The sequence below is a fragment of the Ochotona curzoniae genome, unplaced genomic scaffold, assembly GCF_017591425.1.
Source record: "Ochotona curzoniae isolate NIBS_2020 unplaced genomic scaffold, NIBS_Ocur_1.0 contig_4501, whole genome shotgun sequence".
In the NCBI taxonomy this organism is placed as follows: domain Eukaryota; kingdom Metazoa; phylum Chordata; class Mammalia; order Lagomorpha; family Ochotonidae; genus Ochotona; species Ochotona curzoniae.
Genome location: NW_024466307.1, coordinates 19597712 through 19719893, shown reverse-complemented (window position 1 = coordinate 19719893; position 122182 = coordinate 19597712). Strand labels below are relative to the sequence as shown.

Sequence of the window (122182 nt, the reverse complement as noted above, 5' to 3'; positions counted from 1 at the left end):
ACACTGGGGAGCACAGGCCCCTGAAGCAGCCGTGACACGGGGAGCACAGCACCCTGAAGCAGCTGGGACACAGGGAGCACAGCCCCCTGAAGCAGCTGTGACACGGGGAGCACAGCCCCCTGAAGCAGCCGGGACACTGGGGAGCACAGCCCGCTGAAGCAGCTGTGACACTGGGAGCACAGCCCCCTGAAGCAGCCGGGACACTGGGGAGCACAGCCCCCTGAAGCAGCCTGTTGGGAGTGGTGTGGAATTTGTTTTCAAGAGCCCCGTTTGAGGCTTGGGTGTTTTGGGGAGCTGGGTGGAGATGGTGCAGTGAGTAGTGCTAGTTATGTAAACAGCCAGCCAGAACTAATTCGATTGGTTTCTCTTTTTCCCCTGGCATCATGAGTGGTTTGGAAATGGGATTAACGCTCCTGAACTGTGAATGCTTAGGATACAGTACTTTGTAAGTTCCCATGAAAATTTCGAGATGGCTCCACCACGGGGTCTTGAGCCTGAACTCCTAACAGCTAGGACTCCTGTAAGTGGCAGCAGATCCTCTGCTGGTGGCACTGTCATGTGTGTATCTATGTGGCCATCTCAGGGATGTCACGCGCAACATGGACACAGTGGAAAAAGGGGGAGATTGCGAGAACCTTGGTGGAGCTCTTCTCTTCTGGAAAATAAATTTCCAGGCCTAATTTTTGGCAGATCTCTCTACACATCTCCTCAAGATGGTGAAACTTCATGGATTGCTTTTCTTGAGTGTGTGTGTGTGTGTGTGTGTGGGTGTGGGTGTAGGGAGTGTCAGCTCCCTACCGCAGACTGAAACTTAACAGTGATTTAGTTTGGCAGAGAAATATCCTAAGAAGGCCACTGGGAATACAAAGTTGTTTTGTGCAAATTCTGATGCAAGTTTTATTCATTTGATGTGTGTCAATGAGATCTTTTTGTACTTCTTAAAGTTTTGAAAATTATTTCTGGTAGTAGCCATCACTGACTTACTGTAATCCCAGCCCAGTGCTCTAAGCTCGATTTGGTTCTCTTTATTTAGTGTCTTTTTGCCTTTGTATGTGTGGCCTTATTGTTTGGGTGAAATTCCCTTTGTGGAATGTATGGAAAGATTTTTTTTTTCCTTAAATGAGATCATTTTAGCATTTATTGATAGGCCTCTTATCTCATAAATTGAAAGAAAGCATCAGGAGGATTTTTAGGTTAATATAAACATTCAAGCAAGCAGGAGACATGAAGTACACCTTGAAATTTTATGTTTTCTTTAGATTGGAAAAACCTTGTAAGTTCCAAGTCCGGAATGCCGTCTGACACAAGGATGGGTCTATATTTTGCTGAAAGATATAAAATAAAAGGCAGCATCTGGAATGCTTCTTGGAGGTTAGGTGTCCCTAAGGCAAGTCCCCTGTTTTCTCGTGGTTTTAAGCTTTGGAAAGCCTGAATTTACTGGCCTGCAAGTAGAAGGGCCATGGTGACTAGCAGGTGCAGACAAGGAGGGAGTGATCCTTGCAATCGGGGAGAAGGAGTGTTAGGTTTCTCCTAGGTGATTACAAAAGCAATGAATAAAAGCACGTTTTTAAATGAGGTCTGCAGGTTTGAATTGGTTATCATCATGCGTATTATGAGTCTGGAGGAAATATGAAAATGGAAAAAAGGATTCCCTGCTAGAGTTTAAATGAAATGACGAAGCAGTTGGAATTTATTTTTTAACACGGAGGAGAAGGAACCAGGTGACTGATTTTCTGTCGTTGATTGGACTTGGAGATGCCCAACGTGGGCCAGTACAGGTGAATTCGTGTTTACACTGGTGTCGTCGTGTCCCAGAGATGCTGCTGTTTCGCATTAGCACTAACTGTGCCCGTCACATTCCACATTGCCTTCTCCTTTCATCTTACACATAAACTGAATTTGTGAAATGCAACTGAGAGAGGGGAAATTCTTCTGTCTCCATCCTAAACTCCTCAACCCCAAATAAACCAGCTTAATTAATATGTAAATTCCATAGGTTCTGGCCCTAAAGATCTTTTGTCTTTTATTTTAAGTTATTAGATTATAAAATTTTAAACAAGTGTCATATCTTGAGAAAACGACAACTGCTTTATCCAACATGAGACAAATAATACATTCTGGAAATGGCATGTATAACGTTTGTGCTATGGAAAGTTCTTCCTCATTTCTTGTGTTACAACACTTCAAGGAACAGGCACTTGGCAAAGAATCCCCTTGCCAGCGGGCTCACAGGGAGCAGGTGTGATTGCAGGGTACCTGTGCTTATGGGGTTTAGGTTTGCTTTCATTTCATGAACTGAGTACCTAGTGGTTGATGCTTTGGATGGATCATCAGGGCAGTTAAGATTCTGGTGGGCTTCCGTGCCCAGACAGTAGAAGAAGCTCTCACAATTTACTGGACTGATTTGCTTGAAGTTTTAGACAGGATACTCTGGAAGGCGTTTTTAAGAAACATGACTTGTGCTTCAAGCGTGAGTGAGAGCTTTTTCTGCCTATGAATGTTTCCCAGAAGCCGCTGTAGCTGACAATCATTAGCAAAGGTGTGCCGTGTCGCAGACATGACGCTGAGCTCTAAAACGGACTGAAAGTAAATGCTCACCCAGGTGATTCTGTGTATGTTTTAAAAATTAAAGTTCTCTATGAACTTAAACTCCCTCCCCAGGTCTCTGGGTTGAGAGTCATTTTTCTTTATAATTGTATTCTGCTGATTAAGAAAAAAAATTGCATTTATTCCTCAATAAAATGCGATGGACTGGAAAATAATATTCAAAGTTCTTTTCCTGCAGTTGCAGTGCTTGCAACTCTAGCTGTATTTTGTCCCAGTTGTATGTTTATGGAGCAAATCCATGTAAAAACACAATGGGGATTTATACAATAGTGATTTTGATTTGATTTGGAGCGTAATGGATATGTCCTCTTTTTGCTGTCATGTGTGTGCCAGTCAGCGTCTGCCCCCTCAGGTGGGTTTAGCTGTTACAGACAAGGCTGGGCAGCTGTTTTCTTCAATAGCCTGGCATGGTACTGCCAACAACTTGGAAAATGATTGAAGAATACTAATTAAGATGCATCCTTGTCACGTTCCACCTTTGCAGATTCAATGCACCCTCATATTGTTTGCCAAGTCTTTTGGTTTATTTCGGCATCGACTGACCAAGCAAAAGAAAACACGACACTTCTCACTGTTATTCCTACTCCAAGAAATGTTTCCAAGAGCCTTCCCGACAAGACTTGATCTAGAGTCCCTTCCTTCCCCCCAGCCTCTGCTTGCTGTTTTTGAGCCCATCTGTGTGCCTGGAGAAGCAGGGGAGAAGTCTGAGCAGTGCCATGATTTATGGGCAGGCAGTAATGGGTTTCTCCTGAATGCTAATTACTGCAGAATTGTTTAGGGAGACTGTGCAAGAACGGCTGGTTTGTGGTAAATTAGTCACTAGCTCTATTGAGGTGGCCAGCAAGTTTATACCAGAGTTATAAAGGCACCTAAATCCTCAGGCTCGATGGCCAAACTCGGTGACAGTTTAGGAAAAATGCGCCAGTTTTGCTGAACGGCAGTAGATGCCTTTGCATAGATCCCATGAAACGAGTGCAAGTCTGCGTGAAAGTTGAAACTTCCAACCACTTTAGGACAGAAAGGATGGGGAGACTGGCTATTCAGTGAATTATCAGAGCTGTTAAGCTCCTGGAGCTACAAAGCTGTTCAAACTGAAGAATAGCCTGCCCTGGAAAGAGCCCTGCCCTGGGTGCGCCAGCCTGCATTCGCCCGTGGATCAAGCTCCCTGGCTGTCCACACACATAAACCTCAACCTTGATCTCCCTGCGCACAGGGTGGTTTTGGTGCAGAGCCATCCTCCAGTCCCTCCGCAAAGCAAGCGCCTGCCCTGGGAGGTTTTTCTTGGATGCCAGGCAGCTCCCTGTCAATTCCCAGTTACTTTCCTTCTTCATTTCCATTTCCAGCAACAAGACGAGGGGAGTTAATGATTCATTTGCTCCTGGTGACCTTTTGAATAACTGGACTGCGATGGATCTGAGAGGTGCTTGGCTCCCCCTCATCCTCCCCCCTCCCTTTCCTTCCCTGGTTTGGCTTTAATATTTACAGCCTCCTGGTCGGTCTACATGCCTGAACGCCCGGAGCCAGCAACGCAGGGCTTGCCTCTCCCTCCCCGGTGTTGGGGAGCTATTTCATGCAGTCTCATTCCTTCCTTTTACATCACGCGGGAGGCTTGCCTCCTGGCTCCGCCGAGTGCTTCCTGAGTGTGTACTGTGTAATCTGTCCATTCCATTAAAACAGAGGATGGATTCTGACTCCGACTCACCTTTTAACTACTCCTGGCCTTCCTTTCCTAAAATGAAGATTCGCCGGAGGGCATCCAAACAAGGTAGATTGCGATGGTCTGGTCTTCTCCCCTGGAGCCAAACAGGGCATCTTCATATTCTTGCCTTTCTCACGCTTGTTTCTTTGCCAGTCTGTTTTGGGATACAGCGCATGCTGACACATGTCTTCAGAAAACTCTTGCTGTAGAAATGTTTTGAAGGTAGACTTCCGGGGAAAACTTCTTTCCTCTTCTGTTGCTTTTACTTTATATTCTCCTTGGTGTTCGGGACTCTGTTAAAAAAAAATGTGTTTAGTTCAAGGTCAGTGTTTTGGATTCACTTAATCAGAGCTACTTTGGAGTTACCTTGACGATGAGGAGTCTTGTTGATTTCAACATTTCTAGTCCTTCTGGGATGTACAGCGAATGGCGTCTATGTTTGATACTGGCTTTCTGCTTCTTTTGTTTTCATTTGCAAGGGTATGTTAATGAAAAGGAATCATGTGTACATAGATATTCTATTTTGCTGACTTATAGATGTTAGAAGGAAGGGGTTTTTAAATGTTCATTAAGATAGAAGGCCTTTGTACCTTCAAGGAATAAAGTCCTATATTATAAAGCTCATGGGAAATAATGGTCAAGCATAGCAATTGTTAAGAGTCAGAGGAAGACTATCCATTGCTTTGTAGCATGGTTAGAACCGTGGTGGGCTTGCTGTGATGCCTCTTAGCTGAAGTCCCCTCTTATTGTGGTCAGGCCCCCTCTATTGTGGTCAAGCCTTGGACACCAGTGAGAAGCTGGTATGTGAGGGCACAATGGTGGTGCCCTGTGTCGCTGCTATTTTATCCTTGGTTGAGCTTAGCAGGTGGCCATTTTTGCCATCTGAGGATTAGAAAAGCAAGAAAGGAGTCCTTCTGGCCTCTTTCCTCCTGCAGGGACATCTGAGCACTTGTCTGATTCATGGAGGAAAGGCTCAAGTCCATGGGCTAACTTGCTGGTAGTACAGGTGGATTTCTGCATTGTACCTGCCGTGTGGCCTTTTGGGGACAGTCCACGCACTTTCGGTGTGACCTGCACTTCCCCTAGACTAGAATACATCCTAGCTTCAAGGGTCTTTTTCCTTCCTTTTCATATTAAATAGAAGTGCTTGTTTCTTGCTTGCTTTTTAGCTGTGTTACAGGCCAGTTGCAGGGGAATAAGATGAGTTGGCCAGCCAGCCAGCCAGAAGCCTCAGCATGCACTTGTTTGGTGTGCTGCTCAGCTGAAATTGCTACTGGGGACTTTATTAGCTTGTGTTCAGTATACTATTTTTTCTTGTTACTACATTTAAAACATAATTTTCTTATAACAACAAAATGGCTTTTTTTTTCTATTTCATTAAGTTTCTGGATGTTATAAGAAAGGAATGTATACAATCACGGTTTTAACCCCAAAGCCTGTGTATGTCTCAGGGATAGAGTCACATAGGTAAGGGTCATGCTGTACGAAAGTTATCAATAAATGGGCTAAGAGAACAATCCACGTATAAGGGAGCACACTTTGTGCTTTAAGAGCAGGTGTCTGTTTACAGATGGAAAGTGGAGTGAGTGTTAACAGTAGTATTTCTATGTTTATGTTAGTGTTGTCCTGTGCTGTGCCTCTTAGCCTTTCTGTAAAACTGAAAGCCGTTCAAAGAGTGAGAGAGCAGCTATGCCAAGTGTGTAGCCCTTTGGTAAGAGTTGGAGTCTTGAGTGGTCTTGGTACCTTGAGAGTCCTCAGGCCAGGGGATGCTCTGTGTGACTTGGAAACCTCCATGCAGTTGTAGGCAGGAGGCATCTGCTGTCTGTTTCTGTCTTCTAGTCTCTGCTTGATGGCCTGGATGCCCGTGTTCCTGGGGCCTCTGCGACTTGGAGGGCCAGGGGATTCATGATCAGGAGGCCATTGACAGGCTTGGAGTCCAGTGCCGTTGTAGGGAACATATTAACCACACTCTCGCTTTAAATTCAAAGCTGGAGCACAGCCAGCTTGAGCTCTAGCAGAAAGTCATAACATAGCTATGTATAAATTAAACCCAATTCAAGTGAAAGCAAGTACCCAGGATATGAAAATGATTAACTATTTGCTGCTGATAAACAAAAGATGAGTGAGGACCAGGTTGGTAACAGAGAGTTGGGGTGGTTAGACTGTGTCGAACGCTTATTTTTTGGTTAATGATGATGGTGTTGTTGTGAGGAATAAAGCTGGACGTGTCATTATGTCATGTGGATGGAGTCTCCAAACCGTGGACTCCGGGAGATAACCTGGTTCTGCTACCCCAAGTGTAGAGGAGGGCAGTGGGGGCGCAAGAGATGAAGTAGTGGGAATTTTTCCATGTGCTCAGCAGGTGTTTCTGTAGTGTCAGACACTGCTGTGGAGTAGGGTGAAGTTGTGACCCTGAATGAGGCTGGCCCTGCTTACAAGGACCCAAGCATTGGGACTCGACCCTTTGTCTTCAGGATCCAGGCGTTCCAGTGGTAGAAACAACAACATAATTTTTCACACTGATGAGCACTTTGGGAAGGTCTGTGCTTTCCCTAGTTGGAGTGGGTGAGGTGTGCATTCCAGTCATTCTCTGAAACCAAGGTGCCTGGGACTGCTGCTTCCCATCACCAGGCATTCTCAGGTGTAGTTTCCAGTGTCCCGGGGAGTCGCGAAGGAGGCTTTCAGCACCTGGAATTTCTGGCTTCTTAGCAAACCTCTCTTGCATCTGTCAGGACGATCCTCGCCTTGACCCTCTGGTGTTCCTTCCCTGTCCTCAGCCTCCGTGTTCAGGTTTGCTTTGCAGTGTCCTCCTGTGGTTGTTTTCATTTCTTTCCAACACGCGTTAGTGGGGAAGCAAACCCTGAGTGCGAGCATTTGGCGAGGAGCATGTCAGAACCCAGCCATGCCATATTTTACCCACGAAGCATAGCCACTGCCGTTTTTCTCTTCTGAGCCTTCAGAAGACAAGAGAATGTTAAGTTACAAGGGGTGCCTTCGGACTCGACCAGTGTCTGGAGGAGGCTGTGATGGGAAGTGGTGAAAGCAAGCTGCCCCTAGAGTACTTCTGGGGGTTCTTAAAGATTGCTTCTGTGTCTTTTCGTGAGCGCCCTGTGGGCAGGCTGTCCTGGGAGCCCAGTGGTTAATGATTGGAGTGGTCCTCAGTCCACCACTGTTCCACTTCAGGGGCTCTAGGAATGCTCAGAGCTTTTCTCCCGTTGGTTTCCGTAGGAGATTCAAAAGGAGATTCAACTAAGACATTTGCTGTTTACTTATCAGAGATGTAAGAATGCAGAGATGTGAGGCATAAATTGGGCTTTCCCTACAGTTCTTCTTCACTGTTTAAAATGCATACCTTAGGGGATACGGAAGGATCTTTTTCTTTGTAACTTCCGTGTACTTCACGCAATGGCAATGGTTCCCTTCTATGCTTGAAACGTGTGCTTCCCCAGCAACACCAGCTCAAGTGCTTGGCTCCTCCCCACCCCGCCTTTTTGTTTTCCTGATGCAGGGCCAGTCTGTCCTTACCAAAGGAGATACTGTATAACAGAAACCTTGACAGCCTCGGAGAATGTGGACAGGTGATTGTTTTCAACTAAGATTGATGTGACACCCTATTAATCTTAATCACTACTGCTTAGCAGGCTATGGCGAGTGCTTTACGTTAATGCTGTCTGAGTCTCAAAATAACTCTGCAGGACAGATATTATCTCTGTTTTATAGGTGAAGACACTGAGGCTTACACTGTCTTGAACTTGTTTTCAAGGCCACAACAGTGAACTCAGGCACCAGTAACTGTGGTAGAACAGGGAAGCGGGATGAATGGGAGAATGGCATACGAGTCAAGTGTTTTTCGCATGTGTAATCTTGTAACAATAACAACAACAACTTGTTGTTTGTGTGTTAGATGCCAATTGCCATGTTCATTTGTTAGCTGGGGACTTGGAGGCCTCACAGAAGACACGTGAGTTTCTCCAGATCAGAGGAGGCAGAGCCTGTGCCAGAGCCATCTCTGGAATCAGGACACTGCACTTGCAAGGCTTCACTCTTCCCATTAGGCCATAGTGCCTCCTAGGAGAGTAAGAGATGGTGAACTTGGATAGCAGCCTTGGGACATGAGGGTGCTGTGGGCATTGTCTCCATTTCCTCTGTGAGTTAGTGACTAAGAAGAGAGGCGACAGGGGAGACTCTGGATGAGCAAGATGGCAACACTGTCGAGTTCTGATACCTCTTTGGCATACTGATGCACTCACACGCATTACACACATGGGGCTGGGCTGAACGGTCAGGTGCCCGGAGCGCTGGTTACCAGTTGACTTGGGAGAAGAAGAGGCCAGAATTGAGAATTGGGTTAAGAGTACTTCTGCTTTGTCCTGGGAGGTTCACGGGTTTGTGCCAGAGGCAGGTGCATTGAGTGTGTCTGTGTGAGGCTGCTGTAATGGCTCACTCAATATTCAGAGAGCAGATACTGAGCTGCAAAAACAGTCCTTGACATAGGGAGAGTTTAGGCTCATGACATTTCCAAGGTTGAAATGCTAAATTTTAAAGGCCTGTTACTTTTCTCTCTCATGGATTTCTCTGCTCCTTTAGCTTTTCCCTTCCTTTGATGAAGTTGCTTTGAATAGAAGTATATTTAGGGCGTGTGCGTATGCTTAGCTCAGAGTTGCCTGCGAGGATGCTTGGGTTCCAGTAGAAAATGATGCCACCGAAATCTTGTTCCTAATGCTGACATGACCCACCAAGATGCTTCTTCAGCTCTCCGCGAAGATGCCCTACAGCACAGACAGTCCAAGGCTGTGCCTACAGGTCTGCTCTTATGAATAGACAGCATGCCATGTGCCAGGAAACAGAGCTGCACACTCTCCCTTAGTTCAACAAATGGCCACATTTTTGGAAAGTGATTTTTTTTTTCTCCGTTTTTGGCTAGTTTGAATTCCTGGGAAAGGTGTCTTTCACATGAATCTCTGTAATGGGAAGGGGTATACCAACTTATTGTCCTCGTCTCCAGGGAATTGCTACTCACAGCTTCTGGCTTGGAGGAGGGATAACTGTTTGTTCAAGTACATTGATTAAGTAAAGCGGAATGTGACTGATTTCCACAGGAGAGACAGGGACAGATTATTGTGGAAGTTCAAGGTGAAGAGGGCGGTGTGAGATGGTGGCCCATGGAGAAGAGGTTGTTCTAGTGGTGTGTGGTGAGCTGATGGTGGGCTTTAACATGTAGATGGCCCTGCTAAGCACGTGGCTAGACACACACAGACCTAGAGTGCACCAGTGTGATGGGGGAGAGCCTTGCTTCATGGAGTGCAGGAAGATGGATTGGTGCCGAGTGTTGCATTGGCCTGCCTGGTTCCTTTTGTCTGCTTATCAGCCTCCTTCCTTTGCCTGAACAGCACTCAGAGTCCCCAGAAGGTGGTTCCTCCAAATGAGGAACTCCTCATGTGCCTGTGCCTTCCTGGGTACCGTGAGATCAACATCTCACCAAGATGGGTCCATCACAGCGCTTGCCTGGCCACAGTGACTGGTTCATGTGACCAATGAAAATCCTTCTTTGGGATTTTTCAAATTGGAGCTTGGAGGAAAGTCTTGCTGCTTGGATGGAAATATTGGAAGAGTTGGCTGGAGGCCATTAACTGGAAGAAATGAATCATAGTGTCCCATGAGGTTCTGGGTCCTTCTTCTTGTCTCGTAGGCTCCTGTAGCTGAGAAGATTCATACTTCTTAAGACTTGGATGTAAAATTCTTCCAGTTCTGTGAACTTACATGGCTTTAGTAAATTTCCTTCCTTCCTGTTCATTTTTGGCTTTGGAAAATCCAGGTGAATATTGCCACTACTTCCAAGTAGAAATCTGAAGCTCACCCTTCCAGGGGCAGCTGGTGGGTCCTATCCCAGGAGACCTTACCCCAATTCCCTCAGACAGTGGCTCTGCCATTGGTGCCACTTCGCCTTGGGTATGTTTTTGTAATAGTCCTCTCATTGCTGATTGCAGCTGTTATTTAACTTCTGTCCCCCAAGTCACATCCTTGAAGATGGGGACTGGCTGACCTCTCCAGGGTCTGGCTCACAGAAACCAGGAGTAAATATTAATTAGCCCAAACAACATCCAAACACTGTTTTCTCCTGCGGTGACTTGGATCTTTTGCTTACCGGTAGGCAATGGAGCAGGGGTTATTTTAGCCTGATACAGAAAACTTGGTCTCATACAGTAAGTGAACAGTCATCTTTGCAAGGTCTCAGATTTCTGAACCTCACCTCTTTCCTGCCCCCACTCCACTTTTTTTTTGCCAAGCTGCTACTGAATGCGATTTCCTGGTGAAAGAAGAGGGTATGGGGCATGGGGAAGGCCTGATCCTTGAATGCAGGCAGCCTCTGGGACCTCCTGGCTCCTGCAGTGGGCTGACTCACCTCTCTTCCCTGAGGCCTAGCTGCTTTGTGACTAGCTGTTCAAACATCTGTAAAGCAGCTGCGGCTGGGATTCTACCCCTGCTTATTGGTCAGGACCTGACCCTTCTCTGGCCCCACCCTGCCAAGGCCTCCCTCTTGGCACTGGGGTGGGGTGGTGCAGAAACCTTGGGACCTCTGCCTCAGGCTGCTAGCTCAGATGCTGGTTTCAGAAACATCTGCCCTGGAAGCTTGTCCTTTGCATCAGGGAAGTTCTTATGTGGGCCATGCATGTTCAGATCAGCCTCTCACAGCTCCACCTACCTAGAGCCTTTGGAATCTTGAGGGTCCCATTCCCTACTCGGGGCAACCAAGAACAATCCAGGCCAAGACTTGGCTCTGCCACCTGGCCTTGCTCTCCCACCAAGTGTTTGCTGTGGTTGGCTGCCTAAGAGATTGGGGCATCCTGGGGGGGGTGGTCTCCTTCAGGTACAAGACTGAAGCGGGGAAGGCCTGTTCACCTTCAAAGTGGCTTCCCACCCATCTCCTACCTCCAGAAAGCCTCTTGTCCTACTGCTTTGATCCCCTGTGTCTCTGAACATACAAAGTCCTGGTTGTAAATTTTAGTTAACTCTGTACCCAGCTTCCTTTCATGATTACTCAAAGAGAGGCAGCCCAAATGTCTTGGGATAATGGAACTAGATGCAGCTTCTCTGCCAGAAGAAATCCAGGAGAACTCAAAAGGACTGACAGGCACTCCTTTGCTTTCGTCATTCATTTATTCATTCAAAATGTTCTTGAGAACACAGACAAAACAAGTCAAAGAGTTTGCATTTCCATCTTGTTTTTCTGACACAGTCTAAAGAAGATCCCAATTACCTTTCGGGATATGTAGAGGGACAAAGATACTTGTGCCTGAAGAAATGGAGACGGGAAGGTTGGACTTCCTTGCAACTTTTAAAATGATGTCTGTTTGTGAGATTATGCAGGATTTGGGTTATTTGTCGAATCCCCTGTGAAGGAGGCCCCTTGGGTTGCCGGCTTTTTTTTTTTCTTTCTGTAGACCACTTTGCTCTGGCCCTCAGAGAATTGCATCATGAAGGGAAGGGAAGGAATTGTTGATTAAATCTAACCACACCAAGCTCCACGCGTCACACACGACTGAATAGCTACTTGAACGCTTAAGGGAAGCAAAGGCCGAAAGAAATTATTTACGCACTTGAGAGTCCTTGTTCAAGCGTAAACATTTGTGCTCTAAAGGCTACTTTGTGGTGCTACAATTAGGAATGAGAACTCAGAAAGATTTTAGGGGGAAATTGTTCTCTAAGGACTCTCTGCTCCACTCCCTCCTGTGCCTCTTGTGCAGTGGGAGGGAAAGACTTATTTTTCCCTCCTAAATATTTTTGTTAGGTTTTTCTCAAAATAGCAGAATAGGACCTCTCTAGGGTATGATTTTAAAGCAGCAACTGTGCTTGTCCCATAGAAGGGGCTTCAACGTGCTCTTCCAAGGGAGAAGGCAGAGAAATAGCCCAACGCCTCTGAACCCATGGGCTTCTGCCCTCAGCTGGGTCCCTGGCTGGGAGCAGCACTGAGCTGGGAGGCTGTGCCTCTTCCCCTGGCTTGTTGTGCAGTCATGGGAAGTGAGGGAAGTCCCAGGGGTGACTTGGGTGATTGGGTCCCTCTCTCATTGGTCCCTCGCTCTCTGGAGCCTCTCTCATTGAGTGGAGAGAGATTGCTGGCGCTCTTGTAGACTCATCCCAGCACCGACCCCAGTCTGCAGAGTAACTAGCTTGCTGGTGACCCATCAGACATTGCTGAGCTCAGCGTGGTTTTAGAGAGTGCTTGCATCTTCTCTGGAATTCCAGGTCCAGTGCAGAAGAGGTTGGTTGAGAGAGCGTCAAGGCAGATTCTAATACTAACCAGGCAGTCCCCAAGAGAGCTGTGTAGGAGGGGTGGGGAAGGAGTCATGAGATAGTTCACTTGCACAGTGTGGCCGGGGCAGTTTCTCCTTTCTGCTGGATCTCAGTAAGATGGTTCATGACGACTGTTTTCTGCCCATTCCAGAACTTAGCAACCATCCCTCTGAATTTGGAACAGTGGGAAAAGGACCGGGCAGTGGTCTCTGCCAGCAGCATTCTTGTTTCCTGGCCCAGTCACTTCATAACCTGTGCAGGTGAACTGAGCCAGTGAAGATTAAATAATATCCTCTAGAGTTAAGGTTGGCAGAATTGACAAATGCTTAAAAAATACCATGTACCTTTAGGGAAACATTGTCAGTTAATATGTTTACAATATACATTAAAAAGACTTCAAAAAGTTTATGCAAAGTGGAACTAAATAGAAAGCTAATTTTGGCAGATTTTTTTTTTGTCAACCCCATGCATAGTTTGTTCATCATTTGCATTCCCTCTGAACTTTTTCAATATCCTTCCTATCATTTGAAGCTGGAAACCTACTGATATTTGAAATGACACAGTTGTTCTTTCACAAAGGAGACACATTTTTAAAAGAAGACTTACTTTTCTCTTATGTTAACTATGAAAGATAGTTATTGTGAAAATTCTCATAATTACAGACGACAGTATTAAAAATCAAAACTACCTTCACCCTATTCCTTACAATTGACATTTCAATTTATCTTTCTAGTCTTTTCTCTCAAGTGCCTTGACTGTTGCTGTGTGGTCAAACAAAGTGAATTCATGTGTTCATTGTTTTCTGGGAAGCCACACGGTGTCCTGTGATGCCAGTGGGTCACCAGGGGTAAACAGAGGGCCAGGAATTCATCAAATGTCCCCAGATAGAAGCCACACGGTAACACAGTAATTACTCATGGAAATGTGAATCTTCAATGGGAAAAATCACCATGTTCTCCCATTCATAATAGGATACTCAGTAGTCCCTGAGAGCAGATAAAGTTGTTGGAGCTACTAACAGAATGCCTGTGCAGAGCTACCATTCACTGGTTGTGTGGCCTTGTGAAGTGACTGAAATAGCAGCAATGGAAAATGAATAATATGGCTTCAAAGAATTGTTGACAAGAAGCAAGAGAAAATGAAGGAGTGATGGTGCCATTTGCAGCACAGCCTGAAACGGGAGCAAGAGCAGCCAGGCTAAGTGCAGTGCACCTGCAGAGTCGGAGATGTTGTAGCTGGCCTGGGAGAGTGTTCGGGCTGCAGCGGGTGCCTGAATTCTGTGCTTAGCAAGGGGAACTCGGGGCTTCAGGGAGTGTTTTTCCAAACTAACCGCTGTAGGCCTGGCACGATTCTGGGCGCTGGGAATGCAGTGCCAAGGCATTCGGCGTTGCTGTTCTGGAGCAAACACGCTGGCTGATAGCAAATGCATCCTAGGATGTCTGAGGGTTGCTGGTGTGCAGGCCAGGAAAAGCAGGGCCTGAGAATGGCTGTTCTATAGGCAATGGCCAGGGAGCACCTCCTTGGCAGGATAACCAGTGAACAATAATTCCAGAATTGTCTGCTCTTGAAGGTTGTTTAGAGACCTGGGAAGAATGGGTATAAGGCAAGCTGGCAATAAACTTTTTGCCTTAGACTCCTGATCCTTGGCTCCCAGTGTCTTTTTAATATATCAGTATGGTTGTAGCCCAAGTCCTGAGATCCAAAGAGATCCTCCAAACACTTCAGAAAGCGAGGGAGGAAAGCCTCTGTGCACTCGGGAGGAGCAGGGCCGGCAGGGGAAAACAGCAAGTGCAAATGGCCAGGGGCAGAGTGGCAGGAAGACCTGGGCGGCTGGTGTGAAATTGTGGGCAGGCCAGGCGCAGGCTATGTGAGGCACTGGTGTTTCCTCAGAGGAAGAAGGGAAACCATTGGAGGGTTTTGCATGGGTGGGGCAGGTGAAGCTGAGAGCGAAGGCAGGTCCATCAGTCAGGAGCCTGCAGAGAGGATGGTGGCTGGCTGAGCAGGGCAATGGAAGGGATCGGATTCCACTTGCAACAAAACAAATGCAGTTGGAGACCAGGATGCTAAGTGATGTAAGCCAGACAGACACAGAAAGACAGGAATTACGCGTTCTCTCTGACTTGTGGGAGTTAGTTTGCATAAAGGCATAACAGTTGTGTGGCTGTCACATAATCAGGTCTAGAGTTAAGAACACTGCTTCACTGGATGACGCTGTGTACATGACAACATGCCTCTCCCCAAGTTCTCATTATTGTCATGAGCCCCTTGCCTAGTGATACTATCTCTGTTTTCAAGGAAATACAGCCTAGATATAGGTTTATAGAGATCATGTCTATCTATGAAGTGAATGTTGAAAGTTGTTAAATTTATGTCCAACGCTGTAGCATACTGGGTTAAACTGCCTGTGATGCATTCTGTATTGTTTGAGTCCCGGCTACTCCACTTTTCCACCCGGCTTCCTGCTAATACACTTGGGAAAGCAGCAGAAGATGGCCCAAGTGTTTGGGGGCCTTGCCACCCACATGAGAGTCCTGGACAGAATTCCTGACTCCTGCCTTTGGCGTGGCCCAGTCCCTGCTCTCTCATGGCTGTTTTGGGGAGTGAGTCAGCAGATAAGTATCTCTGTCTCTTTCTCTGTCACTCTGCCTTTCAAAGAAACAAATAAAAACAAGTGTTAAAAAGTCATCAAATGTATACAGACAAAAGAAGACACTTAGGGTAAAATCTATGCTTCTCTGTGAAAACCAGATGTGGCCATTTGAAAAGGTAGACACATGGAACAACAAAAAAGGGCTAGCTTCTGAAACGGTGGAGTTGTGAAACAGTAAGAACAGGCAAGAGAGACTGGGGGGAGGGGGAGGCAGAACTGCCATTACTGGGGGAGGAGCGCTAAGGAAAGCAGGAAAAGCAGACATTCTGTTTTGGAGCTGAGTGCAGGGCTCGGGTGCTGGGTGAGTTGCTGGAGCTGTCGCTGAGAAAGATGTGACTCAGGTGAGAGGTGAGACCGGAGAACAACATCTGCGAGTCATCCCATGGTGCTGTGTGTGTGTGCTGTGTGTGTGTGTAGGTGGGGGAGTGAGGATAGACCCTCCCGAGTGCAGCTGCTCAGGTGGAGAAGGCAGGAGTAGTGGGTGATGGGGACCCAGAAAGGAGAGTCGGTTAGGTGGGTGAGAGCCTCAGCTTCTGTGGACCACAGGAGGTGATTGAGGGCTGGTGGAAGAAGGTCAAGGGTGGCCGGAGGGGGCACTGCTTTAGTGCTGTGCTGGGAACTGGACTCTCCCAGAAGCCTCATCTGGTTTGGATGGCCGATCCTTCCTAGTACGTCTTTTTTTGTTGGACTCAGGAAGTTCTAGGCTTACAAAAAATACACATAAATGAATGAGTGAATGACTGGGTTAAGAGATTTCTGGACTGAGGTGGCTTTGACAGGTGAGCATTTGGCACCCAGATGGGGAAGCAGGCCAGCGGCCTGTTCGTTGTGTTTGTCTGGGCGTAGTCTGAAGTAGGCCACATTCTCCTTTGGCCGCCAGCTGGGTTTCGTGGGAAGGCAGCTTGCAGAAGTCCCGCGTGTCCTGGGCAAACGTTGGAGCCGAGGGAGGCATCACAGCTCTCTCCCCCTCTCCTGCTACTAGCACCAATTCCCTTCTTTCTTCAGGTAAAATAGATTCATGTTCAGTTTCTCTGTACCACCTAACTAGGGTGTCTACTGTGACCAGGAAGTGAGGCTGAAAGTTGGAGCCCTGATTAAGCTACCTGGATCAGGTTACAAAGCAGCCAGATTGGGCCAGGGAGGAGCGGGGATCCCCTTCGAGTGACTGTTTGTCCCGCGGGCACCCCGTGTGAGATGGAGACCTTGGCCCGTCCACTGGATCGTGTCTGGACGTCTTGATTTCTGAACCCTCCCTGTGCTCTTGGGAAACCCCACCTCTGAATGTCCTACTTTATTCCCTGTTGCTGCTTCCGTGTCAGGCCCCGGGAGAAGCGCCTAGGGTGGTTTAGTGAGCTCTGTTTTTTCATCCCCTTTTATGTTTTTCAATTATTACAGCCTGGATGGTCCTCAAAATTTTTGAACGTGAGCTAAGGCTGAAATAAGACACACGGTTTGGAAGGGTCTTCGCACAGCAACTGAAATGTTTTGTGCTTTCTACTCATCTGGGGTTTGTTTTCAAAATATGTCGTTTCTTAAAAATCAAAATTACCTGAAAGTAAGAAAACTACACTACACAATATCAAGCATGTATTAATAAACATTTAACTAGTGCTGAATAGGTATAGATTCTGTCCCAATGACTTAAAATATTAACTCATTCCATCCTTAGGGCAGTCTGATGAGGCAGATGTTCTAGTATCCTTACTTTTGTAGATTAGGACATGGCGGCACAGAGAAGGTAAGTAATTTCTCCAAGGTCACACAGCTGATGGTTAAGTGGAAGCCAGAACCCAGCCAGTCTGGTTCCAAGGTCCAGACTTTTAACAATATACTGACTGCTTTTTGCTAATTTAAGTTTCCCAGCTTTGGACATTTTTATACTGGCCTTGAAATATAGATTTAGCAAATATTAAAGATTAGTGCTTTCCCCAAAATGGGTTAAAATCTTTTTCTTACTGTCTTTCTTCCTCTCTCTTGCTCTCTCTCTCTCTCTCTCTTTTTTTTCTGAGACAAACTGTTTATAGACAGAACTGTATTCTCATAGCAAATTATTTCTTTATACTGATTGACAAGAAACTTGAAAGGCCAATATTTTTTCATTTAACTTACCACTGAGGAAATTACATGTAGAAGTAACAAAACCGTGTTTCTGGAAAATCTTTTCAAAAGAATCAGCCCTTTTTTTTTTTTAAAGCAATGTTAATGTAGCTTTTTTTGTGGGGAGGAGGTGAAATGAAATAGAGCAACTGGCCACTTGAGTGTAGACAACATGCTTGCTTTTCAAGGTCAGTGTCGCTCTGGTGGTCATTTGTGGCACCACGTGTGGAGGTGAATGCAGGCATGGGGGCCATGCTGGTGACAGTTTCTGGAAGGTGTTCCCTTGTGGCATCTGTTGTCTCAAGCAAGGTGTCATTTGGCAAGCGGAGACTATGGGTGCTCCGGAGAGAGCCTCCAGCACTGGCTGCTGGCGCTGCGTGAGCCAGCCCGTCTGCGGCAGGCTGTGGGTGAACCAGAGCAGAGACAGAAATTTCTAGCTCTTCCCTGCTGTGTGGTGTTCTTGTACAGTAATATCAATGGCCACCCTGCAGAGCGAGGCTTCTTAGGGGAGTCATTATGGAAAATACAGGTTGGTGACAACATCTGGGTCATCATGGCCAATGTCACACAGAAGATGTTGAATCCAGTAGTAAGGCGGGCATTTCCCTTTGAACTTGGATCTCTCTGGAGATTGAAAGAGACAGTCTCAGCATGGCGCCCCACCTCTCCACCCACCTCAAGTGCTTTCCAGTGCCTGAGAGAACCTGCCTCTGATTCTCAACATGGATAGGCTCCTGCATTTAGTCTCAAGTTCATTTCCTGGTGTTCGTGCCCTCACTCTCTTCTCCTTCTGATTGGCCCTCAAGGGACAGTGAAGAGAAAGTATTTCTTAAAAAAACTCATTTTGTTTAAAAAGAAGAAAGATGAGGCCATCTGAATAAAAACACTAAAGAATGTAATAATCTAAGTGCGACGTTTAGGGCAAGATTGTGCCTTGGGCTGGAAATCTGACAAAAGCTGGGGCAGTGTGTGTCTAGTGGCAGATGTGGGTAGCTGAGAGCCACAGGTGTCAGGTGTCTGAAGCTCGGGAGTTTTGCCGTCTTCATGCAGTGCTGGGACTTGATGATACAGCTGCGGTGGGGGCCCCTAGGACGCGCCCCTCCTCAGTCGTAGCAGACGTCTGCAGTACAAACACAGCTCTTGGTGCCCCCACGGGATCCATCCCAGTCCCGGGACAAGTCATGGCGCCCAACGTGTTTCTGAACTTCGTATTTAGAATTCTCTGGGTTTCAGGACTGTAGGGTCGAGATTGTCCACCTTCTTTGGTAACGTCATTTTATTAAGCCCTGATTAGATCTTTTATGCTGGAAACTGATTCGACCCGGATTTGGACCAGGGCCTAGACGCAATCATCTTTTGGTTTCTTGCACTGCGTGGGTGAGACCTTGTCATGGAATGGAGGACCAGGCGGATCTGTGTGTGAGAGAAAGTTGAGTCCAAGTGCCTTTTGCCTGTGTGAGGATAAACACCATGCTAGTTCCTCGTCCTGCTAATCGTGAAGTGAGTGAGCGGTCAGGATTCTGAACATGAAGTTCCCTGTGGTGGTGAAGGGTGTGACTGTCAGGTGACCACTTGCTAGTATCACGTGGCTTGGAGTCCTATTTCGTTGCATTGTATGTTTTGAAAATCAAATCCATCCACTCTTTGTAGTTGTATTTTTTTTAAGCATAGCTTGTTTGTTCTTCGCTCAGTCATCAATAAAAATCTTCATTTGGCAATAGTTAATAAGCAGCATGAACTCCAAAAAATAATGGCAAAAATGCTGAGTGTTTGATCAGTCTGAATTTTATGTCATGGGAGGGCAGTTCAGTTGGGTTACTTTTAAGGGCCATGTTGAGTTATTTCTGATTCTTTTTTAAAACATTCTGTAAAATGACAAAAACAAAGTGTTTTCTTCAGAGAAAAGTGTTTTGTCATTTTATTAATGTATAACTGTTGGAACTCTTCTTTTGTGTAATTAAAATCCAGATGCATAGTGATTAACAAAGGCTAGACTTGGCAAATATTTGTGATTTTCCATATTGTATTATTAACCGATAAAATAATGTGTTACAGAGGGGCCAGCACAGGGACTCAGTTGGCTGGTCCTCAGCCTGCAAAGGTAGCATCCCATACGGGTTCTGATTCAATTCTTGGCTGCCTCGCTTCTGGTCCAGCTCCCTCCCTATAACCGGGAAAACTGAAGAGAATGGCTTGGGTCCTTGGGTCCTTATACCCAGGTAGGAGGCTGTGGGGAGGCTCCTGGCTCCTGGCATGGGATCAGCTCAGCTCTGGCCATTGCAGTTATTTGGGGAGTGAGACAGTGGATTGAAAATCTCTCTCTCTCTCTGTAAATATACCCCTTCAGTTAAAAAATGAAGTATGGAATAAGAATAAAAAGTTAGAGGTAAATTTAGATGGCAGAATTTAGAAGCAAAGTCTGTTTGCCTTGTATAAGTCATGTGTCTGGTAGCTGTTGTAATACCATCTAGGACTTTCAATGAAAGGATAGAATGTTTTGCTCATGGGACATGTTCCTGATGGTTATTAGTCTTTTTCGTGTTCTGATTCACTCCTGTGGATTATCACAAAAGCAAGAGACACATGTATCATTTATTTTGGAACAGAAGCCACACTGTCCCTTTTGAACCACTCAAGAAAACTTGGTGTAATGAAAGTGACGATTGCATGTGCTGTGGTTGCAGCGTTGAGTGGACTCCACTGAGGTCATTGATGGATATGGAGAACGTACTTTTTGGTGTAACACTGTGATTGGTGTCCACGGTGAACAGGGTTAATCATCACTATTCACAAGAATGATAGTGATCAATGAATACAGGTAACTGCTCCACGTGCCTGGGCTTGTTTAATCCTCGTAACCACACAATGAGGAAAGCATAATAAGAAATTCATTTTTGTGGGTGAGGAAACTCTAAGAAGTTATCATCTGGTGGATTAGAAAAAAACCCACGGTCATGGGGAACAAGGCTCTCTGGTTGCATTTGCTTTGTTCAGCTCTCTGTTGGCTGTTAGGAGGGTCAAGTCTCGACTGTGTGGGTCTCTGCTGTGTGCAGGCTCACTTACTTAGGATGAAGCTGGAATGTGCTAGGGAGCACAAGCACTTGTACTTCAATAAAAGAGAATGCGTGAGACTGATTGTTGCACAGGCAGTGGAGACCTGGACTGCCTCAACTCTGCCCTGGCTTGGCAGTTTCACTAACAAGTCACTGAGTCTGAGCTTGTCTCTGGAACCTGAGAATTACAGCACTACAACATGAATAAAGATGCTTCTACAACATTAATGAAGAGAAGTGAAGATTAGTTGAATCTGTTGCACATGGAAGGCAAAGATCTTTTAAAAAAAAAAAAAAGATCCCTGGTGATAAGGAAAGTAGGGCTTGAAGTAGGAAAATATTTGTCCAGAACCATTTATTGGTCTATGTTGAGCCGTTATATGAATGGCTCATTCTCGAAAACTGAAAAGATTTCCATGTAGAAGAGAAGATTCTAATCATATAGCTCTTAAAACATGCAGGAGGCAAGATATCATCCTCAAATATGTATTCTTGATTTTTTTCCTTATGCGTTGACTAAGAGTGATAAGCCCCACTGTAACCCAGCATCCTCCTGCTTCACGTGTCCTCTTTTCATTTCCCCTCCAGATCGCTCCTTTGATGACCTCAAAAAATCCAAGCTGCGCCCCGAATTCCTTGCCACAGGCCATCTCTCTAACATGCTGAATGGAGGTGATGAAGTGTACGCGAACTGTATGGTGATAGACCAGGTAAGGCATGGCTGACCTGGCAAGGTGGAAGTTCAGCCTGGTGGTGCTGCTTCTGCCACTTTCCCTGAGCGTGGCCCTGGGGTGCTGCTGTGGAGTCTCACCTGGAAATGTCACTGACAATCAAGCTAATTAAACGTATCCATTATCTCACATTGTGTGTATGTTGACACCAACTTGCTTGGCAAATTTTAAGTATACAATGAAGTATTATTAACTATTCTATACCTTAGATCTCCGTAACATCTTTTCTTTTTTTTTTAATGATTTTTAATTTCTTTACTTGCTTACCTGAAAAAGTTACATAGAAAGCAGGTGAAAGGTGGTAGTGATGGGAAGAGACCGTATACCTGCTGGCTCACTTTTCAAATGGGCATGGCTGGGCCAAGCTGAAGCCAGGAGCCAAGAGCCAGGAACTCCATCTGGGTGTCCCACATGGGTGGCAGGGACTCAAGCACGTGGGCCATCATCCATTATTTTCCAGACATATCAGCAAAGATTAGAAATGAGAATGGAGCAGCTGGGTCCAACCAGCACTCTTACAGGATGCTGGCAGTTCAGGGAGCAGCTTAACCCACTGTGCCACAATACTGGCCTGCAGATCTTCTTTACCGTATAACTTAAATCTGCACCTGTTAACCAATGTCTTCTCATTTCACTGTTCTGGTCAGTTTGACTTTCTACTTCTTAGAATTTGAGTTCCGCTTATTAGTATGGTCCTGGAGAATTCATCTTTCCATGCTGAGGTTAGATGACTTAGCCTGAGGTCCTCCAGGTTTATGCATGTCGTTGCAGAACACAGAATTTCCTTTTAAAGATTGACTGTGATTTCTGTGTTTGCACATGGAATCTCACGTTTGCACACGCAGGATTTCCTTAAGTCGTTCATTCAAAGACGGATACTAAGACTCCACAGTGTTTCCTTTGGCTTTATACTGCTAAACGGTAGTTTTGTTGTAATTTTTCTTGAGGAAACTCCACAGTATCTTCGGTGAAGGTTGTACTAATTTACACTCTCATTGGCAGTGTTACAGGGTTCCCTTTGTTCCTAGCCTCACCAACACTTATCCTTGGACCTTGTGATAAAAGCTGTCCAAACAGGTGTGAGGTGATTATCTCACTGTGGCTTTCATTTGCATTCACTGAAGATGATTTGGAAGAAAACGTTGGTTTAGGTGCTTTGCCCGTTTTGAATCAGGTTGTTATAGCATTTTTGTGATGGGCTGTATGGCTTCCTTCTGTATCTTGGATATTTTACTCCTTATCAGACACGTGGCTTGTGGATATTTTCTTGCATTGTATAGCTCACCTTTTAATGTTGTTGGTATTTCCTGTACAGTGCAGGGACTCTTTAGTTTGACGTTTTCCTGCTTTGTTTACCATGATTTTGGTGTTACGCTAGGCAGTCATTGCCAAAATTAGTGTCTGTGTTTCTGGGAGCTCTACAGTTTCAGGTTTTACATTTAAGTCCTTAATATATTTTTTGCTTGTGTGTGTGTGTGTGTGTGTGTGGTGTAAGAAACTATTCTTTCAGCATTGTATATTTTTTAGTGTCTTTGGTAAGGTTTAATGGACTATGTATGTGTTGGCTCACTTCTGGATTTTCTCCTCTGTTTGATTCACCCGTGTGTCTGAACCCAGGCCAATACCACCGTGTTTTCTCATAGTTCCGTAAGGCAAATCAACACCTTGAAGTCTGATGCCTCCAGCTTTATTCTTCGTTTCAGCTATTTTGAGTATCTTGTGGCTCCATACCAATTTGAGCATTGTTTTTCTCTATTTCTATGAAAAAAAAAAAAAGAAAGCTTTGCTTTGATTCTACAGACCACTTGGAGTATAATAGATATTTTGACAGTGAATGAGTTGTACAATTTGTGAACATGGGGAATCCTTCCACGTTTTTGTCTTCTTTGATTTTATTTCTTTAGTGTTTTGTAATTTTCAGCGTGCAAATCTGTACCATGTTCTTCTTTTAAAGAATTGTTTTTCTGCTGCCGTGTTTTCTTAGTCCAGGTAAAATAGTTCTCGAAATCTTGTTTACTTTTATTCTTAACCTCAGTGAATATTAGACAATTTTCACTTGTGTCAAATATGCAATCTTTCTAGTGACAGTATTGTGAGAAAGTTACATTTTTATGTGTTCTAAGATGTATCAATATGTAAACTTTCCCAAACCAAAAATAAAGTTAGGATATAAGTTCTCTTTGAGAATATTTTGAATGAGAAATGGATTGCTTTAGTAATGTGGCACAAATAAGTCTGACCCCGCCCCCCCCCCCATAAAGCCGGAAAGTGAGACACAGAATTAGAAATAACTCAAGTAGCTCCATCCTGCAAAATGAAGACGGTTGCTAAATAGATGTGATGAAGCTTGAGAAGCAGAACTGAAATCTATTCCGGAGTCACTGAGCTCATTATGTAGGTGTAGGACAGAAACACACAGCCTTGCAGTGTTCCAGTATCAGCTTGGAGAGTGAGCATCATGTGAAGGCCTGTTAAGGTGATTTCTAACAATGCCTGCAAAGTGTCTTCTCTGCCTCACCCCAGCACAGAAGTCTAATAATATGGCTCTTTTCAATTAATTAATTAGTTTTAACATTTATTTATTTATACTATTTTTTTTAAATTTCCCATTAAATTTTAAGGGTATCATGCTATCTGATAAGGAACTTCTCAAGACAAATCGAACATTTCTCTGTCATATAAACTCTTTTGAAAGAGTATTTGGAATTAATCATTTAGACCTACCTAGTTTTATATTTATAGAAAGCTTGTATATCTTTTTGTCTAATTCCCCCAAATACTAGTATTTTTCCATGTTTCGTTGTGTTGTTCTCTTAGTGTGTGTATGTATGCTTAATGTGTGTGCAGATAGTTAAAATATATGTAAATGTTTCAACTGTTTCCCCTTTTTCACTTCCCGATTTTTCGTGGTGCTTTCCTAAACACATGGACTTTTGTGAAAGTGCTGCATGGTTAACAAAGTCAGGAAATGATCACTGATACGATGCTAGTCTTTAGATCTTGCTCCAGTTTAGCCAGTTCTGTCAGTAATGGTTTTTGGGTGCTGTCTTTTGTTGTTGTATCTTTTAATCTGGGACAGATCTTTGTCCTTTTATGAGTTTGGTTTCTTTTTAAGAGTAAGCATCACCTTTTTGTTTTTGAGTGAATGTCTCAAATTTTTGTTTGTAATGTTCTGATACTTGGATTCATGTTCTAAATGTTTGGCTGGAGTTCTGTGGAAGAGCTGATGTAACCTTTGATGCACCGTATCAGCGGGTGCATGGTATAAATCTTTTCCATAATCGGTGGCTTATTTTACTTCTGCTATGATTCTTTTTTAGTGAAGTCAGTATTATTTTTTAAGTGTACTGTCAGAATATTTTGAGATTGTAGCCATTTCGTTACTCCTTAGATTTGTACCCACGGGTTTAAGCATCCATGTAGGTGATTACAATGATGCTCGTTAGTTCAGGACTCCCAATTTTTCCCTTTTGTTGCTTTTGCCTTTGATGGCTTTGTCTCCATGTGGCGTCACTCTCTTCCTTGTAACTGTCTTGTTCAGCAATAGAGCATTTTGATGATCTCCACCTCAAATCCTGAGGTCATGACCCCCTTCATGCTGAGATCCAGTGTTTGGATGAAGCAGGATCGTTGTTCACATCTGTAGGCTGGGCTACCCTCTTCTGCGATGACGTCCCTGTGGTTCTTAGGGCCCTCCACCAGCTCCCTGTTCTCCATGATCTTCCCACTCTGCAATCTCAAGGCAGGAGCACAAGGGGTTTGATGCTTGCTGGATGTGGCACTCCCTGACTGCTGTGACACGATTTACTTTGAAGTTGGGGGATTTTTGTGTCTTCTGCTTATTTTATAATCACTAGCCTATAAAATCCTCAGCTGATCAATGTGATGGCAGACACAAGAACAGAAACATATTGTGGCAGAATTCTTTATTTACACAAAACAAGACAAAAAGAAAAAAAAAAACACAAATGAGAAAGAAGGTGGAGTGTTTTCATTTGGGAATTGTACCCAGCCTTTGCTGAGCGAGTCTTCTTCCACTTTCCAGGTTGGCGATCTGGACATCAGCTATGTCAATATAGAGGGGATTCATGCCAACGCCAGTGCTGAAGCCGTGGGCTCCAGTCCGGGCTCCCAGAGCTGCATGTACCTTCCTCCTGCGGAAAACAGCCCTGGTATGTTGTTCCCAGGCAACGAAATGATGGCCAATCCTGAAGCCAGACAGCCCTTACGTCCACACCTAGCTCCTAGCTCACACACTTCCAATTTGATCTTCATTTAGGTCTTCATGGATCCAAGAGAGAACAAACTCATCTTAAGAAAAGAAGGTAAGATGTCATATTCTAGAGAAAAACAGGAGAAAATCTAAGAACCTTATTGCTACATTTGAAAAATTCTAGTTTTGAATTCTTTATCAGCCCTACCACTTTCATCTGTACACGAAAATGTTGTCGCTCTTGGGGCTGGCATTGTGGCATCATCGGTTAAGCCACCACCCGTCGTGTTAACAGCCTGTATGGGTGCTGGTTCCTGTCGCAGCTGCTCCACTTCTGAGCTACCAGCTCCCTGCTAATGTGGCTTGGAATGTGGCAGAAGATGACCCAAGTGTTTGGGTCCTTGCCACGTATGTGGGAGACCCAGGAGAAGCTCTGGGCTCGTTTCCATGGCCTTCCCAGCCCTAGCTACCGTGGCCAGTTGAGGAGTGAACCAGCAGATGAAAGATCTCTTTCTCTCCCTCTCTGTAATTCTGCCTTTCAAATAAATCAATACATCTTGTTTTTTTTTTTTAAAGCACGTAAGAAAACGGATTAAAGTGTAGTAAAAGAAAGCACGATGAGATACCCTTTCATACCTACAAGGTTGACAAAAACTTGAGAATCTGAGACTGTTTTGGTGGCATGGGAATTCCTATGTTGAACTGATGGGAGCAACCTTGTCTACACTTTTGAAAATAATTCGAGATGATTGCATGAAGCAGAATGTGCATTTTGCTCTTGTGCGCTGGAAGGTGCTGAAATGTTACTTCAAAGATGCATGGAAAATTTAGTTAAAGCTAATTGAAGTTAAGCTAATTGCCTATTGGTGCAAAGCAGTTTTAAGTCCATTTTTCATAATATACACTTCCACAGGCCTTGTGAATTTCTCTTTTACTCCTGAATATCCTTGATAACTTCTGACCATTCATAGAGAAATGAAACTAAAAGGCAAGGCACAGTTTTAATGAGCTTTTACAGGACACCTCATTTTTATTGCAACAGCAAACAACCCAAATATTCTATGAAACATAATGTAATATGCTAAAAATAAATGAATTACAACTGTATCCACATGTATTCTCTGCCGCATAAAGTTGAATTTAAAAAGCCAAGAAATACTTGGGTTTGCTTTCATTTTCATAAAATTTTTAAAAATCAGCAAATTTGTTATTAGGATTCATAAATGGGTGCATAAGCTATAAAGAAAAATAAGAAGAGGAAGTAGAGGCAATCCGCAAATTCAGAATATTTGTTACATTTACTAAGGCTTGGGAATGCAGTAGCCTGCCAGAGTGTGTCATGGTGTGGTGAAAGTTCAAGTTTCACTTGAGTGGGCTCATGTGTCTTTGGTTCATTTCTGTGTTACAGAACTTACAGATGCTTATGTATGTTTTCTTGTGTGTATGGATAATGTCATTAACACAATGGTTTTATTGTATACAGTGCGGTTATATGTTTATACTTTTGTATGCTTACACTTGTTTTAGTGTCTGTCTGTGCTGCATAGTGTAAATGTTCTATAGGGGATAAGCTAGTTTCCAACTGGTTTCATTTTGTCCAATTTCTTTGGGAAGTAGTTCACTTCCTTCCCTTGCTTTTTTTTTTTTTTTTTTGCTTCATAGTTACATGCTGATTTTCTCACATTAAATATTATTCAAAGTGAAGATAGAGTAATATACCTATGTGAATGCATACATAAATTTTTTAAAAACAGATTTTTTTGTTTTGGAAAGGATTTACAGAAAGAAGGAGAGACAGAGAGAAGAATCTTCCATCTGCTGCTTCACTCCCCAGTGGCCGCAATGGCCGGAGTCGAAGCCAGGAGCTTCTTCTAGGTCTTCCATGTGGGTATAGGGATGCAAGGCTTTGGACCATCTGCTGCTGCTTTCCCAGGCCACAAGTAGAAAGCTGGATGGGAAGTAGAGCAGCTGGGACATGAATTTGCGCCCATATGGCATCCTGGCACTTGGAGGTAGAGGATTAACAAGTTGAGCTATTGCGCCAGACCCAGAATGTGTATATAAATGCTTATTAATGAACATCCTGTAAGTGAATGACTATGAAGCTGAGATTGAATTGATCAGGATGGAAAGACAGAGGAGCCAGCAATCAGTAGGTACTAATCATTGTGCTGGTATTTTGCACTGATAACACAACTCAAGTTTGTAAAAAACCCAAAAACCTTAAATAGCAGGTATTGTTCTTGGAGATGATGTCTGACACATAAATGATAAAGAAGCAATTTTGTTTTGTATTCTGTAAATTTGTAGGTGCTACACAGTTATTAAACTCATGGCTCTGCATGTACTTGGATCTGTTGGGACAGAGGCTTCCGAACGCAGAACTCATTGAAGTGTGTGATAGGGACATTGAGGTGGCCTCTCTAAGATCTGTCAGGTCTGTGGCCCTAGACTTTTTTTTTCCCTCCCAGGAGGCCCTCTAGGAATGTGGGGCAGACAAGGCACTAACAGTCTCTGTGCTGCTTATGCAAACATTCATGGAGTGTCCACATTCCACTCTTGGGCCGTGGTCGTGTTCTGGGAAGTTTTAACATTTCACTGTAGAGCTTATCCTCTTGGGAATATAGGAGAGTCTTCAGGATGTCACTGTGGAGAGAGAGGAAGGACCCAGGGAAAGATGATTAGCTACGTCTCAGAACTTCCCTCTATCTCTCACCTACCCCTGAGCTGGTCCCACAGGCTGACTATCCCATGGATAGGATCTAGCGGAAAGGACCAGTGCCCATGGGAAGGCCCTGTTTGACTCTGTAGCTGGAGTTTCCTCCTTCAGTGGATGTGTGGTGGAAGTGTGTGACACACTTGACAATGACCTCAGAGCGACATGCACCTGTTTCATGAATAGGAGAATAAGAATAGCCTGGGAGTCTGGGAACTTCTAATGATGGAGAAATGTCAGGGCACACAATAACAATAAGGGTTAGTATAGGACAAGACCAGCTTGGACTTTAGTGCTAAGACTTGGAGGTTTGAAATATTTTAATGTTACTAAAGTATGCACCATATATAGCCATTATAGTAATTAAATTCAGTAGTTTTTTGAGAAGCCACAAGGAGAAAATAAGCAATAGAGTGTCTAATTAAAAAATCTTACGTGACAAATTTTAGGTGACAGAAAACAAGAATTTATTTTATTCTAAAACTTGTTTTCTGGTCACAGAATAAAGCATTCATTGACCTGTTCCTCTTGGGGGAAAGTAGAAAATTACTGTTGTAAAATGAAAATGTAGCTAAAAATTGTATCTCTCAGAGCTTTTTTGTTTTTTTAAATCGCAATTGGGAGCAAGAATTGCCTTTCACACCATGAAAAAAAAAAAACCACTTGGCATATGTTCTGAAGTTTTCGGAAGAGAATTCTGGTCACAGGAAATGACTGTTATAAGTGGAAACATGGCTGGAGGTTACCTGGATGCACATGTCCTTATCTTGTCAGTGTCTTAGGTTAATGGCATCATGGAGAAAAGCAGCAGTTGAATTTTAGTGAGTAGAAAAACAAATGCCATGTAGTATACAATGTGAGATAACACAGGTGCATCTAGGATGCCTTCCTAATGATGGAGACACACAGTCTACCATGAGACAGGCTTGCACCAGACCAGAGTGGCACTCAGGCCACCCATCATTCCAAGAAATTATTATTTTTTTTTAGTGCAGAGATCATAAGCTGGGAGACAAATCCAAAGATGTCCAGAGATGCCAGAGCTGGGGCGTCTGAAGTCTCCTTCCTTTCCTGCCTTTTTGATTGTATTAGGAACCACGCAGAATCCTGAAATATCGGATGCTGAACTAGCGTTTTTACATTCAAAGCCCTGGCATTTACCAGAAATGCTGAGCTTCAAGGGGTGATTCTTTTGGGGGAAGGGAAGGGTGTTGAGCGGGGAGGGGAAGCTGAGATATAATTTAATGGACTCCAAGATATTTGAGTACTGCAGCCCGTCTCCACAAATTGTTGTCTTTTCCTCAATGCCCGAATGAAGGCCCTTGCTGAGTTCTTGAAGGAGAAAACCCAACTTTGCAAACACACACACACACACACACACACATTTTAGAGGAGGGAGAAAATCTTTCATCTGTTAACCCATTCTTCAGATGCTGACAAAGGCTGAAGCCGGGAACCTGGAGCTCCGTCTGGGTCTTCTAATGTGGGTGACAGGTACCCAAGTCTGTCACCTGCTGCCCTTCCAGGATGCGCATGAGCCAGAAGTATCAGAAGCCGAAAAGCCAGGACTTGAACCGGGCCCTCCAACCTGGGATGCGGAGGCCCCAAGGGACAGCAGAGCCCACTTACAGGATGCCTACTCTGCCCAGGACTTTTTATTATTATTATTATTTTTAATAACAAAAATGGTGAATTCAAAATTTCCTTCTCTGTTTCTCCGTATTTCTAAATTTGAACAGTTTCATTGTGTTCCTAGCATTTTTACTTCAGAATTGACAACAACCAAAAAAAAAAGTTCAAAAAATGCATCCTGTGTTAGCAGGAACACTGTTGGCCTTGAAGTTTCATTGATTTGAATGGAAACGTTATGGAATGACCCGGGAATGTGGCAGCTTCAATTCTCTGCCTGTAGTGTTAGGGTTATGAGTAGAATCAAAACTGCAATGGATTTTGCATGAGAATCTTTCCTAGAAATCTCTAAAAATGGTAATGTAGTGTGACATGAGCAGAACCTGGTATGGCTCATTGCTGACACAGTTCTGGGGCGAGACTTCCACACATTTCTTCTCACCTGGGCCCCCTGCCCTCCTTGGCTTCGCAGCTGCAGGCCCAGGAGAGCAGCCACACTGCGTCTTCTCACAGTCAAATCTCCCCCCTTCCCCCTGGGCTCCCTCCCATCAGCCCAGTGGCTCTGTTTGGTCTGCATGTTAAATATTTGAAGAGTTACTATTTGCAACTTGTAATGATTAGATTTACAAATATAAATAGTGAGGTTAGTACTAACTCAAACCAGGTTTTGTTTCTTAGAGTGCCTTCAGGGGACTGGCTTGTGCCAGGAGAAGCATTCATTTGGGGAAATGTGAAATGTTGTTTAAAAAAGAGGAGACTTGGAGGGAGGGAAAAAAAAATAATACAAATCGATTAACTGTCACTTGGAAATTCAGTGAACACCCCTTGCACTCGACAGCAGGGAGGGAGTCTGGTAACAGAACCCCATGGTGCTGTCTGCTTGCCTGCTGACTTACTTTCTGCCCTTGCTCTGTAGTTCCAGCCTGGATGCCTTGGATGCAGACAGTGCCCGGGACGGGCATTCTGAGCACGCTCACGTTTGCTGCACGTCCCAGTCTCACGGTTCTTCAAGAACAGGGACTCCTGCTGGGGAGGAATTGGACTCCTTTGAGAACAACACACTGCCAGATTTTCACATCTCCAGGACCGAGTCACTTTCTCTATCAAGTCATCTACAGCCAAAGGTATTCTTGCTGGTGTCGTTTCTCTCGAGTGTGGAGAATCTGTTGTCTAAATCCATCCATCTCCGCGTAAGAGACAAATTGTGTTTCATGCAAGCATTTGAGTCATTCCTGGGGTGAGGGAGGACCATGTGTTGTCTGATTGAGCCCGTGTTCTAAATCACTCCCAATCAGTCTTAATTTTTATAGGCCAATGGCTGGCTTGCATTTTCATTAACTCACTGTGAGAAATCCCTTCTTTTGTATATTTGGAAAATTGTGCCATATGTCTGGTGTTTTCTATCATCATGCATTAAGGAAAAGGAGAAAACCTCATAGAATTAAGTGAGTTTACATGATCAAAGTTGCGTTGCTCACATAAGTATGTCTTGGCCCGGGAGGTAAATGAAGTTAATAAGGCAGAAGAGATGCTTCCTGCGCATTCCGGGTTGCCTGAATTCTTCTGGAACATCGTAAATGTTGCCAGTGTTTCCAGAGGAGCCAAATGTTCTTTTGCTGGCAGTTTCACATCGAAGTTTACTTCTGTTGTTTTTTTGTTTTTTGAAGTAAATGCATTCATGCAGCTTTGCACTTCTGGATCTAAATGTATGCTTCTTCCTACTTGGTTCCTTTTATGTCTACTTTTAATTGAAATTGTTTAGTACTATCAAACAATGTGCCACTATACCAGAATTTCTTTTGCTGTGGTTGTTATGATAATGCCTTATTTTTAGCATTATTTCCTATATATTAAATGTGTTTTATGCATGTACCACATGATTTTCTTATAACTCATGCAGACTATAAGTACTGCTTGTTTTTTTTTTGTTTTATTATTACTTTTAAAAGTTTTCTATATTTGTTTTAAAGGTAGAGTTATAAAGAGAGACTGAGAGATGGCTAGACAGATGGATTTTATTCCCTGGCTCACTCCCTAAAAGGCTGCAATAGCTAGAGAGAGGCCAGACTGAAGGGAGGAGTCAAAAGCTTCATTTGGGTTTCCTCATGTGGGTTCAGGGACCCAGGGACATGGACCATCTTCCACTGCACATGAGTAGGAAGCTAGATCATACGTAGAGCTGCTAGGAGTTGAACCAGCAGTCACATGGGATGCCAGCATTGCAGGTGGTGGGATAACCCACTGTACCACAGTGCTGGTCCCTTGTGCTCTTCAAAAATCATTACTTTATTGTTTGCACTGATGACAATCTGGTAAGGTCAATGTGTTGTCCAGGTTATCCCAGTGCAGTCACAGAGGTGGAAATCAAGTCTAGACTTTTGACCACAGATACTTGGTCATTTTTTTTCTTGGCTGTGAGACCTGTAGAGTGATGCTGATATTTTGAAATTGAATGTCGTGATATTTTTCAGTAAAAAGAAATGGTGGTTGTTGCCAGTGTGGATACTTTTTAGAGTTGCATTTGAGGTAGTCTTTGAGAAACAGTTGCACGTCATTCAGGAAGTATATCTGTCTTATAAAATAGATCTTGCCTTGCTTCAGAAATTACCCAGAATGACTTTCAGCCAAACGGTTCTGGACTGATTTCCGAGTTCCATTTCATGAAAAGTTGTTACTATCCATGACTTCAGTGGAGAGGGTGGCACTTGGCAAGGGTGCCCTGGAGGCAGCTCACCTGCTGAGGTTTGAGGATGCTCAGGCCTTGCGAGCAGGCAGCCACAGCTAGGCCCGGAAATGAGGTCAGGCTTCTGTTTTCAGCTCCCCTCTGTGTTCCTGGAGCCAGTGAACTCATGGCACCCCTGTGGCTTCATTGAGGACGGCTAGGGACTATGTGGAGATTCAGATAGTTCCCTGTGGCTTGATGTTTGGTAGACAAAGCTCCAACTTTGAATGATACCTTCAAATTCCCCAGGTAGAACCAGTCCTCCAGCCGGTTGGGCTAGGGTGCTGCTATACATGGCCTTAACGAGATTCTGTTGTATATTAATTTAAAGTTTCTAGAACATAAAATCTCATGTTTTAATTCTCCTGTCATGCTGCTTGTTCTTGAGTGCTGTCACTGTAATAACAGAAAGAATGTCGAATTTGGAAAACAGAAAAATGGCAGGTCATTTAGAAAAAGTAATATTAAAGATCTATAAATCATCAGTGATGTTTCAGCATCTCTCCAGGAACTCCAAATTTACTTAGGCACTGAAAGACGGTCACGTAGTAGGGGTGAGTGTTTTGATGTGGTCTGTGTCCTTTGCAATTGTGCGTGAATTGGAGTTCTGTGATGCCAGCTCCCTGCCAGCGCAAACTCTGGGAAGTACTCAGGTCCCTGTGGCCATGGAGGAAGCCTGGAGTCAGCTGCTGACTTCAGCTTCCCAAACATCTGAGCTGTGAACATGCGAGAGCTTTCTCTCTGGCTCTGTTAAAACATCACTTGGCGAAAACATATTTGTTGTCTGTAGTTCTTATTGTTGCTCATTAGATCTTCAGATATGATAGCTGACTTCACTATCACAATCATTTTAATATCTGTGTATACCCTATATTGTCATTTTGTGTACGGTAAATATATTTAAGTAAATTTATTTTAAAAGATGGTGGTTAACATGAATGATGAACGCATGTGCAAGTCTCCTGTAGAATTGTAAAAGAAAAAAATTTTTTGTGGTGTTCTCTTTCAGGAATCCTTGCTTTCTGGAATCCGCTCACGTTCTTATTCCTGTTCATCAACTAAAATTTCTTTAGGAAAAACTCGATTGGTGCGTGATTTTCCAGTGTGCAATTCAAACGAGGGTAAGCATTGTTCACTGTTTTGTTCTGGAACATTCTAGATAGTGTAAGTACATTAGATAGGCAAGAAGAACAGCAAGAAATGCCGAGCCCGTTCTCGTCATTGTTTTTTCTAAGCTCAGAGCTCATTGGAAATCCGTGCTTGAACTGAATGTTTTCCTTGATGATGGTGCAGACTAGAATTGAGTCCAGGCAGATATTGTAAGAGTTTCAGAGCATTTTATCTAAGCAAATTAGTACAAATTACTTTTGCCAGCCCTACAAAGTGCTAAAACAATTCAGACTCTTCAGAACCAAAGCATTGCAAAATGGATCTTTTTCTTTGGCAAGGGACTTTAAAGAGTTGAAGTAACAATATATTTGCAACAGGAGTAAGTTAGCCTGATCTCATTTTTTTTGTGGCAATGTAAACAATCAATATTACAACTTAAAAAAAATTAATTAAATGTAATACACTTATGCCAGATGCAGATCGTGAGTATATAGCCTGATGAATTTTCAAAATCCAGATCTATAGATTTTTTTTTTCAATTTTAGATCTATAAATACAAGTATGGACAATTTATATTTCTTTGTAGTCACTGCCCGTTGTTGACCCTATTTTCAGCTTTATTCTGAAGTACAATTTCAGATTTCTGTAAATAATGTATAATAATGATATGAAGAGGCATATTTGGAATTATACATGCCAATGTAATGGACAAGATATTAGAGTGAGATTTTTGTCAATGAATGAGCTTATGCCTTTCTTGTTTGTTAGCTATTTGAGACACAAGAAATAAAGCATCATATGCGCCTTGGCATCCTATTGCCCAACAGACAATATTGAAAATAAGGTCTCTTTTCTTTCTCTTTTCCTTATTTTTACTTTATCAATTTAAAAAATGATTTTATATCTGTATGCCATGTGGAACAATAGTAAATAGATCATTTTTTGTGGTTGGAGTTACTCTCCTAAGATATGATTTACATGTCCTGGGTGTTGAAATAATTATGTATTGAGTGAATTTTTATAGGCATGATACATAAAAATATAAATTGTGTTATACAGTTTTTTTTTTCTGGGACATGTTATTAAGAGTAGAAATCAAGGTGGATGATAAATGTTCTTATTTTGGAGTGAAGAAAGGGAGAAAAGTTGTAAGAGAAAGGAAAGGGTTAAAGGAGGTGGGTTGAATTAGCTCTCATGCCTTCTGGGTCTGTTTTTCTCATTTCATGGCTCTTTCTGGGGTCTCCACATTTCCTCCAGCCTCCGTTTGATAAGAGCTTGGCATCTTTTTCGCTGATGGGCCTAGTTTTAAGCAGTTTGCAAATAGAGAGACTTGTATATACCTATGATCCTACCTTTATATTTGAGTGTACCTGATTTGTACAGAGTTCTAAAGCTTGAAATTATGGATGACTGAAAAGAAATTTATTGTCCATAGAGGACAAGAACCCTTATTTATTAATTGTTTATTTCTTTAAACATTTATTTGTTTTTGTTAGAAATATTTACACAGAGGGAAGAGAAAGAGAGAAAGAGCATCTGTTGGTTCACTCCCCAAGTGGCCTCAACAGCTGGAACTGAGCCAATCCAGAGCCAGGAGCCAGGAGCACCTTCTGTGTCTCCCATGTGGGTGCAAGATCCCAAGGCTTTGGGCCATCCTCTACTGCTTTTTCAGACCAAAAACAGCAAGCTGGAATGGAAATAGAGCAGCTGGGATATGAACTGGTGCCCATATGGGATCCTAGTACATGCAAGGCACGCACTTTAGCCACTAGGTTGTAGTGCTGGGCCCCTTATTAATGATTTAATGAGCAAGGAATGATATCTTTGCCTTGCATAAAACTTAATCTTTACGTTTTCCGTTACTTGGAAGAATGAAAAAATCAGTTTCTCTGTTTTTTTTGGGGGGGTGGTGGTAAATAGAACCTTATATATATATTTTTAAATAGAACTTTATTTTTAGACAAGTATATTTACAGATAAGATTGTCTGGATGAAATTTTATAGTATCTAGGCATTAAGAATTGTAACCAGGAAATATACAAAAGTTCCAAGGGATAGAGCTCTATGGCTGCAAATGGTTGGATTGGATTCATTAACTCTTAATGCGGAAGGAATAGTTGTAAGTGCTTCTATGTAATAAAAGCATAGGTGTGATGGTTTGTCTAGTTTTAAGATGTTTCTAATGCTTCGTTACTTAATTTACTTAATCAAAAGTAAATGGATGCTGGTGTTGTTGTAGATTGTCCCTTGGTGAGTTTTGAACAGTCCTAGAACTTTTTCAGAAGAATCCTAGTCTCCTTTGATTCCAGTAGTGAGCTGCCCTATGTGGCACAGAACATACTGCAAATATGCAAAGGCAGGGTGGTCTTTTAATCTTTTTATTTTTATTTGTGATGTTCAATGTCCTCAGTTTCAAAGGGTTTCTTACGATGATGTCTTATGCCTCTTTTTTGGAGCCAAGAGTGAAGTGGTTATAATTTTAATATTTAATATTTGTGCACATAAAACAAAATCAAGCTTTTAAATTCTCTCTGGTACACTGTGGGTTTAGATAGAAAGAAACATCGTCAGTATTGAAGTGATTACTTTTATTATCTGTCTCATCAAGATGGGCAAAGTGTTCTATATTCAAGAAGTAGGAGTGAATTAAGCGTAGTTTTTAAAGTTCTATGAACAACTAGATGGAATTCTACTAGATTTTGTCCAGTTGCTTCAATCTGTTCTGTTACTTTACAGCTTGATTATCTTAGGAACATGGTTAATCTCTTGGAACGTCACCCTGTTTACAATAAGCGACATGGTTTCTATGCCCGTGATTTAATTTTGAGCAACATTTAATCATAACTATAAAATAAAGCCTTCAGATTCTTCCAAGTCGATTTTCTGTTATGGACAAGCATGCATTAAGTACAACATTAATATTTACACATTTCAGGGGATATATATATTCTCCTCCTTAGGAGGAAACTTCAAAAAGTTTATGAAAAAAAAAAAAGCCAAGTTCCTTCATGTGCAGAAGTTTTTGAACTCCATGTGTGGTTCTTTATAATACCAACATCCTGTGAAGTTTTGGAAGGCCCCTTTGTATCTCTGGCCCGTTTCCCTTTGCAAACTCGCGGTACCTCCTCACTGTAGTGGATCGTGACGGTAAAGGATTTGTCCTGCTCTGTAGATGGTGTGCTCCACAGTGGCCGCGCCCTCCTTCAGTCTCTCTCCTTGTCTAAGTCAGTATCTGTGCTTCAGCCCTGCAGTAAGTACTCCACTCTGCAGACGAGATGGCGTGAGGCTGCTTGCATGAACCTGCCCTCCCACCCTCCACCCGTCCCGTGTGGAAAGGTGGTTCCCACTTTCCCACGGGCCCGCAAAGCAGGGCGCTGAGCTGGCTGCTGCCAGGATTTGATAGAGGCGCTGGCGGCTGGACTAAGATGCACTCTTCCTTCTGCTAGCCTTCGAGACTTTTCCTTTGAGCTTTGCCAAAAAGCAGCTAAGCTATTTATTGATTCTGTATGCTTGGAAATTCATGTTAAGAAACAGGAATGAAGCTCTGGTGAGAAGTAATCAAAAAGATGCAACTTGTTCTCTGTACTTCTGAAAGTTTGCTGCTCTTTGCTCATGCTGACTTCCTTCACAAGTCTTGAACTGCTGCTGAGTTTTGGCTTCCTTCCCAGCCTCTCCAAACTAGAAAAAGTGATGAAAGGATCCAGAGCAATGCCCTAGTTTTATAAGATGGCTTTTCTCCTGCTGTTTTTTTAGCTGGGAATGTATAGAATGATAAAACATGGCTGGACACGTGCATTTCAGAATAACACATAACTGTTCATTTGTCTGTCTCCATTTTCACTTATTTTTCCTGTGTCTCGCAGAGCAAAGAGCTTACAGCCTGTCGGAGCCTCCAAAAGACCAAAGGTACCTGAACTCTTTCATTTTCCCCAGGGACCGCTTGATCCACGGTCAAAGTGTCTGCATGTCATTTTTTTATGTCTGTGCGGTATCTCATGATAGGTTTCGGCATGACCAGCCCGTGTGGTTTGTGTCGGTGGAAGTAGCCAGCCCCTCCTCTCAGTCCCCAGATGTTCAGGCCTCGGCACTAAGCCACATGCCTCCAACTTGCACAGGACCCAGAGAGAGCAGGGGGAGGACAGACAACTTTGGAAAGGCCACAGATGTGCTCTGGGCCTGTTCCTCAGGGACATGATCACCTGTTCGGTGATTGATTCCTGAGAGGGGTCAGTGACAAAAAACGCCTACACATTGCCTTTCTCTCTCTCCGAAGATTATGTTGAATTTTTATTTGCAAGGCCGAGTTACAAAGAGAAAGAAGCACAGGGAGGAAGAGGTCTTCCATCCACTAGTTTATTCCCCACATGGCTGCAACGGCCGCAGCTAAGCTAATCTGAAGCTAGGAGCCAGCAGTTTCATTGAAGTCTCCCATGTGGGTGTGGGGGCCAAGCACTTGGGCCATCCTCTTCTGTTTTGGTAGGCCATGAGCAGGAGTGGGACAGCCGGGATAGAACTGGCACCCACATGGGATGCTAGTGCTACAGGGTAGAGGATTAGCGTGCAACACCTCTGTGCTGACCCCAGAACCTTCCATTTTTATCAGTCAGGATGAACCTGCTGTCTTCTTTTTTATGGATTTTTGCTCGGCACTTCTGAATTTGAAGCAGAGGATAAATGATGCAGAAAGTGCTTTAAGCATTACAGATTTTCTGGTTGATAATGTAGTTCCAGTTAAGCATCTGTATTTTTTTTCCCTGTTTCTCTAGAAGGTAGAACTATTGCAACAGTCAAGCTTGGGTAGCAGACAAGTATGACAATGTGGTTTCTGAGTTCTACCAGACTTGATTAACTTACTACCCATGACTCATAGTGAAACAGTGAGGGTACTTTGTGGAGCAAGTTCTAGAAATAATGTCAGTCTTGGGATCTAAGCCGTTATCTGTCAGAGAGTAGGGTCCCTTTACTTTTGATAATATTCATGCTAAGGCTGTGAACATTTTAATATAATATGGCAAGGGAAACTATTTTAAGTCTTAGAATGAAAGTGTCATGGGAAAAAGCATCTTTTTGTTCATTTCTGGTTTTTTACAATGAGGCGAAGCTTTCCGGGGGGTACAGACAGGAAGACCAAGGATCCCTTGGGAGACTAGAATGATAATGATGGTGATGGCGTTGGGCAGTGACGATGATGATGGCAGCAGAAGCAGTAGTAACTGACAATTATGGAGTGTTTTATGTACTTTGCACTGCTTTAAATAGCTTGCATTGATCACATTGTTTAAGCAGTGTACTTCCAAATTCTGGAATTTGATCATCATCATGGTTCTCATTTTGATTGTCAGTCTTCTCTCTGTCATCTTTTTAATGTTTTGGTTGATGAAGATTCTTCTTTGAAAAAAAAAATCAGGAATATTTATAAGAGGAGCAACAGTGTCACACTTGACCGAGCAGACACCTCTGAGATGTTTTAATTTGGATGGGATGTGTGTGAAGTCCCTGTCTCACTCCTAGTTCCCTATCACTTTTTTTTCCTGTTCCCTAATCTTCCTTGGAAAGCTCCAACTCTCTCATTTTCTTTAGTGTGTGTGGTGGAACAGGTCGTTAGGTCATTCACCCTGTCCCTGGCACGTCATTGGCTGCGCATTGAGATCCCCTGCCATACTTAAGGTTTTGCTCTGGTCCTGTTCTTCTTTGGAATTCTGTTATTTATATTAGATAATTTCTGGAAAAATAATGGGTAACTAGATGTAAAGATGTTTTATCCTAGACCTTAAAGGCTCATTTCCAAGACCCGTTTCACTTATTTTGTTTCTTGCTGCCTTGTTTTTTTTTCTTTTAAAGAAATCCTATTATTTGAGTGTTACAGGAAGTCCCCAAGTGTTCATTTTTAATATGAAGAGTGGTACTTCCTTTTAAGACCTTAGATATTTAATTCATTAAAAAAATAGAGAATTATAGATATGGTGAATTGAAGGCTAACTTATTGAAGATCCCAGGGTAGATAGACATTTAGTGTAGCCATTAAGATGCCAGTTAGGCTGCTAAGTCCCATAGCCAAATTCCTGGCTTGACTCCAGTCCAGTTCCTACCAATATGCTGCCCGGGAGGTAATTGATGGTGGTTCAAGTAATTAGGTCCCTGCCAGCCACATGGGAACCAAGATTGAGTTCAAGATTTCTGTTTTTGTCTTGGCCTGACCCAGATATGAAAGAAATTCTCTGCCTTCCAAATTAAATGAAAAAAAAAATGAGGATCCATACATGCTTTTAATATATTTTAAATACATGTTTATTGAAAAGGTAATACCAGGGGAGTCTGAAGCGTGAAGCTTGTAAAAGTTTACTGTGAGAGATTCCACTGGTCATTAAACTGATAATAGAATCAAACACTGTTGTTCTGAGATATAAAAAAGAATTTAACATTCTCAGATTCTTAACAAATGAAAGGTATTTAAATTCTATTGTGAAATTAGTTGGGATTTCTTCCCTCTCCCGGTTCTCGTTTATAGTGCTGGCGTTGAAAAGGTGAATATCACATAGTTAGCACTGAAAAAGAATCAGCCAAAACTCTGCATTTGTCCAGTGTAGACGCAATCTTACCCATCCTCCTAACTGCTGAGAAACCGTGTTTGTGGCAGTGTGTTTCTCCCAGATTGGGGTAGTTCTAAGACTTTAATATTGAATGTTTTAGCATTTGTTTATTTCCTTTGTCATCTCTTGGGTCCTGCCAACCTTTGAGCTTAAAATGTTAAGTGAGGTGGTTTTATGTAATTTGTACAAGTGTTGGAATAAAAGCCTGAATGTGTTATTTTTTTTGAAAGTGTTATTCTTGATATAGTTTTCTAAAACGTAGAGAAACTGAAAGTACAGTTAGATAATGGGAAATTTTATTTTATTTTTTAAAAGATTTTCTTTTATTTGAAAGGAAGAGTTAGAGAGAGAGAGAGAGAGAGAGAGAGAGAGAGAGAGAGAGAGAGAATGAATCATCCATCTGTTGGTTCAGTCACCAGATGGATGCAATGGGCAGCACCAGGCCAGGCTGAAGCCAGGAGTCAGGAGCTTTCTCTGGGTCTCCCATGTGGGTGCATGCAAGGATCCGTGTATCTGGGCCATCCTCTGCTGCTTTTCCCAGACCATCACCATGGAGCTGGATTGGAAATGAAATAGCTGGGATTCAAATTGGGGCCCATATGGAATGTTGGCATTGCAGTTGCCACATCACAACATGGGCCCCGGGTTTCTTTTGCTTGAGAGAGTTTAGTTGTGCTCCTGTTGGGAGGTAGGGGAGGTGGACTTCTTATTCCCAAGGTCCACACTGACCCAACTGTTGTTTAATTTTGAGGTTTAGGTCTCCTCACTACGGTGCTCTTCTTGTAGACGCCGGAAGGCTGTTATTGATGGTAGAGGCTACATAAAGAGAGGATTCTTTCTAGACTCTCAAATGGCTTTATTTTCATGCTTCCAAAAGTTAGCCTGTCAGATATTATGAAATATGTTTTTGCAAATTAAGAGATTGGCTAAGCTACTAACGGTCCTAGAATATTGATTATGCTAAGCAGTCAGAATTACGACAGAATATTGATTAGGAATATCGATTATGTAAAGTCCTAGAATATTGATTATTTTAAGCGGATTATGACAGAAGCGACTAAAGGTGACTGTAGGAATAGAGGCGAAGTACGATCTTGATCTTCATAAGGCACATTCGATTCTATTTACTTCTTGTTTCCCTTTTCACATGTTTCCATTCCATGGCAACCCAGTTTCACATGCAGGGTTTTAACAAGACTCGTACAATCCAGACTACATCTTTCCATCTACATGGCTCAGAGAAAGCTCTGGAACCACGTACTGATTTTTCTCTAAAAGCAGTCACAGATTTGAATTCTAAAACAACTAATGCAGAGCTCAGATAATTTAGTTTTGTTACCATATGTGCCTGGTACATAGATGCTTGCTGAAGTATAAGAAGGATTCTCGGAAACAGTATAGTCCCGGCTGCTCCTCTTCTGATCCAGCTCCCTGCTATTGTTCTTGGAAAGCAGCAGAGTGTGGCCCAAATGCTTGAGCTCCTAAGCTACTACAGCCAGTTGGGAGTGAGCCATGGATCTCTTTTTCTAAAAATATAAATATAAATACATATATAAATATAAATCTATCGAATGCATGAATCAATCTCTTTTGTTAAAGGAAGGAGTGTGTAGTCTAAGTATGTTCATAATCAATGGTAAAAATGAAAGTCCTGGAAAGTTGTCATTGAAGGCAACATTTTCACAGAGTACAATCATACATTTAATGTCTACCTATAATTGCTTTTAAGTATTTCATGGAAACACATATGTTGCATGCATCCATATAATATATACACACATACATAAGCACATGCCTACCCGTGTATATGTCCTTTGCTCCTTCTTTGGGTCCCATGAACCATAATAACAGGTTCTTTTTTTGTAGAATTCAGGAAGAAGAATGGGATAAATACATCATACCTGCCAAATCGGAGTCTGAAAAATACAAAGTGAGCCGGACTTTCAGCTTCCTCATGAACAGGATGACTAGTCCTCGGAATAAATCCAAGGTGGTTACGCTTCCGTCCCTATTCTTGGAAGACAGGGATGCCTTTGCTTCTCAGCCTTTGGTGGAGTCTCCACCTCCCCTCTCAATTCAGTTGCCTCTGAATTTCTCCTTTGCTTAGGGATTAGTCAGACAAGTGCATCCTAGGCGTTATGTATGCCATTTTGGTGTCGTTGTGTTCCTCTGTGCAGTTCTTGTATTCCTAAAGACAGTGAAGAACTTCCGTGACATCTGCGAGAAGCCTGGCTTATGGCATTTTTCTTTCCTTGTCTTCCCCACCTTCCTGCTGCGGCTGCTGCTTATGAAGATGAAAAGCAAGGATGGTAAAGACAAAGAGAAACTCAGTCGACATCAGTGTGTCCCTGCGACATTCTCTGGCGTCCCGCAGTGTTCAGCTTGTGACAAATCAGTCCTGGGGAAAGAGTCATTCCAGTGTTCCAGTAAGTTCTCAGGTCTGGTGTGTGATGTCTGTGTGTTTGTCTTGCTGGGTAGGAAACTCCTTGGGTGTAGTATTGTTGCTAAGCACATTAACATAAACCTAATTTTTTACTTTAGCCACACAGCCACCATGCCTGGGTAGAGTCAGTATTTTCAGTCCATGAACTTGCTGAATCCCAGGCCTGTGTACCTTGCTGCCGACTGATGGCTCCACAGGGATATCCAGAGATGTCCACAGGGTGCAGGCCTAATGCTGAGCTCCCGAGCCCTCCCTCTATAAATGCCCGCTAAATCCTGCAGTTACTGGCAATGCCGTCGTTCTCTGCCAACAATTTGGGAGTGTGTTTCTTTATCTCCTGTTCTCTCACTCCCTGAATCCAGTTCTCAACAATCCTCTTGGCTGTATTTTCAAAATATATGCCAAATCCAGCTGGTTGTCATCGCAACCGCTAATGCCATTCTAGTCTGCAGCCACTGTTTCAGTGGCATCCACCTGGTCCCCTAGGGATCTTATCCCTCAGTGTCTGTTACAGCATCAGCCAGTGTGAGCCTCATGGAGGTGTAGATCTCTGTGTCCCTGGAGTAAAGGCCAGAGCCCTTCCAGCAAACCCTAGAGCTACCCCAGACTATATGAAGGCAGCAGAAACTCAGGGAAGGGCTGGCAGGTTTAAGGAACAGCAAATACGCAGAGGCGGCCTAGGATACAAGAGAATGGGTTACATCCGAGGGAGCCCAGCAGTCCCTGGAAGGGGACTACAACACCCTACCCCTGAGGACATACACAGGACAATGCCGTAACCAACAGGCTTTAGAAAAATCCAGCTACAGAGGGTTATAAACATCCAGGGGTTAACAAAGCTACCCTACCTCCCACCCCCGCCAAACACACCCTGTAGTACTCAGGAAAATTCTCTTCCGTATGCAAACCAAATAACAGTAGCAGATTCACACCTACTCCAGACTACTGCACCGAGACCAGAAACTGCGAATAAACAAATCAGAGAATAAATCCCCCAAATCAACAGGAAAAAAATAACACAATGAGAAAAAGCATCAGCAAAAGCAATGATCCAGATGAGAGAGCCAGCTCCCCACCAAAAAAAGACCAAAAGCCAATATCTATTTCGGAGATGCATGGTGAAGACATGGCTTGTCCTGCACCCTGTCCTGGTTCTCACATCTGCCAGTGGATGCTATGAACTGGCCCAGCTTGGCCTTCTCCCAGACCTGACCAATGCACGTGCTGGCAGGTACTGTAATAACCTGGCCTTGTCTGGGCTGCTCACCTGCAGGGACGACATCCTGACAGAGGAGCTCCTCAAGCTGCTCTATCAGATCACCTCCCAGTGGCAGATCTTATGAACACTGGTGGGTGTTTAGCCCAGTCTGACTTGGCCTGCTTCCTGAAATTGGCAGCCCACACCCATTTCGGCTCTTACTATTGGTTGCCACAGCCCAGCTATGCCTGGTTCACCCCCCCAGACCCAGTTCTCGTGTGCTTCAACAAATGTTGAAACCTAGCCCAACCCCTCCTACACCTACTCTGGCTGTTGCAAGCTGCAGTGGGTGTTGGAGCGTAGCCCAGTCTGGCACACCCCAGACTCGGTCCGCACCCATGCTGAGGCATACTGCAGTCTTGTCCAGCCAAGATTGTCACTCCCATTCTGTCTCTTGTGCTCACCAATGGGAGCCACAACCCAGCGGGCATACCCTTAGCTCCCTTGACCATGCCTGCTCCCAGCCACAAATCTTGTGCATGCCAGTGGTTGCTCTGATGCAACCTGGCATAGCCCTTCCCCTGTCTTGGCCTTTGCCATAGATGCTGCAGCCTGGCCTGTCCCAGCCTGCCCCCAATCCCAACTCTCACTGATGGTTGCTGCAGCCTAGTCCTGTCCAGTCTACCTCCAGCCCTGGCTTTCATGCAAACAGTAGTTGGGATAGCCTAGCCTGCACCCCACAGCATAGCCTGCACCCCATCCTGCCTCCTGCACATGCCAGTGTGCTACAGTTTGGCTCTGCCCTGAACAATCTGTTTCCCCTTCCCCCAAACAAGCCCACACACTTGCCAACAAGTGGAGCAGCCTTGCGCAGCATGATGAACACCCAGGCATTACTCAACATGAACTGCAGCCACTAAGGGAGTTCCCCCAGCTTCCCCACCAGGCCCACTCCCAGAGCCAGATCTCACATGTTTCAATGGGTGCTAGGCCCTTACCCAGCATAGTCTGACCCCTCTGTCTTGGCCTCTGTGTGTGCTGGTGGATGTTGTGGCCTGGTCCACCCCACACCAAATTCTTGCAGGTGCCTATGGCTGCTAAAACCTGGAAGAGCCTGGCCTGTTCCCAACCCCAGAATCTATGAGTGTTGGGGGATTCCATGGCCATGTTTAGCTCAGCCTGTCACTCCCCTCAGATCTTGAACAAACCAGCTGGTATGATAGTCCTGCAGGGGTCAGCTCACAAATCCCTCCCCAGAATCTGCCCCTAGACCTGGTTCTCTCATGTGCTGGTTAGTGTCATTACCTAGTCTAACATTACCCGTTCCCTGTTCTGACACTGATGGGCGCTGTGATCTAGCCCTGCCAGGTAGGCCTCCCTAGCTTTAGTGTGTGTTGGTGGGTGGTGGTTGGTGGTGGTTGATGCTAACTAGCCCAGCTCAGGTCTCCCACATGGGAGGGTGCATCAGTCTGACCCAGAAAGGTCTTCTAGCTTCCCTCCTCCATGCTGCTTGGCCTCAGCTCCCTGGCTAACCTTCAAGTATATTGGCTTGTCAGCAGAAGTTGCCCAGAATTCATTCTTCACCTGCAACATAGTCCCTTAGCAGCACTCTGCTCCCTCACATCCTATACCCCTTCCCTGATCAACCCACAGCCCCTGTACTGTGAGCACATGGGTTCCCCAGCCCAGTCTTTGTTGGAAGGGGTGCATGCTGGCCTGAAGTCCTACTTGCCCACCTGACACTGCAGATCCAGGCCTCTGGCATGTGTAGGCATGAGACTGTACCCCTTACCCAGCTGGGACCCAAGCATGTTAACAAGTCCCCAGGCCCTGTCTACCAGCACAGCATGCCAGCCTGAGACCCTTGGCTACTTGTCCCCTTGCCTTGGACCTAAACACACATAGGAGTTCCCAGGCTTGCTCAGCTCTGCCAGCCCCCAGTAAGAGTCCCCAGACTCCCAAGGTTGCCTGGGTGGCAGAAGCTTCTTTTGAGTTTCTCACGTGGGTACATGATTCCTAGGACTTGGGCCATTCTGTGCTGCTCTCACAGGCTATAAGCAAGGAGCTGGGTTGGAAGTAGAGTTGCTGGGACACAAACTGGTGCCCATATGGAATATTGGTGCCACAGGATGGAGAATTAGCCTGTTGAATCACCGCAATGGCCCCATCGGTACCTTAAGTTGTACTCTCAGTCACATCCAAGATCTTTCTCTTTTCTGCTGTTCTTTATTAATCACCTGCATGTTGACCTCTGACCACTCTTCACAGAAATTGTGCTGCCGACAGAAACTTGGGATCACTTTCTAGCTAGTGGATGTGGCAATCTTTCCTTTGATTTCATGTCCACATCCATTGTTTTAGGTCAATGTTCTCCTCTTATCCAAAGCACACTGCTCGCCTGTCCTTGCTACCTGCGTTGTCACCTTTTCTGTAAGTACCTTCCAAACTCAGCTCTGGAACTTTCAATCTCCTTTGCTGCTTCTAAAGTAGAGTGCCACATTCACACCTGTTCCTCCTAGATAAATGTCTTTATCCCCCATTTTCTCCTTACACATTTCCAGTGCCTACAGTCTGAGCATCATCTGTCTAGCTGATGGGCACTTTTGAGAATTAGGACAAAACGTCAGGTGTAAATAAGGTGTTTGGGAGTGTGTTGGCCCCCCAGATCCCATGTGTCTATGTACGCATGCTATGGGCTGCTCTCCTGCTTGTGCTGCTGGCCCTGGAAGCTAAGACCTTGGCTTCACAGATCCCACTTGCGTTTTGTCCCAGCTATTCACTTGTTGTGTTTCCTTTTCACCATTACCAGGCTGGTAGACTCTTGGGTGGCTGAGAGAATGGTGCCCCTTTTCCTCTGTCTAGATATTATCACCTGTAATTTATAATGACTATTTCCACCATACTCACCTGTTTTAGTGGCACTCAAACTTGAGAACTTGCCTTTTTTGTTGTTTGTTTACTGGACTAAACCCCTGCTCCTTTCATCCACTGCCCTATCTGTGAGCTACTAGCTCGTCCCAAAGCCCTGACCACAGCCTGGGTCCTCAGACTTGTTTACTCTTAATCCTCCCCCTTGTCACTTTCCTTGCCTCTGCCGTTTTTGTGGTGATTTTCTTGCTTCTCATTTCCCCTACTTTTCTGCATGGGCAATAGTACCTCATGGAAAAAAGGTACTTAGAAAGTTGATTTTGATGCAAAATGTGTTGAAACTTATGCATAGTTTTTTTCCATAATATGCATTTTTATGGTGAATGTTTATTTTTTTGTTTTCAAAATTTTATTTATCTAAAAAGCAAAGCAACAAAGAAGGGAAGAAGGGAGAAGGACAGAGAGGCAAAGAGAGAAAAAGATCTTCCATCGACTGGTTCACTCCCCACATGGCCACAGCAGCTGGGGCTGGTACAGGCAGAACCCGGAGACCTGGAGCTCATGAGCTTCCCACGTGGATGACATGAGCCGGGCAACTGGACTATCTTCTGCTGCTTTCTAGGGCAAACAGGAAGCTCCCTATTTACATGGAATTCTGTGTCAGATGAGTCTCTGCTTTGCTTTCCTCTTGTTTCTTTAACTCTGTGGTTTTTTGATCTGGGCTGTGTGTCTTCAATTTTGCCAAAGATAATCTGTACTGTAACTGCAAGATCTTGTTTTATAACAGGGCTTTTTATATTTCCATTTCATTTTAGTGCTTCCAACTGTCTTTTATAGTTGCTTGCTGCTCTCCTTGATGTCTCGCTGAGCTATTCAGACCATGTGCTGCTTACTTTCATCTCCTCCAGGGAACTGGCATTGCATGCTCTCAGTGTCTGCTAATGAGAGTGATAAGGCTGTTAAGGCTAATAATTTAATACTTTATTTCTCTTATGCTTATCACCCCCAGCCTCTGTATTCTTTTTATGTCGTATGTTTAGTCTTTCAAGGGTGATTTTTGTATTCCAAGAAAAAGTTGACATTTTTATTGTGTCCCTACTTAGCAGGTTTTTTTTTTTTTTAAGATGTGATTTTTTTTTTGATTTAGTTTGTTTTACTGCCCACATTCGCTTCGTTTGATTATCACTTATAGCTGTTTGCTCGTTTTGATTCTATTCTCAAATAGGCTACGATAGGGTTGCTCTGTTCCCTGCAGCATTCCAGCAGTATTTCTTCATGAAGCTAAGTAGATGTTGTACCAACATCTTTTCCCGTCTGTGCTCTGTTGACATCAGCTCACCACGTGTGAGGTGTTGTTTTTCCCCCAGCGTAGCTGTGAAAAGCAGAAGCCGGCCTGGCTTGTTTCTTTGTTGGTCATCCCTTTTTCTTGACACCGTCCACATGGTTGAGCACTTTTAGTTTTTAAGATCGTACATGTATTGTCGGGATGTGTCTCTGGAAAAAATATCACTGAATTATTTTTTCTTCGAAAACCCTTAGACTTTGATTTTCCCATTGGGTTGCTTTTTCAAAAGCTTTATACAGCTTTGACAAGTTATAATTTCTCATCTCATTTTTTGGATTCTGTGTTGAATAGGTATAGTCTCAGATCCGTGTCTTCTCTGGATGGCAGCTTTTATATATATATATCTTCTTTTTTTACTCCACTCTCAGAGGGAATCTTTCCAGTTTAATTTCATAGCACTGCTTTGATACTTTTGTCACAGGAATTCTTCTTGCCCCTTTATCTCCCTGCAGTGCCCATTTGTGTGACAAAGTAGTTCTTTGGCTGGCCACACATTCTCTTCTCCCTTCACGGCCCTTTGGTTCTGTCTTTTTGAAGACTCAGCTTTTGTTTCATATTGAGAACGCGTTTTCAATATCTACATTTTTCTTCTCTATTTTTGCATCTGATGTTCAGTGGCTTGCCTTTGAGTTTTCAGCATAAGTTTGTCCTGTGGCATCTTATATTTTGCCTTCCTTCTTTTTTCCTTTCCTTTATTCTTCTGCATTGGGGAGAGAGCCACTGGCTTCCCAAGTTTGCCAGCTGGGCCGGTCTGGCCATCATGCAGACTGCAGTGGCTCTTGACACTTGCATGTGGAGGATGGTTGTAGGGTGCAACCTCCTGCCCAGCTCTCCGTGGGTTCCTGACTCAGACTACCAGGTTTAGAGGATCCAAACGGGTTCTTTAATCCCTTAGTGTGTATGGGGGTTCCCCCCAAGCAACCCATGGATCCATCACAGGCTCCTCCGAGTTCTATAGGGATGGCTGGGGTGAAGGGGCGTAGATGTTGGGGTGTGAGGACAGGAGGGGCATTGGGCCTGGCAGAAAGCTACCCTTCCACTCTGGGTGTTACCCGAGGGCAGCTTGGGTGTGTGCGCATGCGCTGGCAAACAAAGGGGCAGGGACAGAGTTCCCTTCCTTCTTCCAGGAGATGAGCCATGGGACTTGAGGACATAAAACACAGGGATGATATATCTAAGCTCTCTTAGACTCTGGGTTCACAGGGCTCCCGGTCACAGACTGACAGCCCGACCACACACGAACCTCGGGGTTCGTGGGCTCCGAGGGTTGCTCCCGGCCACGCATGAGAGGCCCCGTGCGTGAGAGGCCCTGTCCGGTGTGAGGAACCTGAGAGAAATGGAATTCTCAGTCACCGGAGTGCACGTGGTGCCCGGTTCCAGTCGTCCTGCAGACAGGGCCAGCCAGCTCAAGGACACGACAGTGTTCCCACGGTGCTTGTGCTGGAACGGAAGCGCGTGATCTTTATTTCCTTACGTTTGCCAAACGCTTGTGCTGTGTGCCTGTCAGTTGTATCGCGACCGAGAAGGGCAGCACTGGCCTTACTCATTTCTGGTTAACGTGGAGAACGTGGACTTCTGCCTGTGTTTCTCTTTCTTTCAGACTGTAACACGAATGTCCGCAAGGGCTGCCGAGACGCTGCGCCTGCGTGTCCCAAGGTAATCTCCCCACGCTTCGTTTTTAGACGCGCACTTAAAAGTTCTTACTCGTAGCTAATTTCCACAGCCAGGTCCTTTTTGTCACAATAAGCTTGCCACAAGCCAGAATGTTAGACGTAGCGAGGTGCTTAGGAGGGAGGTCTTTTATTCTGGGTGGCAGCATGGGGGGATGCCAGGGCAGGGGCAGGGGCAAGATGGAGAGGGGCAGGGAGAGCCAGGAAAAAGAAAGGGGCACACGTAGAGGCTCATTTTATATAATCCAGGTGAGCCTGCAAGGTGCGGGGCTGTGGCGAATTGGTTTGAGGGGGGGACTGTGGGCGGGCTCCAAGGACTTGTGACTGAGATGATTTGAACCACAGGTAGGTGGGTGAGGACTGGGGGGAGGGGCTGTGAGAGATCAGCGGGTGAGGTTCTCAGATAAGGCACCATGAGGTTACATCTCCTGGGTGGATAACCCGAAAGACACACGGATTTTGCGAGCTGTGGGAAAGGGGAAGCAGATACAAATTGGTTCACTTTTCACACCCGTCCTGTGCCTAGTCCATGGGTCTGCTTCCTGTTCAGCTCTTCTTTTTTGTTTTTAAATTATTATTATTGCCGCCTAGATTGACTTCCAAAGTGCTCCTTGCAGGGGTTCCATTACACTTGCTTTGAGAGTGTCACTGTTGACTTACCCATGAACTTGCAGAGGGAAAGCTCTTGGGGGGCTGGTTCACCAGTGTAGACCCTGAACATATGTAAATGAAGAATAGAGTTCTCTTAAATCTGCCTTTCCAATTAAAATAAATCGACCTTAACAAAAAGAGGGGGAGAGTTGGGCAGTAATTCTCAAGCATTCTCATTGCTTGGAGGGACTGGAGAGCCTTTTGGACCCTTCTGGATTTTCTGCATCTGTAGGTCTGGGCTGGGCCTGAGACAGGTTCTAAGGAAGGCTGCCTCTGGCCTAGGGAACCATCACCCCCCACCTCCAAGCCTCCTGCCGAGCCACTGGACAAGAGCTCACACTCTATGTTTGCCATGATCATGTTTTGAAAGGGGGCGTTCCAGTACTCAAGGCAGTTGCCCTGTGTGGACAAGACAAATAGCCAGGAGTGAAGAGAACCAAGGGAGACAGGAAGACAGCAGTGTGGATAGGAACTGGGTTGCAGCCCTAGTCAGAGCATGTCATTTGGTGATTTCTGGTTCCCCTGAGGCTCCTGTTGAGGCTGGGAAGCTCCCGGAGGCCCAGGGCCAACAGGCTCACCTTCCTGATAATTCATACAGATCATTGTCATCGGATTTTACTCTCCCCCGCAGAGCATGCCTTTGGCATTAAATTCCTCTTTGTCTGAAGTAAGTCAAATACTTGTAACAAAAATGACGTAGATGAGAATCCTGTTCCCTGGGACTCTGTGTGTGTGTGTGTGTGTGTGTGTGTGTGTGTGTGTGTGGATGGGCCTCCAGCTGCTCAATGCTTTGATCTTATTTTCTGTGTTTCTGATATTCTTTACCAGAAATTCCAAGAGAAATACAACAAGAACAAACCACAGGCCATCCTGGGAAGTAAGTGATGTGGAAAATGACTTGAACTTGTTGAGCTTTGGTACATGCCACACGTTTTCCCACTGTAAAGTGCTCCTCTTGTTTTCTGATTTTTTTTTTTGCTTTGTTTTCTCCTTGGCATAATTTATACAAAGATGTCAAGAAAAGTTTCAACATCTGTGCCAGCCCCGAGAGCCTTTGCAATGTGTGTGCCAGATGTTGGGGAGGGCTAGAAGAAGATGTTATCATGTTGTCTCCGTTCCAAGATGCTATCTAGCGTATCAGAGGTGCTATTGATTTTAATAACATTTTTTTGGGGGGAAGAGATACACTTTAACTGAATACATATATTATATTGTGTATTTCTGCAAGTAGCAGATATTTATATAAATACATACCGCTTTCTTACGAATGACAAAATGTGGTAGAAAAATATATGTTGAGGCTGGGAGTGTGAAACTTCCTCTCAGTTCCTGTTGTTGCTCTCATAGTGGCCCGGTGCTCTGATGAGCTGCGCCTGAGGTTGGTCTCCTTACATCTGTGGGATGACGGTGAACATTCATAGCATCATTGCTTGCCTGTTTTTTTGAAACTGGGTGGTTCTGTTTTTTTTTTCCTAAATTACAAATTGTTGAAATTTAATCTAATTTGAAAATTATTGGTCACTGAACACTTACTGTTTTTTGCAAGAATCTGTCACACTATTATCTCCTAAGTTTAAAAAAGCCTTTGCTTTATTGCGAGAAGTTTTGAAATCTCTTCCACATAAAATTACCTGGGTTGACAAAAAGCAGAGATTTTAAATGCATGGTAACTCTTAATTTCATTGCTATTGTGATAGAGGGTGGCTGATATTTTAAAAATCAATCAAGTGACAATTAACTATGCAAATTTTTAGTAGCATGCCTCTGGGTGTGTTGCAAGATTGAGTTTCTGTGGGTTCTTGCATTAGGTACTCTGTTGCCTTGACATGAAAATAACTTGATCAGTTTTGGGATCAATTTCACAATATTGTGTGAGAATTAAAAAGAATTCTTAGAATTGATAAGCCATCATTTATTTTTTTCTCTATATGTGGTATTCATGAAAACAAGGTGAATTAGTATACGTGCAAGGTTCTTTGCAATATCCCAATATCTGCTTATTTATTTTGCTCTTTTGCTCAAGAATTTGTATGTTTACAACTCTATTGGGGGCTGAAATATTTTTTGCATGTCATCTGTAGTAAACATGAATGTGAAATCATTCACTTTTGGAAGATTCTAGAACAGGCCAGAAAAGTAGGAAAGCACCATTGAGTTTTCACTGTATGAGAGAACAGCTGGACTTGCTGGTTCCCTGTCTTGAGAGTTCTATGCCAGGAAGAGTAGACTGCCTGGCATCATTCCATTCCCTTGATGGTGTGTGCTACCTGTGTGTGCATGCTTATTTATGGACACAGAATGCATTCTAATACCAGAGCTAATAACACCTTCTGTCTATTTAAAGCTGGTTTCAGGAGTGCAGGCAGAGGTTTATGGGAAAGCTGGCCCAGTGTTTCCCCATTCCATGTACTTGTTTGTGTCATTTAGCATCTACAAGTGGAGATGAAGGAAGCCAGTGTCCAGCATGGGTATCAGGAGGGTATGAAATGGCAGGGACATTTCAATCAAGTGTCAGGTTGTGGCAGGGAAGGCAGGGTACAAGGCTGGTGTGCAGCAAATTAGAAGTGGCTGTTCTAGGGTTTTTTTTTTTTTTTTTTTGGCCTTTAAGCAATTGCCCGTACTTGTCATGACTATCCTCTCTGCAAACAACCTGAGCCGTCTACTCTAACTTCCAGACTCGTCATTTAGAGACACTCCACAGCCAGCTCTCTCCTTGCACACTTCTTCCTCCATGCCTGTTGGATTGCCCACGGGAAGGAAGGAGACTGCAGGGCAGGTCCATCCGTTGTCCAGAAGTGTCCCAGGCCCCACCTTGGAAAGGTAAGGCTCTGTGTCTATCTGCATCTTGATGGCTGCAGGAGCTTGCCTGGTCTAACCCTGCTCTCTTCCGCCTCCCTCCCAGCTTCAGGAGGTCAGTGACATCCTTGGAGTCGGAAAGTGACGGTAGCAACTGCAGAAGCAGGTCCCACTCCGATGAGCTGCTGCAGTCGGTGGGCTCATCTCCCTCGGCGGAGTGCTTCATAATGGAAGGTGAGGAGGTGGCGTGCCTGTGCTCACTGAGGCTTCTGCTCAGACAAGGGCGTTTTCTGCAGGGTGTAAAGTACAGAATGTTCTTTTCTTCTTTTGCAAAAGAAATCTGTTTCCTGATCTGTCTCTGGAATAGATTCTGCAATTTTCTAAATGGAGTGAAAACCTGATAGTGAGTGAGGAACTAGGATGCTATGTGTAAGTGGGCATATTCCCCAGAGAAGAGCGCCTAAGCATCATGGACAGAATGAAACCCATCGTGTGCTTGTTATTCGTTCAGAACCTGGTGAATTAGAAATGGTTCCTGGTTCCTGTGTTACTTAAGATTTTCATTGCCCTGCTTGCGGAGGTCTCTCATTCTTGTCTGGTGACTCCTACTTCTAGGAGAATTAGAATATTTTTTTTCAAAAGTGGATTTTGTAGGACAGGACTCAGTTGGGTATTATTGGCTTTTGTATCCAGTCTTCCAAGGTGCGTCAGTAAGAAGGAAAGCTGAACAAGAGGGGTGGGCTGTCTCGAGGAGTGGACTCTGCCTGGAATCTGACTCTCTGATTACAAACTGAAGCCTTTTCAAACCCACTGTCATCTCATCTGTACTGTTCCACGCTGGAATCTACTCTCTCCATGAGCGCCGTCTGGGCAAGCAGAGTTCAGTTTTCCTGATGGATACGTGTGTGGATTGGATCTAATTTGATCAGAAAAGTGTGTACTCACTCATGACCCAAGTGCTTACACTCTGCTTTGTGTCTTTGCCAAGAAAAAAAACAAATCAAGCAGGCAAGTTCAAAACCCAGATTTGAGTGAACAGTGCCAAATAACCTGGGGTAAAAGAAATCAGTGGGTTCAAGAATCTCTCAGCATATTATGGACTGTGAAGCTTGCTGCAAATAGAACTAAAGCAGTGCAAACCCAAAATAAACAAAAGACTCTTCCATTGTCTTTTCTTTCTGGTGTATGCAATCATTTTTTTTTTTTTAAAACATTGGATTCTTCTTTTCTTTTGTGGAAGCTCTCCTGTTTGAGACCATCTATCAGTCAGCTTTTCAGACGTAGGTGATGCTATTTTGGCTTTGTTATTCTTGTGTTGATAGAAGATCCCGTGTTTGTTGTGATGAGTCCATAAACATGGATAGTAGGGAAGATATCATTGTCCTGAGTGTTACTGTACTTCTGGCTTTTCTTGTCTGAACACATGTTAGATGTCGTGGATTCTTCTCTGTGGAGTGACCTCAGCAGTGATGCCCAGGACTTTGAAGCAGAATCCTGGAGTCTCGTGGTGGATCCCCTGTTCTGTAGCCAGCAGGAGAAGGATGTCATCAAAAGACAGGATGTCATCTTTGGTAAGTATTTCAAAGGGTTTTGTTTTTGTTTTTGCTGGAGGGGGGCTGAGGCACTAAGGTGTAGAGGAAAGAACATGACATTTGAAAACAGACTGCTGTCTCTGTCTACTTTTTCTAGTTGCTGAATCTCAGATTCTTCATATGTATGACAAGAATAAGAATACGTGGGTTTAAAAGATTGTGAAGCTTAACTGAGGCAATGAATATGGCTTGAACTAAGTGAATTTACTTAGGATTAGCCCATATTCTTTTTTTTTTTTAAAGAAAAAGATTTATTTATTTTTACTGGAAAGGCAGATATATACAGAAGAGGAGAGACAGAGAGGAAGATCTTCTGTCCACTGATTCACTGCCCAAATGGTCGCAATAGCTGGAGCTGAGACAATACAAAGCCAGGAACCAGAAGCTTCTTTTGCATCTACCACGTGGATGCAGGGTCCCAAGGCTTTGGGCTGTCCTAGACTGCCTTCCTAGGCCACAAGCAGGAAGCTGGATGGGAAGCAGGGCTGCTGGGGATAGAACTAGTGCCCATATGGGATCCTGGTGCATTCAAAGCGAGTACTTTAGATGCTAGGCTATGCTATCGTGCTGGTCCCTAGCTCAAATTATTTCACCTATTTTTTGTAGGAAGCTCAGTATATTTTCATGTAGCTTAGTCCGGGGAGGCAGGGTTCTGGCACATGGTCCTGTGGTTTGACTGCGCATACCGGGAGGGTCCATTTGTCGTGGTGCCAGTGGTGGTGTGTCGGTTGAAGTCGTGCTCAGCCATGTGCTGCAGTCCTGGGTACTGAACACACCTGTGGTGAGATTTCACCGTCTCAGACTACCTGCCGTGGAGGTTATCTGAATTGGAGGAAGTTGAATGACAGACTAATTAGGAAAAAAATGAAGTTAGAAAACACAATTCAAGTACCAACTAGATGCTGAAGAGTGGTTCCAAGAAGATGGTTTGTTCTATAGGTGAGACTGGCTCTTATTATAGTTGTTTGTTTACACTATGGGCCGAGCGGTCCACTGGTGATAAGGACACCTCACCTGTGTCAGGTGGTGGTTATACAGGTCACGTGATGTGGTGGAAATGTGTGCACTGAAATCTGTCCAGAACAGTCCAGGGGGCACTAACTTTCTCTCTCTCTCTCTCTCTCTCTCTCTCTCTCTCTCTCTCTCTTTTTAAACATGCTTTATTTATCTGAAGGTCAAAGCTATAGAGAGGGAGAGACAGAAAAGGAGATCTTGCATCTGCTGTCTCACTCTTCTGATGACTATAGCATTCAGGGCTGGGCCAGAACAAAATGAGAGCTTCGCCTGGGTCGCCCTTGTGAGTGGCAGGGTCCCCAACACTCGGGCTGTCTTACTTTGTTTCTGTTGCAAGCAATGACAGGGATCTGAATTGGAAGTGGAGCAGCTGGACCAGAACCAGCACTTACATGGGTTACTGGTATCACAGGCAGTTGATTTATGTGCTGCACCTGGAGAGGAAGATGCTGCCCTTTATAATTTTTCAAGTGATTTATATATATGTGTGTGTGTGTGTGTGTATATGTTATACTGCCAATGTTCATCATTGTGTATTATTAAAAATGTAATTTGGAATGAGGCTCATGCATCATGAGGCCATGACTCTCAGAAAGGCTCGTCTCCCTTGGTATAAACTTTCACCCTTTCTTCTTTATTTACCTCTTGAACATGAGGAAATCATTTCTATCTTTGGGGTCGTGATGGACGAATGGATTAAAGGATTGGATTAAATGATAGAGGTAAATTCTAACACAGACCTAGAGCTAAGAACATGGTAGGAAATAACAATAATTACGGTCAGTGGGTTCCCAATTAAAGGGATTTTTGTTTATGACAAACAACGTGTAAAGCTCTGTTTAGACTCCCTTGCTCTCTATGGCTAGTATTTTAGGCTCCTTTCCCAAATACGCAGTAAGTTTGAAAGTTTCATTAATATGAAGCTTATGCTTCTGTTGTCACCACAGATAATGCTATTGCTTTCTGTCAAGATGTATTTTTAGTTGAGTTATAGTTCATATACCATAAGAGTCATCCCTTTACAGTATACCATGTAGTGATTTGGGGAGTAAGTGGGAACTTCAAAAATGTTATCCATATGAAATTAAACAATGTTTATTTTGGTGCAAAAATTTTAAAAAATATCATAGAACTCAATGCTATGGAAAAAAACTACATGAATTTAAAATTTCTGTTCCAGGATAAACTTATCTTTTAATTCCATTGGCCACAACTTTTGAAATATCCTTGTGTTCTCAGAGTTGTACAACCATCACAAATCATCTCATTCCAGAACATTTGTGTCACTACAAAGGAAGTACTGTGCTTCTTAGTAGTCATTCCATATTTCCCCCTAACCATTCTCCTCTGGCAACCACAAACCTACTGTCTCTTAAATTTGCCTATTGCAGGCATTTCACATAAATTATTCACTATATGGTCTTTCGTGAATGGCTACTGTCATTTAGCATAGTGTTTTCCAGGTTCATTTTTGTATCAGCCTGAAGCAGTCCTCCATTCCTTTTTTATGGCATTCTTATTTTTTTAATCCCATTTTTTTCCTAGTCACTGGTTCATATACCTATTGAGTTGTTTGGTAACTTTTTGTTTAATCTACTCCAGAATTTTTTCTGAAGTAGCTATGCTATTTTATGCTATTTTAGGCTGACCACTTATTATATAAGGCTCCGTATCCTCACGAACACTTGATTATTGTTCATCTTTTTTTTAAAAAAATTATCCTGGTGTTTGTGAATGGGTGTGGTGCTTCATTTATATAATGGCTAATAAATGTTGTGTATTTATTCATGTTCCTAAAATTAAAGCAACAATGAGATACAACCTTACTCCAGTTATATTGGAAGCTATCAGAAAGAAAAAAGATAAGGGCTGGTATTGTGGTATTGTGGGTAAAGCTTCTACTTGTAGCACTGGCATCCCATAAGGATGTAGGCTCATGTCCCAGCTGCTCCACCTGTCATCCAGCTCCCTGCTAGTTGCCTGAGTAAAACAAAAGCAGTGGAAGATGGCCCGGAATCTTGGGCCTCTGCATCCATCTGGGTCTTGACCTAAATGAAGGTTCTGGCTCCTTGCAGCCATCTGAGGAGTAAACCAATCAGTGGAAGATCTCTGTGTTTCTCCCTCTCTCTGTAACTCTGTGAAATAAACAACTGTATCTAAAACTTAGAAAAGGTGGCCAGTGAGAAGTGAGCTTTAGTGCACTGCTGGTGGGAATGTAAGTTAGTACAACCCTAGTAGATAAAAGTGTGGTGGTTGCTGAAGAACCTAGAAGTTGAGCTTAGCACATGATCCGGCAGTCCCATCAGGGGAAAATGGGATGAATGTGTTGTGGAGACATTGACACTTCCATGTCTAATTGGAGCACCATTCACAATAGTCAGGAAGTGCAAACAGCCTGTCACCGATGAATGGATAAAGAAGATGCTGTTTGTAACACAACAGAATACTTCTTAGCCGTAATAGGCTGACATGTTGTCACCCCAAAACAATGTGAATGGAGCCGGAGGTCATTTCATGTTAAATGAAATAGGCCAGACTCAGAAAGGCAAATTTGTATGTGATTGTGCTCATGTAAGGACTGCATTAAACTGTGGAGGTAATTTTTTTTAGCACCTGTGGAATATAAAAGAAATTAAAAATTGGGTTGGTTTTTACTGTCAAGTTGTTCAGAGCTTTTAAGATTTTGTTGGTAGGTAACTGGTGGATGGATGAATGGATGCATCTGTTACATACAAGTCTTTTATCAGATACATGGTTTGGAAATATTTTCTACTAACCTGTAAACTGCCTTTTCATTGTATTGATATTATGTCTTGATTGTGAATTTTTTTTTTCCTCTGGAGAATGTGGAAATTTGGAGGTAGATTCGGAAATAAAAGTGAACTACTATTGTCCGCAGTGAGAAATTGTATTATATTTACTTAAATTCATCAAATGAATTGTGTTCCTTCTTGGTGCACAAACTAAAGAAAGCAAGCCAGCAAACCAGGTTACATCAAATATGAATAAAATCTAGTTGTTAGCTGAAGATAGCTGAGGGTGTTTCCTAGTTGTATTATGAGAATTTTGGATACATTAGATGGTTATATATTGGACTTACCTATATCTTAAAAAATTTTTATACTGTCATTTTTAGTCAGTGATGAATTTTATATTGGAATGCATATTTTATTTCAAAACATTTATTTTCTGGCATGCGGATTATAGTGTTAAATGACTAGTTGGAGTTATTAGAGATACTTGTCTTGCAAATCTTGTTTAAAACATGTTTCTACTCCCACATTTCAGAGCTAATGCAGACAGAGATGCATCACATCCAGACCCTGTTCATCATGTCTGAGATCTTCAGGAAAGGCATGAAAGAGGAGCTGCAGCTTGACCACAGCACTGTGGACAGGATCTTCCCCTGTTTAGATGAGTTGCTTGAAATCCATCGGCATTTCTTCTACAGTATGAAGGAGCGAAGGCAAGCGTCCTGCACTGGCAGTGATAAGAATTTTGTCATCAACCGAATTGGAGATATTCTGGTGCAACAGGTAAGATTTAAAGGCCCGGCCTCAAGAACCCGAAAGGTTTGCCAGACCATCTTCAGCATTGGAAGTCTAGGGAGAACTGAAATGTATTTAAATATGATGGTTACTATATGGGTTTGGTTGGTTTCTGTTTATTGACGTGGGTTTGTACGATACATGCATGAGAACTTTTAGCAACCGATGACTGACTTCTATGAGTGTCATAACACTTGGCTTGACCTTTCCCTACTCTAGCTCCACCAGGGATCTCAAGCATGAATTAATCCCTGAAGGAAATGTCTGCCTAGTCTTTATGATTTGATGAGCTATCTCCAAGATAAATACTGGCTTGTGTTAGGAAGAGAATGGTGAATTGACTAAAGCGCTAGAGTTGATGCCTGTGGGATAAAAGAAGTGAATGTGTCTAAGAAAAGGCACATTTTAGAAGTGCTTGGAATGTTTAGCCATCAGCAGGAACAAACTGGGCTACCCTCTTTGATATAGAGAGTGAGAGAGATCATGTCGGACACAGGTACAGGATGTGAGGAAGAGTTTTTATTACCCAAGCTTGGTGTCAGCAGCTGCACTCCAGGAGCTGCTGCACTGCACAGCCAAAGTCAGAGGTTTTTTAAGCTCTTATCCTCCATCAGATTGAGAGCCATGCAGTACAGTTTCTGTATGAAGTACAAAACATTCAATTAAATAAGTGGCAGGAGGCAGGAAGGGAGTTGATAGAGCCCAAAGTTTCCATGCAGTTAATTAACCTAAGTAACATGTTAGGAGGCAGGAGTGGCAGGGTGTGCCGAGCCTCTGGAGCCATTTCTGTTCTGTCAATGAACTTGAATGGCAGGTCGGAGACAGGAGGGGTGGGGCACATGCAGAGCCTCTAGATCCAGCTTCTACATATTCAATTGAATAGAATGGCATGGTGGGATAGGAAGGGAGGGGGCACAGAACCTGCATTTCTGTGCTATCTACACTTTTAATTAACTTGGCAAGCAGGTGCTAGCTATCAACCTGCTGCACCCCATCATACTCCTGGTGCAACACCAGCACCTGCTTCTGGCAGTGAACATTAGCTCCAGGATCTCTCTGAGGAAGCATTCACAGAAAAAAAACACCAATGGAGAAGTTAGATAATATGTATTTAGTGACATGATGTATTTGGCAGTTACTTTTTGGGTCTTTTGAACTCAAGAGGTAGATGTTTTTTTCCCCTTATACAGATTGGGGAAAAAAAAAAAAGCTGATTCCTTGAGAAGGTAATGACTTTCACAAGTGCCCATATCATGTAGGTGACAAAGTGGGATTTGAATACAAATCTGCTCTTTCATTAACACGAGGAATATGATGTCTTATGACATCGTAGAGAAGTGTGTAGTTTTGTAAATCCCTGGAAGTTAGGGAAACCTATTCTGTTACCACACATTTAAACATCTAGAATAGATATGACAACTACGAGTATTCTGAATCTGTTAGGAAACCTTTCCCCTGCAGTCCTTGGGGAAAGGTCTGGAACTCTATCTGTAGTTATCGTGGTATAGCATTCTCCAGGCAGAAACAAAATACCAAGTTTTAAGCAGATTCACCCTGTTAGTACTTGAATCCAGCTGTTGGGCTTTTGGCTGAAAATCAGGGATTTAAGTTCTCTGACATAAATATACTTAAACACAAATATTCTTAATGTACAAAAGCAAAGCTTAAGTAAGATTTATTGCCCAATAATTGTTCCTTCGTGTCCGACAATGTGAAAATTCACATCTTAAATCACAGAGTTAGCCGTCTTGCAAATTGGAGTCTTACTCCCGTTCTGAACTCATAGTTCACCTCAAATGTATTGTACCAAGTTAAATGACTGTGAGGTGCTTTGCAAGACAGCTGAATAGATATGTCTATGTAAACTTCAAAGTGAATACATTTCAATATAAATTACAAAATTTTCAACTCTTCATCTGAAGTTGTGTGCGTCTCTTTTCTTGATCCAGGCAACCATGACTTTACTGTTTCCAATCTTAAGTTACTTTCACAGTTAACAACAATTACCTATCTCGGTTGCTTCTCTGGGTAAAACCAGGACCTGAACTGAGCACACGGTTTGAGAAGTGGTCTCTTGGATGAAGCATAGTCTATTCCTTGGTATTCAGAGAAGAGAAGTTAGGTTTTCTTTCGTATTCAGGTCATTGGCCATGTTTCACGGGTGTTGCGAGGGATCCCTCCTATATCTTGTCGTTTCCTGAGAATTTGGTTGGTAGAATGCTTTGACAGTGGCTGTGGGCACGGTTCTGTGTGGGACAAAGGGAAAAACATGTTGGTTAAGGATGCATGAAAGGGAAGTTTGGGTGAATCCCACACTGTAAAGACCCAATAAAGATTTCAGGAAGTTGGGCTGGAGTATGTTTGAATTTAGTCATTGGATATTCTTGATGTTGGTAACAAATTGTGAAAGTGAGGAATGTGGTTTAGTCTAGAACAGTAGCTTACCCAGTGTGGCGATTCCTCAGAAAGCTAAAATAAGATCTATTAATATGACCTAGCTATCTCACTCCTGGGGCTGTATCAAGAAGAAATGAAATCAGTGCTTGAGTTTTACATGTGCTCCTAGGTTTATAACTGCTTGGTTCACTGCAGTGGTGGTTTCTGGAGTGTAGTGGGAACTGCTGCCGCCCAGCTTGGCTAGTAAAGACTCCTCCTTACATCCTAAAAATCAATTTTGCAATAGCAAAAATATGGAAAGATATTGAATCAACCTGTGTCCATCAACTGATGGTTGGATAAAGAAAATGTGGTGTATATGTGCTTTGTGATACCAGTATTTGCATTCAAGAAAAAAGTGCATGTATAAGGTCCACATTTGACATGAATGTGACAAGATGCTGAAAAATTATAAAATAATTTAAAAATATTTTAAAAGATAAAAATACATAGATTCAAAATTAAAATATGGTCCTTTCTGTTGTAACAGAGCTTTCTTGGAATATTGAATTGTTAATAAGAAATCATGGAAGGCTTTTGATTATCATTAAGCCTAGGTTGTATTTTATCATAATTTCTAGTGTTTCATGTTGTCTTTATTAAGATTATTGTTCAGAAAAAAAAAAAACCCGGAGTTATCTGTTTGTAAGATTTGAAGTTTTGACCTTTAGTTATATAACTTTCCACATTTGTCTTTAAAATTTTGGAGGTGCTGTAATTAAGCAGTAACTGTTATTTCACAGTGAAGAAATTTTTCTAAAAATGAAAAAACAGCAACAAACATAAAAGCAATCCCATAGTTGACACCTGTCCAGAAAAGTACAAGGGGCTTCAAACATTCATGGGAAAAACATATTATAGAAAATAAAAAAAACTTATGCATGGATTTCAGATGCTTGTTGACATAAAAATAAGCTTATCTTTAAATCCTATTTTAATATGCACTTTTTAAAATACTGTCATACATACAGATATGCACACTGTGGTATACTGCTAATAAATGAGGCTATTAAATGAAAAAAAAAAACCCACAGTACAATAGTTTTATAACCTGAGGCACATATGGATCACATGCTTTAAAAATTAAGACTCTCTTTCCCCACCAGCCAGTGGTTTTGTTTTCATAGTACCTGGAGTTTGGGATATTAAAATATTTCATGTTTTTATTTACTTTGTTGCCATTGGTAACATCTGGCAAAACTGCTAATAAAATGTCATAATCAGGATACTGATATTAATATAGTCACAAAGAATATTCTGCTTGGTTCAGGCTTATGGAAACATTTGCTTCTCAAATATTATCATATACTCTTCCTTTAATCTACAAAAGTGTACTAAAACTAGAAAATGGAATGATATAGAAAAATAAAAATTGATAGCAAACTCAAAATGCTTTCCGTTTGGCCATATATCAATTCAGTACAATACAATTTGTTTGTTTGTTTTTTAAGATTTATTGTAATTTGTATTGGAAGGGCAGATATACAGAGAGGAGGAAAGGCAGAGAAGAAGATCTTTCGTTCACTCCCCAAGCGGCTGCAATAGCCAGAGCTGAGCCACTCGGAAGCCAGGAGCCTCTTCTGGGTCTGCCACGTGGGTGCAGGGTCCCAAAGTCTTGGGCTGTCCTCGACTCAATGCAATACAATTTGACCATGTTAGAGTGCCCATTACCACTCAACAACTTCCTTTATTTTATTAAGAAACCTTACTGAAATACAAGTATATGTACCAATAAATGCACGTAAGTGAACAGACAAATGAGTTGCCCTCTGGCCAGAGTCATAGTCAACATCCAAAGTAAGAACAAAATATTACTTGGTACCCTTCGAGTAACTTAATTTAAAAAGTGTCAAGAAAGAGAAGTCATTGTGTTCAGAAAATCTGTGGTGTTTATTCTTTATTGTCAAAGATCACTTTGAAATATGTGAAAATTTCATGTTCTTTTCTCTGAACAGAACTTTACTGAATTTGTGACTTATTGAAATGTTGTTATTCTTCTCAGTTTTCAGAAGACAATGCAAGTAAAATGAAGACAATATATGGGGAATTCTGTAGCCATCACAAAGAAGCAGTTAGCCTCTTCAAAGAGCTCCAGCAGAACAAAAAGTTTCAGAATTTCATTAAGGCAAGTATTTTCAAAGGTTGCCAAGTGGCCAACGTTGTTGCAAAGTGGCTCGGGAAGCGGTTCTTGGCTTCAGCCTTACAGGGGTTAAACCAGTAAATGTACAGGGGCCGGTGTGCTGTGTGCGGAAAGGAAAAGGAAACAGGAGGTTTCTGGCAAAGTATCTTTTTTCGGTGTTGGTGAAATAATTTTCCCAGATCAGTTCCTTTTGTGCTTTATAATTGTGAGGTCATGTCCTCCAAGCTTCTGGGAATATTTTGCAGTATTCTGGGAAGCTGCTCAGGCTCCGACAAGTTATAGAAGAGAAAAAACAAAAGTAAACACAGGTTCTTACCCAATCCCTGCCAAATTAGTTTAAAGCAAATCTACAGCATCCTAAAATTTCACCCATAATATATGATATGTCTCTATGAAATGACAGAGACCTTATCACACTTTTAAAAATTAGCAGTGATTCCTTGATATCTTCACATTTCACTCATTATCTCATCATACTTGAGTGCTTAAAGCAGAATCGGCTCAAGATTCACATGCTGTATGTGGTGGCTTTTATCTCTTAGCTCACCTTTAGTTTTAATGTTCTCCTAATTTGTTTATTGAAGACATTGATCCTCCAGCAGGTCCTGGCTGCTGAATTTTTACCTTCTGCCCTAAGGATGCTACCTTCATCTGTGTTGACGACTTAAGAGAGACTGCAAGAGTCTTAGAAAATACCTGAGTATTACAAAATACAATGAATAATCAACACAGGGGAGGAACACACACACAACTACAAACTCCTGTTCAAGACACAACTTTTACTTCTGATATTTTTTCTAAATTTTTTTTTTTTATTAAACATGAATCCTGGCACTTAGGAGTTAGAACTTGCTGACTTTCGGAATTAACTACAAATGCATTAGAGTAACCTGAAACTTCCTGAAAACTTTGATGGTCTGCAGTATTGAAATAAATGATACGGTGTACACTTTAATGATGAACACATCAGGTTTTAATGAATAATGATGGATATTATGTTACATCTGAATAGACGTATTGTTGAGGATTATTATCGTTATTATTGCATGATTAAATTCACACCTAAAAAGTGAAAGCAGGTGGAACTTGGGTATGTGAAAATGCGATGTGTGGTTTTCAGCTCCGAAACAGTAATCTCCTGGCGCGACGCCGAGGGATTCCAGAATGCATTCTGCTGGTTACTCAGCGCATCACCAAGTACCCAGTCTTGGTGGAAAGGATATTGCAGTACACAAAGGGTGAGTGATGCCTTCTGGGACAAACGTTTGCCTCTCTATTAGTTGGTAGTTTTAACTGTAGCTGAGGTGTCATCAACAGCTGTGAATGCCGTGGCCTCTGAGTCGTGAAGGTTTTCATTGCGGGAAAACTCTTGGAACCCTAAAGAGGACTTCCCTTTTATGGTGTAGCTTGGCTAATACTCTGAATTCCTACAAGTGGCACCAAGCCCAGTAGGTTTCTTCATACTTGAGCTCTGCCTTTACCTGTGTCCTTACCTCATACCCAGCCATCCTTAGCATATCCCCCCACTTTTTAGATTGATTTCTATTGGATCTTCCCAGTGGCTGCAATGGCCAGAGCTTAGTCGACCTGAAGCCAGGAGCCAAGAGCCTTTTCCGTGTCTTCCTTGTAGGTGCAGGGTCCCAAGGTTTTGGGCCATCCCCATGGAGCAGCCAGGATGCACACTGATGCCCATGTGGGATGCTGGGTGTGCAAGGATCTGAGCCATTGTACTGGTGCCAATACCCACCCTTGTCTTTCTCTTACCTTCCCATCAGTTTGGTGAAACATCATGTTCCTGATCCTTGCACCAAGTGCCAGTTCTCTTGAGCAATGACTTAATGAAGAATGATTGTCTGAAGGGGTCTTGTCAGTTCGTTAAGCTCCAGGGAGTGACATCTGAGCATCTTTTCAGAGGCCGTTAAAGCTGATGCCAGACTGGAAACTCCTCATCACACATGGAAGGCTCATGTTTGTCTGACCCATAGTTGGGTTTCAGTGTCTAGTGCATTGGTTAATACAAGAGACTGTAAAAAATAAATCCTGCATGGTGCAGTAGGTGAATAAATAAAAAATGCCTCCAGCTAGCTTATTGAGCTTTGTTAAAAGCGATGAGTAGAGTGGTCAAGTACTTCATGACAAAGGCTTGGGTTTGGAATTGCGTCAAGTTGCGTGGGCATCGCACCTGCCTCTGCCACCTGCTCATTCAGTGGGTTAGTCAACTACGCCTTTGTCTTCTCTCCTGCAAGGAAGTCCTAATGTTATGAAAACCTTGTGAGGATGAGATTATCTCAGAGACTGCCCAGCACAGGGCCTTTCCCTGACACGCTGCCCCTAGGTGGGAGCTCTTTTTGGTACCTTTATAGTCACCCTTCAATAATGAGCTCCTAAGTACCCATTTTTTCCTGTTTTCTTGGAATGGGTATAGGTGAGTAGACACACCCACACTTTATTCCTTCCCTGTCTTTTGTCACATTCAGAACTAAGTTCAGATATGTATAGTGATAGGAATATGTCTATTCCTTATATCTCATTTTTATGGAAAGGATTTATTAATCCTTTTAAAAGGCTGAATGACACGTCCAGAGAATGAGAGAGGTCTTCCATCTGCGAATCCACTTTGCAAATGGTAGCCAAGGCAGGCCGGGAGCCACAGCAGCCTGGAACTCTATCCATCTGTACTGTTTGGGTGGCAGGGGCATTTGGGCCATTCTCTGCTCCCTTTCCAGGCATGCTAACAGGGAGCTGGATCAGAAACAGGAGGGACTCCAACTGGCACTCTTACAGGGTGCTGGCAAAGCAAGCGGTGGCTTAACCTGGTTTGCCACCAGATCTGTCCCCTCTTCTGCCCTTACAAGGGAATATAAACATATTGAGAAAAATGTAAATGTTGTTGTCAGCAAGAGAACTGAAATACAGTTAAGCCTTTTCAATGTGAATTATGTTTACATTCTCTTTCCTAAGCTTACTGCAGTTCATCAAGCATTAAAATCTGTCAAATTGTGTTAGTCAGCGGGCACTACTCCAGTAGTAGCCTGTGCCACATTCATGGGGAACAGTCACACGGGCTGCTGACTGTGAATCTGAAATGCTGATGACCACAGCTCCTCGGTGTGCAGGTGACATGGAGGCTGAGGGCGTGCCTCCAGTGGTCAGGCACTTGCTGGGCTGCTTGGGACACTGGCTGCTATGACTGTGACTGCGTTGTTCATCCCATTCCTTTAGATTCTGAGTCTGGGATGGAAAGTAAACATTTGCATCCTGACCCTTGGGTGAGGTCAATGCTGCTGTGCCTACAGAGGTACAGGGTATCAGGGTGGTCATTTGTCCCCAAAGGTCAAAGGACTTGGAGCCTTTTCTGAGTTTACCCATCATGTTGTAGCTGAACTCTTGATTTTTCTCTTCTTAGCTTTTCTGTTTATGAGTTATGCTCTTCAGGAAAAAAAAGAACCTTCTCTGGAGGGACTTAGCAAAGTCAGGTGCAGTAACATAGTGGGGTTTTCTCTTGGGTAGCAAAGATGGGTGCCAGGACCTGTTTTCAGGCTTCCCAGGTGTACCACGGCAGCTCCTGGCAGTGGTAGAGCCGTTGGAGGATTCATTGTCAGGCTCTATTGCCATTTCCAAGTGTTAGTTTCTGTAGCCCTGGGCTCTTGAGAAACTTTGACTTTTCTGCCAGTTTTTCTTCCTTTCCTCTCCTTCCAGAACCTTCTGAGCTCCTAAAACCTTTTCTTTATGTTCCAGCTGCTTCAGTAAATCTCAACCAGGAAGTCTTTATCATCCAATGCAGAAAATCACTAAGCTTACTTTCGCCTGAAGTTTCTGTTCCAGAAACCCTTCTAGATGTGTCTAGAGGTATTCTAGAAATAAGAGCAGGTGCCAGGGTTTTAAAGAGCAACAGCCAGGGTCAATGGTTTTTTGCTCTGTTGGTATGAGCTGTCTGAATTACCAATTAGGTACGAGACCTCAGTCCCCTGAAAAAATTCGAATGTCTTACAATCAGAAGAAAATACTTGAGATCAGATAGAATGTTTAATTATGACATTGTCATGTTCATATTTAGGTATATGCAATTCTAAGACATAATCTTGCACATGAGCTCAAGACCCATTCAGGTCACTGCAGGGCCCCTTTCTGGAGGACGTTGGCTTGGCCTGCAGGCTGGATGAAGTCCTCAGAAGCGTGGTGTGAGGACCACGTGATTCCCTGGGTCCGAGATGGGCAAGGGAAGCCTGAATTGGTATAGAACACATTTGCTGCCATGGCAGTGGGTGAGACCTGTCCCCGGAACTGCCACATCTGATTGTCAGCCAGGGACGTATGTCATAAAGCAAGCAGGTTATAATCAAATCCTTTACCGGTTCTCTTCCCAAACAGACAGAACAGAAGAACATGAAGACTTATGCAAAGCTCTGGCCTTGATTAAAGACATGATTGCAGCCGTGGACCTCAAAGTCAACGAGTATGAGAAAAACCAAAAGTGGCTGGAGATCCTCAGTAAGATTGAAAACAAAACATGCACGAAGCTCAAGAGCGGCCACGTGTTCCGGAAGCAGGCGCTGCTAAGCAAGGAGAGGACTCTGTTACACGATGGCGTCGTCTACTGGAAAACCGCCACCGGCCGTTTCAAAGGTACGAGGCCTTCCCGCACTGGCTTCCTTCTCCTGCCCCCTGCCCCCCGCCCCCCAGGACGCCTTCTGCAGAGCCCAGGCCTCAGGCACATGCGCGTGAGCCCCGAGTCCCTTGAAAGATCCAGCTGTGCGCTTCAACTGCAGTATGAACCCGAATCATACAAGTCTTTAGCCCGAATCTAAAACCTTCAGATGTGTTTTATGTTTTATGCCCGTTGCAGTGTCTGAGCTCACAGCCGCTGCCGATGTGTGGAGTTAGGCTGGCAGATGGGGTGTGCTGGGAGCAAGGCGGTGGTCTCATTTTTGTTCCCTAAGACATCCACGCGTTGGTGCTGGTGGGAACCACTCAGCGCTGCTCTTGGTGGCTAGCGTTAGCCCCAGTCTGGTAATCTGGCTGGGATCCAAAGCTCTGTCCTCTGACTTTTTTTTTTTAGGATTTACTTATTTTTATTGGAAAGTCAAATATACAGAGAAGGAGGAGAGACAGAGAGGAAGATCTTGTGTCCACTGATTCACTCTCCAAGTGGCCGCAACAGCTGGAGTTGAGCCGATCCCAGACCAGGAGCCAGGATCTTCTTCTGGGTTTCCCATGTGGGTGCAGCGTCCTAAAGCTTTGGGTCATGCTTGACAGCTTTCTCAGGCCACAAGGAGAACTTTGGATGGGTAGCGGGTCCACTGGGATTAGAACTAGCATCCTTTTGGGATCCTGGCGTGTTCAAGGCTAGGACCTTAGCTACTAGGCTACTGTGCTAGGATCACTCTGACTCTTTTAAAAAAAATCTTTATTGAGGGCCAACGTCGTGGCTTAACAAGCTAATTCCCCCTGTGGCACCAGCATCGCGTATGGGTGCCAGTTTATGTTCTGGCTGCTCTACTTCCAATACAGCTCTCTATTTATGATCTGGGAAAACAGTGGAGGATGGCTTAAGTCCTTGTAACCCTGTACTCAAATGTACGCAAACCTGAAAGAGGCTCCTGGCTCCTAGCTTCGGATTGTCTAAGCTCCAGCTGTTATGACCATGTAGGGAGTGAACCAGCAGGTGGAAGAAACTTTCTTTTGCTTTCTGTAAATTTGCCTTTCAAATAAATAACTCTTTAAAAGTCTCTTTATTTGTTTGCTGATCAGAGCTGCAGAGCTTGACTTTGATCCTCTGATTCATTCTCTAGATGGTTGCAGTGGCCAGGACTGGACCAGGCCACAGTCAAGGGAATCAGGGAGTTTAGCCCAAACACTTGGACCATCATCTGCTGTTTTCACAGGCCTCTAGCAAGGACCTGAATCGGAAGTGTAGCAGCTAGGATACAAACCAGTAACCATATGGAATCCCAGAGCTGCAAGCAGGAGCTTTACCTGCCATGCCACAACATTGGTTCACGTATTGCGACCCTCAGTGTCTTACTTATCTTAACTGACCTAGGTGGTCTCACCTGGGCCGCACGTAATCCTCTCTAGAACGTGAATGTTCAGATCTCCTCTCAGGGATTCTGGTTTTGCCTCGTTGGGAGCTGCATTGCAAGCTCAAGGGAATACAGGTTTGACCAAGGCTAAGAACCCCTGGGATGGTCTGCTTTCTCTAACACTTCACCCTAAGCAGTTGCCCAGCAGAGCATGAAAGGAAAAGGTTGTGGTCAGTCACTCAAGGTTGCGGTCAGTCACTCCGAGGAGGACGGTCAGGCTTTTATGGGAGTGGCAACTGATGTTGGAAATGGGGTTTGTGGATCAACAGTTTGCAATGTTGTGATGCAAAAATTCTATTCGCAATTTGACACTCCTCTTGCTGCGAGTCACTCACTCATTATTCGTTTGGAATCAGTTGTCAGGGACTTCGTGGTTACAGTGAACCTGGGTTCTTGGGACCCATCTGTAAGGAGGTGGGCAATCTTGACACTCACTGTGACCTTGGTGATCTGCAGAAAATCTGCAGAAAATTCACGGAGGATGCAGACTATGAAAGAACTAGAAAAAAGAACTTTTTTTCCTAAGACCTTTTTGAAATACTTCATGCAATTAAAGGCATGGGATGCCCTCTTACATTTAGTTAGCTTTAATTAGCTTTCTCCCCTAAATGTAGGTGTTTGCCCTCTTTTGTTAAACCCTGCTTCTTTATTGGATGTTTCTCTTCTTTGAAAACCACAGCACTAAATTTTGCTGGAGATGTAGAGCATGCCAACTTAAACACAGCCTTCTGCTAACTTATCTGTAGATTGTATATTTTATGATTAGTCCAAATGTTAGTCTTTTTATTGAATTTACTTAAATCTTAAGCATGAACTTAAAAAAAATTATTAGAAGCATTTGAACCATTCGGTGTCAATATCTGTAATGTGCTTTTTTTTTTTTTTTAAGATATCCTAGCTCTCCTTCTAACCGATGTGCTGCTCTTTCTACAAGAAAAAGACCAGAAATACATCTTTGCAGCTGTTGTAAGTATATGGTCAAGAGATGGTAGTGTAATAAGTGAAAAAAAGCCTTAAATTCCTCATGAAACACTTGTCAAGGGCCCCGTTCCTGTGCGGCTCCTGTCTGTGTGTGATTTATATGACTACTGATGGACACGGCCAGATACTCCCTGGTCTGATAGTGGCTTATTTAATGGCACTCTCTACCCCTTAATACATCCCACCCTTTTCTCTCTCTCTTTTAAAGATTTATTTTAGTTTTATTGGAAAGTCAGATATACAGAGAGGAAGGGAGACAGAGAGGAAGATCTTCCATCCACTGATTCACTCCCCAAGTGGCTGCAGCATCCAGAGCTGTGCTGTATCTAAAACCAGAAGCCAGGAGTTTCTTCTGAATCTCCCACACGGGTGCAGGGTCTCAAGTATGTGGGCCATCCTCATCTGCTTTCCCAGACCACAAGCAGGGAGCTGGATGGGAAGTGGAGCTGCCGGGAATAGAACCGGCACCCATATGGAATCCCAGTGCATTCAAGGCGAGGACTTTAGCCACTAGGCTACCGTGCCAGGTTCCCCTATCTCTCTTTAAGGTTTATTCGTTTAGAAGACAGAATAACAGAGAAGAAAGATCTTCCAGGAACTTGGAATTCTTCCCAGGTCTCCCATGTGGGTGGCAGGGGCCCAAGTATGTGAGCCGTCTTCAGCTGCCTTCCAAGATTCGCTAGTTGAGAGCTGAGTTTGAGTACGCATCTGCAGCTTGTGCCCTTGTGGGTGGTAGTGTTGCAGGTGGCAGCTCAACTCACTGCTCCAACATCCGCGATGCCGGCCCTCTGTCCTTTCCTTTCAAAAGTTATTATCCTACCATCTTTTCACAACACAGCTGACTCACATAAGTTCACGCTTGCTCATGTCCTAAGTGATTCCTGGGTATATTCTTGTTTATACATAGAGGGCATTTGTCTTGTTTGGGAAAGATGCTAGAACTGCAGACTGAAATGCGAAGATTGAGTCTTTGAGATAGACATATGATAGAATAAGGGATAAAAACTATACCAAGAGGACCTCCCTAGTTAGACAGGGCAGCATTCAAAACAGACTTTCACAAAACAGCTTTGGCTTCCCCCTTCAGAGGCAGATCACAGGGCTGGGCAAACCACTAGGCTGTCTCATCATGGTATATATTTTTTCTGGCTAGCCCAAGAAAGGCAGGTCTCATTCCCAGCTGGAGCACTCTGGGCATACTCTGGCGCATGACTTCAGCTATATCAAAGCTGTGTGGTGATGGGGCGGCAGTAGGGGGACAGAATGCCAGGGTCTGGGTAGAGGCGTCGCTCAGCCCACGAGGGAGAAACCAAACCCGGCCTGTTGGCCAACTGTGTAAACAGTGGTAGAAGCCACAAACCAGAGATGGTTCTTTATATTTACCCCAGAGCTGATCATCACACAGACATTCTTTTGGAAATTCTTTAAACTGGCAGCTACTTCTCCAAATCGGCATTTTCCTTAGAGGATCCGCAGTGCTTAGAACCAGGCGTTGGAGGATCACACACAGTCCGTGTTGGTAGAAAAGTTGATTTCATCACAGCTTGGGTTCTGCAGTGTAGACTTTGTTCTGGTCCCATTTGGTGGCATCAAGTTGAAAATCTAGTGCTGCAGACATTGGTTGAGTGCCAGCTCTGTGCAAGGCAATGAGGTAGGCTCATGAAGATGACATAGACCCATGGCTACCTACTGGAGTTCTGCCGGTCAGGGACGTGCAGAGGCACCGCAGGTGCAAGTGTGGAGGTTCTGTAGCTGTGATCTGCCAGGCAGCAGCAGACGGGGCTAGTTGTGCCTGGAAAGTAGAAGGCTTCATCTCCTCACTGTTGCCTTTTAGTTTTACATCCCACCCTTCTGAGCCCCAGCGTTCTGTTTCCATCACTTTGCTCATAACTGCCAAGTCCAATGGACTTTTCAGGTTCCCATCCTCCTCAGTCTTTCTGCACTCCTGGAGAACTGCCTCCTTTCTTCACCACACCACAGCATTTTGATTTTTTTTTCTCTCACCTGATTACTCTCTTTTTAAAAACTGTCTTTTTGAAACACTAATTTTCCAGGATAAACATTCACTCAGACCCGCCTTTTCCGTCCTCCTGTTTCCACACCCTTTCAACTGCAGATTGTACCCATCTTGAAACTCTTTTTGGAAAGGTCAGAAGTAAAATAAAGTTGAACTGGCACTGTTGCGTTTCATAGCTAAGGTCTTTCTTGCCACCCTTCCTCTGGCCCGGATGCTGGCTTATCCGCACATCCTCCTGTCTTTGCACAGGATCAGAAGCCATCCGTCATTTCCCTGCAGAAGCTCATTGCCAGAGAAGTTGCTAATGAGGAGAGGGGCATGTTTCTGATCAGTGCCTCTTCCGCTGGTCCTGAGATGTATGAAATCCACACCACCTCCAAGGAGGAACGGAATAACTGGATGAGGCGGATCCAGCAGGCAGTCGAAAGGTAAATTCTCTTTCTGTCCATAGTCTTGGGAGTGGACTCATTCTGTTTGGAACACTATTCTAACTGTGTCTCCACTGCATGAAAACATTGCTTCAGCTGGGATGATCTGCCTGCTGCCCCTTCACCTGCCTGCCATAGCCCCCCACCTGCGGCCTTGTGCTCTGGGCCCCCCTGCATGTAGTGCCCTCTCCTGCCTTCTGCCTGTGTGTGTCCTGCTGGGCTTTGGTGTAGCTCATGTCTCGCACCTTTCGTGAAGGCCTCCTCCTTACCCGAACTCCTTGAAACATTTCATCAATGCTTTTTATTTACTGCTTGCTGACTGTTATCTGTGTATATGTTTGTTCAGTTAGACTGGAAGCCCCCTGTGGGCAGGGACCTTGTCTTATCTTTCTCTGTGTGTCTGGTACTGAGGAATCGTTCAATAAATGTTTTTCCCTTGGCAGATGAAGTGTTCTGTGGCAATTTATTCCTCTCTGGGCAAAGATGGTTTTCGTAAATATGGGGCTTAAGGGTAGGCTAGTCAATCATAACAATGATTTGATCAATCAGATTCAGATATTATCTAAGATTCTTTCACTTTCACTGTCCATTGTCTCAGGTTGGCGCTTTACCTGTAGCTCCTCAACCCTTCTATCTATGTTAAGATTAGCAGTGCTCAAATGTTACCAAATGTAAAAATTGATTGTATCAATGGATATACTCTAAATTGGAGATGTGTGTGTTGGAGTATTTGTTACTGACTGCGAACTATGTTGTATCATATAAGGTCCTTTAGTATACTCAAGGAAACACAATTTTCATGCCGTGTGTGTGTGTGATGTGTTCTCAGTGCTAAATTTTTCTCCTTCATGAAGAACCCTCTTGCCAAGTCCCCATGTTCTCCTAATGAACCTTCGCATTCTTGGATTTGGTTCCAATGGTCTCTCTTGGCTATTGTCTCTTAAAGTTGCCCAGAGGAAGATGGAGGAAGGACGAGTGAATCTGATGAAGAGAGGCGGAAAGCCGAGGCCAGAGTGGCCAGAATTCAGCAATGTCAAGGTTGGTGCCTGCACTTCCAGCCCCCCGACTGGAGTACTTTTTTTGAATGTTGGGAAAGCTCAGGTATCGTGGATACAAGTAGGGGACTGTTGATTTAGTCTGTGTGCCTTGGCCACTAGAAATGCTCAAATAGGATGACCCCCATGCGCATACACGTGTGTGCACATGCATGTACACACACATTTATGACATGATATGGGTGGAGTACTGCAGATGATCATTGGTTTAACTTCAGGTCCCCGTACTCTCATGCCACAGAGGTGTGACTCTGGCCCAGGCCCTGAGAAGGTCCAACCTTTCATTTGCAAATGCGTGAAGGGAATTAGATGGACTTGAGGAGTCTCCAACCATGGCTTGCCATGGGACCTCCTTGGGGAGATCTTCAGCACTGCTGATTCCTGGGACCCAATGGACTCCAACTGTAAGAGGCACGTCCAGCTCTCCCCAGGTGATTCTGAGGCTCAGAGACAAATGAAAACCCTGCATTCCATGCCAGGGAAGGGCCCTTTGAGCTGTAAGGATTCTGTAATGTGTTGAAATCACAGGAAAATGAAGCACTCCACGATGGTCAAAGGAATTGGCTGTTTAGAGAGAAAAATGTGTTGGTTTTGACCAAGAATTGCTGAGGCCCTAGTGGTTTTTGCCTTTGCATTGTTTTCCTTGTGGGGCTTCAATCACCACGGACTGGGCCTCCTCAATTTTCATGCCTGCACTTAATGTTTAGTCTTAATACAAAACAGCCTGAGTAAACAAAGAATAGCTCTGCGGGTCTTTCTGGAATAGGATAGGAAAGGAAATGAGCATTGTGCGAGTTCCTTAAGTACAGAAAAGACAGTGTTAGCTGAGTGGGTGGAAGAGTAAGAACTGGATCCTGGCTTTATCCCAGACATTGATTTGTGCTTCCCATTAAAAAAAAAAAAAGAATGTAGGTTGGAATGTCTACATAGCAGCATCTTTGCTGTGTGACTTGGATGTCATATTAATTGTCGTATTTGTATTAATGATCATTGTCCATGGTGAATACTATTTCACAGAAATACTCAGTAACCAAGACCAACAAATTTGCACGTACTTGGAAGAGAAGTTGCATATCTATGCCGAACTTGGGGAACTGAGTGGATTTGAGGATGTCCATCTGGAACCCCACCTCCTCATTAAACCTGACCCCGGGGAGCCTCCGCAGGCTGCATCGCTACTGGCCGCAGCACTGAAAGAAGGTGAGTTGCTCTGAAAAAAACTCGGCAGATTCAGGAGATTCTTAGAACTGCTGCACGACACACACTGTGGTCTCGGTGCGGAGACTATAGCAGGACCGATCTTGAACGAAATCTTGACCTTCCTCAAATGTGTATTCTAGAAACAGCAAGCTATAAAGAAGCAAACATGTCAGGGAATATCAGGTGCTTTGGGGGGGGGGGAACCTTGAGCAAAGCAGTGGGAGAGCGATGGAGCTGAAGTGGTTCTGTGTCAGGTAGGATGACCAAAGAAGGCCTTCTTGACACATTGACACACAAGCAGATATGAATGAAGTTGGAAAGATAAGTGTTAGCTGAAGGAAGAGCCATCCAGCATTGAGAGAAGCCGGTGCCAAGCCCCCAGGCATGGATGTGCAGGTGTGCTTAAAGAATAGTAGGAAGGCCAAGGCAGCTACTGTGAAATGAAGGTTGGAGGGTCACCACAGGTGTCAGGAGACACCAAGGTTGATTAGATGACATAGAGTGAGGTAAGGACTTTGAGTTTCATCCAGGATGACAGAGTCTTGAGTGGAGGGATGGCTTGGTTTGTGTTTTAGAAGGAACTCTTTAAGTGCTACGTGGGTACTACACTCCTAGGGGACAAAGCATAGATGGTGAAGTCTAGGGCGTGACAGTGGGAGGTAAGGTAAGATCAGTGGTGATGACAAAGTCAAGGAGGTGAAAAGCCAGCATAATGCAAGGGCTAAGCTCATAGAATTTCAATGATGTAGTGTGTTGAATAGATTTTTGCTTTAGAAGGAGTAGGAGAACGTCCACCAGGTGCTGGGTTGTTCAAGGAATGCAAACGGCAGTAGGTGGGAGGCGTTGTCCGGAGGTGAATGGTGACAAGGAGGGTAAGCCAGTGGCACAGTCTGTGGCAGGAATATTAAGGGAGAAAGGAGCTTAAGTGATATGTGAAGGTCCTGGTCTGTAGGGGACAGTGAGCACGAAGGGTTTAGAGTCTCAGCTGTGGGAGAGAATTCAGAAATCTTGGGACGCACCATGTCTATTTGATAGTCAAGGAAGGCAGGGACTGGAGAGGGTATGGGGCTGTCGCAAGTGGGGTCCATGGTGTGGTATTTGCTAAGATAACCTAAGCAGGGGATTGAAGAGTAGCCCCTGCTGCTTGTGGAAAAAGCAGAATCTATTTTCTCCTCTGGAGAATCAGTACATCTAGAGTAAAGATCGAAGGTTGATGTTTAAAGGAAATTTGGAGAAACATTCTTTCAAAGAATATATTTGAAGCACCTATTTCCAAGTAATAGGTTTCCAAACTCTAATCCTATTTTTTGTATTTAAACAATTACAGGAAGTTTTTTTGCAGCGTGTTAATGACTGAAAGTTGTATTAGAGATGTTTTTATGCGATGAGTTTCCATTCTGGAGGTATTTTATCAAGTTGGTGGCCTGCCATGAAAGAATGTTAAAAGTATTGGTTTAACTTGCAGACCTACACACTGTTTTATAAAGAGCCAGAGAATAAATTATGTGTGTGTGCAGCAGGGGATTTTGGAGGCAGCGTGTATTTTTGTGTGTGCTTAATTTGTGAAAACAGATTTTTAGCTCTTGGACCCCCGTATAAAGGCGCACCCCAAATGCTGTTTGCCAACCCTTGGGTGTGGATTTACACATGACTTTGTTTTTTCCTCAGCTGAAAGCCTGCAGGTGGCGGTGAAGGCCTCGCAGGGGGGAGACGCCGGACAGTCCTGGGAAGAAGGCTGCGGAGAGGGGGTCTGCGTGGACACCCTGAGCTCCTGTGACGCGCTGGGCTCACCTGCTGTCCGTAAGTGATGCTGCATGCCGGGCAAATGCCCTGAACGCAAGGCCTGCAAAAGAAAACCACATCTCTGGGCCTCCTGGCAGGGAGTGGGCGGCGGGGGGAGTACATGTTTTTTTCAAATCAGAAAACAGACACTCACCATGCTAGTCACATACAAGCCTCCTGCAGGTCACATCAGGACAGTGGTGTCCCAGATGCAAGACTGGATGGTGGGTTTTACTGCACTGTTCTCAAGCCACGCGTGGACCTTTTCTCAAAGCTTACCCCGCCTTGCTTTTGATGTGACTTAATGAATACAATTGTGAGAGAATTTTTTTTTTTTTTAAAAAAAGCTCCTTGTAGTCCATTCATGCACAAGCTGAAATTTAATTTCATGTCCACTGACCAACAAAGCATGACTCGGGAGCCTGGAAACACATCATTGGCTCTCTCTCTGTCATGCACACACACATACAGTGAGAAAGAGAGAGAGAGAGAGAGAGAGAGAGAGAGAGAGAGACATGGCAAAAGCTTCTTAATCTGCATCATCATGCTCCTTAGGTCAGTTCGGAATTCATTTACTGAAGCGTCATTTCAACCGATTTTAAGTGCAGGAAAGCGGAAGGAGGGGTATTGGCTGCTCCGAACATCACCTTTGTTGTTGCGTGACCACTCAGGTCGCTGCTTAGTTCCATGAAGTTCCTGAGACAGAGCATAATCAGTGCGTTTGTCCTCATGTGTGGGCGGCTCAGCCTCACCGCCACAGGCTCTCTGTGCAGAAGATAAAGTCTCTTTAGCAGCTAGGGATTAGAGAATTCCATTCGCTCGGGATTTACTTTCGCAGCCTAACTGGGCTAATTAAGATATGTTGCAGCACAGCTTTTTAATTCTATATATATATATTTTTAACCCAACCCCAACTATTATTTACCCTGTTCAAGATCAGCTTTATCTCATCCCGAGTTGCTATTTTCAGAATGTGCACATATGTTTTTCATTTTGAACACAGCCCACATCCACCGGGGGGAGTTGTATCGCCCTGGGTGACTTCCTTTTAAGAGCAGAGCCTCATTATGCTATGAAGGAAGTTCTCTCGAAAAATACAGTCTGTGCTCTGCCGCCTTGAGCATCCCCCCCGACCCTAGAGATAGCTGGGGTGCTCCCTGGGCCCTGCAGCTGCTTCCAGCTCGGGCCTGGTCCTCGCTCCCTCCTGGGCCACATCTTCCGTGACTAGCAAGAGTTGTTAAAGACACCGTGACATCTGCTGGAGGCCCCTTCCTGAGGCTGGGTGTCATGGTTCAGGGAGAGAGGGTCCAGGGCAGGTGAAGGGGCTCCTGTCCCCCAAAGGCTGGACGGGAAGCTGGTACCCTGAGTTTGCTGAGGGAGCTAAACTGAAGCGGTTCGTTCTGAGTCAGGCTGTCATGTCCCTCTGAGATGCCAAGCCCAGCAGAACCTTCCAGTCTCCAGGAAGCCTTGTCAGGTACAGGAGCATTTTGCATTTCATGCACCTATCTGCGGGAGATTGTCCTCCTGAGATTGGCAGTGGGGACAGGGTGCCTGGTCCCTGGGCCGTTCATTCTCCTGCCCCCTTGGGCTGTCCCAGCATCTTTCCTCAGCCGGTGCCTGCGTTGTCCTGAGTCCTTAGGGGAAAGGAGAGGGAGCCGGTTCTGTGGGCAGGCTCTGGCTCCTCTCTCAAGGGTGAGAGGTAATAGCAGCAGGGAGCCAGTTTGGAGCATCCTTTTACTCTAAGGATGTGTTGCCCAGCTGCTAGTATTTGAAGAGGCCGGGGGAGTCCTGGAGGACCGCCGTTTGCCAAAGATAAGGGTGTATTTATTGAAATGGAGACTTAGACATTGCCTTCATTAGGAATGAAGTTTCAAGGTGACACCAAATAAAGACCTCTGCGAACAGTGCAGCTGGGTCCCTGTGCAGCTCAGCAAGGTGCCACTGGCTACATGCTGCGGGAGTGTGAAGGAGCTCGAAATGGCCTGTTTGCAGACAGGCGAGGTGGGCAGCATGGCACTGGGCTCCCAAGGGAAGAGCAAGAAGCACGCTGCTGCCGTGGCGGTCGGAGGGAGGAAGGCACGTCTGATACGTCATACGGTCCCCTAGACTGGTGTGTGGGATGTTGTCAGTTAAATAGCCAGCATTTACAGTGTTGGCGGATTTGGAACGTGCGCAAGAAATGTGAGAAGGAAAAGAGTTGGGAAGCGTGAGGGACCAGGCCAGGTGCTCGGTCCACGTGAACGTGGGACAGGAAGCACCTGTGACAGGCAGCCCCCTGCCTCTGGACTCCTTGCTCCTGCAGTTCTCACACTGGCCATGTGGGGGCCCCGAGACAGGTGTGTGTCACTGAGAGCCATGATTTCATGTTCGGATGCCTGTGTGCCCTCCACAGGATTCACTGTGTCCCCAGCATCACCTGTACCCATCTGGTCTCCACAAACAACAAGAGACCCGGGGCAGGGGGGAGGGGGAGAGTGGGTCATTGTTGATTGGGGTTTGGGGTGTGTATTTGATCCAGTGGTCTGTAAGCCCCGTGTGGGCAGTGGGACTCCGTGCTGGATCTGGACAGAGGGCAGCTGGGTGGGCATGCTCATTCATAGTGTGGGGCTGACTGCTGTTTTGATGTCCTTTTTAAAATTTCTGTCTCGACGCTGTGCTTGCAGCAGTAGCCCCCGAGGGGACAGAAGAAAGAGGCTGTTGGGCTGAGGATGGCGGGAGCCAAGGTGTGGGAACCGGCCAGGTGGGCCCTGACGCTGGAGAGAAGGTATGATCAACTGATGTGTGGGTACCCAGCTCTGTGTCCTGAGCCGGCTGCGGATGCAGCGCTGTTGTCAATTTCAATACTGGCCTCTCTTCGCTTTCTGATTCACCTCCCCTTTTCAAGTGTGCGAGTTCTGCCTGTGCAGAAAAAGTAACTGAAAAGTCACTCCCTTTATCCTACTGCAAACTTTCGCTTTTCCTTCGCTGAGGCAGGGCAGCTCTGCCAAGCGACGGGACAGGGTGCTGAGAGCCCTGGGCATCGGATGGCAGGGATGTCACTGAAGCTGTGCTTTGGGGCCTTCTTGCTGCTGGCACCTCCCTTGAACTTCTCTCAAAGTGTTTTCCAATGCCAGCACACATCCTCTGCGTTGTGTCTTTGGTCTAATCTGACCCATCTCTCCTTGGGGCACAGTGGTTCCAAATGCATCTTGTCTTTTTTGGCTTACTGCCCATGAGGGCTCTTGAAGCAGTTTATGGAAAATATGTGCTGTGAGAAACAGCTGTATGCCTGGATTTCAAAGGATTGCAAACTCTTTCTTTTTCCTTTTCTTTCTTTCTTTCTTTCTTTCTTTCTTTCTTTCTTTCTTTCTTTCTTTCTTTCTTTCTTTCTTTCTTCCTTCCTTCCTTCCTTCCTTCCTTCCTTTCTTTCTTTCTTTCTTTTCTTTCTTTTCTTTCTCTTTCTTTCTTTCTTTCTTTCTTTCTTTCTTTCTTTCTTTCTTTCTTTCTTTCTTTCTTTCTTTCTTTTTCTTTCTTTCTTTCTTTCCATCTGAACTTTTTTGTTCATTCCATTTCCCATAAACGTTCCAAAGTGCCCTGGGACAAAGCCTCCTGTAACCTCCCCCCCCTCCTTAAAAGTGAAGTGCAGAAAATGGCCTGTTAACTTCACCAGATGCACAGATGTCAGACAGAGGGAAGGGGGTCAGGCGTGCTGGGAGGCAGCCAGTCGGCCTCGGGATCATCCGGGGCCCGAGGCTTCAGCTTTGTCTGAAATTGAGTTAGGGATGGCCCAAGCACCAGCCTGTCAGTGTGAGAAATGACACATGGCAGGTCTCCTCTCGCCTGTCACAGCTTATGTATTCTATAGGCTTCCTATAAACTGCATATGACTGAAAAATCAAGCCCAAGGTTTCGAAAGAAAAGTTACACACACACACACACACACACACACACACACACACACACACACACACCAGTTGCGATTCAGTGTTTTGTGCAGGCTGAAATGAAGAGAGGCGTGCAGTACCTTTATGCCCGTCCCTGTGTCTGAGCTTTCCAACTTGTTGCTTCTTAACGTGTCTCAGGGCGTGCTGCCCCTGCAGCTTTGAAGTTGGGAGCTCGCAGCTGCTTTGATCATGTTAGAAAATTAAGCAGGAAGGAGTAAGGGTGGCCGGCCTGGTTGAGCCTCGGGAGCTGCAGCGGCCCCGCCCCCACTCCTCCCTTGCCTGTCCAGCTGAGCATCCGTGTCCAGATTCCTGTGGGGGTGCAACGCCCCGGGGAGATGTTGCCCTTAAAACGTTTCGGTGAACCAAACCGACGTGAAGAGGGGGATCATGTGAAATAAAATCTTAAACAATATTTAATAGATATGTCATTTTAGGATGAATTTCTATGCTAAGGTAGGGATGAAACAAATTTCTGCCAAAAAAAAAAAAAAATCTTAACAAATGAACTCTAACCCCGTTAACAGAAAATGCTGTGACTCACCAGTGCAGTTATACATGGGTACCACTAGGTGGCAGACCAACTCCATGAAAAAGGTAGCAAGGCAGTTTACCAAAGGTACCGATTCCTGGGGTACAAACAACCACATGGAGCACAATTCTATGAATTGATGTGCTTCCAATTCTTACAGAGCTCAAGAACTCTGTAACATATGATCTTTGGTTTTAGAAAGTCTTGGAAGGTGGCTAGGCATGGACAAAGTAGCAAGAACCCCCAACTCCGGCCAGAGCTGGGCTTCTGGGTGCCGGTGAGCAAAGGACGGATCCCTCTCCTCGCCGTCTATCCTTTCAGACATTCACTTTCTCTCTCAGGGGCCTCTTAGTGATGACATTTTTAATGGACAGCGTGAGGGAAGAGACCGGTCAAGCTCACCCAAGGCATCATCAGCCTGTTTCTGATTTTTCGGCCCACAAGTTCAAAGTTACCGAAGAACTTTGGGTAACTTTACCCAAACTTTTTTGAGGTTTACTCAAACAAAAGCAAGGTGCATGTTTAGACTCTATGTTCTTGGAGGGCAGGAAACTGGATGATCTCTTGTAGCAGGTGGTGTGGAATTTGGTGGCTGTTCATTGCTTAGTTATCGAGCAATCACATTCAATGCATAGTCATTCACCTGTTAGGTACCTGCACAGGCCAGGCATCACCCTTGGGTTTGCAAATACAACATGCCACATAAAGTCCTGGTTGCCATTGATGTACATCCTAGTGAAGGAACGTTAAGAACTAAATAAGTAGACGTCCAGTTCAGTCTGGAACCTGGAAGGCCCCGATCTTCAGATGAGCCCTTTATGTGTGTGTTGAAAAGACAAGGGCTGAGGTACAGGAGCTGTCCTCGGGGAGCACGTGGTGTCCTCTGGCCTCATGTGTGGCTTCTGCTGAGTAGGATCTGGGATCTGGCAGATGCATCCACTGTTGTTTCCAAGCCACTGGTCTTTCTGACATCATGAAGCTGCAACAGTGAGATGGGGAGTTTGAGGCCGAGGGTGTGTGGGGTCCTTGAGTGCCCCCATGTGCCACCTTGGATGCCAGAGGTCAGCCTGGGCCAGGCAACAGCTTCAGCCGGGACACAGAGAGCTCAATGGACAGTGCACGTTGCGCAGGTAAATATCATCGCTTGGAGTCCTGAGGGATTCCTGCTGTAAGGGATGTTTGGGTTGAAATTGACCACATCGCTCAAGCACCAAGCTCGGGCGAAGGGAGCTGTCGTTGCCCCGGGGTGGTTTCATCCCATCGACTTGCATCTCGCGGAGGGGACAGTCCCCGTGGCTATGGAGCAGCGTGCGGAGTGGCTGCACAGCCCGCTCAGGTCAGGCGTGTCGGAGCGCGATGGTGCGGGTGGCCACTCACTTGATGTTTTTCTGTATTTTAGGTGGAACCCAGAAGCTTCCCAGGTTCCTCGCAGTCAGAGGTGAGCTCCACAGACGTTCGTTGGTCACCTTGCTCTCTCTCTCTCTTTGTGGGCAGTGAAAGCTTTCTCAGGAATTTGACACTCACGGTCTTGTTTTGCAGATCATACAGGCGATACAGAATTTAACGCGCCTCCTATATAGCCTTCAGGTAACGACCCTCCTCGACCCTTGGACCTTGTCAATGTCACTTTTAATGCACCTCGTTTTTGATGACTCCCGGACTTGCAAAGTTAGAGCAGTTGAGAGGCAGGGAGCGAGCTTCAGGGAATGTCAGCCACCTAGCATGACTGTGCTCCAAGTGTTGAATGCCCCAGCTGGTTTTGTAATCACCAAACAGTACCACTGCTACACATTACACCATTCTTCTCTGACCGTAAAACAGTTCATATCTTTAAATATATATATATACTGATGCCTCTGGCCTGGCTTGGTGTTTACCGTGGAATTCTTGGGTGAGCGTAGTATGGCTTCATGTTTCCTGGTGAAAACTTTAGTTCACACCTCCACTTTTTTTCACTTCTGCATGTGGCCTTGGGCCTCTCGAGTGCTTAAATAATTCATACGCTCCTTCATGCTTTTGCTTATTCAGCCACTCCGCAGATACTGAGTTCCCAGCCTCTGCTGGGCACGATGCTGAGGGCGAACGGAACCCGAGTGGCTCCCAAGGGTGCTCCACAGCGCTCATGAGCAAAGGGAAATGAGGAGAAATTTGTTTTGGTGCAAAGCAATTTTGAAATCTGTGCATACTCTTTTTTTTTTTTTTTCCCATCGTAGACACTTTGTATGAACTTTTTCAGGTACTCTTATTTTACTCTTCAAGGAAGAACAGGCATAAAATTCCTACTTGCGTTAGACATGAAAGCATTGGGTGATCCCGGAGGCCACACACAAGAAGATGGCTCAGTGCTTACTGTTGCTTCTTGAAATGATACACAAGCAGTGTTTGTTCCTATGGAGAAATTTGAACATAGAAGACACTGACCTGTGATTCTGCAGAAGGAATTCTTAATCGTCGTGTTGGTTTATATCCCTCCAGATTTGAGTCGGGTGGTGTAAGAACAACACCGCAGGCCTTTCTGTAGCATCAGCTGTTAGTCTGTAGCTCCGTTTTCAAGGATTGTGTCAGACTGAATTTTGTAGAGTTTATTTATCCAAACCCTTGGGTTTTGTCTTTTGCATTATTAATCATGCTGGGCTGAGCAACTGGTATACTGACCTCTGATTAAATCTGAGGGTTTTCTTAGGGTAAGTTACCACGTTCTGTGTAAATAGAAATCTTCACCAGGAAATGTCAGGCGCGCTGCACGCGATGCTGTCTTGTTGATGCTTCAGCTGCACCGAGACATCTTTCTCTCTTGTTCTTCTCCTCCCGTGGCCTGATCTCTGCGCCAGTGCCACTACCCTGATCATGGAAGCTTTGTCTTACATTTGAAGGCATGGCAGCACCAGTCTCATCTTATTTTACTGTGCAGATTGGCATACTGAGCCATGAGAACTTTTGGAGCACGTTGGCAAGTTCCTTAGTTCTAACCAACGAAGACTGTTAATATAAAACGTGATCATATTTGTGGCTTAGCTATGAGACCACCTTTGCTGTGGTCGTCCTCTGGTCTCACAGCCTGGACCAGCGCCTTGTGCTTTGGGCTGCTTTATTCCTGTCTTACATAGGCACCATGCATACGGATTGTTATCTAATGTCTTCCCATTTCTTTGTTGCTGTTATGAAGAGGATTTTTTTTCCTCTCTATTTCTGCAACAATTGTTCTTTTAATAAAGATACTAATTTTTACGTGTTACTTTTACACCTGGCTAACTGTCAATTTTTATCTTTTAATAGTTTTCCCATTGCTTTTTTTTTTTTGAGTCAGGTAGAAATAAAAATTCCAGAATAAAAGTGTTACGCTAGCCTCCTATAGTTGCGTCAATTTCATTTACCACTTTGGCCGGAGCTTCTGCAGGTGTGTTTAATAATAGAGGTGACAGGACTCTGCTCATCTCACTCACGGCTTAGGCGAATGCCTTCAGCATGGTTGCTAGTCTGGGGGAGATGCTTGTATCAAATTATCATGCTGAGCAAACAATGCTTCCTGCTAAGTGAGGAGAGATATAAGAAGGAACAGGCGTTGGGCGCTGGGGCTTAGTGTGCCTGCCTCGCTCCTGGGGTGCATTCTCTTCTCCCGCCCTGGAAGCAGCCCTGTGTGGATTCAAGGTTCAGAAAATCCTGGGGACCTGACTGGTCTGCTCTTGACATCTCGTTAGGTCGCAGTAGCCGGGGACATATCAAAGTCTGTAGAGATTCAGGCGAAGCACAGCCTTGGGGCTGCCTGGGAATGTGGGCTCCGAAAGATGCTGCTCACGGCACGGGCACTGACGCCTTTTGAAGTGGAACTTCTTATGTGTGATTGAACCTGTTTGTAGAAATAAGGATGAAATGAGATTTGATCTCTATTCAGAGAGTGTAGCTCGAGACGAACTAAAAACAAAGCAGGAGGGAAAGAATACAGGTTCTAACAAAGTGAAGAGAGAGTGAATTAAGGATTTTCTAAAATTTGAAAAGCAAACGTGGCTTCCTAGCCTAAGCAGAAATGGAAACGTGAAGTGTGGAAATGAGTATCCGATCTCCATGCTCCAGGAAGGAGAATGGTTTTATCCTCAATCTCAAGTGATTGTGAAGAACAGTTTGTGGTAGTACTTCATTGTTCTCACTGAAACCCTTACATAAAGGTTATTGTATGTAATAGTTTTGTATTGGATTTGTGTGCTTGGTCCTGTTGAGGAGCCAAGGATCAGTGAGGGTAAAGTGAGGATGTGCAGTCGTCTGCCGGGTCGTGCGCTTGATGCTGGAGTGATCCCTGCTCCCCAGAGGGGAGCAATCACACCTGCTCACGGTCATGGTTATTGCTCTGTCGCGATAACTTCTAAAAGCCACTAACCAAAGATTCGCCAAAGTCTGGAATGCTTAAAATTAATTTTCAAATTAAAAAAAAAATAGAGTGTGAGTTTATGACTTGGCGAATGACGAATTCTCATGCTGAGTCCCAACCCAGTATATGTTCATTTTTAATTTGTCCCTTCTGTACTTCTTTGCACTTTCAATGGGAACTTTAAAAATTCAAAGCTTCCAAGGGCATTCACAGGGATTTTGTTGTTGTTGTTGTTGTGTATTTGGTTGGTTTCTGGAATCATCCCAAAGCTTGGCAGTTATTTCCTGTGATGCTGCCAAACATTTCGTAGGCCTATGAAAAGCTTGGCAGAATCTTCCATTTAAAAAAAAAAAAATCTGGCTGGTAAGACCCCTGGGGTTTATAAGTATCTATTTTTCCCTTAATCATTCCAGACTTCTGTTGGCAATCTATTAACAAATGAATTTCAGCTTCATTTTTTATGCATGACCTTTCAGTTGCCAAAGACAGAACAGTAAGGAGACCAGTGTTAACCACTTACATACACAGTTTTAACTGCTATTCTTTGGCATTATGCTACGGGAGCTTACTTACCAAAAGCCTTCGGATAGTGGAGTTTTATTTATTTATTTTTTTTATGTGCTCATGAAAGTAACTTCTGGTTTGGGACTCAAATACAGGATACTAGTGCGTTTATTTCGATTCCTAAATTCCTGTGCATTACCACCTGGGGAGACCTCGGCAAGAGAATGGCGTGCGGAACAGGAAGTCAGAGCCTCATGTCTTTAAGCATCGAGTCTTCCTCCAGAAGACAAGTATTATCCAGTAACTGCAGGAAACCGCGTTTCCAAGAGAGGAGACCGGTGTAGCCAGCCTTCTGTGGTCACTGGCTCTACATCTGTGGATTCCACTAACTCCACAGGAAAAAAAAAATTGAAAAAAATTCCAAAAAGTTCTAAAAAGACAAACACTCAAATTTCTGAGCACCCAGTTCTTTGCTAAATGAGGCAATAGCTTATTCTAAGCATTGAAAGTAATCTGGAGATGACTTAAAGTGTACAGAGAGGTGGCAGGGCTCAAAAGCCAACACTGTACTGTGTCTCTTTTTTCAAAGATTTGTTTCTTATTTGGAAGAATTAGAGCGTGTGTGCGCATGATTATTTACTAGTTTGCGCCCCAAATGATTGCAGCTGGACTAGACTGAAGCTCAGTACCAGGAACTGCAGGTGTCCCACGTGGGTGCAGGGACACAATTATTAGCAGGGAGCTAGACTGGAAGTAGAATAACCAGGACTCAAACAGGTGCCCATATGCGATGCTGACACTGCCAGTGGTGGCTTACTCCGCTGGGCTGTAACGCCAGTCCCAGAACATCATTTCCTAAAGGAGATTCTGGTGTGTGGGGGAGTGCTGGCCCCATTCCCCTACAGATGGTGCGGAGTGATTCTATTGAGTGTTTTCTTTGTAAATTCTCAGACTAGTAGGAAATGCAGACACGCCTATCTGAAACACCATGGGGCACTAACTTGGAGAAAGTGCGTGAAGAAAGGAGGCTATTCGTGTCGTGCGTTTGTGTTTAGAGGTCTCTCTAAGCAAGCCACATGGAGCCTGTGTGAGGTGGTCTCTCGTCTCTTCTCCCACAGGCCGCCTTGACCATTCAGGACAGCCACATCGAGATCCACAAACTGGTTCTCCAGCAGCAGGAGAGCTTGGCCCCCAGCCTCTCCTTCCGAGGCAGCCCCTTTCCCGACCAGGACAAGTGCCGCCATCCGGAGAAGCAGCGCGAGGAGCTGGCTGACATCTATAAGCTACGGCATCAGTTCCAGCAGGAGCAGCGGCGCTGGCACCGCAGGTGCGACCAGCAGCAGCGGGAGCAGGAGGCCAAGGAGAGCCTGCTACAGGCACGAGAGCGCCAGTGCCAGTCCCAGGAGGAGCTGCTGCTGCGCAACCGGGGCGAGCTGGACCACCAGCTGCAGGAGTACCAGCAGAACCTGGAGCGGCTGCGCGAGGGCCAGCGCATGGTGGAGAGAGAGCGCGAGCAGGTGCGCCTCCAGCAGAGTCTGCTGTCCCGCTGGAGACATGGCCGCCAGAGGAGCCTGCCTGTGGCCTTCCCTGCAGGGGGAAAGGAGGTATGGCTCTCCCGGGGGAGTCTTGGTAGCTTCCAAAAGACACATTGAGTCCTGGTTGCTCTGTGTCCTTGGGTTTTGAGCACTTCGTATGAGTTTTTCAGTTTGTAGCTGAGAACTTTCAGAGGTAACACATAGATGCTTTGATTTTTAAAAACTGATTTATTTACTTGAAAGCCAGACTTAAAGGAGAGAAGGAGAGAGAGAGCACATCCATCTGCTGATTCAATCCCCAAACGGCAGGACCTCTATTATGATGTCGCATGTAGGTGCCAGGGACCCCAGCACTTGCACCACCTTTCCCAGGCCCATTAGCAGGGAGCTGGTGCAGAAGCAGAGCAGCTGGGACATGAACCCATGCCTGTGTGGGATGCCAGCATCACGGACAATGGTTTAACCCTGCCATGCCACAGTGTTGGCTCCATATCTTTAAAACTGGGAGTTTTAAAGGTTTGAGTCCTGTTTGGTCATTGTGTTCTGTGATTGCCTTTGCCGCGGCAGGAAACGTGGAATTGAAAGGGCCCTGCTCCTTGTCCTGGGAGCAGATGTCTTGTGAACAGGCTGCTTTCCTTCTGTTTGAAGGCCCGTCTTTGTGTGATCTGGTTTATAATGGGAAAAGAATGCTTTACCATGTTCTGTAACAGGTGCACCTTTTTGCGAACGAATGAGGTGTGTTTTAGGAAATGTCGCAAGGCTGGCATTATTCTGTTATGCCAACCTGTCCTGTCTTTGTAAATCTGATAATCGTCCATCTAAAATCCATTGCACGAACACTAGGCAACGTGAACTGTATGAATCCATGATGGAGTAGGAGGAAGCTTTGGGGAGAGTCTGTGACCACATCTTACTTTGCTTGCATCTGAGTGCAAGTTCCTGTGTCGTGTGCTTGCACACTTTGGATCGGCAGTACATATTCGAAGGTTTTGGATCTAGTTCGTTCTAAAGGACTGGGAAAGGGCAGTAATGACAATGTTGTTTTCAGCTGCACTGTTACTGAAATCTTGATGGAATAAGTACTTTTTTTTAAAATTTATGTGATTGGAGAAATGACTGCTTTTTCTGTATTTCTTTACCTAGGTAATGGAACTTACTAGATCTGAGAGTTTATGTCATGAAAACTCATTCTTCCTCAATGACGCATTAATACGAACGCCACTGAATGCTTTCAGCAAACCCAGTCCCTCAGGTGTCCAGCAGGATGTCACTTACCCCCCAAGTGTATCGCATTTCGACTTGACCAGGACTTGTGCAAATCAAGCAGATCACAAGACAGGTGACCTCCCCCTCTTGGATGTCAATCACGAACTGTGGACTGCTGCTGGGTCCTGTCACCAGGCGCCTCCTCCCCATGAAAGCAGGAAGGATTCTTGTGCAAATGGTAATTAACGCTTTACACATCATCTCTGTCATTTCCTGGAGGATTTGTTTCTCTGAGCGGTGGCTCTCGAATAGAGCATGTCAGAGTGTGCCCTAGGCTCAGGGTAGATGGGTGCCGCTGGATTGGGGTGCGTGGCCTAAACAGAACTGGGGAATTCTGGAGTCTGCCTTCAGCAGCCCTATTATATCCTAGCGCATGGAGAAGCCACCAAATGTAGGAGCCAGCCAGGTTTTTTTCGGTCTGTGGGTACAATAATGGCATCCCCTTAGAGGTGAAGCAACTTGGTATTCTTCCCTACTGCAGAGCTCGCTCCGTCCTGTTATACACGTCCCCCTGCTCTCACAAATGAGAGATATGGACACCATGTGTGGTGAGGTTTTATTGTCTATCAGGGCAATTTCCTGTAACCTTAGTGTAATCTTCTGTACAGCTATTAAACACCCACAACGAAACTGTTAACATCATTTGTCACCGTGAAAAAAGATGTTGTCCCCGTGTAAGTACCTCGTAATAACGCAATTTGCTAATCCCATTATAGCATCTGCCAAGTGCAAAGGAGAGGCAGCTCGAGTTACCAGCGCCACATGTATCCAAATGATCGAAATCCACCTCTAGTATAAATTGTTTTCTGTGGGATATGGAATAGGGAATGAGAAAAACTTGAAACCTTTCTACCGGAAAACAGATGGTATGCAATGGAATAAACAAATGGCATGGAATAAATCATTGACAGTGAAATGTTATAAGGACGTAAAACCAGCAAGGGCTTCCTTGACCTTCAGGGTTGGCCCTGGATCTCATTCCCACTCCCTGTTCTTAGTGGGTTGGGTAGGAGGACCACTTTTCAGCAACAGAGGTTGGGATGCTGCGTTATTTCTCCCACGTACGTGGTCACCAGCCTGTGCAGGTTGCCTTCCTGCTGGTGGGAAAGATGTGGGTTTTTAGTCGGGGCTGTTCCCTCATGGCACCCCTCAGCGCTGTAACAGCCTGACTTGCACAAGCAGCGGGGAGGACTCAGTGGTTCTTACAGGAACCGTGTCAAATGTCCATCAAGACAGAAGCAAGCGATGCAACAGAATGGTTTGGTGTTTTAAAATGTGGCAAACAAGGCAAAGCATTATTTGCCCATGTCGGTTTGGAGGCCAGGTTGTAGAATGCCTGCTGGGAGCCCGGCTGCTGTGCTGTGTTGAGCCTCGGTTTACTGTGCACTGGCCTCCGCGCCGTCTTGTCAGCATTGTTTTGTGCTGTGGCTTTGGTAGACTTCAAAAACTCGGTCTGAGTTAAACCACATTCAGCCTTTGTTTAAAAGAATTCCTTTTTTTTTTTTTTTTTAGTCTCTGCTATCTTTTTTTTTTTTTTCTGTTGACTTGTGCTTCAAAGTGGAAAGCTTTTAAATGTCTGGCAGCCTACACACAGTAGATAGAAAACGTGCTAAAGAAATAAACAATGATTACGCACTGAACCCGTCTAGCCACATGTGAGGAATTTGACATCGCCAAGGGAAATGTGGAGAAAATGCGCTTCTTATGTTTGAGAAATTGTATGTCCAATGTAGGCCTGGGTACTCAGGACGTTGATGGGAGACAGGAGATCCACCTTTGACCTAAATCCCGCAGGAACATCCTGGTGTGTGTGAGTAGGGATTAGACCAGAAATTCTGTGTGCATTGTTAACCATGGGATTTTTTTTTTCAACTGGTCAAAAGAAAAAAAATTCCCTATTTATGTTTATTTAAGCATGATAAGCAGTTTCTAGAGGAAACAAAGTAAAGCCAGTGGATAAGGCAGTGCAAGGGAACTGAATAAAACTGGATATGTGTTTGAAAATGTATTTGAAAGGCAGTTACAGAGAGGGAGGAGAGGAGGGAGGAAGGGTGGGAAAGAGGCAGAGGGAGATATCTTCCATCCCTTGGTATGCTTGCTAAATGGCTGCAATGGCCAGAGCTGGGCCACGCTAAAGCAAGGAGCTCGGAGCTTGATCTGGGTCTTCCATGTGCTTGCAGTAGCCTAAGTGTTTGGGCCGTCTTCCGCTGCGTTCCCAGGCGCATGAGCAGGGAGCTGAATCTGAAGTAGAGCACCTGGGATTCAAATCAGTACCCAAATGGAACGCCAGAGCAGCAGGCAGTGGCTGAATATGCCACAAACATCAGATATTCTTAAGGGAGTCGCTGGAGCCCAGTGAAGTTGTTGGGCCTCTTCCAGGCACTTCACAGCTCTGACCCTTGAAGAGGGCTCATCATTAGCCCTTAGTGGGGGTCTTAGCTGAGAGCCAGGAGTGCTCTGCACGCCTCCTCCTGGCTGGTGGTGACTGCGGGGACTGAGCTGGAAGAGAAGGCCCCAGGGTGTGCTGGGCACTCAGTTGATGGACTGCGGTCAGCGACGGTGTGGTGTGGTCTCCTGCTTTCCTGTCTTGCCGCTGAGTTTTTGGGTGAATAGTCATCAATGACGCTGTTGAGGACGCTACAGTTCACAGTACTCCGGCTGACAACATTGCCTCTCCTGTTCTGGGCCAGGAGTTTTACTAAGTATATGTTTAATTATAATTTAATGAAGGCTGTGATGGGCATTTTGTCATGAGACTGAAGTCCGCTATCTGAGGTGACAGTGGAAGGAACGGTTTACTCTGTTGCCTGGGTCGGTACTGTGCATGTGGGGCCATCTCTGATCAGTGGAACTGCAAAATGAAGTCCAGCATCACTGAAGCCAATGGAAAGCATTGCATGTCATCACATTCTCACGTGCATTTGGGCGTTACTTAGTTCTATGGTTTGGGTCTTAGTTGGATGTTGAGTGTTCCTGATAGGCTCTGTCTTGGAAGTCTTAGATTAGCGGTGATAGGAGCGTATAAAGTTAATCTTTCACTGGTGAGTGGTGGGGTCTTAGGGAACTGATTGGCCAGGAGGAAGCTGTTAAGGTGGTGCCTCTTGACTTCTAAGCAGTCACGGAGACATAGCCATGAGCTCTTGCTTGCTGTGTAATTGCCCTGTGTATCTCAGGACCCCATCAGCTAGCACACCCTGACTGGTTGCCTCACTAGGTGAGCCTTGATCGTCCACTATGAACCTCCTGAACCTGGAGCCCAGAAAAGGCTTTCCCCCTTTTAAAGTTAACGTCTCACATTGTAGCTGATAAAAGGTTGACGAATACACATAGATGGGGATTTGATTGGTTCAGTCTAACTTCATCAGACTTGTTAATGAGTGATTGGGATTCTTTTTTTTTTTAAGATTTTTTTTTTTATTGGAAAGGTAGACTTAGAGAGAGAAGGATATATATATATATATATATATAGATAAAGATCTTCCATCCACTGATTCACTCCCCAGGAGGCCATAATGGCTGGAGCTGAGCCAATCCAAAGCCAGGAGCCTGGAGCTTCTTCCAGGTCTCCTATGTGGGTGCAGGGTCTCAAGGCTTTGGGCCATCCTCTATTGCTTTCTCAGGCCACAAGCAGGGAGCTGGATGGGAAGCGAGGCTGCTGAGATTAGAACCGGTGCCCACATGGGATCCCAGCGTGTTCAAGGCGAGGACTTTAGCTGCTAGGCCACCACACTGGGCCCCATCAATACTCTTGAGCCTCACTTTATTCACCATAAAACATGTTTTCTTACGATATTTTAGGTCCTCAGTCTAGTCTGGCGATAACCCCATACTTTTCATAAATATTTTCTAAGGCAGCACCTTAAACATGATTGTTCTGTCATGAACAAGGTTATTGGATGTTTGGACATTAAATTCAAGTTAGTATTTGGCTTTATTTGTCTAGTGGGCCTTTGACTTATGGTATTAAATATGAAATATTTTGAGTCTCTTTTTTTCATTTGTTTTTATCTATGACCCAGTATCCGTAGGTTACCCAAAAATCACTTCTCAGTGCAGGAAAAGCAGTATGACTTCATTATGCATACAATCAAACGGAAATCAAGAGCCAAAATCCATGTGTTAGACATAGAAATATTGAAAATAAGAGAGCAACTTTATTAAGTTTGGATTCCAGAAGACTGTTTACTTTAACTGCATAGTAGAATTTTGGTGCCCAGAAAAATACTTCAAAATTCGTAGTATTTTATTCAGATACTCTTATCTTGGTAATTAAAAAAAAAAAATAGGAGACAGCTGTATTGAATTTCCAATGCCACGTTTTTGACATCAGGCAAGAAAGCAGAACTTTTCCAAATGAGTAGCTATGCTATAATTAGTATTTTTAGGTAACAGCCTTTAAGAAGGAAGACTCATCATTTCTAATGTTTTTAAAATATTCTGTAACTCAGAAATTGGCACCTTATTTTTATAACCTGTGTGGGAAGATGCTTTACCGGATACCTCTGGGCAATTTCCCATGCAGCCGAAATTGGCATTTGCTACCACAAGCTCCAGGCACAGAGCTGTGTTTGAAGAGAGGTTATTTGAGCTTGCCAGGGGGCCGTCTCACCTCGCATAGGCTGGCCCTGCAGCAGCCCAGATCTGTTCCCACGCAGCTCTGCAGGACAGGAAACCCAAGATCAAAGCGGCGGGTTCTTCCTTTTTAAAATATTTGCTTCCTTTTATTATTTATTTATTTCAAACGGCAGAGACAGAAAGACGCAGAGGAACTCATAGGGACTGAGAGAGAAAGTGATCTTCCATCTGTTGGTTCACTCCACCGAATGCCTGCTGCAGCTGGCCGTGGTGAGGCCCAAGGCAGGAGGCCAGAGCCCTTGAGTCTTTCAGGTGGCTGGCAGGGACCCAGCTATGGGAGTTGCCTCTCCTGTCTTCCTTGATGTGCACTGCAAGAAGCTGAGGTCAACGGAGCCAGATGTGTACCCAGCGCCCTGAGATAGGGCGTGGGCATCCCAAGCCATGCTTCAGGTGCTGTGCCAAATGCCTACCACCAGGCTGGTTGCTTTGTGGCTTCCCTCTCCATGGCTTACATTCTGGTGTGTTCCACCTGCCGGGGGCCAGAGCTCTCTTGGAGATGTGCATGCACTGGGCCCTACTCAGCGATCTCACTGCATACAATGACCTCCTCCAAGGGCATGGTTGCCATGCTCTCTGGAGTTTTCAATGTTAGGACTTTGGTGATGAATTTGGATTAGGGCAACAATTCAGGGCTTAGCAGGGAATACAATGCTTGTTTTTCTCTACAGTCTTAGATACCATGTAAACCTTAATTTTTTAAAAACTAGAAAAAAATTGTCCATGATGCAATATTTTAGGCTCAGAGAATTTATCCTTTTGCCTGCCCCATTCCCTCCTTGTCCTGCACTGTTTCCCCTCTATTACAACAGTAGTAGAGTCCTTTAACAGCAGTTACAAGTCCATCGTTTCTAGAATTTTTATATGTCCCAAAGTTGAATGATAATTAAATGTTAATTTTTTTCTTGGTTAGGAAAGTGAATTAAGCTTTATTAAAAAAATAGATAAGTAAAATTTTGTTGTTACTTAAGTCTATGTCAATACATAGAAATTAAGGCAGAAAATATGAATTACGTTAGTTCATTTGCTACTTAGGTGGCTTACACAAGACATTTAGGCTGTCAGTCCATGCTGAAGCTTTGATTAAAGGCTTTGGTAATTTTGCACTTTCCATGTGATTGGGAAAAATATTAGATGCCTATATTTTGTGTTGCCTAAATGAAACCAAATTTGAAGGGTTGGAAACATTCATTACAGTATCAAATTATTATCCAGATAAATTTGTAGGAGTCTAAAGGAGTCAAACTTGGAAAATCATTGGGTGACTCTTTTTGCTCACATGCTATCACTGTAAGTGATATTTGAAAGGAAATTGTGATATTCCTTGCTCCTGGTAACAACCATCCTGACAAAAGTATAAAAAGTGAGGCCCAAGGGCCTAGTGTTAATCTTTCTTATCGGTAGATGTAGACGGTTGACTTCATCCTTTTGCAGAATTTGTACCAGGGGAAGGAAACATGACATTTACTTGTAGAGCCTGGTGAGCCACGAGTGCCGGCTGCCAACTTCCTGATTGCATATTCTCTGGGGGCAGGTTGGCTGTGTGAGCCAACTGGGCCAGGGCCATCCCGCTGTAGCACATAGAGCCCAGTACACAGCAGGAGAGCAAAACCAGCAGGTGGGTGGATTCCAAGGCAGTCAGCCAGCCATGTGGCTGCCGGTTCATCCCGCCCCAGGCTCCAGTCTGGTTTGGACAAGCTGCTGAAGTGGGAGTCCATTTAGAATGAATACTTCCACGGGTTAGGTCTGACTTTGGGTCATCATAAAAAAAAAAAAAAAAGGAGGGGGAGAGGAGTGAGGGGAGAAAAATGAAAGACATACACATATGCATACCCACTTAAACATATGGTCTGTAGGCTGCGTGTTTTATCTTTCTAGAATGGTGCAGTTTTGTTCTCAAAGTGATTAAGGGCTAGGAAAGCAGTTTGTAACCATTTATGAGCCAAACGTACCTGAAGTACAAGGCTTGCGCCCATCAGTTACAGTGACGTGTAAGGCATGGATCCAACCCTGACAGAAGAGATTCCAGTCTCTCTGTGTTTCAGAGTGTTGCAGCCAGCTTCTCCCTCCTGTCCCTCAACTATGGACATCCATTGCTGGGGTTTGCCTAAAACATGATGGATCCAATCTAGTCCCGGTGCTTCATCTTTGCCCAAGAAGACTGTGACCCTGTGATTTGGACGATAGTCACCTTGTTTCTGGAAGGATCCTTACAGTAAACATTTTAGTCTTTGTGGGGGCCGTTAGGTCTTTGTGCAAGTAGTCAATACTGCCACTGTAGCTTGGAAGAAGCCCCCGACAATACGGGAAAATGAGCTCAGCTATGTCCCAAGAACTCTTATACAAACAAGTGAGTGTAGTTTGCCTACCTCAGAGATGATTTCCAAACTGGTTTGCCTTCTGCTCAGGTTAAAAAGCAATGAAGGTCATGCTTCCCCTGGTTTGTTCATCTAAATTAGTTCACCCCAGAGTGAATTAAATAATTGACAGTGTAGTAATAGGAGATCTTGTATCATGAGAAGAAAATCTGAATTCACAGGGAGGACCACCTAACCTATGATGTTGACAAGGAGTCAGGAACAGGCGCTGGGTTTGTTACTGGCGCCCTGCATGCAGTTTGTCAGGGTTTCCTGCACCGTAGAATAAAGAAATGTGTTCACTCGTTCTGAGGTGGATTTGTGTCAGGGTTGGCTGGTCGGTCATGTGTCTCACGCTGTCCCTGGTGGTCCTGAAGCAGCTTCCTTCCCTGGAGAATTGTGCTTGATGGGATGTTGCAGGGTATCCTCACTCCCTGACTCCTCCTCCTGCTGTCATGGAAGCCCAAGTCGCATTGTCCCATGTGGAAGTCTTACCAGGCTTTTGAAAAGCTGCCTGGGATACCCTGTAGATCCAGTGACCAGCAGCTTCCACCCCACACTCTGCAAAAAAGCTCATTGTAACCGTGACTCAGAGGTGGCCGGCCTGTTGAAATCAAAGTGTTCCATCCATGTTGTTAGAAAGCCAATAGTTAAATTGTGATGAAAAAAAAATATGTAGCTGTGAATCAAGATTTGTTTTTTTCCTTCCCAGAATGGAAATAATCAGGATGAAAAGGGTAGTTGCCGTTCCGTATTTGCCTTGAGGTGGCATTGGCTGGTGTGTGATCGCAGCAGTACCTGAGAGGAGGCGTTGTGCCCAGCTCCAAGTTTCCCACTGCTGCCTACAGTGAAATCGGTTGCACTGGTCAGCTCCATCTTTAGAACCAAATGTTGGTTATGCCGATGACGAGACTAAACATCTCAGACTGAGATGCAGAGCTTCTGTATCTCCAGACCAGCCATTCCTTGCTGGTTACTTTATAAATATGTAAATAAACACCCAGAAAAAATTGCTGATTACATGTTGGTGCCCTGAGTGCACTGTCCTACTGGACAAGCAGCCAACAGGAGAATGCTGGTAGAAACTACTTCTCGCTTAAAACTTAAAACTTTTCTTCCAAGATGTAGCCTTAAGTCTGTTTTTGAGTTTGGTTATCCTCAGTCGGTTTATCTTTGCTAGTCGTGGATATACTAATAAAAGTCAAAGTCACGGTTTGGGATCCCCAGGAAGCATCTCTTGTTAGCACTTAAAATTGGCCTGAATTATGTGTGACCCTCTAGATAATGTATCTGAAACCCTTCCCCTCCCCCGCTGGAGAGCACGCTTTCTGTGAATGGAGGAATCCATGTCTTCAAGTTGATTGCTCTGTCCTAAGCACCAACCACCATTTGGCATACCATGAAAAATACTGGGGACCTAAGTGAAGGACTCAGTGCTCAGGTGGCTGGGAACTTGAGCCATTCTCTTTGCGAAGGTCTTGAGGATGTTGAAGAAAAGAAGCCAGAGCTTTGGTGTGATAGAGCTCAGTGCACAGACAAGATCAGTGTCTTGGGCTGGCTTCTGGACTGGGAGGGCAATGTGTGTGGGGTTCAACATTTTTCATAAGGTAAGTGTGAGTTAGATGGTCTTCTGAAGGTGTGTAGGTTACTGCAAGATTATTTCCATTTAAAATTTTACTGGAATCTTATAGCAGACTTGAAAAATTGCAGACTTTTTTTTGTCACAAAGGTTGAGATGTAAAGCTGTTTGGAATGTACAGGACCACGTACTGGTTTGGTATTCCTTTCGCAGCTCTTGAAGGATCCTTCCACGTGTGTTGTTTTTCCACTTACAACACTGCACACGTAGCCCACCATATGGCCATTTGTAGCAAATGAAAACTTAAAAGTCCAAATATGTTTTCCATAAAATGCTTTAAGCTAGTGTAAACTTGTAGAAATGAATCAATCACTGTCATTTAAGAAGATGACACCCAAATGATTTACCGTTTAATCCTTTATGTCAGTAACATCCAGGCAGCTTACCTGGTCACCCGGGCAGTTCTCGTTGAGCCATAAAGTAGCTTGAGCACAGTAAATTAGATGAAGGTGGCTAGCTCAACATCACTGAAATACTTTGCTACAGCCTTTTTCTTCTGCTAGATCCCAATTAGACATCCTTAGTTTCTTGCCGGGTAAAACTGAATATTTGTTTAGTTGAATGAATATACTCCTGGAATGTGAAGCAGTCTCTCTGGCATGATCTTCTACAGGTCTGCCTTAAAATGTTGCCTGAAATATCTCATGTTTATTCTAATAATCTTAAGATGAATAGAGACTAAAACTCAATCCCATTTGAGCTGGTCACTTCTCAGAAGTGACTTGAGCTCAGGCTCTGGGCTGGATAATAAATAAAGAAGCCTGGCCCTTGATTTGACCTACAGGGATATTCATTTGCTGTGATAAATCACTGTTGAGGTTCTTTGGGTAGGAGCCAGTGTGTCCATTCTGTTTCTGAATAAGATACTCGTTTTAATTCCATTTGAAATGTTAATGCTTCGTTTGAGAGTTTACCTAAGGGAAATGTGTAGGTCTTCAAAGACTCATATTATGCAGGAAAAGGACTCAGTCCCTCATGGACAATTTCATAGCAAGAAATTCAGAACTTAATTATTTTCATGGTGTGTCTTTTTCCATAACCTTCCCTGTACAAATTTTATTACACTACAGCTTTTTCTAAAAGGTAACATGGTGGATGTTTGTCTTAAATATAAAATATTTGGATCATCCACTAGAAATACAGGAGATGCTGCTTCTCCAATGCATTGGGGGTCATTTTTGAAGGAACGGTACAGTAGAGCTTGAGAAGAAAGAAACATTTATAAGCCAAACATTGGCAGTGTTTTAATTTTCTTTAATGACCTGCTTCCTACTGCTGATCTTGGCACCCTGTGCGATGATTTGTAATCAATTAATCATGTAGGATGTTGTAACACTGCAATAAAGACATGGCACTCTAAGAGTCTCATAAATTCACCAGAATCAAAAGGCAGGAATTGTATACTCCACGACCTCTTCATGCCAAGCCAGGAGCGAGGACACGGTTTTACGTTGGAGTTCTAGTGGGTCCACAGAAGCCCCTAGGCTTTCTGGGGGGGCGGATTCTAAATGTTGAAGTTCTCATTTCTCAAAGATGGTTTGAACCTTTCTTGGGCTCTCAGGTTAGGAAACAATAAATGTTAGCCTCATCTGATTTTCACACTCATCCTTTGGACAGGAGGAATTCTCTATTCTTCTGGATTCTCAAAGAAGATTGTGGTCTGTGTTTTGCCCTGAATTGGGAGCATTCGAGCTTAACTGCAAGAGGCCGTATTTCAGGGGAGTCTTGGTGTGGATGATTTAGACAGGACGCATGTTTCCATCCGGGAATACACTGACATTTGCTAAAGACAGATGGCGTGGTGTGATGTTGGAAGTCAGGGAGAATTCACGTACTCGGCTCTGCCAGAAGCTTCTGGGATCTGTGTGCTCAGGAACTTAAGCTTATGTGTTTTGAATTTCAAGATGTGTCTCCGCAGTTAACTGTTCAGCTATAATGGAATTTTTTTCTAATTTAGCTTAGCAAAGATGGAACAATTTAATATTCCTACAATGACGTAAGCCTAAACCTTTTGATGGATTGTATAGTGTGTTATCTTTATACATTTGCTCATGGTTCTATTTTTAACATGTTCTTATATCAAGAATATTAAAGCTTAAAAATATATATATGTATATTCCATCTGATTAAACTCAGACTGTCTTTAGAGAAAGCAAAGGCGTTCAAAGCCATCTTGCATCCAATGAGCAGGTTAAATTCCTGGAACCTCCTGAGCTGACTCCTCTCTGAATGTTGTACTCTTTTTAGTTAGTTGTTCCTTGGTCCAGATTGGCATGGTAGACACAAGCAGAAGTCATATTTTTAGATGCCTGATATTTCAGTTCAGCAGCCTATGTTAGAGCCCTAAAATATATCCGTGAAGTTTGGCAAATGCAAATTACCTTTCATTGGCATGTAGATTGGAGGGAGGAAAAAAATTGTCATGAACATGTTGGCCAAAATGTGATGGTCCGTTAGTCAGCATGCGGCAAGGAGGCTGCGTTTCGCACTCGGCCTGCCGTGTGAAGAAGTGCAGTTCGCACACTGATGTCTCCCTCAGGGCCGGACCTGGAGCCATGTCCACCTGCAAAGGAAATACATTGGGACTGTGAAGGGGGCCCTGTGGTTAACCTGCTTCCAGAATACTCTACTCAACTACCGGCCTTATTTGTTTTTTTTAGACATTTGAAATTATTTTTTTGCTGAACAAGCAGTCTGAGGTGAAAGCTTATGAAAAAGCAGATATGGAGTTGTTCTTTCTGAGTGCTCTCCGGTCTGGGTTGGCTGTCAGTTACCGTAATGATCCCAGGGCCCACGGCCAAAAGCTGAGCTGTGTGAGCTGGGAGCAAAGTACTCAGAAACATCACATGACAGGTCTCCTCCTCAGAGAAGCTATTAGTGGTTGTTGTGAGAAGATAGAAGGAAGTTTTTTTTCGAATCTTGCTGCCAGTAAATTAAAGTATTTCATCATCATGTTTGTCAGATAAGAGATGTAGACATGGAGAGGTGGCAGGTGCATTCGTCGGATTCCGTCTCTTGGGACTACTTCGCATCTTCAGTCCTTCACTCCTCCTTCATTAGGTAGGAACATGATGAAGATCTTCTTGTAAATCAAGGTGGTCTTAAGGGTAAAGCATGCATTTTCCTAAAATATACGACTTCTGGTGGTAGTTGCCTTCAGTCTTTTAAGAGAGCATTACTTTACCTTGAGGATGTTCTGGTCATGAAAATTGTGGACAGTGTGTTTCCTGAGGGCTTGTTTAAATGACCGAGGAAACACCCAGAAAAAAAAGAGACACACCAGGATAGAAACCCAATTAGCAATATCACCTTTGATCAAAATGACCGGAAAGAAAATCAGACCACACCTAGCACCTCCGGAAAGCAAGTGACGTGATTTCCCTCCAGCTATTCAATGATGAAAAGATGCGGAATCCATCCCTGTATGCCCACAAGCGAGTTTCAGAAGCAAACAAACCAAACAAGAAACCAAAGAAACAGACCAAAACCACACTTTGAATGTCATGAATCCTATGCGTATTTACTATACTTCATTTTTAAGTGAGGGATTTGAGTGAATGAATGAATAGAATGAGTGGATGAACAAATAAATGTACTTGATTAATACTGGATGATGGAAATTGGCAGAATGAAGACAGAAGGCTTGAAAAGTATGCCTACATTCAGATTCCAATTCTGTCATTCTCTCTGAAATTTCACATTTTTAATTTTTTATTTGAGAGAGAGAGAAATAAATAGAGGGAAGAAGGAAGGGAGAGGGAAGGGAAGGAGAGATGAGTGGGCCAGGCTAAAAGCCAAGAGGTAGGAAGTCCATCCTGAACTCCAACATGGGTATCAGAGGACCAAAGACTTCAGCAATCTTGTGCTGCCTTTTCAGATGCAGTAACAGGAAAGCAGGTAAAAAGTCAAGTAGCTGGGACTCAAATCAGACCTCCAAAATAGGATGCAGGTGTTGCCGGTGGAAGCTTAACCCACAGTACCACTAGGCCAGTCCTATGTCTGTGAAATCTTAAGGAGGTGTTTAAATTAATTTCATGTGTCTCAATTTCTTTTTCTTCTTCTTTTTTAAACATTTTATTGTTTATTGGAAAGGCAGATTTACAAAGAGAAGAAGAGACAGAGAGAAAGATACTGCATCTACTGGTTTACTGCCCATATGGTTTCAATGGTCAGAGCTGCGCTGATCTGAAGCCAGGAGCTTCTTCTGGGACTTGCACTCGGGTGTAGGGTCTCCTGGCTCTGGGCCATCCTCCACTGTGTTCCCAGACCATAAACAGGGAGCTGGCTGGGAAGTGGAGTACCTGGGACACAAACCCACGGCCATATGGGATGCCAGTGTTTGCAGGCAGACGATTAGTCAGTTGAACTGTCGTGCCAGGCCCTCACAGTTCCTGTCACATCTTGTGCTGAGAAAGGAGAAAATTGTCAGGAAACGCATTGGGTCACTTGAGCCAGTGAAATGCTTCCAGTATGCTTGTTCTGATGATGAGAAAGCCCATGGTTAGCCTCCCCTGGGGATTCTCCATGTGGACCCTTCTCAACCAGTGTTTGGCAACTTAGGTGTTAAACTGGCAACATTCCCATCAATGGAGGATGTTGGGAAATGCTGGTTTGGGGGCTGGGCAGCCTTTCCCTTGCTGTGCTCCTGTGTACTGTGGATTTCCACCAAGTGCTCCTTCCTAATCTAGTGAGTACCACTGCTGCCTCCTCAGCCTGGCACCATGCAGGACTCCTGGCTTCTGAAACAATGCTTTGGAAACAGTACGGACGTCAGTGATGTTGAAATCAACTTGCTGCACGTGGCACACCCTTCAAATACATTTTGCTCTCTTGGGAACAGTTGAAATCCAAATGACATATCTCAGGGTGATTTCCCACATGGGTTGCATTTTGAGACCCAGAACCGGCACAGTGCACTTCAGGGAGAGCCTTGTTTAGCCCCCAGGCCAACGGGCCAGCGTTGGAGCCTGTGGAGAAGGGTTGGCGTCAGGTCTTCCTTGTGTTTTTCTGGGTCAGCTGTGATGGGCTTGTCTAAGTCTTGTGTGTGTGCTGGGAGTCAGCCACCCTGATGTGTGTGGGCCTGGATATGCCACCTGGCCTCTTCCCCAGCCTCGTCTCTTGGCACCCTGTGGTCTAGCCTTATCAGGTTCCCTCACTCACGCAGGCCAGTTCCCCTGAGCATTTGACACTTTTTCAAAAAAGAATAGAGAATTAAAAGATAAGTGTATTTTGGTGCAAAAAGAAAAAAATGGAGCTCCTCTTGTCCTTCTTTCAAATTATGTGTTTTCCAGGAATATCCCTTTATTACAGGGTCTTCAAAAAATTCTAAGCACCCAAGTAAGGTCATCTTCTAATTCCACCACTCATGGTCTGCGTCTATGTGTCTTTCCTCTGTTAGAAACACCCTCTCCGCTAGCCTTGGTTCCACCTGCTTCGCTCTTAGCCGTCTCTCAGGACGAAGCTCTGCAGACTCTCTTGGTTTGGGTTGGGAACTTCTCCTAGGTGACTCTTGAGAACATGTGTGTCCATATTACTTGTTCCCTTGTTTTCTTTCTAGACTATGAGATGGTTTCTGCAGCTTGTTTGTGGAGAACTCAAGATACCAAGGCTGGTTGTGTAGTCATTTCTGTGAAGAGTCTCTGAGCACACCACTTCCTTCCATGTCCTTTCCAGTCAGTCCCCACCCCCACCCCCACTGTTGGTCTGTGTCCCATCACTGCAGGTTAGTTTTGCCAGTCTAGGATGAGTTGGCACTGGATCCTCTGGTCTTGTTTGGGCTCTTCCTTTTCCATTCTGTACTAGTTTGGAGACATCTTTCTGACATTGCATGACTTGTGGTTGCCTCCTTTGCACTGCTCACTGACCTGCCACGGATGAATATACCAGTTGGCACATTACGTGTTCTGTCTGTGGACACCTGGCTTGCTTCTGGTCTTGGGCCATCATGAGTCATGCTGCCATGGATGGCCATGGCGAGGCTTTCTGTGCACTGAGTTTGCACGTCTCTTGGGTCAGTGCTCAGGAGTGTACTGTTTTGTATGCAGGCTAGGTGTCTGTTTTGTTTTTAAGAATCCTCTGAACTGTTTTCACAGTGATTTGACTGACTGGACCTCCTGAAGCTGCAGGAGGGTCTCATTCAGCTCCATTGCTGTGGTGTGCAGCACAGTGCAGGGCGCACACTGGACCTACTCAATGTTTGTTGTAGAAGGAGTGGATAAGAAGCTCACATCTATTTTCATTCTCAACTACCCACTACTGCCAGAAAAAAAAAAAAAACAAAATCCTGAGTGCTTTGGCCATCAAGGGACTGGGCATTTTATTGACTGCCCATGAGTTCATTATTGGGGCTTAAAACAAGGGAGACACAGCTCACTGCTTAACTTGCTCCTGGGCCTGCGCCTCTAGCTGGAGGGTAGCACTGTGGGCACTGACGGGGGCCTGCCTGCCCACCAGTATCAGTCCAACGTATTTCCTGAAGTTAGAACTCCCAACACTCCCAGCCATGACCCTGCCCAAATCTGCTTTTCCGATCTCCCTCCCTCTGGGTTTCCAGGGGCAAGCCGACATTTAAGTCTAATGTGACCACTCCCCTGTCTAGATTACCTCTGGCCTCCCTCCCATCCTCCTTGGCTGCTGTGGCAAACTCCACCCTCCTGGGGATCTATATTCTGTTAACACCCTGGCCAGCCTTCCAGGATGACTTTCGATATTTTCTCTTACCTGCTGCCACTCTCGGCCACCGTGTCTGGGAGCTCTTACGTGGCTTCCATCTGAGCACAGCATCCATTAGCCATGTGGGTTGTCCTGAATATATGGTCATCTGTCTCTATCTACAGCTTCATACTCTGTGATGGACCAGGCTTCTTCAGGGCAGCTGACCTAGTGACCCTCAGCAGGTTGACAGGAGTTAGTGCTGTTGGTCACCAGGCCCAGGCTTCATGTTCCTTGTCCTGGGTGATTGATTCTGTGAGAGCAGGTGCATCATATGGTAATACTGTGTTTCTTGCTTGGAAAAGGTATTGGTAGAACAAAGATCTGTCTGGAAAGAGGAGGCTACAGTACTAACTGGGGGCTTTGTGTCGCCCAGTAGATAATCAGTGGGAAATTAGCTGGCTTCCTTGGTGTTCATGACAGAAAATGTATCAGCAACACAGATATGAACAGTTAGAGTCGTTTCTCGAAGGCAGACGGAGCTGCACGAAGCACAGACATTTATCTTGTGTCATGCGTCTTCCTGTTTCATTACAATTTTGGTTAAGCCCTAATTTTGCCTTTTTTCTATAAACTGGCTACTTTTCTAATTGTACAGTTCCTAAAAATATTCAAGTGTCACTTCTGGATCTCTGATAACAAACATAAATGGAAGAAGAATATTCAAGAATGGGAGCATCTTCCACTAAACACATTGTGCTCTCTATATTGTCCTGTTAAAATTATAGTCATTTTTGAGTAACCATAGCTCATGCCTGTAGTCGGGAAAGATATTTCAGGGTTTAGTTTCTTTACCAATGTTATTTCAAACAGATAGAAATTCCAAAATTGATGTGTCTTGTTTCTAAAAACAGCAAAAGAAAACATTTTATGTTGCTCTGAAAATTGTGTGCATGTTTCTTAGGCAAGAATACTTTTTGATATCTTGCAGTCATGCAGACGATCTGGGAGAAGAAACCCACTCTCTTGTAGACCTTTAAAACACAGGATTGCATGCCAGTTCTTCTTGGTTCAAGCTCTGTGAAGGGCACCTTCACTAAGAAATAGGTAGATTGATTCGCTTGGGCGTATTAGTTGGAATGACTTGCCTCCTCCTGCTTTAAGGAGTGCTGTGTTGTGTCTGCAAAGGACCCTCAGCAGCTGTTTTTCCCTCAGCTGAACCAGGCCCAAATTAAATGCAGCATTAAAATTCCTAGGTCGATTTCCTGCCTTGTTCAGCCTGCGGAGAAATGAATTTAATTCTTCTCTCAGCCACACAGGAGGCACAGCTTGCACTGGGGGCAGGGTCCTGCCATGAGCAGTTTGCAGGCAATCTGTCCTTTGGCCCTGGTGGGGAAGACCGTGCATTCTTGCTCCTGCAGAGGCCTGGACTGCTCTGTGAGCACCAGCTGGTCCTTGCACTTACATGTCACCTTCTTCAACTCACTTCACAGTTGTCCCTGATTCTTAACAGACCAGGATGGAATATTTTGTCTCAATTATTTAAAATTGACATATTTTTTTTGTCTACCTGGATGTTAATATTCTAAACTAAACATATGAAAAAAGTGAGCAGCGTAGCAACCACTCAGTATGTAACTCGAACAAAAGGATTTGACCAATCCTGGTTTACACTCCCGCCCTGCCTTCCCGTAACCATGTACTGTATGCTATTTTGAGCACATTCGGAAAGCCAGAACTGAAAATTATTCATCCATCAACAGTTCAGTAAATATCTCCAAGAAAGCCTTTTCTAAAAGCCATTATCATAGGTAAAAAAATTAACTGTAACCCCCCATCAATCTTTGGTCATACGTTTACATCCTCAGTTAATTCAAAGGTGTGTGTTCTTTTTCTGGTTTGTTTTTTGACGTGAAATCTAATGAATATACATTACAGTTATTTGCTATGTGCTTAGTTCAGTTGAACATATAAAAGTTGCAACTATGAAAAATTTCACTTATAGAAAGAATAGAAAATATTAACCATACAGCTAACATGTCTTAGAATTGTGTTTTCTACATTTGGTTCCAGTGTTTCTTTCACTCCATACATCCTCTGGTTTGGTAGTTTTTGCAAGTTTTCTTTAGCTTTCTGTTTTCTAAGTTTGTTCTTTCCCTGTGCCCTCACCCCCCCGACCCCAGTTAGGTTCGTCTCCATGTCTATTTTAGGCTTCCTCTGTCACTTTCAATAGTATTCTTACCATTTTGGGTTGGTATGGGGTTTGACTTGAGTGAAAGATGTATGCCGATGCATATATAGTGGTGTCTGGCAGTAGGAATACTCTATACAGTACGTTTTTACAATTTTCAAAGTTTTCCATTAGCCTGGCTATTTGCATAGATCATTTAAAATACCTTAAAAATAAATATAAAGGTTGAGTGTTGAGTGGAAATTGATAACAGTTTGAAAGACTAGTGTTCTAAGAAATGGGAGAAATCTCCCATTGAAGAATTTGTGTGTCTTCTTTTATCTGATCATTTTTGAGAAGTGATCCAAGTAATATAATGGAAATATATGGAGAAACTATGAAAATTTGCACAGAAGTTTGGTATGTCTTGTTAGAAATTAGAAGAAATTCAAGTTTTACATAGTCACAATTCCCCCTCCTGCTTGCATTCTGACAACACGGTTCTTTTGTCGGGGAAGAAGGCGAAGTTACACTGCCTTAGGCCAGGAATTGTTGATAACGTACAGCTTATTTTATCTGAGGGACAGCCTGTGCACTGGGGTAGATTAATGGGATTGTGCCTGCCTGTGAGAGAAGTTGAAGACTGCTGTTTATCAAGTGCCCAAGTTCACAGATGAGGAAACGGAGATTCTAGATAATGACAATTATCACTGGGAGGCAGCCCATGGTGGTGGCTTAGTGGGTACATTCTTGTAGTGCAATTCTGCCTTGAGGACGTCAAGGAGTCTGCTCAGCGCACATTAATTAGACTAAATAAGGTACTAGGAAGGCCATTTCAAAAGATCAGAATTCTGAGCAGGTGATTTCCTATGACTCCAGATGGAATTTTTGAATCAGATATTCACCATACATTCAACAGTCTACAATGGACACCTTTCATTAGGATGATCTGAAACAACATTTTTGTTGGACTAGCTGCCTTGCTTTTGTTTCCTGTTTCTTAAATGTTACTTTTTAAGCTTTAAATGAACTCAAATTTATGAGAGTAAGAAGAAAAGTTAATATAAATTTTGCTTCATACAACTTAATTTCAAGAAATTAAGCTAATATTTCCCCTGGATTCCAGCATTCAAACTAATACTTATAAATGTATAATTCAACTATTGTTTTGTTCAGTTGGGCTTGTTGAATTAACTTCAATGATGTTATCAAAATGAACCAGTAAAAACATTTTCTGATTTATATATCAAACACCTCAATGGAGTTTTATATTGTAACATTTTAACTGGTGTTATATTTCTCTGCAGTTATTGCTCTACAGTTGTACATAAATTTTTTTTTTACTTTAAAGTACACTAGTGTATGAAATATTACTTTAATGCTATAATAAAAATACTAGTGCCTCCCCCCCTTTTTTTTTTTAAAAAAAGAAAGGCTTAAAATAGTAATCAAAAATCAAGAGAACCTTAACAATTTATTACTTAGGACAGATACACTCACAGTGTAAAATAACATGTTTTGTGAATTGTGTTTTATCTAGGAGATTCTATTAGATTTTTTTTCTGGGTCAGAGAAAGGGCTGTACCAGAATTTGTAACATTTTTTTAGCAGGTGGCTACAAACTCAGTGAACCTTATCCATTTTATGGGGAATTTGTGTATCTTTCTAAATAGATACAAACCCACATATGCGCTTGCCAATGGTTTGTCAGCATGGTTGCATTAGAATTGTTACAAACAGAAGTGGCATCCAGAGGAGACCTCTTGATTTATTGCCACAGTGCTCCATTTCTATTAGATTTATAAGAAATACACTCGTGGAATGACAGAAAACCCTTTAGCACAGTCCAAAGGTAGGAAAGGCTGTGGACTTCAGCAAGGTTATCATGGAGCAGAATCATTTAAAAAATCCCACCTACCCCCCAACTGGCTTTTTAACAATTTCCAAATTACAGCTCATTTTGGTTCAGATTCCATTGCTCCTTTCCATCTTGTTGGGTTATCTTAAAGCAAATACATGATGTCCTGCCCTTCCTTCAAGATCTTTTCCAAAAATATAAGAACCTGACATAAAAACCTATTAAAAATTCGATCACACAGCATCATTATGAAACCTAAAGAAATCTTACTTAAAAACATGCTGGCATTACTTGAATTTCTTTAGTTGTCTCAAAAATGCTTCCCTCGCCCCACCTCCCACTCACCCTTGGTGTGTTTGAGTTAGATTCTGCATAATTTCATGTATTGCATTTCATTGATCTATCCCATAAGTGTGTCGTAAAATGTTTTCATGCCTCTTTTTTTTTACTCTTACGAATATTTAATGAAGAGACTGATTTTGTTGTTCTGCATTCTCGATTCTGTTCCTTCTGTCGTTGTGGTGTTACCGAACCTACTCCCTGCCCCTACAGTTCCCGTCCACTGGCGGTCGGGAATGAAAGTTTGATTAGATGCAGGCTTCATGTTTTTGACATGAAGGAAAAAAAAAAAAAACCCTCCATGGCTGATGTTCCGTGTTTCCTCTCACAGTCCGTCATGTGGCGCAACAGGGTCTGTTTCTCTTTCTGGGGTGATCACATGTGCGGGTTCAGATGTTGTCAGCAAGATTTCAGCAGCCATTGGTGAGTGCTGCTTGAATTCGCTGCAGACGGCGGGTCCAGGGTACCGAGCCTCACGTATTTCCAACTTCGCACCCATGATTTATTCTGGCATATTGTCTCTGAGTCTGGAAGGAGCTTTCTAGTTCTTTGATGCAGAGAACATGTGCTTGGGGAACAGACTCCCTGAGTTGGGAGATTGTTGTTCGTGGAGCGACCGCGTCTATTATTTCCTCCAGAAGGGATAATGATGCAAATGAGCCTACTAAAGTTCTGTGACATCTGCTGTGTAAGAAACTTGAATTATCTTGAGTTTCATCAACCTGTTAGGCCTACTGTATTATTTTATCATTAATACCAATTAATAATGCCATGTAGCGAAACACTTTGAAATACATCTCAAGGAAGAGGAGGATGCTCTGAGGTTAAGGTCATGGCTTCCTCATGGTGGTACCCTACTTGGGAAAGGAAAGTCAGAGAGCACATCCAAATCCGGACTCAATGGAGAATTGATATATTACTACATTTCCAGTTAGCACGTGAGTACTTCAAAGGTGGAATTAAAGGATAAGCTTATTTGCCCCCCCAAAATATGTGTTAGAAATCTCCTACACAGTTTTATTCCATAATGTTCCTTTCTCGTGTACCTTTGCAAGACCCTGCACACATGAGGGTACTTGCAGAGAAGTAGAATCAAAAGTAAGTTTATTTTGGTGCAGAAATTCTTGCGATCCATGCAGTCAAGGGCTTTTCATTGTATAAATGGCTTCAATAGTTGGCGCTGTTTTCCTGGCATAGTTTATACATCTAATGTAGACCATGTTCACCACTGAGAAGAAAGTGAAAGTCCAAGTCTCACAATTGCAACTTTAATACCACTTACTTTTCCACCTAATGGCTTTATACGTGCATGTGGCACATAACACTCGTGCCAACACTCCCTCACCTTCTCCCACAAGCACATTCTGGCTGTCTGTTTCGGGTAGTGTGGATACGTGAGGAATAGAAAAGGGCGTCATGACACTCACTTGGATTGCTTGCTTCAGGCATCAACTCCGGGTTGGTTTTCCTGCCAGAGATTCGCATCCTTGTGGTGGCTCACTGTGAAAAATTGGCTTGAGCAAACCTAGGGAGAGACTCGTTTTCTTTGCTGTGAAGATACCTCCAGCTTTGCACAATAAATGCTTTCCATTAGAAAGAGAATGTTGCACATTAAGGCTCTTGAGAGAAAATAGCCTTTGCCAGTAATGCCATCAGGAAACAATTTTTAAATGTTTTGGAGTGGAAGCAAGAATCAGTCACTAAGGAGGGAGTGCGGCTTAGTGTACAGATTTGGAACATTAATGACAAAATTGCTTTTTTTTTTTTAGGTAGAGTTATTCTAAGAAAGTGTGAATTTTGATTTTAAGAACATGCACGAGGGATATTATAACAACAAACACAGGTTAAGCTGAAATAAACAAGTTCAGAACCCAGAAAATGAAGACAAGAAATTCAGTTGTGTGTCTTTTGCTGGCAGCAAAGAAAGGGGATGAGACTGTGGGCTGGATGGTGTTGTATTGTCCACGGTCTCTCTTGACAGTAGACTAAACATGCTTTGCACAGCAATGGGCTCTTGGGTGCCTGGCCATGAGTGCACTATTGAGGGAAATTCAGACTTAGAAAATTGATATTCATGACACAGTTGCCCTGATAATTTTAAGCTGAACTTTTGTTTAAAAAGAATGGTCATGTAAAATGCTTTTATGCTAAGCAATGACCACACGAAGTAAACAGTTTTTAATTTGAAAGCACAACGACAGGAAAAGAGAGTGAATGAGAGAGCTTTTGTCTGGTGGCTCATTCCCAAATGACCAAATTGGCTATGCCTGGGTCAGGACAAGTCCAGGAGCCAGAAACTCTATCTGGGTCTCTCCCCGGGGTACAGGAGGCCAAAACACTTGGGCCATTTTCCTAGGCACCTCAGCGGAAGTAGAGTACCCAAGATTCAAAGTGGTACTCTGCTAAGGGATGCTGGCATCACTGGTGGTGGCTTAACCTGTTGTGCCCCAAGTCTGGCCCCTTACAGTTGCTGACAGCCCTTTCCGACTGATCACAGATCTGCTCCTTTTGACAAGTTGATCTTAGTCTTAGTGGGGACATGGCCTACCCGTTAGTTAACTTCCTGTATGCTATCCTTCGAGGACTGTGTATGGGCTTGCCTCAGATACACGTTGTTGGCACAACTCTTGAACAAGGGCTAGGACAAGTGTCTGGGATAATTTTAAGAATGTGATTTTCAATGCAACTCCAAGTAACAAAATTGATTTCATTTCCTGAGTGGAGATCTGAAAAAATTCCTGAAAAAGATCCATTAATTTTTTTTTTGGTGCCTCTAACAATATTTGGTGAATTTCTGCACAAATCTGGTAATTCACATACAATATAACACGCTGAAGAGGCCTTAGCCAAGATGATTTCAGAAGGCCAGCACTTGGTATAGTGGATAAAGCCCCTGCTTGCGGTGCTGGCATCCCATATGGGTGCCAGTTTAAGTGAAGTCCTGGCTGTTCCACTTCTGGTCTAGCCCTCTGCTGATGTGTGTGAGGGAAGCAGTGAAGAATGGCCCAAATGCTTGGGCCCGTACAGCCACTTGGAACCCCTGGAAGAAGCTCCTGGCTCCTGACTTCAGCCTGGTCCAACTCTGGCAGTTGCGGCCATTTGGGGAGCAAACTAGTGGATAGAATGTCGCTGTCTTCACTCACCCTTCTCTGTACTATGTATTCTTTATTTAATTTTTTTCAAGGTGCACTTATTTTTAGTGGAAAGGTAGATTTACAGAGAGAAGGAGACACAGAGAAGATTTTGTCCACATGGCCACAACGACCGGAACTGGGCCGAAACAATGCTAGGAGCCAGGAGTCTGCCTGGGTCTCCCACGCAGGTGCAGGGTTCCCAGGCCTTGGGCCATCCTCTACTGCTTTCCCAGGCCACAAGCAGGGAGCTGGATAGGAAGTGGAGCAGAGGGACAGGAACAGACACCCACTTTGCCATGTGGCTGAAAAGGTTTCGATGGCACTTTATTCAATGAAAATATGATGCACAATTGTGTTTTCAACCCTGAGTTCACCATCTGGTTCTGAAAATAGCTGTCCAGTGGCTGTAGCAAAGGCTGCTTCTTCCTCCCATTAGTTAGGAATTCCAGAGTCAGGTCAGCAGGGAAAAGTGTGAACATGTAAGTGCAAATGTGCACCAGCAGGTTACCACCAAGAGCTGCAGCTGAGACTAGTGAAGGAAGGGGCTGTGGGTTTCTACCCTCCAGCCACACATGTGGTATGGGCATCTTCTGCCCGAGGTATGCACTCTCATGGTACAATCAGAGCAGTGCCAGCCATGATGCCTACAAGTTTTAGAGTTTTATTTTTGATTGACCCATGATAATGGTGCTAAAACTACATTAGAAGGCTGTCCCTGACTCCAAAGCAGTTTTCATGAAGAGAGTAAGAAGTTCTGGGCAAAGGCTGACATTTTAGTGTATAAATAAGATGGTCAGTGAGGTTGGAGGAAAAACACCTCACAAGGAGAAGCTGCTTTCTGCCTGGTTTAGCCAAGACCGGCGATTTTCTGCTCATTTGTTTGACGGTGAATAGTGGTGACTTTGCTCAATTTCTAGAGAAATGGGGGAGATCAAACTATTTCTTTTCTGTCAAGATGAGAAATTATATTGAGATACTTGGTTGCAAAGTTCTTTATCATTTGAAATCCTATTTTATTATTTAGCTTATTAGTAATCTTTCTTTGCTTTTAAAAAATAAGGTGTTTTCTATTTTTGCCTGCCAATGTATGGGCTTGCTTTAATCAAAAACAAAACTGGTGATTAATTTTACTCCCCAAGGATCCTGCTTTCTGAAGCAGTGAGGTTTAATTTTAACAAGTGCTTTTCCAGCGTGGGGCGCTCAGAGGGGCATTTTCTCCAGAGTAGAGAGTGTGGACAAAGGTGGCTGGCCTGGAGGAGCCTGCAGTCGCTGCGCTCGAGAGCTGTTAGGGTTGAAATGAAGTCATAAAATCAGAAATCACCCAACGGTTTCTAATTTCAAAGACTAACGGCCTGCCCTCACCTGCACAGTTCAGGTACAGACCACGCAGGGACAATGCAAAGGAAATTGAGTTCCCATGCAAGTGACTCCCGGCCTCGCCGGTGTCAGCACTCCATCTGGACTCACACCATGGGCTGTTCACCCCGGGGTCCAATGAGCTTTTGCCTAGAAGTGCCTTTCTCCTGTGTTTTCATCATGATTTGGAAAAGTTCTGCTTGAGCCTATATTCTCACCTTATGCATACAAACATCCTCCCTAGCTCCCTACATCTCTTCTCGCTTCTCTGTCTTCCAGAGCTAGAGCCCACCATTTAGTATAAAATAATTCTTTGTTTCGCATTTTGGATTTTTAAAACAAGTCTCTCAGAGCCATTAAAAGGGACTCCCTAGAGTCTTCTGTATTTTGGACTCGTTGCTGAAGGCTTCACAGCCTGAAGAGGCAAAGTTCCACAGACCGAGAGCTGCTTCTGTCCCTGGAGTCGTGTTTGTCACCTCCCAGTTGCCTCGGTCAGTGGACAGCTTCCTCTTCTGAAGATGTGGATTTCTCGTGCTCTGGCTGGAGCACCTGTTGGTGAGGAAGTGACCCCTCAGGTACTTAGGCGACCTGTTCGCTCTGCCAGCATCCTCTTTGAGGAAACTTGGAGGTTTCCCTTTGAAGTTGGGCAGTTATAAGCATCAGCGGTTCACTGCGGCTTTCTGCATGGAGAGGTGAAATGGCTTCATTCAGTGATTGGCATTGACATTCAAAGTATGAATGTGTCTTATGACCGCAGGTATATTTTAGGGATAAAATTAGGTGGAGAACATTCTGGGTCAAACTATAGTCCTATGCTAGTAGTGAAGTCATTGCCCAGGTATTTGTGATATTTGTGATCATTGGTTCAGTAAGGGACGTCTCTCATTCTGTAATAATTGTCATGTCCATGTTGAGAGGCTCAGAATGTCTTTGTGTTGTTCTTTCTTACTTTCTTTGTCCCCCATTCTTGGCAACCCTCGATTCTCATTTTCTCTGGTTGCCCAGGAACTTGCTCAGGTGGGTAAGGTTATAAGCACTTTGTCATCAGAATGCCAGCGGGTCTCTATAAACACCTGGATAATAGAGGCTTAGACCCTGCAGGGGACGCAGGGGCCTCTGGCTGGCCATCCTCGTCTCCACCTGTATTCCCTGCCTATTCTCCAGGCTGGGTGTTTGGAAATTTAACATAGAGCCAAGCCTAGGGGAGGATAGTCAGTGAAACAAATGCAGAGAATAGGTTTTGCAGCACATGTCTTTAAATCAAAAACAACCTTCATCTCCCCTTTAAACTATAATAGTAGAGGGTGTTTCTTTCTCCAAAAAAAAGGAGATTACACAGTGCTTTGCTGTTGCTAGGTAACCAGAGAAAAGCCAACCCCAGTCATAGTTGATATTGGCCTGATTTTCCCTTGGAACCTGGCTACCGTTATTGAAGACTTTGTGTGGTCTGAACAGATTTGCACATTGGTGAGACTGCCCTGTTGCTACCCCTTGCCCACAGATACATTGAGGCATGGAGATGCCCCTGAGAGGAGGCGCTACGCCATTTCACTGGACCAGTCACTGTACACCAAGGCCTCTGCCTCCCTTAACAAAAATGGGTGGGCACTGGACACCCCTGTCTCAGTGGTAGCACTGATTTAGCAGCGGGTCTGGAATGATGTGATGCTTTTCTGCGAGCATTCTTGGCTCAGGAGGCACTTGTGCATGCCGTGCACCTGAATGGACTCCTCCTTGTTGTTTTCTCTCTGGGGCTGGCCGTTCTCTAGGCACTGCCTTTTCTCATCTCTGTCCCTTGTGGATCTCAAGCTGAGGCTCTTGTAACCTGTACCATCTGTCTTTTGCAGATCTGGACACTTCCCAGGCCGCGTCCCCAGTCCCTGACAACCCCAGCCCACTGCACCCTCCGCCGCAGACATTTTCAACAGAAGCAAAGCTTGGTCTACAGACAGTGACCAGAGAAGATGGGGAAACCATAGACGAAGTGGAAGAAAACATTGTTTACCTCTGATTGCGTTGTCATTGTTTTTCCAAATCACACAAAACACTGGCACTTTGGGGAGAAACTTTTTTTTTTCTCCTATACTCTATGTCTGGGGGATTGTGTCCAAATTGTTTTAAGAGACATATTTACTATTTCATGCCAGTTCATTTTGTTGGCATGAATCCGATCATTAAATTATTGAAAGCAGCTCTTTTTGTATCATCTTTAACTTATCACATCTAATTTCAGATTTCTGGAAGAGAAACTAATTTGAAGAAGCAGAAATATTGCAAAAAAAAAAATTGTTTTGGCCCCATGGTAGAATTCTGTATTGCATTTGCAGCCGTGTTGTCTGGGTGTTGAAGTGCCTTGAAGGGTGATGTCTGTAAGGGATCCATTCTGGCAGCCACAGAGCGGCCCCAGGGCCCGCCCAGGCAGGACGATGTGGAAGCAGCTCTTTCTCAGCTCGCGGTTATGTACTGATTTCTCTTGGGAACCTCAAGGGTAGAGACTGTTCAACCAATAACGCCCTTCTTGGCCACCGTTCCAGATGCAGGACCTGCTGGGGACCGGCACCATTTCAAGCCACAGTTCAGCAGCCACAGCAGCAGCTGTCAGCACCACCTTGAGCCGGGAGCCCCCCAGCGAGTCCATTCTGATGTAAATAATGAAACTGCATGGGAGCCCTCCCTCCTGGTCCCATGCCGGTCCCATGCCTTCCTGGAGCACTGACAGCCACCAATCCCTGAAGGAGCTCCCCCTGTCCTCATCCAAGAAATATCCTTTATGCTCAGGGCAGCCTGATCCTGGCCATGCTCTTCCATGTTGTGCAAAGCCAGTCCACCCTGCTGCCTTTAAAGTCCCCTGGGTTTATGTATGGGAAAATGACCCTGGGAGAGGTTTCCCCTTATTCTGCAGAAATGTTTGTGTGTGTCTCGGTCATTGTCAATAAATGTAATGATGTCATTGTCTTCTCTTGCCATTTTCATGTGAAGGGCAGGACCCTGGTATAATGCATACTGCACATACACATGAGAATTGAAAATAGAGAACTATAAAATGCATCCAGAATCAAAAACCTGCCAGAGACAGTTGTGCTAGGAATTGGAACAACTCGCCCAGGCCCTAAGGGTTTTATTTCCCCTCAAAGTTAGAAGTTGTGTATCTTCACATAGGCAAGTCATGTGATTCTCACCAATCGCTTCACCTCCAAGTGGACCTCCTAAGCTCTAAGATGCATGTCTTCCTCCAAAAGTCCTCAGGAAATATCTTTCTTTTCTGCTCGAATAAAGTCAATTTCACATTCTGTAGCCCTCGAATAAAAAACATGTAGGTATTTTTGAAATCTAAGTATTTGCTCCAATAACTCAAAATGCCTTCCTGTTTCTCATGATGGCAAATGTGGGATGAGTTCAGAATCCCATGGGCTTCCTCAGAATACTTGGGCTTGCTTCCGTCGCAAGCCCTGCAGGACCAGCCTCTCCATGCAGTTCCTCTGGGGAATCCAGAGCACTTTTGTGTATTCTCATCTCTGTAGCTGCTCCTGGCAGTATTCCTGTCACACGACGACTTTTCCAGTGAGTATAACTGAACTTCTGGGCTTTTGGAAAAGTGCTTTTCACTTTGCCCTCATTATGTCCTCCTGGGTTTTGCTGTGACCTAAATGGTTGTGTCTCTCCACAGTTCTATGCTGAAAACCTGATCACTGATGTGTGGCTGTTGGGCAGTGGGGTTTGGGGGAAGTGACTGGGTGCTGAAGATGGACCCTGCGGGGATGAGGTCAGTGTCTTTGGAAAGCTCACTCACCCCCTCACCATGTGGAGGACATAGCAGTAAGCACCGTCAATGAACCACCATGTAAGTCCTCACCAGAAGCATGTACCTGCTGCCAGGGTCTTCATTTGGACTTCCGAGCCACCAGCTGTGTGAGAAATAACTTGTGTTGTTCTACCAATAACATAGTGGACGGGGCTTTGCTGTGTTACCCGGAACAGACCGAGGTGGACCTCTGTAGGGAGGGGCCCTCTGCCCCAAACTCAGCAACCTTGAGAAGATGACGTCATGCCCCAAGATCGTCTTTTCCCTCTGTCTCTTGGAGGCTGCACACGTTTATGCATCACCTCATCTAGATTCCGAGTGACTCTGCATTTGATCGGGACTGCAGAATTGCCCGCATCGTGTGGCACCTTCCGGCCCACTCACAGTTGGAAGCTTGTTCATTCAGAAAGTGGTAAAAACACTTAGTACAGCGGAGGAGTGGGTGTGCAGACTCGGGCGCGTTATGTAAGGGGAAGAGGGTGATGTCATAAAAACCTGAGTGAAAGATCATAATCGAAAAATAAATATGGCTTCCTTCCTGTGACCAAGGACCCCTTTAAGCTCAGAAGACCCAACCTACAATTACTAATGTTTCTCCTCTGTCTTTCCTGGGGAAGGCAACAGAGCAAGGCAGTTGGGAACTTGATCCTTGGAGCCAGATCTGCTACTGACTGGTTGTGCATCCTGGGCATGTTAGTTCATTTCTCTGTTTCCTCACCTGTAAAAGCAAGGTGATTGCCTTCTACAATTATAATTGCAAGGATGAAATGATTAATACACACATTGCATTTAGAGCAGAGCCTGAGGCATTGGAATCACTCAATACAGGCAGGCTATTAGCATGAAAGAACACTTCTAATAATTGCCTATCCTGGTCCCAATCTTTAAGTGAGATTATTTCTGCATAGCCAGAAATAACGTATAGAGAACTTGTTGGCCAGCCATAAGGTATGAGAAAGGTTCCATAAGGATAGCTGTTAACTCATTGCATCTCTATGTGTATCAATCTATATATTCAATAAACAAGTTTAGTCAGGATTGCACCTGCGAAGAGTAAATGATTTATATGCGTACTGCATCTGTAAGACTGTCTGCTAAAGGTCAAGGAGGCTGCTGAGGACAAAGAAAAGATGAACAAGCCTGCAAGCAATTGGAGATGATGAGCACGTGAGCAGATGGTCCTGATGCAGACAGGCAGAAACAACAAACGATACGGAGAAGTGCAGGTAGCTCTGTGAGCTGACAGAAGGAGCCCATTGGAGTCGATAGGATGTGGGATGGAGGAGTCATTCCACAGCAGAAAGTGCCTGAGACTTGATGGGGAAAGACATCTCCAGCAAGAAGGGCAGTCCCAGCACAGGGTGTGCTGATCAAGACGCAGCAGTGCTTTAAGCACGTATTTGGAGGTAGCCACACAACTTCCTTCCCTCTAGTTGAAGGTGTCCGATGGGAGCAGCCATCTGTGCCTGCCTTTTCAAAGTACTTATGTAAGTATTCTCTCGTTCAAATAACACGAAAATAAACAAGAATAAATGGAAAAATAAAAAGGAATACATGAAAGGAAGATTCCAGTATGAACTTAGTAATTGACATGAAGAGTTTGTCCTTGTTCTTTCCTGACTGCTTCTCCCTTTACTAATGTGAGACAGGGCCACCAGCTGCACAACACCAGGGGGCGCCATTCTCATTGTATGAAATCAGGCTCCACATCCATTACTTCTGAGTGAGCAAAACTTCCCTGAGTTGTATGTTGCAACTTGCTTCTGAGTATCTGTGATACAAGGAGCGTTGCAGGACTATGAGGGAGAACCGTGTGAATGGCTTTTGCCCAGCAATCAACGGCGTGAGTCAAGGACATCCTAAAAACAGTTACTACATGCTGATGATCATAGACAGGAGAAAGCAGGCATGGGCAACCTCATTTTACAGCCTGTTTTCCTGTGTCCTGGGAGATCAAAGGCTGCTGGGAGGCCGGGCTGGGAGGGGGAGCCACCTGATACTGAATGCAGGTATAAGCAAGAGTGTTTGGAAACCTGAGATGAAGGAGTTAACAGAATGAGACCTAGAACCCTAACCTGTCCCTTTTCCTTGCCTCTGGTTGGTGAGTTCAAAGCCCTGGCTTCCAGTTGATGATTGAACCTTGTTTTGGGTGGAGCCACTTGACGCAAGAGCAAGACCCTCACGCAGTATTCCTGTAGAAGCTTTATGGCTGAGAAACTGTCATAGGCCAGTCATTGAATCCGAATTTTTTTTCCTACCAATAAAACTCACAGAAGCAAAAAGCCAGATATTTTCCAAGAATTTAGTAGGAACACTGGCCCAAGGATGAAAGACATACGTGTTGAGAGTAGAACTTTCTGTTCCTTTTGATTTATTTCAGTAGATTCTAGTTCATTGTAAAATGGTCCCTCATTCTCACAGTGATTCCCACCCCCCCTCCCACTTTGTCCTTCCCAAGTAATCTTTTACTCCAGGGCCTTTAACCTTGCAGGCTCCTGGCTCAACCTGGCTCTGTGTTAGCAATATGATGAATACCTGTCCTCGGAGCCAGTTGCCCGAGATGTCACAAAGTCCTGGTCACTGGTGAGAGTTTGGAGGTTACCTTACTTACCCAGAGGCCCACTTGGATGCTCCTATTTTATTTTATAAAAGGAATCTGATTTCTCTGCTAAAATGCATTTTCCCCATACCCAAGAACTTGTTCAAGTTTTTCTTCTTCTTCTTCTTTCTCCTCTGCTAGTTTTGGGTAATTTGCTTATTCATCGCTGGAAGCAGTGAAGGAGAAAGAAGCTACAGCTCCAATGGGTAGTGAACAGTTCACGTTAAACATTTAGCAATGGAGGCTGGTATAGACTGAAATGTCATTTGAGGGTAAACGCCTCGCTTCCTTCCCAGCAGGGGTCAGACTGGAGCAGGTTTTCTGAGGTCATCCCCAGTGCCTATTTTGACAAACTCTAACATGACAGCTCCAGATAGAAACACAAACAGCGCCAGCATCTAGGCGAGCATGTGTGTAGGCCACAGGGACAAGACAGATTCTCAGAAATGTTCTTGACATTTTGCTCATCAGCTGCACAACCTCCTGGGAGACTGGGCCACCTCTCCATGGCTGGCAAGCTCTGATGCAGGTAAAATACTGACAGGTGCCACCAAGGCAACCGACTGTGGTCATTAATCTTTTGTAGCACAGAGATTTCTTGTAACATGAAGGTAGTCATAGGATTTCTTCTTTTCTCTTCAGGGCAGCTTGAAAATTTTATGTTCAATTCTAGTCCTAGGTTTAGGGTGATTGTTCTTACTCCGATGATGTCGACTGTCATCCTAAAACTTGATCAATCAGTGCAAGCATCTCCACACAAAGTTCTCAGAGTATCTGACACGAGAATCCATATCAGCATATTTTTTGCCAAGGCCGTAGTTTGAGTCACTCACCTAGACGAAGATTTTCTAATATGGAGCCTGAGCCTGTTAAGCATTGTTGCTATGGAGACTCCTCAAGGGTTGGATTAATTAAGGCCTGAACAGATGTTGTGAAGTGTGCGGAAGGCACTGCTTTCTGCTAGTAATTAGAATGGGTGTGTGCATACATGAGAGCAGAGGAGAAGTAGAGGCAGAGCAGTGAGACGGACATGCCTGTCGCTGGACGCTCTCAGCTCCTGTAATAAGCCTGTTGATGGCTCAGCTGACACCTCACTCATGCCAGACAGGATAATTGCTTGAGATGGTCAAGAAGCCACCTGATCTCCACCCCCCACCGCTTTTTGGGTCTGATTAATATAAGTCACAGGAATACACCAAAAAACATGTTCTTGGATCAGTGGGTTCAAAGAACTCATCTGTTTGAACACTTGGAAATCAAGCTGGACCACATACATAATGGTTTTTAAAACTACCTGGCGAGAGGATAGTTTTGCAGATGGAAACTGTGTTGTCCATCCTGCCTGGAGTACTGTCAGCGGTGACTTGGTAGCCGTGACAGTGACCAGCTGCATAATTGCCATGGAGATGGCCACTAATACTAGAAAGTGCATGAAGCATCAGTCTGCTTTGGGATTTAATTCGGAGAAATATTTGTTCCAGTTTGAATGAAATCATTGGGTGCTGAAACTGGAGCTCCATTTTTGTTTGAGTGATCCGAATGTAGTAAATTAGGTTCCCTTGGAAATGCACTTTGTGGCCCTAAGATGCGATGTCCTTGGTTGCCTTCTCCCAGGTACCGGGAAGTTGTTGATAGTCGGAAAACGCCTGAGGACTTCTTTTCTGGCTAGGCAGCGATTCTACATGGATCATTGTCTCTTCTCACAGCTGTGTCAGAAAATGGGGAGACAGCATCACAGAAGGACTTTGTTTCCTGGGGGGCAGTGTCCTGGTGGTTGCATTCAGCCTCTTTCCACCTGCTGACCAAGGATGGGAAGCCTGAGATTAATCATGGAAGAGGGAATTGTGTGGCCTGTGAAGGCAAGATAGCATGCTGTCGGACCAGTTGCTGTCTGCTCGGGCACATGGTTCTCTAACAAGTTGGGTGCCAGCAGACATAATGGTTGCAAGTCTCACTGCACCTGCTGCTATTGCAGCCTGTTTCTATGCGGGCTTCAGCATATGTATGGGCTGGATTGATTAAATTTTCAACTTCCTTTAGTAAATGAAGGCTTCAGACAGTTTCTTTACATGTTAGAGTCCGGAGGCCCCTCAGTTGTGCATTTTTGAGAGTCACAGAGACAGAGAAAATGGAACAGAATGCATCGATGCAAATTTGTAACCATCCAGT

General features: G+C 44.3%; 1 protein-coding gene across 1 annotated transcript; it reads left to right on the top strand.

Moving 5' to 3' along the window:
- Positions 1–4287: 4287 nt before the first annotated feature.
- ARHGEF28 (Rho guanine nucleotide exchange factor 28) lies at positions 4288–116459 on the top strand. The gene is given in 29 exon segments (XM_040985911.1): positions 4288–4372; positions 20987–21108; positions 25175–25394; positions 25397–25454; positions 30604–30811; positions 33419–33530; positions 37383–37425; positions 41976–42099; positions 42403–42535; positions 49564–49619; positions 51113–51161; positions 52960–53104; positions 53187–53314; positions 54511–54651; positions 58975–59222; positions 63673–63795; positions 64931–65048; positions 68182–68436; positions 70783–70859; positions 73141–73319; positions 74266–74357; positions 75392–75574; positions 77243–77374; positions 80020–80120; positions 83208–83246; positions 83348–83395; positions 87794–88279; positions 89354–89654; positions 115460–116459. Coding segments are annotated over 29 exon segments (4170 nt in total). The 3' UTR covers positions 115624–116459.
- The last annotated feature ends 5723 nt before the right edge of the window (positions 116460–122182 follow it).